Source organism: Octopus sinensis, linkage group LG6 (assembly GCF_006345805.1).
Source record: "Octopus sinensis linkage group LG6, ASM634580v1, whole genome shotgun sequence".
Taxonomy (NCBI): Eukaryota; Metazoa; Mollusca; class Cephalopoda; order Octopoda; family Octopodidae; genus Octopus; species Octopus sinensis.
The window spans coordinates 8,132,792-8,252,791 of record NC_043002.1 but is presented as its reverse complement, the minus strand read 5'-3'; the positions used below and the strand labels follow the sequence as shown (position 1 = coordinate 8,252,791).

The 120,000-nt window shown below is 40.3% G+C and overlaps 3 protein-coding genes and 1 non-coding gene across 4 annotated transcripts in view; 3 read left to right on the top strand and 1 right to left on the bottom strand.

The window, feature by feature from the left end:
• Window positions 1-37,553, top strand: part of LOC115213428 — a 38,732-nt gene extending 1,179 nt beyond the window's left edge. Inside the window, exon 2 of the mRNA XM_029782401.2 lies at window positions 35,098-37,553. Within this exon, the coding sequence (XP_029638261.1) occupies window positions 35,098-36,959 (1,862 nt within the window). The 3' untranslated portion in view covers window positions 36,960-37,553. The remainder of the gene's footprint in view (window positions 1-35,097) is intronic.
• Window positions 37,554-47,422: 9,869 nt separating this feature from the next.
• LOC115213044 (proteasome assembly chaperone 2) lies at window positions 47,423-60,242 on the bottom strand. The gene is made up of 7 exons (XM_029781948.2): window positions 60,086-60,242; window positions 58,384-58,555; window positions 56,624-56,682; window positions 55,051-55,169; window positions 53,692-53,895; window positions 50,841-50,964; window positions 47,423-47,575 (listed from the first exon to the last, which is right to left on the bottom strand). The coding sequence occupies exons 1-7, from the start codon at window positions 60,164-60,166 to the stop codon at window positions 47,480-47,482; spliced, it is 855 nt and encodes a 284-aa protein (XP_029637808.1). The 5' UTR covers window positions 60,167-60,242; the 3' UTR covers window positions 47,423-47,479.
• A 12,179-nt stretch (window positions 60,243-72,421) lies between these two features.
• Window positions 72,422-101,111, top strand: LOC115213415 (diphosphomevalonate decarboxylase). The gene is made up of 11 exons (XM_029782378.2): window positions 72,422-72,669; window positions 79,267-79,337; window positions 82,356-82,423; window positions 86,638-86,684; window positions 87,734-87,883; window positions 88,695-88,749; window positions 90,164-90,479; window positions 92,568-92,690; window positions 93,469-93,630; window positions 97,614-97,679; window positions 99,968-101,111. The coding sequence occupies exons 1-11, from the start codon at window positions 72,612-72,614 to the stop codon at window positions 100,046-100,048; spliced, it is 1,197 nt and encodes a 398-aa protein (XP_029638238.1). The 5' UTR covers window positions 72,422-72,611; the 3' UTR covers window positions 100,049-101,111.
• A 1,656-nt stretch (window positions 101,112-102,767) lies between these two features.
• LOC115213591 lies at window positions 102,768-102,871 on the top strand. Its single transcript, XR_003881839.1, has one exon. It is a non-coding gene; the product is annotated as a U6 spliceosomal RNA (small nuclear RNA).
• Window positions 102,872-120,000: the final 17,129 nt, after the last annotated feature.

Below are 120,000 nucleotides of genomic sequence, written 5' to 3'. Positions count from 1 at the left end.
ATGTCCATAGTCTTCTGCAAATATATATACTCGCAAACACCTATCTTATCAATCAATCAGTCTAGCTCTGTGTGTGTGTGTGTTTGTGTTCCTGTGTTTAATACAAAGGATGCTGTAAAACATTTTTTTAGAAATTTCCATTGTTTACATTTTGCCCCTCCGTACCCTTTTATTTTCTCATAAGGTGTGTGTCTTCGAAAGCTAGCCATTCCAAAATCCCCTTGTTGCTTTAGAGACACAATAACACAGAAAGGGATGAAATAAGATTGTGCGATGTTCATGCCTTTCTTGTGTTGTGGTGGCAGTTGAAAAACGATACAACCGCTAATTAGCTTCCCCGGTTATATTTTTATAATTACTATCTATTAATCGTATGTGTAAGCTTATTAGCATACCTCGTCCCCTAATCATCCTTAACCATAAATTTGAATTAAAACGAATTAGTGTGTTTTATAATTATCATTTTGTATTTTCGCGACTGTTTTATCATTTAATTAAAATATTTTTTTCTTTAATTCGTTATTTATTGAACAAATTTGTTCCTGTTTATCAATTCCAAATACACATCTCACTACTATTTCGTTTGTTGTGGTTTTTTAAGACAGTGAAGATCGGTAGTAGATCCTACTACTGTCACTATGTAGCTATCAACAGGATCTAAGACTAAAATAATTCAGCGGGTTTGTGTGTGTTGTGTTATCTCTTCATTGGCACGCACTTGTGTGTGTTTATTTTTATATGGATGTTTGATTGTGTATAAATGTGTCTATGTGTATAGCTATCTATGTGCTAGTTTAATCCAGATCACCCTTGATCGGTCATAAGACGTCCTAATCGTGAACGCACGGATTAAACTATCTGAGTCCCTTTTAAAACTCCCCCTGGTGTTTGAAAAATACTGGCATGTGCGTGTTTTATATGGATGTGGGTATATATATATACATCAGTGTTTCTTGACCTTTTCTCTGCATTTCCCTCTCTTTGCTAGCACATCAAACTGCTTTCTCCACTACATATGACAGTTTTGTACACAAAACATATTACATAGCATTAACAGCCGTATATTAAACATTAGCATCTTTTAAATCACTGTCAAGGAAAATGTAGTAGAACTTGTGAATAATGATAAAGAATTTTTCGACATAAAAACAGTTTCGCCACTGGGTTCCCTAAATTCTTCACTCTACCGGTATCCTGATATTAAACCCGGTTAAGAATCAGTGATCTAGATGTATGCGTAGATATATAAATGTAATCGTTAGCATTACACAATACGTGTGTATGTAGATAAATACTCAGACACATACATACACACGTTTCGTGTAACCCTATATCAGCTCTTGAGCAGAACTGCGATCAATAGGTATTCTGTTTATATCTCGCCTTTTCAGACTCTGTGTGTGTGTGTGTGTGTGTGTGTGTGTAAAGAGGTTGGTGTGATTTGAAAGAAGTTTGCTGCTGTTTCCAAGTGGAACGAACATATAGGGGGCTCCATCATTAGCTTGTGGGTCGTCTTTTTATGTTAATGCCATCCCTGATGAAGCAGATCTATGATCAAAGATCCCATCGTAACCATCTCACTTTTTTGTCCCAGACAGAGAATATCTAGAACTACATTATGCAATGTAGCTGGTTTTTAATTTTTTAATTTTGATTTTTTTTTCTAAGACTATTGGAGTGGGAGGAAGATTTTTTGTCTGCTGTTTTTAACAGACCGAACAAAGAAAGTACTGGGTCGAATCATATTCCTATAATCTGTCCAAGATGTGAATGGAATAACGAAAGAGGGCCGCGTCTAAGATCCCATTGTCCTCTCTGTGTGCCTTTCTACTTACACACGTATTATGTATATGCTAACAATTACTTTTAAACTTATATTATATTCGTCACTGTTGCTTAGCCTCTAGATTGGACCTGTACGGGCCGACCTATGATCAACTCAGCTTTTTTTTTTTTTTTTCGTGTTTTTCTCTACTAAATTATCCGAAGTGTCCTTTAACTTTCAAGACGGTAGGGTTTGGTTTGACAGAAAGGTGGGTGGTTTTACTGGGAAGTTGAGCGATCATTTACGTAAATGCTCTCTCGTAACATTCGCTTCTGGCGAGAACAGAATAACAAAAGAAGCAAAATTATATACAAATACAGAATGCACTCGCATGAAGGGAAGAAAATGTTTCTTCCAAACGCCTATAATGTAACATAACATAGAATTATGTATTTTAGTCCTCTTAATCATCTGTATCATTTAATTCCTTTTACACGATCAGCGTCAATACATCCTGCGTACTACAACGTGGTTCCGTTTTGGGGGTTGGTTTGCAAGATTCTTTATATGAGTTCGTGTGTTGAAGCATATTTTGTTTTGTCTGGGGAGAGTCATTTTCTTTTCGTGCCTTATAATATAACACATTCACCGGTAAAATTTCTACTTTTTTCTTATTTTTATTTTCCTAAAATTTTCGTTGAAAATGTTGCAAGACGAAACGAAAATTTTAGGAAAATAAAAATAGAAATAAGAAAAAAGCGGAAATTTTACCGGTGAGTGTGTTAAATAATAAGGCACAAAAAGAAAATACAACGTGGTTGTTGAACCTAAAATAAATAGTAGCTGAAATCCCTGCCTGTATTTTTTTGGGTTTTTTTTAAGGGACACATTATTAACCCCTTCCCACTGTCAGCTGACTCGAAGACAATACTCAACTATATCAGCTGATCCCTGAAGATGTAACAACGCGAGATTTGAATAGGGAGCAGAAGGGGCACACAAGTGACTAACATATCCTTTTCTACTTTATGCACAAAACCCGGAATTTTGGGGGAGGGGGCCAGTCGATTAGATCGACCCTAGTACTTAATTTATCGACCCAGAAAGGATGAAAGGTAAAGTTGACATCGGCGGAATTTGAACTCAGAACATAAAGACAGACGAAAGGCCTATTTCTTTACTACCCATAAGGGGCTAAACACAGAGGGGACAAACAAGGACAGATAAACGGATTAAGTCGATTACATCGACCCCAGTGCGTAACTGGTACTTATTTAATTGACCCCGAAAGGATGAAAGGCAAAGTCAACCTCGGCGAAATTTGAACTTGGAACGTAAAGACAGACGAAATACCTATTTCTTTATTGCCCACAAGGGGCTAAACACAGAGGGGACAAACAAGGACAGACAAACGGATTAAGTCGATTATATCGACCCCAGTGCATAACAGGCACTTATTTAATCGATCCCGAAAGGATGAAAGGCAAAGTCGACCTCGGCGGAATTTGAACTCAGAACGTAGCGGCAGACGAAATACCGCTAAGCATTTTGCCCGGCGTGCTAACGATTCTGCCAGCGGCATCCCAGTATAAAAATGGAATTATAATTTGGAAGACAGAGAATCCATATCAAACAGACCTATGATCAAAGGCATCTCAACTGTGACCCTCCTGTTTTTAAGAAGTATCTACAACTATATTATGCTTAGGGTGTGATTTCAGAGAGATTTGGCTACTATTCTTAGCAGGGCGATCAATTGAAGGGAAGCTCTGAAAAGCACATGATATAGTCTGATCCTGGATATACTCTGTATGAAAAACATAAGCAAAGTAAACAAAAGACTTGTTTGTCATGGCTTGAGTAATCTTAGTCAGAGTTGTCCTGGGCTAAACAACAATTACACCTAGTCTGACTAACTGACTTACGCCTAGTCTCATTCTCTGTACATACACCGATTGCTAGGCAGATGGGTGCTTATTCTTTGAAAAGTAACCAATCAGCCTAGAAAGATATATAAGTAATTATATCTTTCTGTGTACAACGAAAATAGTATCACGCCCTTTCGACTTGCCTCATAGGTTTCTGAAATGTGCAAAATTATAACGAAATTTTGCAAAGATATATTTTCACGTTCGTCTTACCATAAAAAAAAAAACTGATAGTGTAGTTTAAATTCAATCTATCTGGGGTGGGGAGGGTGGTCATGACTCGAGCACTTTTAATTTAGGGCAACAAGAATTTTAAGGAAAAGAAGATATGTGGGTCTTGTGTACTTGAAAAAAAAAAATCGTTTTCAAATAAAACATTTTACTTTACCCTATATACAATTGATTTAAAATTTTGCTTCCCAGCTATATAGTTCCAGGTTCAGTCCCACTGCGTGCTACCTTTTGCAAGTGTCTTCTTTTATAACCTTGGGCCGACCAAAGCCTTGTGAGTGGATTTGGTAGACGGAAACTGAAAGAAACTTGTATATCTATATATTCATGTATGTGTGTTTTTTGTGTCTGTTTATGTCCCTGTTACTTAGTGGTTCGACAAAAGAGACTGATAGAATAAGTACTGGGCTGGGAATAAGTACTTGGTTTCTTCATCTAAAACCCTTTAAGGTGGTGCTCCAGCATGGCTGCAGTCAAATTACTGAAACAAGTAAAAGAATCTATCTATGTATATATCTAATAAGGGTGGCTTGTTAACAATTTTTCAGCCGAAGGGCAAAAATATATAAGTCACTAAAGAGACTGAATGCACTATTAGGTACCAGTATTGCTAGAAATAAGAGTCAAAACAACTCATAGCCACAATAACGCACATTATTTACTGACAAAGGAGGCAAACTCCCTAAGTACTGGCGCAGATGTGGCTGTGTGGTAAGAAGTGTGCCTCCTAACTGCATGGTTCTGGGTTCACTCCTACTGGGGTTGATTAGTTCAACTAAAATCCCTCAAGATGGTACCCCAGCATGGCCTCAGTCTAATGGCTGAAACAAGTAAAAGTTATAGCTATGTGGTAGGAAACTTGCTTCCCAACCACATGGTTCCGGGTTCAGTCCCATTGCATGTAATCTTGGGCAAGTGTATTCTGCTATAGCCTTGCGCTAACCAAAGTTTGTGTGTGTTTGTCCCCCACCACTGCTTAACAACCAGGGTGGGCATGTTTATATCCCCATAACTTACTGGTTCAGCAAAGTGGACCAATTGAATAAGTACCAGTCCCATCCAAGTGTGATGGATATCCGTATGTGGCCGATGCCAGCGCTGCCTTGACTGGCTTCCGTGTTGGTGACATGTAAAAACCATCAACCGATCATGGCTGTAGCCAGCCTCCCCTGGCACATAAAAAGCACCATCCGTACATGGTCGATGCCAGCACCACCTTGACTGGCTTTCGTGCTGGTGGCACATAAAAAGCACCAACTGATCATGGCCGTTGCCAGCCTCCCCTGGCCCCTGTGCTGGTGGCACGTAAAAAGCACCCACTACACTCATGGAGTGGTTGGCATTAGGAAGGGCATCCAGCTGTAGAAACACTGCCAGATGAGACTGGAGCCTGGTGCAGCCTCCTGGCTTCCCAGACCTTGGTCGAACCATCCAACCCATGCTAGCACGGAAAACGGACGTTAAACGATGATGATCATCATCATTTTTGTGGCTTATTGACATCATGTACATGAACTGAGCTAGAGATGAACTGAATCGCCAGTCTGTGACAAAGCATGGAAAGCAGGTGTTTGATGATGGTGTAAGAACCCACAATGAATCATATGTAAGATTGTTTTTTTTTTTAAATCATTTCCATATAGACAGATAAATGATCATACACATACATCTCTTTACTCTTCAACAACTGAAACTATGGAACAAAATCTACGACATAATCAAATATTTTGTCTCCCTGGTCCTCACAAGTTGAAACCACTGAGCTATGGATTACTGTTTATGAAGACCTGTTGGGGTAAGTGAAATCAAATCAAATCAAAATCAAAATCACATTCGATAACTGGCATCCGTACTAGCGGGGTGCAAAGAGCACCATATGAGCGTGATCGTTGACAGAGCAGCTAACCGGCTTCCATGCCAGTGGCACATAAAATCCACCATTCAAGTGTGATCATTACCAGCGTTGCCTTACTAGCACTTGTGCCTGTGCTAGTAGGGTGCCAAGAGCACCATCCGAGCATGATCGTTGCCAGAGCAGCCAACTGGCTTACGTGCCAGTGGCACATAAAAGGGCACCATTCGAGCGTGATCGTTACCAACGTCGCCTTACTGGCACGTGTGCTGGTGGCATGTGTAAAAATATTCGAGCGAGGTCGTTGCCAGTACCGTCTGACTGGCCCCTGTGTCGGTGGCACGTAAAAGCACCCACTACACTCTCGGAGTGGTTGGCATTAGGAAGGGCATCCAGCTGTAGAAACTCTGCCAAATCAAGATTGGAGCCTGGTGCAGCCGTCTGGTTCGCCAGCCCTCAGTCAAACCGTCCAGCCCATGCTAGCATGGAAAGCGGACGTTAGACGATGATGATGATGATAGAAGTAAGCAGAATGTCACTGTTAATTCAAATAGTGTCAATGTGAAGATACATGGAGATAAACATTCACACACACACACATATTTACACACATATGATGAGCTTTTGTACAGTTTCTATCTTCTGAATTTCATTCGTAAAGAATCAGTCAGCCTCTGAGGTAGTTGTGGGAGCCTAGGTGTTATGTGGGTTCTAACCTGAAACCACGTAGTTAAGTGAAGTGAATTTCATGACCATATAGCAAAGTTATGAGGTTATACATACATACATACGTATACACGCAGGCATACACACACATATACAAGGGGACGCTAAAAAGTTCCTGGCTTTGGGTAAAAGAAAATACAGGAGGATCAATTAATTGTGATCTTTATTCAATATGTTCCCCTCTCAGATTCACACACTTATTGCAGTGGTCCTTAAGTTTTTTTTAACCTATAAAAGAACTCAGGAGGTTAGGCCTCCAACCTGGCTTTTTGCAGTTCTATTAAAGCCAGGAACTTTTCAGCACCCCCTTGTGTGTGTGTGTTTGTTTTCCACCTGCCTTCGTCTTTTGTCTATTTTCATAAAGCTTCCCGTTATATATATATATATATATATATATATATATCATCATCATCATCATCGTTTAACATGGGTTGGACAGTTCGACTGGGGTCTGGGAAGCCAGGAGGCTGCACCAAGCCCAGTCTGATCTGGCAGTGTTTCTAAAGCTGGATGCCCTTCCTAATGCCAACCACTCCGTGAGTGTAGTGGGTGCTTTTTACGTGCCACTGGTACAGGTGCCAGGGGAGGCTGGCAGAGGCCACTATCGGTTGGTGCTTTTTGCGTGCCACCAGCACATGTATCACAGCTACAATTTCTATTTGATATTTATTTTGATGTTGATGTACTTGACTCAATAGGTCTCCTCAAGCACAGCAGGTCATGTGCCACCGGCACAGAAGCCAGTCAAGGCGGCGCTGGCATCGGCCACGTCCGGATGGTGCTTTTTACGTGCCGCCGGCACGGGTATTGTAACTACAATTTCTATTTGATATTTATTTTGATGTTGATGTACTTGACTCAATAGGTCTCCTCAAGCACAGCAGGTCATGTGCCACCGGCACAGAAGCCAGTCAAGGCGGCGCTGGCATCGGCCACGTCCGGATGGTGCTTTTTACGTGCCGCCGGCACGGGTATTGTAACTACAATTTCCATTTGATATTTATTTTGATGTTGATGTACTTGACTCAATAGGTCTCCTCAAGCACAGCAGGTCACCCTACGATCCAAGGTAAGCACAGCAAGTCGTTCTGCAATCCAAGGTGTGTATATATATGTATACACACCCCCACGCATACATAAACACACTCACACATGTGCATGTGTGACTATACACTCACATGAAATATAATGGCTCTTAGTGACACTTAAAAAGCCAAAATATTTTTGATTTCATGACAATTTTATACAAGGTCTGATCAATAAGTATCCGGACTGTTGCTATAGTAACAAAGCCAAAGCACACAGATTAAAGCCGCTAGGCACAGATTAACCTTGAACACTGCTGTGCATATGCACTAAGTTTTAACTTTCTAGCTCACTTCTGCTGTTTACAGTAGTGTTTGAAAGGAAGGTGTGTAGTGTGTCTTTTCAGACTATATGGCTCAGAAACCTGGACGTTATCAAAGAAGCTTGAGAGGCGGTTGGATGGAACTTACACTCGTCTCCTTATGAGAGCTCAAAATCTCTCATGGAAGCGTCATCCAACCAAAGCACAAATATATGGGAAATTACCATCTGTATCATCTCTTGTGAAAGGTAGAAAAGTCCAGTTTGCTGGACATTGTTGTAGAGCTGAAAATGAGGTAATTTCTACTCTTCTCCTCTGGAAGCTATCTGCTCGCGACACCAGACGGCGCACACTCTCCTACCCTGATGTAATCTCCAGGGATACAGGCATCCAACAAAAGGACCTCCGTAATGCAATGATGGACCATGATGTCTGGTGTAACATAGTAAATTCTATTGTCTCGACCACGGTCGAATGATGATGATGATGTGTAGTGTGATCGTTGCATTGACTATGACAGAGAAAGTTGTCATGGCGATACCTGCTCAGAGGTCTACGCAATGTTGCAGAAGGTGTATGAGTCAAACGCAAGTGTATGAGTGATTCAGGTATTTTCAAGATGGTCGAAAATTGTCGATATTGACGAATGTTCTGGGAGACCCACAACTTAGAGAAACATCACAGATATGAATGTAGCTGTGAGGGAAAATTGTTGAATCACCCTCCGTGAGTTATCAGAGGATGTGCAGATTAGTTACGGTTCAATTCAGTGAATCACTGAAGATTTGGGTATGAAACATTTGTCTGCCAAGTTTGTGCCAAAACTGCTTTCAGCCGAACAAAAAGACACTTGAGTTTCAGTTGTACAAGATCTTCTGGATTGTATTCAGGACAATCATCATCATCGTTTAACATCTGCTTTCCATGCTAGCATGGGTTGGACGATTTGACTGGTCTGGGAAGCCAGGAGGCTGCACCAGGCTCCAGTCTGACCTGGCAGTGTTTCTACAGCTGGATGCCCTTCCTAATGCCAACCACTCCATGAGTCTAGTGAGTGCTTTTAATGTGTCACTGGCACAGGTGCCAGGGGAGGCTGGCAACGGCCACGATCAGTTGGTGGCTGTTGATAACTTTTTTAAAACTTTGCATAGGCATCTGAGCAGGTATCTCCAAAAGATTCTCTTCTCGACTTTCTGTCATGGTCAATGCAACAATCACGCACTACACACCTTCCTTCCAAGCACTGCTGTAAACAGCAGAAGTGAGTCAGAACATTAAAACTTAGTGTGCATGCACATCAGAGTTCAAGGTGAATCTGTGTCAAGTGGCTTCACTCTGCATGCTTTAGCTTCGTTACTATAGCAACAGTCCAGATGCTTATTGATCAGACCACATATTTTATGGATTATGGAGCTAAACTCATAGTATTTCCCAAACTTCTAGGAATAGCTGTAGAAACTTTGTACAATATAATTTTATGAATCTCTAAGAATACAGGGTTGTCATGTGTGTGGTGCTGTATCTCCATTAGTGCGGGTACATTGCCTCTGGAGGGACAACATGCAGACAGGCCCATCCAGTGAAGTGTGCTCAGCAAGCGCTGCTGCGTAGAAGCAGAAAGAGAGAATGAATCTGTTTCTGTTTTGCCCTTATATACAGTTTGCCAACGTGAGTCTTGTTGTAATCTCGCACATGGCAAATGGATGCAGGTGAGGTCTTGCTCCAGTCTCGGTAATGGCGATGGCTGCCACGAGATCTCATCCAATATGGCGCTGACTGCTTCTGCTGCTACAAGCCTTTCCTTTATTCACTCCTTTTACGATTGTAAATATAACCTGAAACCAATTTACAACTAAATTGATTCCTTAACAAGTACCACTACAAATTATACCCTAAAGACACAAAGTACAAGTCTTGATTCAAACGTTAGTTACATTTCAAAATAATTAAGAGATCATCATTGTTGACCTAGAGTTCAAGTTCACTGGATTGGTTGATCTGTTGGAGCATTGAGCAAAATGCCTTACTATATTTCTTCCAATTCTTTACAGCGAATGTCAACCGGTGTCAGTCAGTCACCGGCTGACACTCGCTGACGATATATCAAAGAGGCCAGGGAACAGAAGAAAGAAGACATGCACCCAACACCAGAGCTGAAGACACCTCCGAAAGAGGGGGCCCCGCCACATCAAAACAGTTGAGGAGTAGGGGCCGAAACCGGACGTGGTTCCTCCTGATGATGTCTTGAGCTAACTGGATCCTATAAAGGAGCTGTTGTGGTAGCAGACCATGAAGCACGGTTGTAATTTCATTCAGAGTTCAATTCTGGGTTAACTTTTGTATATATGTGTGTGTGTTACTTGATAGTTACATAGTGAATTGGATTCAAACTAGGTACCTTTATTATAACAGTTTCTTATTTATAGACATTCCTTTAGTATGTGTATATTCAGGAATAAGACACTTGCTGACAATCTATTATCAAGCTAACCAAAATATAGTGTCCATCATCATCATCATTATTTAACGTCCGCTTTCCATACTAGCATGGACTGGATGGTTTGACTGAGGACTGGCAAGCCAGGAGGCTGCACCAGGCTCCAGTCTGATTTGGCAGAGTTTCTGCAGCTGGATGCCCTTCCTAACGCCAACCACTCCGTGAGTGTAGTGGGTGCTTTTTACATGCCACCTGCACAGGTGCCAGGCAAGGCTGGCAATGGCCATGATCAGTTGGTGCTTTTTACGTGCCATCGGCACGGAAGCCAGTTGAGGCGGTGCTGGCATTGGCCACATTTGGATGGTGCTTTTTACGTACCACTAGCACAGGAATCACAACTGCAATTTCCATTGATTTTTGATGTTGATGTACTTGACTCAATAGGTCTCCTCGAGCACAGGGTCGAAACGGGGTTTCTTTACTTGCCACCTGCACAGGAGTCAGTCCAGCGGCACTGGCAACTGCCGGGGTCTTGTGAAATGATAAAATAAAATAAAACAGATTGATTCAAACTTTGACCTTTGCAACTGAAAATGCTCTTGTGGGCCTAATTTTGACTCAGTACATAAGGATATAAGTTTATATATTTACTTATAAAAGATGTGCACGGCCACCCTTGGATGGTTTTGAATTACCATAGAAAGTGAAAGCCCTCTAACTGAAAAATTGTGGATTTGTATAAAGGACACGCACACACATACACACACACACATTTTGCCGTTTATATATCTAGAGATGATTTACTCTGAAAATGATCTCTTGTAATATTTTTTGTTCATTACACCTAACTCTGGCTTTGTAGTGTTAATCAATCTTTGTTGGGTTAATCAATCAGCTCTTAGGGTTACTCTCAAAGTTTACTCTATGGTCCTTAAGCATTATAAAAGAAGGGCTAGGACGCTAAGCATTCTGCCGTCACCTGTTTGCAGTTTTTTTTCTGCTGACTCTTTGGTTTCTAGATTAATGGGTCTATATGTTTCATTAATGGTTTATTGATATATGTGGGTGTGTATATGTATATGCATACATGTATATATAATTCTGTGTATATGTATGCATCTGCATGGCCACATGCAAAATGAATATTTACATACACATTCATTGTTTTTAAAAACATTAAAAGTATTACTTTAAAACATTACAATGCAAATTCATGATTAAAGTTATTAGAGTGACTTCACTCGCATGAAATTTAAGACATTTATAATATTATCATGAGAACCAGAAATGAAATTAAAAACGCGAGCAGAAATGGCTGATTTTGTATGCGTTATTCACAAAGTTTTTAAACAAAATAACATAATGATAACTGTTTTCTTTAAACTTTTATTTTATATTTCAAAAAAATATTTGAACACTCATCATCACATCGTTTAATGTCCACTTTCCATGCTAGCATGGGTTGGACGATTTTGACTGAGGGCTGGCGAACCAGATGGCTGCACCAGGCTCCAATCTTGATGTGGCAGAGTTTCTACAGCCCTTCCTAATGCCAACCACTCTGAGAGTGTAGTGAGTGCTTTTTACGTGCCACTGGCATGGGAGCCAGTCAGGCGGCACTAGCAACGACCTCGCTTGAATCGTTTTACACATGCCACCAGCACAGGTGCCAGTAACGATCACACTCAAATGGTGCTCTTTTACGTGCCACCGGCACGGAAACCAGTTGGCTGCTCTGCCAACGATCACGCTCAGATGGTGCTTTTGGCACACTACTAGCATGGGCACAAGTGCCAGTAAGGCGATGCTGGTAACGATCATACTTGAATGAACAGTGAACATTAAAAAAAAAAAAGCAGGCTTGGTTTAACAGCTGATGAATGGAAATGAACAACTGGAAGTTGGAGTCTTTCAGTTATAATAATATTAAAGAATACTCTACAACTGTATTGAGTCCTGTAATTTATTACTTCTGGAGAATCAACAGAGATTTATATATAAATGTATGTGTGTGTGTTTAAGTGAGCTAGTTCGTATTTCCCTTTATCTTCATGTATATTGTGCTGTGTTCATGTAAACTGTACCACCACACAAACATGTCCAGGCTTCTTGACATGCCTTGATATATTGCATAATCTTTGTAAACAAACGGCTCATACAAACAGTGTTACTTGGTTCCCGTTCTCTGCATAACATTGACTGGGGAGATTATTACTTGAAAACAGGTGTGGGGTTCTGTGTCAGGAAGGGCTTCCAGTTATAGAAAACTGTGCCCCATCATACTCTTATCTGACCCATGTGATCTTAGAAAATTATATGTGAAATGATGATGATGCTATAATAATCATAATAATAATAAAAATAATAATGAAATTATTGTATACGGTGCTCAGGTGCACCACAACTTGTCAAAAGTGCGTATAAAGTATATGCAGTAATGTACAAATGTCTGGAAAGCGAACAGTGTATGAGTCAAATACATGCTTGCGTGTGTATGGAGGGGAGAAAATCAGGTGTAGTGTTGGCGAATCTCAGGAAGCATGGAAGTTTTGAAGGATGCAGTGCTCCGACAACTAACAACTGATGCCGGCAGTTTGTTCCATGCTTCAGCAACTCTTAGCGTGAAAAAATGTTTCCGAAAGTCATGGGAGCTGTGCTGTTTTCTGACTTTGTAAACATGTCCACGGGTGTTAGACAGGTGGAGTTTAAAAAGCTGCTCAGAGTTATTGTTTGTAAGATGATTAATAATTTTATGGGTGTCTGCCAAGTCAGCTGCCAGACGTTGGAGTTTCAATGCTATATTTAGTATACCGTAAATCCTCGAGTATAGTCCGCCCTTGAGTAAAATATGCAGGGGAATTTTAGCGGGCTGTACTTCTGAAAAGCCTAAACCTTTATGCACCCCTTCTCTAACTTGTTTTTTTCCCCTTAATTTGTTTTTTTAATTTTTACAAACATTCATCATCATCATCATCGTTTAATGTCCGCTTTCCATGCTAGCATGGGTTGGACGGTTTGACTGGGGTCTGGGAAGCCAGGAGGCTGCACCAGGCTCCAGTCAGATCTGGCAGTGTTTCTACAGCTGGATGCCCTTCCTAACGCCAACCACTCCATGAGTGTAGTGGTTGCTTTTTACGTGCCATCGGCACAGGTGCCAGGGGAACATAATATAATTGCAGTTCTTATTGCTATAAACAAAATGTTTTAGAGGATTCAGTATGGTTCCCTTTCAGTGTTTTATTGATGAAGTTTGTACATGGGCAACTGACATTCTAGAAGTAGCAGCCTTTCTTTACAGAGCTTGAAAATGCTTCGGCCTTCAACAACTACAAACTTTCTATAAAACTCAGGTGAGATACTCAGAATGTAGTTCTATCCCCACACCTGGGAAAGTGCTGCTGCTACATAGATAGAGTCATCCTAGATCTCATTCAGAGAAAAGCCACTCAACTGATTTTTTGTTTGTTTATTCCTTCTCGAGCCATGCCTGGCTCATAAGGGCCGCTTTCCCAGTTTCCTTGGCGTATAGGTTCCCCACTTGGACGGGACGCCAGTCCATCGCAGGTGAGCTGCAAGATGCAGGAGGAAAGAGTGAGAGAAAGTCGTGGCGAAAGAGTCAGCAGAAGTTCGCCATTACCTTCTGCTGGAGCCGCGTGGAGATTAGGTGTTTCGCTCATAAACACACACATCGCCCGATCTGAGATTTGAACCCACTATCCTTTGACTGCGAATCCACTGCTCTAACCACTAGGCCATGTGCCTCCACACTCAACTGATTAGCAGGAAGCCACTCACTAGCATACTTCATAAAAGCATGTCCAACCATCATCATCATCATCATCGTTTAGCGTCTGCTTTCCATGCTAGCATGGGTTGGACGGTTCAACTGGGGTCTGGGAAGCCAGAAGGCTGCACCAGGCTCCAGTCTGATTTGGCAATGTTTCTACGGCTGGATGCCCTTCCTAACGCCAACCACTCCGAGAGTGTAGTGGGTGCTTTTTACGTGCCACCGGCACAGGTGCCAGACGAGGCTGGCAAACGGCCAAGATTGGATGGTGCTTTTTACGTGCCACCGGCACGGAGGCCAGGTGAGGCTGGCAACAGCCACGATCAGATGGTGCTTTTTACGTGCTACCGGCACGGAGGTCAGTCAGGGCGGTGCTGGCAACGATCACGTTCGGAGGGTTCTCTTACGTGCCACCGGCACTAGTATCACAACTACCATTTCCATTGATGTTGATCAATTTTGATTTTGATTCTCACTTGCCTCAACAGGTCTTCACAAGTAGAGTTTTGTGTCCCAAGAAGGAAAGGTATGCATAAGTGGACTGGCTACATCCCAGGTAGAGGCCATGGGTTATGGTCTCACTTGTCCTGCCGGGTCTTCTCACGCACAGCATACTTCCAAAGATCTTGGTCTCTAGTCAACATAGGAGAAATATTTTGCTTCTAAACAAGTTGGAGTGAGCAACTGGAAGAATTTCTGGCCATAAAAATCTTGACCAATGACCTCATGGTTGAAAACAAATTACAATATTTTTTTATTTTATTTTAGTGAATCTCACTTCGTACATAACTGATACTTAATATACAGATCTTGGATGGATTAACAATTAAAGCCTTGGCTGACATAAGAAGTATAATCTGATGAAATCGTTCTTAAGTATCCCATACAGAACTTGTATTTTAATCAAATTATTCTCGTTAATTATCATATTTAGAATAATGTGCTTTTTAGTAGTGCTAAGTTAATTGCCCAACTTTTCTTGGGATTTTAAGTTCTAGCTGTTAATCTGGCAAGATTAATTAAGAATGTTTCTATAACACTTTATCTGTTGTTGATTTTTATTGAAATTGATACAGTTAATTATTACTTTGTAGATCTGATTAAAATATTTTCCAGCTTATTATATTTGCTTCTCGGACGGTTATTGTTAATACTTCATCAGTTTGTTACGAAACAACATATCTAAACTGTGTGGGATTTGGATGTCTGTGTAGTGGCTATGTCGTTTATACAATACTTTACACCTGCACTAACGAGCTGAATAGTATTACTTCTATCTTAGTTCACTTCATTTATCCGCCTCTCCAACTCACTCTCATAGAACCCTGTATCCAGTGCTTTGCCCAGACCTTTATTTCCACTTAATGCTCATGCTGTTGTTGTTGTTGTTGGTCAGCTGCATATCAGCTCTCATTGAGCAGGCCTACTATTAGAATTATTCCAGCCTTGGCCATCATGTTTTTTGTATAAGAACTAAAAATAATATTAATGAAATTATTGTATACAGTGCTCAGGTGCACCACAACTTGTCAAAAAGTGCATATAAAGCATATGCAGTAATGTACAAATGCCTGGGAAGTGAACAGTGTATGAGTCAGATACATGCCTGTGTGTGTATGGAGGGGAGAAAATCAGGTGTAATGTTGGCGAATCTCAGGAAGTTTTGAAGGATGCAGTGCTCCGACAACTAACAACTGATGCCGGCAGTTTGTTCCATGCTTCAGCAACTCTTAGCCTGAAAAAATGTTTCCGAAAGTCATGGAAGGAGCTGTGCTGTTTTCTGACTTTGTAAACATGTCCACGGGTGTTAGACAGGTGGAGTTTGAAAAGGTGCTCAGAGTTATTGTTGGCAAGATGGTTAATAATTTTATGGGTGTCTGCCAAGTCAGCTGCCAGACGTCTGAGTTTCAATGTGTCCATGCCCAGGGAAGTAAGGCGTTCAGAATATGGCAAATGCGTGATGGAGGGTATTCTCTTGGTTGCATGTCGCTGAACGGCTTCCAGATGATTAATATGTGTGTGAGCATGCACAAGTACACACATACACACATATGCATTGGTAACCACATGGTCCAGTAATGGCAGGTGTATGATTCGAGGGAAATTTTACTCTTATTCCCAGCTTGTCAAGTGATTATATAGAGGTCTCCTTGTTACTTCATGTTTTCTTTACAGACAGAAGACAGCCTGCAGCAATTAACGGCACTGGCCCTTAATTTAGGAAGACCAGCAATGTTCCACCTCTTCTTTTTCCACTCCTCTCCCTCTATCTTTTTTCCGACTATCCTTCCTTTCCCTCTTCCTCATCCATGGACTTAAATGTAAATTTGATACACACAGATTTTATAAGTTAGCTCTCTTTTTACTCTTTTACTTGTTTCAGTCATTTGACTGTGGCCATGCTGGAGCACCGCCTTTAGTTGAGCAAATCGACACCGGGACTTATTCTTTGTAAGCTTAGTACTTATTCTATTGGTCTCTTTTGCCGAACCGCGAAGTTACGGGGACGTAAACACACCACCATCGGATGTCAAGAGATGTTGAGGGGACAAACACAGACACACAAATATATACACACACATACACATATATATACATATACATATATACAATGGGCTTCTTTCAGTTTCCGGCTACCAAATCCACTCACAAGGCTTTGGTCGGCCTGAGGCTATAGTATAAAACACTTGCTCAAGGTGCTACGCAGTGGGACTGAACCTGGAACCATGTGGTTCGTAAGCAAGCTACTTACCACACAGCCACTCTTTGTTCCTCTTACTTCTGCAGCAACTCCTTTGTGAAGCCCAACATTCTCAGATCTTACTATTTCATTTTTCTTCCATCAACTCACAACATTGCATCATTTATTCAACATTTCCCTCTGTGTGTGTCTGTGCGTGATTCAAACAGATGCAAAGAGAGTTTGCATCAGCATGACGTGTATTATTATAGTATTTGGTAGAATCTACTTTCTGACCCTACAATTGCTCCTGTCTTTCCAGGCCCACACAACCAGGCACTTTTAAACGTACTAACCAGTGATGTAACACCTGCCCCTATATTAACAACACTACAACCATCAATGGGCCTTAGTCATAATATCAAATTACTCAGAACTTCTATCACACATTGTCCAATTATATCATGGCATTTGCAAACTTTGCAGCCCCCTTTCTGTTGGAGTGACAGACCAACACCTTGCCAATTACATTCAAAGCATCCTACTATATATGCCAGGAAGGCGTCGAGCTGGCAGAAACATTAGCACGCTGGGTGAAATGCGTAGCCATATTTCGTCTGTCGTTACGTTCCGAGTTCAAATTCCTCCAAGGTCGATTTTGCCTTTCATCCTTTCGGGGTCGATAAATTAAGTACCAGTTATGCACTGGGGTTGATGTAATCGACTTAATCCATTTGTCTGTCCTTGTTTGTCCCCTCTGTGTTTAGCCCCTTGTGGGTAGTAAAGAAATATATATATGCCAGGCCAACCTGCCATCGCCCACTTCAATACTAGAGGCCATTCTATCGCTCACTTTTTAGTGGGTGGCATCACTGCACCTCATGGATTCACATTTTCAAGGAACCAAAGAAACACTATTTCATATTCCAACTTGGCACCCGGTTTAAATGAACATTTTACCTCCACTTTCTTTTAGTTCATTAAACTCATTCTTATTCTCCAATTCCCCTCTCGCCTCATCTTTTCCCTTCACCTAACTCTGAATTTCCCTAGCTTCTCATCCTCATTCTATTTTCTTGTCTTCTACTTCTCCCACTCTGTTTTCCTCTGTCTTACCACATCCTGTTCATGTGTGAAGCTCCTGTGGTCTTGTATCAGTTGCAGCCAATTTTTAAACTTAGATGTAAAACTCTGCTGTCTCTCGTTAAATTCTGTCCTCTCAACTTTTCCCTGATGAAGGACTCTGCCTGAAACTTTGGATATTCCATTCTGCATGGTGAGTTCGCTGTACTAACCAGTGATGTAACACCTGCCTCTATATTATGAGTCCATCAGGAAGGATTGAAATCATTTTTGTCCATTTTAACATTTGCACCTATGTTTTATTACCATACATCCTCGTACACACCCAATATATATATATAGGGTGCCAAGAGCACCATCTGAGTGTGATCGTTGCCAGAGCAGCCAGCTGGCTTCCGTGCCGGTGGTACATAAAAGGGCACCATTCGAGCGTGATCATTACCAATGTCGCCTTACTGGCACCTGTGCTGGTGGCATGTGTAAAAAGATTTGAGCGAGGTTGTTGCCAGTACTGCCTGACTGGCCCCCATGCTGGTGGCACATAAAAAGTACCCACTACACTCTCGAGGTGGTTGGCGTTAGGAAGGGCATCCAGCTGTAGAAACTCTGCCAAATCAAGATTTAAGCCTGGTGCAGCCATCTGTTCACCAGCCCTCAGTCTAAATCGTCCAACCCATGCTAGCATGGAAAGCGGACGTTAAACAATGATGATGATGATATATATATATATGCTGGATCCTTGATAAAATCTTTATAAGATTTTATCTTCGAATATATGTATATATATATACATACATACAACAAGAAATAATATTTGTCTTTTATTATCGAAACAAAAGGGTTTATAGGATTGCAAAAAAAAGTGCTCAAATATAAATGAGACGAAGATACGTCTAAGTTTAGTGATGCCAACATTTTGCTCCCACCTGGTGTATCGAACTCCAGTAATGAGAGATGTGAATATGGGAAACCTGACAAGTACTGTTAGTAGTAGAAATTAATGTTAGGGATGGCCCTGGGAAATCATGTAATTGTAGAAACCCTGGATTATGTCCCCTTGTTGTTGATATTTGGTGGTGTATGAGGATGGCTTCAGAGATTCTAAGGTTGCCCTTGTTTCGCTGTGTTGCCCTGATGTGCACTGTGAATTCTAGGTCTGGCATTTCCATAGTTGTTTCTTCATGGAAGTGTCTGCTTGCATCATCATTGTTTAACATTCGTTTTACATACTGGCATGGGTTGAACGATTCGACTGGGGTCTGGGAAGCCAGGAGGCTGCACCAGGCCCCAATCTGATCTGGCAGTGATTCTACAGCTGGATTCCCTTCCCAACGCCAACCACTCCGAGAGTTTAGTGGGTGCTTTTTACGTGTCACTGGCACAGAGGCCAGAGGAACTGGCATCGGCCAAGATCGGTTGGTGCTTTTTACATGCCACTACCACGGAAGCCAATCAAAGCGGCACTGGCATTGGCTACGTTTCAATAGTGCTTTTTATGTACTACCGGCACGGGGGTTGCAGTTTTCTTGTTGTGCTTCCTATGTAGGATGCGCCATATTTGCTACAGCATAGGTCCTCTGGCACAATTCAGGGTCATTGATGGGGCAGTTCGATAATGTGTACTCCTCAGAGTAGTGAGAGGTGTTGTTCTTGGACAGAGCTTTTCTCAGGGAAGGGCCGGTGTGCTCTAGCTGTATGTCGAGTCCTTCCCTTCGGACTGTGTGCTGCATTGCTGCAGTAGTTCTGTTGTCAAAATGTTTAGCAAGCACGTGCCGGACTTGGGAGTACGATGGTTCTTCCAGGGTTTATTGACCCTGATGTTCTTTAGGCACCGTTGTTTGGCCAAAGATGGTGTGTAGCCATTCAAGTTAGGTCTCTGAGGAACTGTTTGGTGTTGACTGCTTTGTTGGTCACTTCACTGCGATTGTTGTTTATACGTGCAATCTCTTTTCTCATGTATGCGGCTTTGGTTCTAGTGGGTAAGGGTGATTGGTAGGGGACGAAAAGTTTTCTGATGGCGGCTTTACCGCAGAAGTTGGTAAATATGGAGCCTTCCTCTGTGATCCTGAGTTGAAAGTCGAGTAGAGAGAGGGTTCTGGATTCATCTGGATGTTCAGTCTTGAATTGGATGTTTAAGTCGATGTTATTGAAGGTCTGGTGTATGTTAATGACCTCATCCCTGGAGGACGTGATGATAAGGATGTCATCAACGTACCTGGAGAAGAAGATGCACGAGCGGCAGGTGTTGAGTGCTGTGTGTTCTAGCTTATCCATGTACATGATGGCCAGCAGGCCTGAAAGGCTGGATCCCATAGTTAGGCTGGAAGTCTGTAAATCACACCGTTATATTGGAAATAGGTGTTACTAACTCTAATGGTATGTCTGAGGTTGTAAGGCTGAAGATCTGGAGGTTGATGGATGGAGAGGTGGGAGAAGATGAAGGGGAAGATGGGTGGGAGAAGGTTGCACTATACTCTCGGAGTGGTTGGCGTTAGGAAGGGCATCCAGCTGTAGAAACACTGCCAAATCAAGATTGGAGCCTGGTGCGGCCGTCTGGTTCGCCAGTCCTCAGTCAAAATCGTCAAACCCATGCTAGCATGGAAAGCAGACGTTAAACGATGATGATGATGATGAACTGAAACTGCTCCTCACACAAATATTGTGGCTATTAGGGTTTACACTCCCATTCACCCTGAAAGTCTAAACATTACAAAGATTTATTTGGGTTCTAAGCTGTAGTATTATGCTTGAAGAATTCTGGCAATGAAATCAATTCTAGTACTTGACCAGATCTTTATTTTACCAACCTTGAAAACTTAAAAGGTAGGTTTACCTTATCAAGAGTTGAACTCTGAACATAAATGGGCAGAATAAAACTGTGCAAGATATTTTGTTCAAAGTTCTTGTGAGACTAGCAATGTATGACCTATATTATTGCTTATTAAATTGTTCTATTATGTTATCAGTGAGATGAGCTGGGCTGTTGCCAGTTGAATCGTATATGAACTATTATTTACACCTGAGAAACAGTCTGATCTATATTTACATTGTGTTAGATTTAAATAATTCCTAAATTAAATATCTTTCTGTGCAACATGCTGTATTGTTACTTTGGCTAATTACATTTTGACTAGTTAAGTGCATGCTAACATACTTAATAATGAATCCAGAATTTAAATTAATAAATATTGAATAAGGGTATGAGTGTCAATGAAGAGTAAGCCCAATCGCTGACAAATACAGTGATAATTCTAGTCATACTTTGGTGTAATTAAACCTTTTCAATGATTCCTTAGGCCCTCAATTCCTCATGAGGCCGTGAGAGCTCTGGCATAACATATGGCATGTTGTAGACATTTTTAACCTATTTCTTTATTACCCACAAGGGGCTAAACACAGAGCGGACAAACAAGGACAGACACACAGATTAAGTCGATTACATCAACCCCAGTTCGTAACTGGTACTTAATTTATCGACCCCGAAAGGGTGAAAGGCAAAGTCGACCTTGGTGGAATTTGAACTCAGAACGTAACGGCAGACGAAATACGGCTATGCATTTCGCCCGGCGAGCTAACATTTCTGCCAGCTCACCGCCTTTCTTTAACCTGGTAGATTCCATCCCACTTCAAGTCTGACCATAGCCAATTTCTTTGAGAGTAAAAAAAGGTAACGAGAAGAATCAACCCCAGCACTGGATTGGTAATTTATTTTCCAACCTTGACAAGATGAAAAGCAACATTGACCTCAGCAGGATTTGAACTTTGTAGTGCAAACAAATATTGCCAGGTATGCTATCTGAGGTTCTAACAACTCTGCTATGTCATAAAAAAGCCTAGACGACTGAGAAATGTAAAGATTTTCACTGAATAAGCACTGACTCGCATATTTAAAGTGGTCTAATTGCACTGAAACGCATCCAGAGTTGTAACCCGACTTGCCAAAATCAAACTTAGCTATCGCTGCAAGCCTCCATTCTATTTTTCTAAATCATCATCATCATCGCTTACTATAGCCTGAGGCTATAGTAGAAGAGACTTGCCCAAGGTTCCACACAGTGGGACTGAACCCGGAACCATGTGGTTGGTAAGCAAGCTACTTACCACACAGGACCTATCAATTCATTTCAGCAAACACATTAGTTAAATTTATATATATATATATGTATATATATATATATGTATATATATATATATATTATATATATATATATAATATATATATATATATGTATGTGTGTATGTATAGAAACACTTCCTTTGAAATATCATTACTCATTCTTGTTATTACTCTTGTGCATATTACTTGTTACTGATCACCCCTTTTTAGTCCCTTCAGTTCTCTACATCCCTCCACCCCAAGCTACATTGTCAGTCTGCCATACCTTGTCTTTAACACCTCTCCTATCTGCTATCATTCTGAACACCTCATCATCATCATCATCATCGTTTAACGTCTGCTTTCCATGCTAGCATGGGTTGGACGATTTTGACTGAGGGCTGGCAAACCAGATGGCTGCACCAGGCTCCAATCTTGATCTGGCAGAGTTTCTACAGCTGGATGCCCTTCCTAATGCCAACCACTCCAAGAGTGTAGTGGGTGCTTTTTACGTGCCACCGGCACGGGGGCCAGTCAGGAGGTACTGGCAACGACCTCGCTCGAATCTTTTTACACATGCCACTGGCACAGGTGCCAGTAAGGCGACATTGGTAACAATCACGCTTGAATGGTGCCCTTTTATGTGCCACCGGCATGGAAACCAGTTGGCTGCTCTGGCAATGATCACGCTCGGATGGTGCTCTTGGCATCCTATTAGCACGGGCACAAGTGCCAGTAAGGCGAAATTCCAGAGTTGCTTCTTGATTAGAATTCTTTTCTTCACTACTTAAAAAGTTCTTTGCTTACTACATTAAATATGCAGTTAGGATCAACTTAACTGTTTGTTTTTCATGCAGAAAGCATTCCTTGCATTAAGTTGTCTTACTTTCCTCTTTCCTACTCGGTCTTTAAAATTATATTTCCAATTGCTTGGCATGGCCAAGTCATTTGTTGAACATTTGGCAAGGACGCAGTTTAAGAATTAAACAATTGAAATGAAATCCTTGTGAAATGAAATCCTTAAGTGTTTTTCTAAGAATAAGATCAGAACTCCAAATAGAAATTGGACTAAACTAACATTACACTAAGCTATATTTGTTGTTTTCTGTGTACAAGGCGGCGAGCTGGCAGAAACTTTAGCACACCAGGCGAAATGCGTAGCTGTATTTCGTCTGCCATTATGTTCTGGGTTCGAATTCTGCCAAGGTCGACTTTGCCTTTCATCCTTTCGGGGTCAATTAAATAAGTACCAGTTATGCATTGGGGTTGATGTAATTGACTTAATCCGTTTGTCTGTCCTTGTTTGTCCCCTCTGTGTTTGGCCCCTTGTGGGTAGTAAAGAAATATATTTTTGTTGTTTTCTGTGTAACCCCTGAACAATCTATCAGTGTTCCAGCTTTGGTCATTCTGTCATTTTTTTTATAGAGATTAATTTGATCTAATTGTGTATCTATCTTTTATTGGTATCATCCAAGTGCTTGAGGCCATGCTGGCCCACCACCTTTCAGCGTGTTTGGGTCTCCTTTCTATAACGTCTTTTCTGTAAGATTACAATCACATAACAATTTATAGCAAGATAATTATTATAGTCCTTCGCCTAATTCACCTTTTATACAGCTTAACGACAAAACACAAATCGTGACTCAAATGTGGAAGTAAGATTCATATAGCGTAATGTTTATACGATACAAACGTTCCTTAGCCAGCTGTTCTGTGTGTTTTAAAAAATTTTTTTTTTAGATCGTGGTAAGTTTAGATCCAACTAACACAGGATCTAAAGCGTTTCAATAATGACTATCATATTATTTGTATATACTTCAATCTATGTTCCTACCATCAAAACAGTAATGTATAAACAAGAGTTATTGGAGGGAACTGCTCTTTTTTGTGCCTCCTCTTGCAATGTGGTTTCATCTGGAATTTCAGAGGGAAATTTGTCGAGATACTTTTTGAAGTCTCCTTGTAAATCTCTGAGGTTGTTTAGCAAGATGTTAAACAGTTATGGTATCATCAAATAGTTATATATCTATTTCTTTACTACCCACAAGGGGCTAAACACAGAGGGGACAAACAAGGACAGATAAACGGATTAAGTCGATTACATCAACCCCAGTGCGTAACTGGTACTTAATTTATCGACCCCGAAAGGATGAAAGGCGAAGTCGACCTCAGCACAATTTGAACTCAGAATGTAACGGCAGATGAAATACCTATTTCTTTACTACCCATAAGGGGCTAAACACAGAAGGGACAAACAAGGACAGACATAGGTATTAAGTCGATTACATTGACCCCAGTGCGTAACTGGTACTTAATTTATCGACCCTGAAAGGATGAAAGGCAAAGTCGACCTTGGCGGAATTTGAACTCAGAACGTAACGACAGACGAAATACGGTTACACATTTCGCTCGGTGTTCTAACGTTTCTTCCAGCTTGTCACCTTAGTTATATATCGTCAACATCATTATAATTAAGGCTATGTTCTCTCCAGTCAGATTGCATACAGTATAAAGATATTCTCAAGTAGTATAGGTTAGATAATTAGTGGTTAAAACACTGGTGTACTTTGACTATAGGTTGGTATAGCAGCATGTACTATGTTTGTAGCTCAGATTATGTCTGACACAAAGATAGAACGATCAAAGCAGGACCATCTTTAATTATAGAGTACGATTATATACATAGTAATAAAACACCACATGTCAAACTCACGATACAATGGTTATCAGGTCATCGTACCCTCGTTGGAAGTTTTAATCTCTGGGTTTTTATAAATGCAAAACTAGACATTTTCTACATAATCGCAACACGAAGTTAATATTTGTTGTCATTATTTTTTTTTTTAATTGGTCCTACCTGCTTCAACTCATTAAGCAGTTGTGTGGATCTTTTCATATTTTGAAGTAATGAGAATCTTTCTTTGGCTCCTTTATTGGTTTAGGACTGAATACTGGTTTTGTGTTGGAAGAGTTTAAATGGAGAAGAGAAAGAAAATAAACCCACAGGTTGTGTTTTAAACCTGTTTCACCACATCGTCTTCTTTCTTCAGCCTAATTAGCTGACTACATATATATTCCCATATCTTTTCGTTAATGTATATATCTCTCTATCTATCTATCTATCTATCTATCTATATATATATATTATATATATATATATATATATTGTATATATATATATATCATCATCATCATCATTTAGCGTCCGCTTTCCATGCTAGCATGGGTTGGACATATATATATATATATATATATATGTATATGTATAAAATATATATATATATATATGTATATATATATATATATGTATATATATATATATATATATATATAAATATATGTGTTTAGCCCCTTGTGGGTAGTAAAGAAATATATATATATAAATATACACACATATATATTCCCTTGTCATTTCTTTAATATATATATATACACACATATATACATACATGCATACGTAAAACCTTGTATAGATATGTATGTGTGTGTGTGTGTGAGTATGTACACACACACATACTATTATTGGAAGTTGGTAAACAGTCTCTGTGCTGTGTGGTATATTTCCCTTTAATGCAGAGCTGCTGCTGCTGTCCTGGCCTGTTTCAGACTGCATTTTATACTATCTTTAGACACGATGCTGTTGAAAGAAGGAAAACAAAATTATATTAGTTCTTCTCTTTCTGCTGACTCATATACACACAGACATATGTATGTATGTATGTATGTATATATATGCATGTGTATATGTATATATATGTATATATATGTGTTTGTGTGTATATATGTATATGTGTATATATATATATGTATATGTGTGTATATATATATATGTATATGTGTAATATATATATATGTGTATATATATATGTATATATGTGTATATATATATGTATATATGCGTATATATATATATGTATATATGCGTATATATATATATGTATATATGCGTATATATATATATATGTATATATGTGCATGTATATATATATGTATATATGTGCATATATATATATATGTATATATGTGTGTATATATATATATATATGTGTGTATATATATTATATATATATATATAACATGTCATTGATTCTGTTATTATCATTTTTTAAATAGTTACATTGGATAATAATAAAATTAATGACACATTCATAAAATTAATATATATATATATAATATATATATATATATATTATATATATATATATATATCTATATCATCATCATCATTTAACGTCCGCTTTCCATGCTAGCATGGGTTGGGCGATTTGACTGAGGTCTGGCGAACCAGACTCCAATCTGATCTGGCAGAGTTTCTACAGCTGGATGCCCTTCCTAACACCAACCACTCCAAGAGTGTTGTGGGTGCTTTTACGTGCCACCGGCACGAGGGCCAATTTGGTGGTACTGGCAACGGCCACGACCAAATGGTGCTTGTTATGTGCCACCTGCACAGGAGCCAGTCCAGCGGCACTGGTGACGACCTCGCTTGAATGTTTCACGTGCCACCAGCACAAGTGCTAGTAAGGCGATGTGGTAATGATCACGCTCGAATGGTGTGTTTAACATGCCATCAGCTCCAAGGCCAGCTTGTTGTTAAGGCAACAATCTCACTTGTAAGGTACTCTAAGCACTCCACTAGCAACGGATGCCAGTCACCGAGTTTGATTTCGATTTCACTTGCCTCAACTGGTCTTCACAAGCAGAGTTTAGTGTCCAGTGAAGAAAAGGCACGCATAAGTGGACTAGTTACACCCCTAGCATAGGCCACAAGGTTATGGTCACACTTGCGCTTGCCGAGTCTTCTGCAGCACAGCTTATTTCCAGAGGTCCCGGTCACTAGTCATTGCCTCGGCGAGGCCCAATGTTTGAAGGTCATGCTTCACTACCTCATCCCAGGTCTTCCTGGGTCTACCTCTTCCACAGGTTCCCTCAACTGCTAGGGTCTGGTACTTTTTCACACAACTATCTTCATCCATTCTCGCCACATGACCATACCAGCGCAATCGTCTCTCTTGCACACCACAACTGATGCTTCTTAGGTCCAACTTTTCTCTCAAGGTACTTACACTCTGTCGAGTATGAATACTGACATTACACATCCATCGGAGCATACTGGCTTCATTCCTTGCGAGCTTACGCATGTCCTCAGCAGTCATGGCCCATGTTTGACTGCCATGTAGCATGGCTGTTCATACACATGCGTCGTACAGTCTACCTTTTACTCTGAGCGAGAGGCCCTTTGTCACCAGCAGAGGTAAGAGCTCTCTGAACTTTGCCCAGGCTATTCTTATTCTAGCAGCTACACTTTCAGCACACCCCTCCCTGCTACTGTCTTGGTCACCTAGGTAACAGAAGCTATCAACTACTTCTAGTTTTTCTCCCTGGAATGTGGCGGAAGTTGTTCTCTGCACATTTTCAGTGTTTATTGTTCCTGAGCATCTGCCACATACGAAAACTATCCTCCCAGTTAGCCTTCCTTTGATATTGCTGCACCTCTTATGTGTCCATAGCTTACACTGAGTACATCTTATAGAGTTTCTACCTAAGCCTTTTCTACAGATGGAGCAGGGCCATCTACTTGAAGGGATTTGTGGTTTGCCTGCTTTCCTACTTATTAGGACTTTGGTTTTAGCTAGGTTGACTCAAGGCCCTTCAATTCTAATCCTTGTTTCCACACTTAAAACTTCTGCTCCTGTATATATATATATATATATATATATTATATATATATATATATACATATGGAGGTGCAATGGCCCAGTGGTTAGGGCAGCAGACTCGCAGTTGTAGGATCGCGGTTTCATTTCCCAGACCAGGCATTGTGAGTGTTTATTGAAGCTCCATGAGGCTCCGGCAGGGGGTGGTGGTGATCCCTGCTGTACTCTTTCACCACAACTTTCTCTCACTCTTTCTTCTGCTGGCCTGCTCGCTTAGCCAGCGAGGTGGTGTCATTTGAAGGCTAAAGCAATGCGAAGCGCATTGTGACCAGCGATGTGTAGCAACATCTGATAGCCTGGTTGGAAAAGAAGATATATATATACACACACACAATAATAGAGAAAGTGGCAGAGCATTGTTTGGTCTAGCATTACTAGCGTGGCATCTTGGGCAAGTGTCTTCTGCTATAGCCTCGGGCCAACCAAAGCCTTGTGAGTGGATTTGGTAGACGGAAACTGAAAGAAGCCCGTCGTATATATGAATGTATATATATATATGTGTGTGTGTGTATGTTTGTGTGTCTGTGTTTGTCCCCCTAGCATTGCTTGACAACCGATGCTGGTGTGTTTACGTCCCCGTCACTTAGCGGTTTGGCAAAAAGAGACCGATAGAATAAGTACTGGGCTTACAAAGAATAAGTCCCGGGGTCGAGTTGCTCGACTAAAGGCGGTGCTCCAGCATGGCCGCAGTCAAATGACTGAAACAAGTAAAAGAGTAAAAGAGTATAATATAAATCCTATGCCTGATGACAGGGTATTATCAGGGTATAATATATTTTTATATTAATAACCAGAAAACAAATCAACAATATGGTCTGATGGCTCTATTGTAAGAGTAACATTAGATTTCTGCAGTCAGACAAGTTTGTTGCCAGGTTAGCAGTATCCCTTATATACATATATATATATTTATGTTTGCGTGTGTGTGTAGCTGTCATCTTCCCTGAAGATCTGGTGTTGTTGCTGCTGAGTCTATTTCTGTATGCGTTACTGCTTAACTACGTTTAATTATCTCAGATTATTGCCAGTAGAAATAATCATCCGATGTTAAAGGGTACCGGATACCAACCACCTTACGAAAAACAAAAAAAAAAGGCAACAAAGTTTGTGGATCTAATTAGTCAGTTGACATTACAGGTAATTTTTATTTGTTTGTGTGTGTGTGTGTACAAACATTGAGTCTTTATCTGGTTTACACGAAAGAGAATATGATTTTAGGATGGTGTTAGTAATGTAAGTAACTCTCTTGAACATCATTGATTTGTCAAGGTTGTTATTGTTTAACCCTTTCGTTACCAACCCAGCTGAAACCATTTCTGGCTCTGTAGTACAAATATCTTGTTTTCATAAGTTCTGAATTATAGAGTACAATTATATACATAGTAATAAAACCTTAGTCACAATTTATGTTCCTAACACTAACTGAATGATAACTAAGTTAGTTTACTAAATTCTTTGTTATATTTAAAATTAATTGAAAGAAACACAGGGCATCTCAAAATAAATACAGTAACGAAAGGGTTAACCCCCAAGTCAATCTTGATCAAATAAGTTCATGATCTCTGGTTTTGACTGCCTTTTTCTTTTCTGGTATAGAAAACCCAGGACATCTTATCCATCAAGTCTTTCAAAGACGATAGATTATGATTTGTTAGAGATTTGACTGCTATTTGTAGTAGATTGAGCAACCATAATGAGTCTCCTTTGCTGGCTTGATTAGTCCAGGTATTTAACGGTGGTTGAACATGCTTTTAGAGTTTTGTTGTTGTTTCTCTATTTTATTAAACAATTTGTAAACAATTGCATTATGAGTTACTGGTTTCTAACGAGTCAATTTCCTCTTCACCACAAGAGTGATAAAGAACTTCATTTTTTAAGTGCAGTAGTCTTTCTAATTTAATTAATTTATTTATTTGCTTTTGCAGCGTGGAAGGTGTTTATAAGCCATTTAAGAAACACACAAAAGCCGTTAGATTCACTTCAACCTTTAAATTTAATTTGTCAAAATATTTTTGTCGCTTTGAGACTGCAACCTGTTCACTGACAAAACTTTGTGCTGCAGAAGAACAGGTCGCAGTCCCAAAGCGACGAAAATATTTTGACAAATTAAATTTAAATGTTGAAGTGAATCTAACATTTTTTGTGTGTTTCTTAAATGGCTTATAAACACTTTCCATGCTGCAATTGCTTTCGTTCCAGCACACGATTTATTTGCTTTTGTTTTCTTTTTAATGTTTATTTTCTGTGCCAAATTTAATCGTTGAAGGAAATGCATACAAATCATGGTCATCATTTTAACATCCATTTTTCCATGCTTGCATGAGTTAGACAGAATTTATTGAAACAGATTTTCTATGGCCAACTCTCACCTGTTTCCAAAGTAATATTTGCCAAACATATTTTCACAGAATATTGAAAATAGACACGGCAGTGGGACTCCTTTACATCAGTTATGTGATGTCAAAACAAGGACACAAATATAAACATACTCATTCACATGTATACATTCACATACACAAACATGCATACTCTCACGCATGCATGCACACTCACCCACTCACTTGCGCACACACACACGGCAGGCTTTTACGAAATCCACACAAAAAGTTCTACTTAGCTTGGAGCTATAGTCAGAGACAATATTCCAGATGCCATGTAGTCCAGGGTGGACGAGAGTCTTGTGAACGGATTTGATGGATGGAAACTAAAAAATCTTATGTATAGGCGTAGGAGTGGCTGTGTGGTAAGTAGCTTGCTTACCAACCACATGGTTCCGGGTTCATTCTCACTGCATGGCACCTTGGGAAAGTGTCTTCTACTATAGCCTCGGGCCGACCAAAGCCTTGTGAGTGGATTTGGTAGATGGAAACTGAAAGAAGCCCGTCATATATATGTGTGTGTGTGTATGTTTGTGTGTCTGTGTTTGTCCCCCCAACATCGCTTGACAACTGATGCTGGTGTGTTTACGTCCTCGTAACTTAGCAGTTCGGCAAAATAGACCGATAGAATAAGTACTAGGCTTACAAAGAATAAATCCTGGGGTCGATTTGCTCGACTAAAGGCAGTGCTCCAGCATGGCCACAATCAGATGACTGAAAAAGAGTAAAAGAGAGTATATATATATATATATATATATATATATACAGTATGTTTGTGTCTCCTTGTTTTAACACTGCACACTAATTGTAAACAAATGCCATCATCCATGAAAACAAGTTTAACCATTGTATTGTTTGTATTAGAGGACTAAGGAAGAAAATATCACCTTGCTTGCATACAGCTAAGGTATTCTCTTTTACTTGTTTCAGTCATTTTGACTGCGGCCATGCTGGGGCCCCACCTTTTAATCGAGCAAATCGACCCCGAGACTTATTCTTTGTAAGCCCAGTACTTATTCTATCGGTCTCTTTTGCCAAACCGCTAAGTGACGGGGACGTATACACATCAGCATCGGTTGTCAAGCAATGCTAGGGGGACAAACACATACATACATATATATATAGTGGCGATTATTTACTTTATATTAAAATTTTTTAGTGGCGATTTATTTACTTTATATTAAAATTTTTTATATATATATATACATATATACAACAGGCTTCTTTCAGTTTCTGTCTACCAAATCCACTCACAAGGCTTTGGTTGGCCCGGGGCTATAGCAGAAGACACTTGCCCAAGATGCCACGCAGTGGGACTGAACCCGGAATCATGTGGTTGGTTAGCAAGCTACTTACCACACAGCCACTCCTCTACGTATATATATATTTCATTCATTGTTCAACCGTGGTTGAGACAGTGGAATTTACTATGTTATGCCAGACTTCACGGTCCATCATAGCATTACGGAGGTCCTGTTGTTGGATGCCTGTATCCCTGGAGACTACATCAGGATAGGAGAGTGTGTGCCCTCTGGTATCGTGAGCAGATGGCTTCCAGAGGAGAAGAGTAGAAATTACCTCGTTTTCAGCTCTACAACATTGTCCAGCAAACTGGACTCTTCTACCTTTCACAAGAGATGATACAGGTGGTAGTTTCCCATATATTTGTACTTTAATTGAATTATGCTTCCACGAGATATTTTGAGCTCTCATAAGGAGGCGAGTGCAAAAATATATATATACACATACAGAAGTTGGACAAAATAATGGAAACACCTCAAAATTTCAAACAAATTCATTTTAATATGAAGTAGGACCATTTTTGGACAGTAATTCAGCTTGAATTCTATGAGGTATGGATTTGTATAAAGTTTGAATTTTTGTCCTTCCTTCAGCTAAAACAGTCTCAAGTTCTTGTAGTGATGATGGTGAAGGATATCAAATCCTTACTTGCTCTTCTAAAATGCACCATAAATGTTCGATAATATTGAGATCTGGGGACTGTGGTGGCCAGATAAGATGTTCAACTTCACTAGAATGTTCCTTGTGCTATTCAGTAATAACTTTAGCTATGTGAATTGGTGCATTATCATCCTGAAAGATTGCATTTCCCTCCGGAAACAGTTCTGATCAGATAAAATGCTTAAATAGTCTTGACTATTAATTCTGCCATTAAGGGAAAGCATTGGGCTAGCAGATTTCCAAGATTTATCTCCCCAGATCATCACAAATCCTCTTCCTTGTTTAACAGTTGGAAGAAGGCAGTCTGGGTCAAATGCTTCTTTTGGCTGTCTCCACACGTATACTCGGCCGGTGGTTGCAAATAAGGTAAAAGATGACTCGTCTGAGAAAATAACATTCTTCCACTGCCCTAGGGACCAATTCTGTAGGTTTTTATTCCACTCTCAAAGCTTTGCAATGTTTGTTTTTGAAATTAGTGCTTTTCTGATTGCAGCCCTCCTGTGATTCCAGCTTTGTGCAGTTCCTAACGAACAGTTTTTGTGGAAACAGGGTTAAGCTCTGCAGTAATTTTGGGAGCTGTACTTTTGTGATCCTTTATAACAATTCACATAAGAGTCTGATGGTCCCTATCTGAAAGTTTTGGTTGTCTTCTGGAATTTTGTTTCAACGAGGAGGTTTTTCCCTCTTTTTCAAATGCTGTCATTACTTTTGAGACTGTACTTCTTGATACACCAAACATTTCGGCTGTTTTCGTTTTGCCAGCACCTGCCATACAAGCACCAACAATTTGACCTCTTTGAAAGTCCAATAGATCTGTCATTTTAATGAATTTTAATTACCTTTTCCTGATGATATCTGAAAAGGAACAGCAATTTTAGCAAAACATATTAAGCAACACTAATAATAAATAAAAAAACAAAAATAAATAAGCTTTTGATGGTTTTATAGATATTTCAAAATTATGATGCTGTGATGCTAGGTGTTTCCGTTATTTTGTCCAACCCCTGTATATATAGATAGATAGACAAATAGATATGTATTATATATATATATATATATAATATATATATATATAGGCGCATGTGTTGCTGTGTGGTAAGAAGCTTGCTTCTCAACCACATGGTTCTAGGTTCTGTCTTACTGCATGGCACCTTGGGCATGTGTCTTCTATAACCTCAGGCCGACCAGTCTCATGAGTGGATTTGGTAGATGGAAACTGAAAGAAGCCCATTGTGTATATATATGTGTGTGTGTGTATATGTATGTGTGTGTATATGTGTGCGTGTATATATGTGTGTGTGTGTATATATATATATTTAGATGTGTATTTGTATATATATTTCTGTGTGTATGTTTGTCCTCCCCACCACCATTGCTTGACAACTGATGGTAGTGTATTTATGTCCCCATAACTTAGTGGTTTGACAAAAGGGACCATTAGAGTAAGTACTAGGCTTATAAAGAATAAGTCCTGGGGTCGACATCTTTGACTAAAACCCATTAAGATGGTGCTCCAGCATGGCCGCAGTCAAACGACTGAAATGTGTAAAAGAAGAAAATAAAATAAAGCGGTGGCATGTCATCGTTGAGGGAAGAGGCCTAAATGAAAACTAAGACGTCAAGAGGTAGAGATCAAAGGTCGAAGATGCAAAGAGCGACTTGCTCTTCTTTGTCCCCTGCCAACACTTCCCTGCAATAAATGTCACTTCTATGCCACACTTGGCCTGAACAGTCACCTCAGGTAATGGTACCATTTGCACGCATCAAGATGAAGAGGCTCATGCACTTGCCGTAGATGTAATACTCAGACACAAGTTAATGCTGCCAACGTGTGTGTATGTGCATCGTCATCATCGTTTAACGTCTGCTTTCCATGCTCCAGATCTGGCAGTGTTTCTACAGCTGGATGCCCTTCCTAACGCCAACCACTCCGTGAGTGTAGTGGGTGCTTTTTATGTGCCAGGGGAGGCTGGCAACGGCCACGATCGGTTGGTGCTTTTTATGTGCCACTGGCACGGAAGCCAGTCATGGTGGCGCTGGCATCAACCACATATGGATGGTGCTTTTTATGTGCCACCGGCAGAGGTGCCAGGGGAGGCTGGTAACGGCCACGATCGGTTGGTGCTTTTTATGTGCCACTGGCACGGAAGCCAGTCAAGGCTGCGCTGGCAAATATATATATAGATTCACATGAATATGGTACTTAAGTTAAAGGCACCAGAATTTTATATGGTATTATCCATATAAATCAAATGGGGTGATTATAATCAAAATAAGCAACAATGATATCCAAGGTAGAGTAGTACAATTGTTTCATGCTACTTCATTTTATTAAACACTGTAAGTATTACATAAGACTTAAAATGTAGAGCACTCTCCAGCCACATATAGAATTTGTATAAAAATTAAATTGACAAAGGAAATTCAGTGAAAAGAAATCTACCCATGAGGAAGGATCATATACTACCATGTTTCTGCTGATGAAATTCACCTCTCTGTCTATATACCTACCTTCTTTGTAATGTTGGCAAATGGAATTAAGTAGAAAAATGAACATTGTCAATTTAATTTTTAAAAAATTCCATATGTGGCTGATGAGTGCTCTAAATTTTAAAACTGATGTAATACTTACATTGTTTAATTAAATGAAGTAGCATGAAACAATTGTACTACTCTACCTTTGGATATCCTTGTTGCTTATTTTGATTATATATATATAATCAAAATAAGCAACAAAAATATTTTCGGTAATTTGGTACGATCGTTTCACGAAGATATTCTTGTTGCTTATTTTGATTATAATCACCTCATGGACTTATATGGATAACACCATACAAAATTCTGGTGTATCTGACTTAAGTAACATATTCATTTGAATCTAAATTTTACTGAACATATAATATATATATATATATGTGTGTGTGTGTGTGTGTAATGTGTGCGTGTGCCTGGGCCTAGTATATTTTTTTTAAGTCTTCTTTGTTAAATGTCAAGAATCCCAGAAATGATTAATACATTTTATGTTGGACTAATTTTAGGTTGACTTCTAATAATCCTTATCTAAAGTAAAGGGCACTCTATTAATTTATTTCTTTTGTGTTTTTCAGAATGGGGTCGTGCTTTTCCACAGAACCATCACTTGATAAATTTACTTTCACTTACAAAAGCAACTGAAGGCTGTATCTTTTGTGAGTCTTGTCTGAAGCAGAAAAGACGACGACTGGCCAATTTCTGGTGTAAGCCGTGTTGTGAAGGGCTGTGTTCAAACTGTTCCAACAAGCATGCCTCAAAGAAAGATCCTGTGTCTATGGAACATCAAGTTTTAACCTTGAGTTCTGCACTTTCTCAAATTCCTTCTGGACCAAGTTGTCCTCTCCATAGTTCCAAAGAAATGGAACTCTTTTGTACCAAGTGTGAGCAAATGATATGCTGCTTATGCTTTTTCGATATGCACCGTAAATGCGACAGCTATGTTCATTCCTTACTAACCGTCTATCCAGACAAACGAGGGGCTGCAGAAACAAGCCGTTTGAACCTTGCTGCTAAAAAGAAACAAGCTGAAGAATTAGTGAAAGAAGTTCTAAAAGAGAAAGAGAAAGTAACTGTTAGCATGCAGGAAATAAAAAGAGAGATTTGCAACATTCGTCTGAAGATTGAGAAAGTTCTAAAAGAGAAGGAAAATGAGATCTTTTATGATCTTGTTCAGTTGCATGATGATCAGCAGAATTACTTGGATGGTCTCCTTGGTCAAGCACGTGATATGGTTGATTCAGTTTCTCGACATCTTTCCACGCTTGACTGTGCCTTGGAGTCATCGTGTTCTCAATTCATGAACATTTACCAGAACATGAGTCCTGATTATGCGCTTCAACTTCCACAACCAAAACGGTTACACCACAGCCTCAGATTTTCTCCAAACCAGAAATACTTTAACCTGTTTCGAGAGTTTGAAATACACAAGTTTGGAGAAGTCTCTTTAACATATGAAAACAAGTTGGAAAGTGCTACCGATTATACAAACGTTTCTCCCAATATTTTCCTTGAGGCAGATGGTGTAGAAAGCAGTTATGAAGTTATACAACAAATTAAAGACAATCATACAAAAAGATCTGAACATTTAGAAAATTTTCTTAGACCACTTGAACCTGTTAAACTGAATCAATTTCCAGCAACTCTAGCAGATGAAACTGATTATAGATGCTTTGGACAAATAGTCAGTCTGCCAAATGGTCGGCTAATAGTCACAGACAGTGTAAATCATACAATAAAGCAGTTTAATCGAGAAGGCCATCTTGTTGGCTGTTTAAAAACTGTAGGTCAACCGTTTGGAATTTGTGTTTGGTCCAACAGTGAAGTGGCTATTACTTTTCCATACTCATCTGAAATCCGCCTTGTTCAACATGTCAACATGGTACTTCCATGGTCTTGGCGTCCCTTAAAGACAGTCTATAAGTACCGAGGGGTGGCAGCCACTAAGGACAAGAGACTTGTATGCAGTTCATTGGATTCTCTTTCAGCAGACATTCTCACCGTTCATTCCGATCATACTGATGTCGTACAACATATTGAAATGGCTTTTCTTTATCCTGAAGTAATTTCATCTGTTGGATGTCTAACCATTACTACGGAAGACGATATTTTAATTGTCGATCAAGATAGCAATTGTTTGGTGTGTATAGATTTAAAAGGAAGGTTAAAGTTTGTTTTCCGTGGCAGCAGCAGCCATTGTAATATCTGTATGTGTGGTGTTTTTGGTATTTCAGCTAACAATAAGTACATATATTTGGCAGACACTTGGAAATCCAGAGTAATTCGGCTCTTCAAAGATGGCCAGTTTGATAAAGTGCTTCTCAGTGTCCAGAAGTTTATTTTACGCCCCCAATCAGTAGACGTGACTTCAGATGGGAAACTCTTGGTACTTGAACGCAGCCCCATGTTCTTCGTTCACATATTTGATTCTGTGTTATAAGAGAGAGCAAACTTAGTGATAAGTGTTTTTTGTATATATTAACTGTTATGGAACTGAGAATTTTGTTGAAGTCTTTTTTTTTTTCTAATATGATGAATTTTAGAATTTTAGTTCCAATGTTTATTTTAAGTGAATACCAATATCTTGGAATATTTTGCCAAATAATATAGAGAAAATATATTATAATGCAAAAGTACTTCCAAATACTGACAGAAAACATTTTTTTTTAGACATTTTCATCTTTGTGTATATGTGTGTGTGTGAGTGTGTGAACATGTCTATATATAAACAAATTCAATCTCATCTTCAAAATATGCACATAGTTTTGCAAACTATGACACTTGGTCACAAAACAAATTGTTCAAAATGTTGTTTTGCCCAAAATAAAGTGGATGAGATAAGGAAGATGAGGTTAAGATTGAAAATTTGTTGTCACCACGACCACCTCGTCTACTACTATTACTACTAATAATAAATTCATCAAAAAAAATTTAGACGTTTAGTTTCAGATATGTTCTCATCCTCAGTTCGATAAAACACAAAACACCCACCAGCAATTTACAGTACCAACTGCTGTAACAAAATCTGCTAAAAAACAAAAAAATCCTAAAATAAAACACCTCTGTGATATATCAGTACTACCCAGGATGGTTTCTCAGTTGTAAAATTTGCAAAATATAAATTATTTTCTGCTAATGAAACCTATTTACAAACGAAAATGTTATGTGATATAATTCAAATGCAGCTGTTATTTCTTGTGGCCAGCCTGGAATACTGACCAGTCCAGGAAAAAGCTTGGACATTTCTTCCAACTTTTTAATCCTGCTTACTAGATCTTAAAGTCAATATTATTATTATTATTATTTTATTTCTATTTAAAGGAAAAAAACAAACAAATATATTAACAATCCCATTAGAATCAAAGAGTTGAATGCTAATCTAATATTCATTCCATTTTTTTTTTTCCTACTTAAGAGTTCAAAGAAATAGTTACTAATTCTTGGTTTACTTTAAAAAAGTCTTCATCTGTTAAATACAACAGGCAATATCTGGAAAGTGAAAATGCAGGACTATTGACTATATATATATATATATATATATATATATATACACAATTGCAGCATGGAAGGTGTTTATAAGTCATTTAAGAAACACACAAAACCGTTAGATTTCACTTCAACATTTAAATTTAATTTGTCAAAATATTTTCGTCGCTTTGAGACTGCGACCTGTTCACTGACAAAACTTTGTAACAGGTCGCAGTCTCAAAGCGACAAAAATATTTTGACAAATTAAATTTAAATGTTGAAGTGAATCTAACGCTTTTTGTGTGTTTCTTAAATGGTTTATAAACACCTTCCACGCTGCAATTGTTTTTGCACACAATCTCAGATCAAGTCACTCACTATGCAAGTACATCTCCGTAATATATATATATATATATATATATATATATATATATATATATATATATATACATACATACATACATATATTTGGTTAGAAGTGTTGTGTCCATGCATGAGACACACAGCTCTGCTGGTCTTGTAGCAGGTACCAATACTCCTCCACTGTTGCTAGCTGTGAAGAGGATTGCTCCCAAAATATGCATATATTTTATTCACACCTGCAAATACCAATGATTGCATGATAATAAAACACTATTCATTGCATTCACAACAGATGGAATTCCCATATTTTTTCCTTTTCTTTCTTTCTTCCTCTTGAATAAGCTTTAAACAAGATGTTTATCAACACCTCTTATTCTTTACACAGTTAAGGACTGGACAAAAACAAAAGTCTGTGTGCAGTTGTTTTCTATCTATATGATGCTTTCTTGCCATAAACATTTCTATCTATATAGGACACGGATTACAACACTCTTAAAACTAATACTTCCAGATCAGACAAATAATTCCAATTCACTATCGCCAAAGCAAGAATGGCAGCAAGTTGGCAGAAATACTCAAGGCATCAGATTAAAATACCTACCAGTTTTCAGTCTTGTCACCTTTGGTTGTCATCCATTTGGTTGATCTATTAGACTTTGCTCCTTTACTGGGAAAAATTATCCTGTGCCTAGACAAAAAGCAATTAGTGCACTTACATCATCATCGTTTAACGTCCACTTTCCATGCTAGCATGGGTTGGACGATTTTGACTGAGGGCTGGCGAACCAGATGGCTGCACCAGGCTCCAATCTTGATTTGGCAGAGTTTCTACAGCTGGATGCCCTTCTTAATGCCAACCACTCCGTGAGTGTAGTGGGTACTTTTACATGCCACCGGCGGTACTGGCAAAGACCTCGCTCGAATCTTTTTACACATGCCACCAGCTCAGGTGCCAGTAAAGTGATGTTGATAACGATCACGCTCGAATGGTGCCCTTTTACGTGCCACTGTAAAATATGCATAGTATCTATACATTCTGAAGTTTTGTGTGTGTGTATGAATGGGGAAGGAGTCTTATGTCTGCAAGAAAAGCCTCATCCTTTTGGAACTAGGTTAATTTATTGTGGGGACTGTATATAATTATGAGACACACTTTACAAAAAGAGTATAAAAAGCAATTCTTCGAAATGAAATGGCTGTGAGATGAAATAAACCATAAATGGAATGCAAAAGAAAATAAAAAAAATAAACAAAAAACTATACTTCTCAAAGAAAGCAGTGTATTACCATAAGGCTAGGGGCTTTTACAATTATATGATCTTAACAATATTAAGGAGATATGGTAAGTTTTGGAGAGATATTTAAAAATTTATTTTAATAGAAGACGTTGCTCATAATTGTATTATTATATGCTGGATTTTTGAGACATTGTTCATTCTCAAATAGGAATGATCATTTCTAACTTGGTATCGAAAAATTTTTTTTTTGTTTGTAATGAATATACCACATCTTCCAAGACTTGTGTAGCTTGAACAGAAAGAAGGCAATAAGTAAGGCAAGTATTCAAAACACAGCAACAATTCTAATTTGCCAGAAACAAAACTCCATCATGTCCTCATCAGCATATAGACCTCACTCGTCTTAAATCAAGAGGTAGAGGTAACATAATAGGGTTTCAAATGGGATTACCACCTTCTAACAGGTGTTGAAATAAATCTGGTTTTTCATAAGCTTTTTTTTAATTTTTAATTTTAGCTGAAGAGATAATGAATTAACTTTCCCGTTAGCTAATTGTAACTGTTATTATATTTCTTTGTTTTTCTTTGTTAGTGAATGACTGAGCCAATAACTGAAAGACTCCCTTGAAAAAGTAACAGGGTGGCAAAATGGTAGAGTTCCAAATTGTAATTAAATGTTAAAAATATATATCATGCCTCAGTGTGATAAATTATCTATTGTTTGACTCTCCTAAAAATCAGAAGAGTTCCTGAATAGGTAATCAGATGTTTGGAGGTTGAAAGTTTATATATATATATATATACATAAAAGTTCAGCAAAATTTAGATTCAGATGAATATGGTACTTAAGTCGAAGGCACCAGAATTTTGTATGGTATTATCCATATAAATCAAATAGGGTGGTTATAATCAAAATAAGCAACAAAGAAATGTGCATTGTCCGTTTGACTGGAAAATCCTATAAGTTGCTGAAGATTGCTCCACATTTTAAAACTGATGTAATACTTACAGTGTTTAATAAAATGAAGTAGCATGAAACAATTATACCACTCTACCTTGGATATACTTGTTGCTTATTTTGGATATATATATATAGTGTGTGTAACTTCAGTCAGTGTCCATGAAACTTTCAGTCAGGGCCTCTCAGAGAGAGATGAAGAAAAGTAATTATCTTCCTCAGACTAGAGACCTGGTCTGAATGCTTGCAATAGAGTGAACTCCTCTATAAATACCCAATGGATGGTATTAGACCAGATGACACGTAGAGTATACTATCAAACAAAGTGGAGCAAGTGAAATAACTGCAATTGGAATCGGATCTGAATTGCAGACTCCATTCAGTGGGATCATACCACCTGATATCATGATATTTAGTGTGTCAGCCTTTACAGTATTATTTAAATTCATGTTTACATTCTGAGTTCAAATTCTACTCTGTATGTATTCCTGCCTGTCAAAGTGGCAAAGAACAGACACTAGGCTACAGTCCTCCCCTACAAGTTTGAGGCCTTGTGTCAATGTATGAAATCTTTGTAGTCTGTGGTTGTTGACAGCTATTTTTCCTTTTGTTTATTTTTAAAAGGACGTTTAGCATGAGATTAGTCACAAAGATTTGACTGCTGAATACCTGTTAATAATAATGATTACATTATTTGAATAATTGATATTAAGGTTGCTGGTGTTGTGGGAATGGTGTTATGTTCAACAAAGAATGCCAATGGGTTTGCCTTGCTTGTATTTTCAAAACAGCTGTTGCTGTTCTTGTCTTCTCTTTGATGGTATTACTGTGGTACAAAAACTCTTCACTTTACCTTAAACAGCAATTCTTATGGGAATACTATTTTAATTGTCATGGTTCTATAAAATTAGATATTGCTAAGACCATATAGAAAGGTCCATGTTATAGTCAGATATATTACTTTATTTGACTATACAGTTCGTTAGATCTTTTAATGTACAAGAAGAAACAAAGTCACTGCAATATATTCTAGAGGAAACAGTTTCAAATGCTTTTGCATAATAAAATTATTTTAAACTTGAAATACTCTTTTTATTTCGACACTATTTTTGTTTTGTTTATATCATCATCATCATCATCATCGTCGTTTAACGTCCGTTCTCCATGCTAGCATGGGTTGGACGGTTCGACCGGGGTTCTGGGCAGCCAGAAGGCTGCACCAGGCTCCAGTCTAATTTGGCAATGTTTCTACAGCTGGATGCCCTTCCTAACGCCAACCACTCCGTGAGTGTAGTGGGTGCTTTTTACGTGCCACCTGCACAGGTGCCAGGCGGGGCTGGCAACGGCCACGGTCAGATTGGTGTATTTTATGTGCCACCGGCACGGAAGCCAGTCGAGGCGGTGCTGGCATCGGCCACGAGTTGGATAGTGCTTTTTACGTACCACCAGACCAGGGATCCTGGCTGGTTCAATTCGATTTCGATTTCGCTTGCCCCAACATGTCTTCACAAGCAAAGGAGGTTGGCATGGGTGCCTGTCGTACGGTCGCATTGGAGTATTTTATGTGCCACGGCCACGAGTCGGATAGTGCTTTTTACGTACCACCAGGCATGGGATCCTGGCTGGTTCAATTCGGTTTCGATTTCGATTTCGCTTGCCCCAACATGTCTTCGCAAGCATGGGGGGTTGGCATGGGTGTCTGTCGTCGGATGAGGTTCTATATCGACTTCGCTTGCTTCAGCCGGTCTTTGTGTCCAAGGGAGGAAAGGCATTCATAAGTGGGCTGGGCTCACTTGTCCTGCCTGGTCTTCTCACGTACAGAATATTTCCAAAGGTCTCGGTCTCTGGTCATTTCCTCAGTGAGGCCTAGAGTTCGAAGGTCGTGCTTCACCACCTCGTCCCAGGTTTTCCTGGGTCTACCTCTCCCACGGGTTCCCTCAACTGCTAGGGATTGGCACTTTCTCACACACCTATCTTCATCCATTCTCGCCACATGACCATACCAGCGCAATCGTCTCTCTTGCACACCACAACTGATGCTACTTAGGTACAACATTTCTCTCAAGGTGCTAACGCTCTGTCGAGTATGTACACTGACATTACACATCCATCGGAGCATACTGGCTTCATTCCTCACGAGCTTACGCATGTCCTCAGCAGTCACGGCCCATGTTTCGCTGCCATGTAGCATGGCTGTTCATACACACGCATCATACAGTCTGCCTTTTACTCTGAGCGAGAGGCCTTTAGTCACCAGCAGAGGTAAGAGCTCCCTAAACTTTGCCCAGGCTATTCTTATTCTAGCAGTTACACTTTCAGCGCACCCACCCCCACTACTGACTTGGTCACCTAGATAACGGAAGCTATCAACTACTTCTAGTTTTTCCCCCTGGAAAGTGACGGAAGTTGTTTTCTGCAGATTTTCGGAGGTTAATGCTCCCGAGCATCTGCCACATACAAAAACTATCTTCCCAGTTAGCCTACCTTTGACATTGCTGCACCTCTTATGTGTCCATAGCTTACACTGGGTACATCTTATAGAGTTTCTACCTACACCTTTTCTACAGATCGAGCAGGGCCATCTTCCTGAAGATATTTGTGGATTGTCTACCTTTCTACTTATTAGTACTTTGGTTTTAGCTAGGTTGACTCTAAGGCCCCTTGATTCTAAACCCTCCTTCCACACCTGGAACTTCTCCTCCAGTTCTGATAGTGACTCAGCAATAAGAGCAAGGTCGTCAGCGTAGAGGAGCTCCCAGGGACAGCCTGTCTTGAATTCCTCCGTAATTGCCTGGAGTACTATGATAAATAGGAGGGGGCTGAGTACTGAACCCTGGTGGACCCCAACCTCTACTTTGAATTCTTCTGTGTACATGTTGCCAACCCTAACCTTACTTACGGCATCTCTGTACATGGCTTGCACAGTCCTCACCAGCCATTCATCTATCCCTAGTTTCCTCATTGACCACCAGATAAGGGATCGGGGGACCCTATCAAAAGCTTTCTCCATGTCAACGAAAGCCAGGTACAGGGGCTTATCTTTGGCTAGGTATTTCTCCTGCAGCTGCCTTACCAGGAATATAGCATCAGTGGTACTTTTCCCTGGCACGAACCCAAACTGCATCTCATCTAAACTAACTCTCTCTCTAATTAGTTGGGCTATGACCCTCTCCGTAACCTTCATTACTTGATCCAACAGCTTGATACCTCTGTAATTATTTGTATCTAGGGCATCACCTTTACCTTTGTAGCAGTTGACTAGTATGCTGCTGCACCAGTCATTGGGTATGACTCCTTCGTGTATCACCTGGTTGACTATACGGGTGACTAGGTTATAGCCGACACTGCCAGATATTTTGAGCATCTCTGCAGTAATTCCTGATGGGCCTGGCGCTTTCCCTGCCTTCATGCTTCTAATTGCCTTAGCTACCACGGAACTATCAACTTGGATAGCTGGTCCCTCTGTAGGGTCAACATTCGGCAGACTCTCTTTATCCCATTCATTTTCCTCATTCAGTAACCTTTCATAGTGGCGTCTCCAAGCTTCTCTCTTTGCATCCTCATTTAGCGCAAGTGAACCATCCTCCATGCGAACACATTTCTCTCCTACCACATCACGATTCTCTCTCACACACTGTCTTGCAACACGAAATACCTCAAGTCTTTCATCCTCACGGCGCAGGACATTGGCAAATTTTCTCTTATCTGCTTCCCCTCTGGCTAGATAGACCTGTCTCCTAGCTTCCCTTCTGGCAGTCTGATACCCTTCCCTGCTACCACCGTTCTTCCAGGCCTTCCAAGCCTGTTTCTTTTGTCTAATAGCCCTGTCAACAATATTGTTCCACCACCACGTTATTTTGGGTCTTAAGGGGACTTTGCACCAGCCACAGATCTGGTCAGCGGCTTTCAGCAGGTTGTCCCTCAGAAACGTCCAGTTGTCTTCTACCCCATGTGTAGCTATACCCCCTTCCACTTCGTCAAAGGCTTCAAGTAACATATCTCTAAATCTCTGTCCATTCGCAGGGGCTTTAAGCTTCCATTTAATTTTTCTTTGCATCTTGTACTTTTTTGTTTTCCATTCCCTATGCAGTGTGCTGGATAAAATGTGCTTGAACAGGTTTTGGGTTACAGAAAAGATGGCGAGCTGGCAGAAATGTTAGCACGCCGGGCGAAATGCATAGCTGTATTTCATCTGCCGTTACGTTCTGAGTTCAAATTCCACCGAGGTCGACTTTACCTTTCATCCTTTCGGGGTTGATATAATCAAATTAATCCATTTGTCTGTCCTTGTTTGTCCTCTCTGTGTTTAGCCCCTTGTGGGTAGTAAAGAAATAGGTATTTTGTCTGCCGTTACGTTCTGAGTTCAAATTTCGCCGAGGTCGACTTTGCCTTCCATCCTTTCAGGGTCGATAAATTAAGTACCAGTTACGCACTGGAGTCGATATAATTGACTTAATCTGTTTGTCTGTCTTTGTTTGTCCCCTTGTGAGTAGTAAAGAAATGGGTTTTATGTTTCAGAAGTATTTCGTTACTCAAAATTTTGCCATAACATGGAAATTTGTACTGTGAAACTTATTTCCATTGACTCTCATGAGACAAGGATGTCCTGGAGAAAATACTGTTTACCATTTATGGAATTCATCATTACAGCAAGATTGTTTTTGTAATGTAGTAGATTTGCTGCCATGTTCTGAGTTCAAATCTGGCTAAAATTGACTTTGGCTTTTAGTTCTCTTTGAAATCAGTTAAATACCTGATCTATTCTTGAGTTGATCTAATCACTGTTTTATAGTGATTCCATTTACCTAATGTATATAGGTGCTAGGCATAGCTATAATTGCCCCTGTAGGTACAGAGCTTAGAAATGTATGGGATGCACTTAGATTAGATATTCTAGATGCAGACATGGCTGTTGGTTAAAAACTTCACTTCTTAATCATGTGGCTTCAGGTTCAATTCCACTGGTTAGCATCTTGAGTGTCTTCTGCTAGAACCTCAGGCTGCCCAATCCCTTGTGAACATCATCATCATCATCGTTTAACGTCTGCTTTCCATGCTAGCATGGGTTGGACGGTTTGACCGGGGTCTGGGAAGCCAGAAGGCTGCACCAGGCTCCAGTCTGATCTGGCAGTGTTTCTACAGCTGGATGCCCTTCCTAACGCCAACCACTCCGTGAGTGTAGTGGGTGCTTTTTACGTTCCACCTGCACAGATGCCAGGCGAGGCTGGCAAGAGCCACAATCGGTTGGTGCTTTTTACGTGTCATCAGCACGGAGGCGCTGGCAACGGCCACGTTCGGATGGTTCTTTTACGTGCCACTGGCACAGGTATCACAACTACAAATATGATTAATGTTTGTAACAGGTTGAGCAAAGTGGTGGCATTGTTGACGACCTTGAATAGAAACGGTAAAGATTGGCAACAAGAAGAGCATCATTCTATAAAATCCTCCTTCAATAGAAATAAACTTCACAGTACAAATTTCCATATGGCAAGATTTTGAGTAATGAAATGCTTCTGTAATATAAAAACATGTTCAAGCATATTTCACCCAGCACCCTATTCTTCCTGCCATTGCATAACCCTGTGCTGGCATCGGAAAATGGATATTAAGCAAATGAACAAAGTTTACCGGATGTGTACTTCAAATTGGCACCTCTGTTTAAACAAAGTAAAATGCTATTTTGAAATAATGTAAGCTAATGTTGCTTTCCTTTCAGAATGTGGAGAGTAGTAAAGCTAATTTTCTTATAGGCACTGATGATTTTGTTGGAAAAGTGTCTATGGTTTTCTATATAATATTGCTTTTTATCAGAAAAAATATGTATCTGTAGTTACCAACATAAAACTGTCTCTGAGTCTCTTCTATCCTTTTTCTTTTCTTTCACCTTCTTATCCTGGCACTCTCTCTCCTCTTCATTCCTAGTCATGCTGCCTTGGACCATCAGAGTCATCATCACTAGTGTTAGTTCAACAATAAGATACACCCCATACAATCTGTAAAGTAGCTGATATATGAAAGATTAAAGACAACAGATTAAAGAGGGTTCTTTAGTCTTGCCTGAGACAAGAAAACCTCTCAAGTACTATTTACACAGTAAAATACACCCACTGCATTATGTAAAGTAGTTGTCATTAAGAACAGCATCCAACCATAGAAAGTATACTCAAAATGGAACGAATTAGTGAGATACTAGTTCCCAACACATGTAGAAGAGCAGTAACTGCAAGAGAAAAAAGTAACTTAGATTGTGACAATTCATTTGACCGATGCCAGCATTACAAAATACATAAATTGATAATGTACAGAATGGTGTTAAAAAAAAAAATCTCAAAGAACAACGTTTGTCATCTACTCTTTTACTTGTTTCAGTCATTTGACTGCGGCCATGCTGGAGCACCGCCTTTAGTCGAGCAAATCGACCCCGGGACTTATTCTTTGTAAGCCCAGTACTTATTCTATCGGTCTCTTTTGTCGAACCGCTAAGTGACGGGGACGTAAACACACCAGCATCGGTTGTCAAGCAATGCTAGGGGGACAAACACAGCAGACACACAAACACACACATACATATATACGACAGGCTTCTTTCAGTTTCCGTCTGCCAAATCCACTCACAAGGCATTGGTCGGCCCGGGGCTATAGCAGAAGACACTTGCCCAAGATGCCACGCAGTGGGACTGAACGCGGGACCATGTGGTTGGTTAGCAAGCTACTTACCACACAGCCATTCCTGGTCAATATTCTTTTGTTTTCTAACAACATAACTTCTTAAAAAACGAAGAAAAATTAATAATTTTTATTTTACTGCTTTTTATAAGTTTGGAGAAATTATTGGATGAAAATGTTTATATGATGAATAGAATGAAATTAATGTAGAATGGTGACAAAAAGATAATTTATTTAAGTCTTTCAAGCAAAAAATATTTCAGGTCAATGGAACAGAGTTTGGTCAAATGTATTTCCAAATGTGAGTCTCCATGATGGGGGAATTTTCCAGATATCTGAAGGCATCAGTAAGTTTGGAGACTGAAATGAGAAAATTAAAAACAATCAGGCTTTGAAATTGGTTGACTGCTATTTAACTGCTTAAAAGTGTACATCAAAGATCAATATAATAAAATGAAAACACATCATCATCATCATCGTTTAACGTCTGTTTTCCGCGCTAGCACGGGTTGGACAGTTCGACCGGGGTCTCGGAAGTCAGGGGCTGCACCAGGCTCCAGTCTGATCTGGCAGAGTTTCTACAGCTGGATGCCCTTCCTAACGCCAACCACTCCGCGAGTGTAGTGGGTGCTTTTTACGTGCCACCTGCACAGGTGCCAGGGGGGTCCGGCATTGGCCACGATCAGTTGGAGCTTTTAACGTGCCACCGGCACGGAAGCCAGCCTAGGCGGCGCTGGCAACGGCCATGTTTGGATGGTGCTTTTTAAGTGCCACCGGCACAGAAGCCAGTCGGGGCGGCGCTGGCATTGGCCTCAGCGCTATAACTCTTTGCCATATAAAGTGACAAAAGAGTGAAATTTTTAACATTTGTGCTGACTCTACATTCTATAAAGAATTTGTAGAGAGAACTTGAAACTCTGTAAAGTGGTTTGGATGATTCAACAGAGATCAGTGAGTCCAAGGACTGCATCAGGCTCCATTGTCTGCTCTGGCATGGTTTCTACAACTGGATGCCAACCATTTCACAGAGTATACTGGGTACTTTTTCCATGGTACTGGTACTAATGAGGTCACCCAGTAACTTTCAAGAAAAGCCCCCCATTTGAATAGGGGTGTAGTACTGAGAATGGTAGTGTCATGTCTGGTAATGAGAGGGTGATAGAAGGACAGGAACAGGTGTCTCGCAGTTAGAAAAAGAGAGACAACGATAGTGATAAGGTGTTGGGGCATACCATCAAGTTACACACACACACATATAACAGGTTTTGCACAGTTTCTGTCTACCAACTTCACTCCAAACGTAATGCTGTGCAAATATGCAATAAAAATGACAAAACACCAAAGGTACTGCACAGTGGAACTGAACCTGAAACCACATGGTTGTAAAGTGGTCTTCTTAACCACACGGCTATACCTGTGCCTGTATGTGGATTGATGAACAGACAGATGGACAATATAGATATAAATGACATCAAAATCAATGGAAACTGCAGTTGTGATCCCTGAGCTGGTGGCACGTAAAAAGCGCTATCTGAATCGTGGCCGATGCCAGTGCTGCCTCGACTGGCTTCCGTGCCGGTGGCACGTAAAATGCACCAATCTGATCGTGGCCGTTGCCGGCCTCCCCTGGCACCTGTGCAGGTGGCACGTAAAAAGCACCCACTACACTCACGGAGTGGTTGGCGTTAGGAAGGGCATCCAGCTGTAGAAACACTGCCAGATCAGACTAGAGCCTGGTGCAGCCTTCTGGCTTCCCAGATCCCCGGTCGAACCGTCCAACCCATGCAAGCATGGAGAACGGACGTTAAATGATGATGATATATATATATGACTTGCTTATTTCCTACCTCAGACAGGCCTTACCACCAACCACTGCTTCTGTGTGAGCAATGTCAGAGCTGAGGCTTACAATGCTCCTGTTCGCAGTGAACTCCGTGAGTACAATCATCTCGCAGCTGGATCTCTATGCACGTGCACACATACACAGCTTTCATCATCACCACTATTTTGTGTTTGGCTTTCTGTTGTAATGCTTTCAATCTCTCAAACTTGTATGCATGCATATATATGCGGTGTGCAAGAGCAACGCTTGTGATGTACTGCATGTACTGCAGATGGATGAAGAGAGATGTGTGAAGAAGTGCCGCTCCCAAACAGTTGAAGGAATCAGGGGGAGAGGTAGACCCAGGAAGACATGGGATGAGGTAGTCAAGCATGACCTCAGAGCGTTGGGCCTCACTGAGGCAATGGCGAAGGACCGAGATCTCTAGAGATGTGCTGTGACTACAAAGACCCGGGATGCTTCTGGCACCAGTTCCGCATAGCCCCTGCCCATTCAAAGTACCTTGGATCTCGGAACATCTCGCTGTGCTTGAGGAGACCTGTTGAGTCAAGTGCATGTACATGAACATTGAAACAAATATCAATGGAAATAGTAGTTGTGATACCTGTGCCGGTGGCACATAAAAAGCACCATCCGAACGTGGCCGATGCCAGCGCTGCCTTGGCTGGCTTCCGTGCCAGTGGCACATTAAAAGCACCAACCGATTGTAGCCGAAGCCAGACTCCCCTGGCACCTGTGCAGGTGGCACGTAAAAAGCACCCACTACACTCGCGGAGTGGTTGGCGTTAGGAACGGCATCCAGCTGTAGAAACACTGCCAGATCAGACTGGAGCCTGGTGCAGCCCTGGCTTCCCAGATCCCGGTCGAACCATCCAACCCGTGCTAGCGCGGAAAACGGACGTTAAACGATGATGATGATGATGATGATATATATAATACAAATAAAAAAATGGAGAAACAAATTCACTTTGTTCATCAACTTACGTATATTATAATGTTGGATAATTTATTCATTTTACAAATGAGAACATCAAAAGCATTTATATAATATTTTTGTATGCTTTTGATGTTCTTATTTGTAAAATGAATAAATAATCCAACATTATAATATCCGTAAGTTGATGAACAAATCAAATATGTTTCTCTATTTTCTTATTTGTATTATAAATTTACTGTAAAAATATTTCTTTACCTTCACCCGTTTAATACAATAAATGAATTAATTGCATTGCAATTAAAAACATTTATGTATCAAGAATTTGGGTACTTTACCAACAGTATATTGGATAAATGATATCCCATAGTGGGTTACACCCATAACCCCTATCTTACTTTGTACTATATATATATATATATATTTATATATATATATGATATGTATAAAGGCAGTGAGAAATTACCAGTAAATCAATGTTTTGTGGTATTTATTCTACCATCAAAAATGTAGTGAACCAGTGATTGGAAATTGTAAGAAGCCAATAATCAACAACGCTACTGTTCACAAATGCATGTTATATCAAGTAAAATACAAAATATATATATACCACTGTTGAGCCCCTCGTAAGCAGACCTACAGTCAAAGGCATTCTAGCTATAACCGTCCTTTCTTTTTTTTTTTTCTTTTTTGTATACCTAGAATTATATTATCCAATATGCCTTTCCTTTTTATTTAAGAGAATAGAAAATAATTTCAGAAAGATTTGGCTGCTATTTCTAGCAAGTCAAGCAAGCATGTAGAGGTTCACTTAATGTCTCCATACATGATTATACGTATGTACTTACCATTGGCATTGGTACTAAATTCATCCACTGATTGAGAATTGTTGCTAGGTACTTAGCATGCCAGGCATTATCCCCTTCAGCACAGAACAACAGCAGGACACTAACAGGAATCTCGGCATCACAGCTTCAATACACAAAAGAAAAAAACAATTATTATTATTATTATTTAGTTGACTTATTTTTATTGCATGCTCTCACTGCATTGCACACTCAGTACACCTTGGATACATGTGGTTTTTATTTTGGTTTTGTTGTTTCGGTTGCATTGAAAGTACTCTTGTGTGATATCATCATCATCGTTTAACGTCCGTTTTCCATGCTAGCATGGGTTGGACAGTTCGACCGGGGATCTGGGAAGCCAGGAGGCTGCACCAGGCTCCAATCTTGATCTGGCAGTGTTTCTACAGCTGGATGCCCTTCCTAACGCTAACCACTCCGTGAGTGTAGTGGGTACTTTTTACGTGACAGGGGAGGCTGGCAACAGCCACGATCGGTTAGTGCTTTTATGTGCCACTGGCATGGAAGCCAGTCAAGGCGGCGCTGGCATCGACCCCGTACGGATGGTGCTTTTTACATGCCACCAGCATAGGTGTCAGAGGAGGCTGGCAACGGCCACAATCGGTTGGTATATGTAGTATCTAAGTTGTGCAAGTTGTGAATATTTGTCAGTACTGGGGTTATGCTATGTATTTGTCTGCATGTCATTCTGGTTTCTCTTTTATCATTTCCAAGGCACCGATTATTAATGGAAATTGTTTCTTGTGTGCAACCTCCACATTTTAATATCCCTTATATTTGAATAATTTCTTTTCTTTTGAGAACTTGAGTGTCAGCTGTTGTTAGGGATGCAGCAATTAAGAAGAGGCATCATCATTGTCATCCTCCTCATCATCCACAGTTGGTGGAATGGAAAAATCATTAACCCTTTCGTTACTGTATTTATTTTGAGATGCTCCGCGTTTCTTTCAATTATTTTAAATATAACAAAGAATTTAGTAAAATAACTCAGTTATCATTAACCTAGTGTTAGGAACATAAATTGTGACTAAGGTTTGGTGGAAGATTTTAACTCAAAACTTATGAAAACAAGACATTTCTACTAATGAGCCAGAGCCGGTTTCAGCCGGGTTGGTAACGAAAGGGTTAAAGCATGATTTGTGGAATATTTTGCTTAGTTATTAGTTTGGCAAAAGGGACCGACAGACTAAGTAGACTTAAAAAATACTATGGTCGATTTGTTTAGAAAACAGATTCCATCACATATCAGGGAGAAAAACTAGAAGTAGTTGATAGCTTCCGCTACCTAGGTGACCAAGTCTGTAGTGGGGATGGATGCTCTGAGAACAGAGTGGTTGGCGTTAGGAAGGGCATCCAGCTGTAGAAACACTGCCAAATCAGACTAGAGCCTGGTGCAGCCTCCATGGCTTACAAGACTCCGGTTGAACCGTCCAACCCATGCTAGCATGGAAAACGGATGTTAAACAATGATGATTATTTACAGGAAAAAACTGATAGGTTTTGAGCAACTATGTAATGCAAACAGGTCTTAACATCAGTACCTCAGAAACATGTGCATAAACTCCAAGAACTGCACCTATCATTGCCAACAACAAGCTACTGGACTATGTAGATGACTTTACTTATACAAGAAGCTTTATTAGCCAAATCAATGGGGCAAAATAGACTGTCAAGCAAGATTTACCAAAGCTCGTGACCTTTCACAAGACTTCAGTCAATCTGAAAATCTAGGCAATACAATCACTCAGTTTACATCACTGGAAAGTACTACTGATGTTATCTTAAAATAAAATAAAGAGTCTCTTGCTCAACTGATAAATCATTGAGGGAGCCTGTACGCTGTCATCTGATCTGCCAGATGCAGCAATCAAATTTCCTTCAAATCACGCCCGCATCTCAAAAGGAGGCAGGGTTGGCTGATGTTTAACCTGCTAGAAATAGCAACTAATCTCCCTTATCTCATATCCTACTGTCTTGAATGTTGTGAAAAGGAGGGACAATCATTACTTTACCTCAGACATGCAATGGGGAAAGTAATCTTAGACATGCAATGCCTGAGACAAGGCTGGGATGATCATGTCTGCGATGAGTTTGAGCATAGATTTGCTCGGTCAGTCAAGGGTTAAGCAACAACAAACTGATACTTAAGTGATGGACTGTACATTCAAGTGGTGCTTATTGAAAGCTAGGTGGACTGGGCCACTTGAGTTCAATATATTTGTTATGGGGCACAACAACTCACACAGGTTTCTAATTTTAAGGATTTTAAGGATTATTCAAGGATTATTCAAGACAGATAATCATAAATCGCCACCTTGGCTGGCTTCCGTGTCGGCAGCACGTAAAAAGCACCAACCGATTGTGGCTGTTGCCAGCCTACCCTGGCACCTGTGCCGGTGGTACCTAAAAAGCACAATCTGTACATGGTCGATGCCAGTGCCACCTTGACTGGCTTCCATGCCGGTGGCACATAAAAAGCACCAACTGATCATGGCCGTTGCCAGCCTCCCCTGACACCTGTGCCAGTGGCACATAAAAAGCATCATCCGTATGTGGCCGATCCCAGCGCTGCCTTGACTGGCTTCCATGCCGGTGGCACGTAAAAAGCACCCAATACACTCATGGAGTGGTTGGCGTTAGGAAGGGCATCCAGCTGTAGAAACACTGCCAGATCAGACTGGAGCCTGGTGCAGCCTCCATGGCTTACCAGACCCTGGCCGAACCGTCCAACCCATGCTAGCATGGAGAACGGACGTTAAACGATGATGATGATGATACAATTTCCACACAGGCAAAATTAGTTTTAGAAGCTATTGTAAAAAAATATACTTACCAATCAGTAAAAAGGGTTTTAGCAATTCCTCCCCCAGGAATATAGAGAGATACCATATTCTGGTCCCTGTTGGATTCACTTTCGATAGCAGAAGGTGCTGGGAAACAAGGCCTTTTCTCTAATGGTTTCCACTTTAGCTTGTTCTGTAGAAAGTCTCCAACCGTTGATTCTTGACCAGGCGACAAGAGAAACCGAAATTGTGAACTGAAAGAGAAAGTAAAAGTAAAATATATATATGTGTGTGTGTGTGTGTACCCCTACTTTTCTCCTCCCTGATCTACCTGCATTTCCTTCACCTTTCCCAAATTGATATTCATCACTAACAACATCCACCACCCCTGTTTTCCGTTCACTGCATCGCCTGATATCCCTAAAGTCCACACTGCAAAGTGGTTGGCATTCGGAAGAAAGGATACATTAAGTAATTATTGGAATGGTTATGGCTGAATACTTTTGACTATAAGTCAGCTCAACCTGAATTACTCTAGTCCCCAAAGTCCATCCCCTCCTCACCGTGGCGGGGACGCTGGCAACGAGTAGTGTCAGAGCTATGCCATCGGGAACTTGGTTCCTGGTAGGGCCACCCAAAGTGGATTGGTCTGACACCGAGTGGTATTAGGGCCACAACCTCGGAGTGTCTGTTTCGGCAACCGGTGGCTCCTCGGTCGTTCTGCCCCTGCGTCTGTGGACAATCTGCAGCAAACAGGATGTCTCTACATGCAGGATTGTTGGGGACCGCTTTGTCAAAACCACATATTCCCACGAAACTTCTTCCATGAAGTCTCAATGGCAAATACAATGCCTCGAGGGTGGTGGAAGAAGCCGACTCAACCTGCCCAGGGTGAATGTCGCCACAAGTAAGTAGACTTACTCTAGGGCTAAATAGCAATAACAAACCCTATTCAAATGTGATGCTTATTTATTCAAACTGTTTTGAATTAATCATGGATTATCTCAGGTCTTTGAGATTAATATAATGTGATTGTTAATTTTCAGATTGGCAGTGTAGGGTAGTTGTGAGTGGCTTGATCTGGCTGGTTTCAACATGAAAGGTGAATGCAAAAGAATATTTTGGTCAGTTTAAATGCTAAAGGGTTAACCCTTTCATTACCAACCTGGCTAAAACCGGCTCTGGCTCTTTAGTACAAATGTCTTGTTTTCATAAGTTTTGAATTAAAATCTTCCACCAAACCTTAGTCACAATTTATGTTCCTAACACTAGCTTAATGATAACTAAGTTAGTTTACAAAATTCTTTGTTATATTTAAAGGAATTGAAACAATCACAGAGCATCTCAACAGAAATACAGTAATGAAAGGGTTGATGCCATAACAGAGAAACGACAAGTGTGTTACTTACCCATGAAGTTGAACATCAAGACGTTCATGTGCTGAACTACTTGTTAAAATGATAACTTGGCCAAACATTTGCTCTTTAATCCATTGAACTAAGCGTTTACGGTATCCCGATTGCTTGCCCTTGTTACAAAGAATAAAAGAAAACCAATTTACTTGATATCAACCAAATATATTGTAAAAGTAGTAAAGATGTAAGTAAATCACAAAAGTTTAGCAAAAACTGTTTCAATAAAATACTATTCTAGAAGTCCAGTCTGTCTACCACCAGACAAGGCTATTTATTCAAACAAGCCACACCTGGTCTTGATGGCATGCTGACTGTAGTAAACCCTCAGAGAATTACACAAAACATCATTTCTTTCATAGTTTCATAATGTTACATCAATGTATCTAACGCCATTCGTACAATGAATGATATAGAATAGGAAATAAAGAGAAATTAATTTTGAAAATTTGGCAATCATCATCATCATCGTCATCTAACATCCATTGTACCTGCTGGCATGGGTTGGACGGTTTAACTGGGCTGGCATGCTGTGCCAGGAACCAGTCTGATTTGGCACGGTTCCCTACAGCTGGATACCCTTCCTAATGCCAACCACTCCAAGAGTGTAATGGGTGCTTTTACATGCCACTGGCACGGGTGCCATTTGCGTGACACTGGTACCTGCCACAACTGCAATTTTGCTTGGCTTGCTGGGTCTTCTTCTCAAGCAGGTCATAATGCTAAAGGTCTTGTTCATTGACTCCGTGAAGCCCAACACTTTAAAGGAACTCAGGCACCTCACCTCTGTGAGGTCCAACACTCGAAAGAAACCCAGCCACTTTGCTCCCATGAGGCCCAGGAGCTCAGCCACTTTGCTCCATGCAGCCCAAGAGTTCAGCCACTTTGCTTCCGTGAGGCCCAGGAGCTCAGCCACTCTGCTCCATGCAGCCCAAGAGTTCAGCCACTTTGCTTCCGTGAGGCCCAGGAGCTCAGCCACTCTGCTCCATGCAGCCCAAGAGTTCAGCCACTTTGCTTCCGTGAGGCCCAGGAGCTCAGCCACTCTGCTCCATGCAGCCAAGAGTTCAGCCACTTTGCTTCCATGAGGCCCAGGAGCTCAGCCACTCTGCTCCATGCAGCCCAAGAGTTCAGCCACTTTGCTTCCGTGAGGCCCAGGAGCTCAGCCACTTTGCTCCATGCAGCCCAAGAGTTCAGCCACTTTGCTTCCATGAGGCTCAAGAGCTCAGCCACTCTGCTCCATGCAGCCCAAGAGTTCAGCCACTTTGCTTCCATGTGGCCCAGGAGCTCAGCCACTTTGCCTCCATGGGGCTCAATGCTCAATATAATAAAATAATTTTAGGTGATGAGCTGGTAGAACTGTCAGCACACCAGGCAAAATGCTTAACAGCATTTCATCTGTCTTTACATTTTGAGTTCAAATTCTGCCATGGTCGACTTAGCCTTTCATCCTTTCAAGATTGATAAAATAAATACCAGTTGAAGACCAGGGTCGATGTAGTTGACTGACCTGCTCCCCTGAAATTATTGGCCTTGTACCAGAATTTAAAACCAATATAATGAAATGACTTACTTTGGCAAATGGTGCTCGTTGAAGTAAAACTACAAGTTTCTTTTCCTCACATTCATACACTGAAAAAAGAAAGAAAACAAGAATCTGAATAAAGAAAAATCCCTGATTCATTGTCATGCTTCATTTACTTTGACCCTTTTTGTTTTTACTACTACTACAATAGGTTCCACGTCCCCAAAGTCCATCCCCTCTTCACCATGGTGGGGACGCTGGCAACGGGTAGTGTCAGAGCTATGCCATCGGGAACTTCGGTTCCTGGTAGGGCCATCCAAGGCGGATTGGTCTGACACCGAGTGGTTAAACCTGGTGAAAATCCTTGGAATGTCTGCTTCGGCAACTGGTGGCTCCTCAGTCGTTCTGTCCTTGCGTCTGCGAACAATCTGCGGCAAACAGGATGTCTCTACATGCGGGATTGTTGGGGACCACTTGTGAAATCCACATATTCCCACGAAACTTCTTCCAAGGTGGAAGAAGCCGACTCAACCTGCCCAGGGTGAATGTTGCCACAAGTACAAGTAAGTACAGTAGGTTCCCTTCTTCTGTAACTCTGCCACAACCAGATTTTCTGACTTATTGCAATCCAAACCGTATGCATTTCTTACTGAAAGAACTTACTACAACAGACTCGTTGATAACAGACATAAAGGCCATAAGGATAGCAAGGTGTACATGAGCTGATGCTTAGCTTTAGTTCTGTGCTGTTAAATGATAGATAAATGTTTATTATAGTTGAGAGGATTGCAATCTATTGCAAATAACTCTCCCAGTTAGGTGAATGCAGGATTGAGTTTTCAGCTCAAATACATGTGAAACTCCTACAACAAATTTGAACTCAAGGGCCAGCATATTGAAAGTGCAATATCTTATCCACTTCTAAAACAGATCATCATCATCATTGTTTAACGTCTGCTTTTCATGCTAGCATGGGTTGGACGATTTTGACTGAGGGCTGGCAAACCAGATGGCTGCACCAGGCTCCAATCTTGATTTGGCAGAATTTCTACAGCTGGATGCCCTTCCTAACGCCAACCACTCCAAGAGTGTAGTGGGTCCTTTTTAAGTGCCACCAGCACAGATATAAATTTTTCCAAAAGATAACCTTTTAAGATCACTAAGAGCTTTTCAGGTCCCTCCGAAAAGCTCTATCTACGATGATTTCATCTCAATCAAAGGAGAGGGGCTTTCTCCGTCCGGGTTGTGAATCCGTGGAATAAGCTGCCAGACGAGATAGTGAAGATGCCGACGACCGCTTGGTTCAAAGTCTCTCTTGACCAGAAATGGCCTGAACTCTTTGTATGACCACCGTCCCTGTCCCCCTACATGGCCTTGCTTTTGCTTTTTGAGCAATAAAAATTGAATTGAATTGAAGATCTGATCTACCATCTTTGCATTCCTTGAACTACCATTGCGCCATACATTTTTACATCTTATACTGAACTATTGAATGATTGCTAGAAAATTCTTATTTAAAATATGCTAAAACAAGATCCCAGTTGTACAAGCCCACTACCCACCAGTGACTGCAACACTTGGAGTTAAGCACAAAATGTCTACACCACTACCAATTATATTTTATACATAAAGATCAATGCCATTCACTGGATAACAATAATAGTTTCCTTTCCTGAAAAATAGGGTTTTTAAAACATTTTTGAAGAGCAAAGGGAGAGAGTCGACTCAGTGGCACTGGTACATTATCAAACAGGGAGGACTTAAGAAACAAATATGATTCCAACAAGATATGAGAATGAAAACATTACCTTCACAGCCTGTCATTAATGAACAGGAAGAACTGTTAACTGCAGAGTAAGGATGGTTACCGACTACGGGTAAAAGGCTTTCATCATAAATATATCCAACTTTAGTCATTTCTAAAGTTGAAACAACTAAGTCTGTTGTTAGCTGACCAACATTACCCACTGATACTGCAGCCTGAAATAACCAAAAAAATTACCAAAATTTAGCTTGGTTTACAACATTTAATTACTGGTACTCCCCTGCTTATGAACAAGATAGGATCCTAGAATTTTTAAGTCCAAATATTCATAAGTTCAATGTTACTTTTGTTTCAACTGAAATACTACATGTAATTATGTTAAAAAAAAAAATTTGTGACAATATATTTGATCAGGTTTAAACAGTATTTTAATTTATAAATAGCAATAATAAACATGCCGGTGGCACATAAAAGAACCATCCGAACGTGGCCATTGCCAGCGTCACCTCGACCGGCCTCCTTGCCAGTGGCACATAAAAAGCACCAACCGATCGTGGATGTTGCCAGCCTCGCCTGGCACCTGTGCTGGTGGCACGTAAAAAGCACCCACTACACTCACGGAGTGGTTGGCGTTAGGAAGGGCATCCAGCTGTAGAAACTCTGCCAGATCAGACTGGACCTTGTGCAGCCTCCTGGCTTCCCAGACCCCAGTCGAACCGTCCAACCCATGCTATCATGGAAAACGGACATTAAACGATGATGATGAATATAAGAAGAATCATAATAAATAATACTTTTTAAAAAAATATTTCTGTCACTGTATTGCCTGTTGCTTGTAGAGATATACAATTTAGATGAGGAATCTTTCAAAACCAATTGTACTTGATGTGCAGGTATAATTATCACAGAAAGACTGCATGTTGAATCAATGTCACACAAGCTATGTAGGGTGACTGCTATTATACCCAAAGTGCGCCATCCGAGCGTGATCGTTGCCAGAGCGGCTATCTGGCCTCCGTGCAGGTGGCACGTAAAAGACACCATCCGAGCGGGATCGTTACCAGCATCGCCTACAGGCACCTGTGCCGGTGGCGTGTGTAAAAGATTCGAACGAGGTCGTTGCCAGTGCCGCCCGACTGGCACGTAAAAGCACCCACTATGAATAGAAATTGAAATTAAAACAAAACATCACAACCTTTCTTTGTTTTAGCTATTTTCAAGAGTATGGAACAAAGATACCGTAATGACAACTTTACATTATCAAGTGAGGCTTCAGTGAAAATTTGATTTAAAATTCGAGAAAATAATTGTATTTCGTTTTTGTATTTGGTTTGCAAAATTCTTTACTTGAATTCGTGTGTTGAAGCATATTTCATTGTGTCAGGGGAGGGTCATTCTCTTAAATAAATGAGTGGAAATCGGATCGGTGTGTGTGTTATATTAACAGGGCTAAAAAGAGAATGACTCTTCCCAGACACAATAAAACATAATTTTAATAAATTAGAAACGGGAGAAAGAAATATCATCATTAACACTATTTTTGCAACATTCATATACTGATTTTTCTGTATGATCTCCGTAAGAAATTGATTCCGGTGCTGGGAAAGAGAAAATGGTAAAGACGCAAAGTGAAAAGAAATATTAGTTTGTAATTAAGACACTAAACAAAGTTGCTGGAATACTACGGGACGAGTATTCTTAATTGTAAACTTAATTATCCCGTATTATCTGTTGTTATAACTCACCACAATAAGGGAATAGCCGGACCAGTCTTTCGATTTCTGTTTTTCTTCTGATAAAGAAGCTTCAGCTGGGAAGTAAAACATTGCGACACATTGGCAGAATGACCGAGCAAACTACAGAGCAACAAGGAAGCGGCTCAGCTGGTTATTATTGTGGTTGAGGAGCTTGAGACGAACGACTTTTTATTTTAATTCAGTTGAAGCACCTGCTAAACTAATTGATTAATTATAAAATAGGTATTTGAAATTACACAAAATAAATATCGTTATTTCTATTAACTAAAAAAAAAATGAGGTACTACTAGCGAACAGTGGTCCCGGTGCGCGCACTCACGTATCCGTGCTAGCTAGTCGTGACTAGTCGATCCTACAACGACTACCTAGCAAAGTAAATAAAACACAAAATAAATAAATAATTTTTATTAAACAAAGAATATAACACACAAAAACACAAAGTAAAGGATTTTTGTTAAACAAAATAAATAACACACAACACAAAGGATCGACTAGTCATGACTAGCTGGTGCGCGTGCGAACGCCGGGACCACTGTTCGTTAGTAGTACCTTTGTTTGGTCTTTTCATTAATGTTTACTATTGTTTTTCCGGTAACGCATGCGCAACCACCTCCTCCACGCTTGCTCCTACCCGGACGGAAGTCTCCATAACCGGAGAAACAGTTTGTGCGCAGGCGCGAAAGCCCTCATGTGTTTTGTTTTCCATTTCTATTTAGTAAATATTGTTTGTTCTTGGATTCGTGTCTACAGCTTCTTTTGCTATTTGTGTGTGATATGTGTCATCCAAAAATTTCCATTGCCTTTTTTTCTTATCATTAAAAGTGTGTGTTTCTTCTTGCTTATTTAATCTTCTACTATAATAATACTATTTGAGTTTTTCTGTCACAACATATTAATGACAAAAGAAGGTATGGAGAAAAAAATGTGGTGATTAAAAAAGTAAGCAACCAAAAAGTGAACAACTGTCAGAATTCCTCCGTATAAATTCGTGTAAATACGAAACGAATGAATTATCTGACGTTCCAAATTCTTTTCTATTCTAGGCACAAGGTTCGAAATTTTGGGGGAGGGGGCAAGTTGATTCGATCGACTCCAGTACTCAGGGATCTTTTCGCTTTGACTGGCAGATTTTTAAAGTTTAAAAGTGTTTAGTTACAAAGAAATTATTTTAAAAATCTGCCGGCCAAAGCGAAAAGATCCGTCAGTTGGCGGTGGACAGCATCTGAGAGCAGATGTGTTAGACGGTTACGGCAGTAGGACAGTTGTGAGTGGGATACAGGAATGACGTGTTGGAATAAACAGTTAAATTAGCATTTGTGACAGGATTTCCTGACCATGTGTCTGTCGAACTGCAAAAACTGCCGATTATTCACTCTATGGCGATGGGAGAGATAATACCTTGGGGCCAGAGTCATTGTCTCGTGTTGCAGGACGACACGTTTAGCAGTGACTGTAACAAAAGAAGGGATCAAACAAAAAACGGGGGGGGGGCGAACAAGGAACGTGTGTGACCCTTCAAAGGGCAGTGTTTTCGGTGTCAGGGTTTGCACATGGTTAGAGACTGCAAAGAACCAGGCCTGGAGTAATTTGCTATCGATGTAGATAGACAGCAGGCCACAGCATCAGTGAATGCGTTCAGACAAACGGTCTAAGGGAGACTACTCCGCTAGTAGTCCCGCCAAGAGAATGGAGGCATGGATACAGTGATTGCCAGTAATATGTTTCTTTATTAGCCATACAGACGGGACAGATTACAAAGTTCTTTGGGGAGAGAAAAAAAAAGGGTGGGGGTAGGTTTTCGATCAAAAAGGGAAAGAAGAAAAAAAAGGGGAAAAAAACGATCAATAGGGATCGTGTATCACAGTGTCATGATGTACGGAGTAAAGGGGAAAGCAAGTAAGGTTTATCCGTGGGAAGAAAAGCCTACGGAAAAGACCACGGTAACCTCGGTCAATAATGTTACATGTTACCACATTTGTTTGCAAGTAGGTAACCCTCTGTTTTAAATGTTTCCAGGTTCATAGGATTATGCTCAAGGTGGCTTCGTCATTCATACGTGCCATCCTTGCTACATTCACCCATCTTTTTTGAAACATTCGCAAGACAAGACTTGCCTCTCTACTCTCTCTTTCCTTTTCAAGTGATACTTGAAGAAGTTGATGAGAGATTTACCAGAGAGGAAAGTGTTTGTCTCCAATCCTTTCAGACGCGTCCACCAGATACATTCTTTCGCCATAGCCACAAGAATGATGAAACTCTATTGTGATAGATAGAAACTCCAAGCAATGTAAAATATGGCCCAGACCGTGATTACCAGCATGAATGTCAAACTTAAAAAAGTATTTCGCTTTGGTATTTGGTTTGCAAGATTCTTTATATGAGTTCGTATGTTGAAGCATATTCTGTTGTGTCTGAGGAAAGTCATTTTCTTTTTGTGCTTTATAATTCAACACACTCACCGGTAAAATTTCCACTTTTTACTAGTTGACCATTTAATGGTTTAAGTAAATTTATACAGAAAAAGTAAGCGTTATACCGTTCAGCATAAATAAAAGTCAACTTCATTATATTTTTTCTGTAAAAACCTATTCTGACATTAAATGACTCAAATTTTTGTACGAATGTTTACATTTGTGTCATTTTTCTACAAAAAATATTTCTAAATAGTTCTGGAAACAATCTACTCATGTAATTTACGCACCCACGAAAGTTTATTTTTGGGATCTTTTCGGTTTGAACGGCAGTTTTTTTCTAGCGGTGTCATATGAAATTGTCACCCATAATTATGACCCCAGTATCGATCTATTGCATTTCAATCTCTTTTAGGGTTAGGGTTAGTTAGGGGGAAGGGTATCTTTTTTTCTTCACAAATGTAAATAAACCCAATATGTTTCTTAAACGAGGGACATTTTCATACGGCAGAGAATGTTTTCACCTCAATAGACGTCAGTGATTGGTTGAAATTGCAGAAATTGAAGAAAAAAACAAATATCTTACAAACTATAGAATTTTCTCAATAAAGTCAAGAGAAAAAGATGTTTTATAAACACATTCTACCAGTATACGAAGTTTAAAAGTGTTTAGTTACGTGGAAATTATTTTTAAAAATTGCCCGTCAAACCGAAACGATCCAGCATGGATCATTTGTGAGAGGATTTCCTGACCATGTGTCTGTCGAACTGCAAAAACTGCCGATTATTCACTCTATGGCGATGGGAGAGGTAATACCTATTTCTTTATTACCCACAAGGGGCTAAACTCAGAGGGGACAGACATAGGTATTAAGTCGATTACATCGACCTCAGTGCGTAACTGGTACTTAATTTATCGACCCCGAAAGGATGAAAGGCATAGTCGACCTCGGCGGAGTTTGAACTCACAACGTAATGCAGACGAAATACCGCTAAGCATTTCGCCCGGTGTGCTAACGTTTCTGCCAGCTCGCCTTGGGAGAGGTAATACCTTGGGCCAGGGTCCTTGTCTCGTGTTGCAGGACGACACCTTTAGCAGTGACTGCAATAACGAGAAGGGATCAAACAAAAAACGGTGGAGAGGGGGGTAGAACAAGGAACGTGTGTGACCCTTCAAAGGGCAGTGTTTTCGGTGTCAGGGTTTGCACATAGTTCTTAAAAAGACTCCGCCGGTTACGACGACGAGGGTCCCAGCTGATACGATCAACGGAACAGCTTGCTCGTGAAATTAACGTGCAAATGGCTGAGCATTCCACAGACACGTGTACCCTTAACGTAGTTCTCGGGGATAATCAGCGTGACACAGAGAGTGACAAGGCTGACCCTTTGAAATACAAGTACAACTTATTTTTGCCAGCTGAGTGGACTGGAGCAACGTGAAATAAAGTGTCTTGCTCAAGGACACAACGCGTCGCCGGGAATCGAACTCACAACCTTACGATCATGAGCCGAATGCCCTAACCACTAAGCCACGCGCCCTCACTGCACATAGTTAGGGAATGCAAAGAACCCATGCCTGGAGTAATTTGCTATCGATGCAAACAAACAGGCCTCATCACTAGTGAATGCGTTCAGGGAAACGGTCTAAGGGAGACTACTCCGCTAGTAGTCCCGCCAAGAGAATAGAGGCATGGATACAGTGATTGCCAGTAATAGATGTCATGGTGAACGGAAAGGTGTCACGATCCTTCGTGGACCCCGGCTGCTCAACAACCCTAATGACTCTGGAGTTGGTGGAAGGATGGAGTGGAGTGAGTGGTGTAAAGGCTGTTGACGGTACGGAAGTTGAATGCAGAGGATGGAGATGGTGGAACGAGATTGCCGTTACACGCGATCGTGATCGACTGTGGTGTGGTGGACGGAGTCGATGTGGTGATGGGGATTGTCCGTTTGGGGGAGGTGTCACACAGTCAATGAAGCCGGTGTAACGTTCGGTGATGTGGGGGTGTGAGTCTGCGACAGGAAAGTGGTGACAGCTGACACCATTACAGACAAAGATTTTCGGGCTGTGTTTGGCGGCCGGCAGTGGACAGTGGAATGGTGCTGGGATCTTTTCGGTTTGAACGGCAGTTTTTTCTTGCGGTGTCATATGAAATTGTCACCCATAATTATGACCCTAGTATCGATCTATTGCATTTCAATCTGTTTTAGGGTTAGGGTTAGGAGTGGGGGGAAGAGTATCTTTTTTTTCTTCACAAATGTAAATAAACCCAATCTGTTTCTTAAACGAGGGACATTTTCATACGGCAGAGAATGTTTTCACCTCAATAGACGTCATTGATTGGTTGAAATTGAAGAAAATATCTTACAAACTATAGAATTTTCTCAATAAAGCCAAGAGAAAAAGATGTTTTATAAACACATTCTGCCAGTATACGAAGTTTAAAAGTGTTTAGTTACGTGGAAATTATTTTAAAAAACTGTCGGTCAAAGCGAAAAGATCTGAGAGCTGAGCGACCACGTATTGTACCAAACAGGCGGTGAAGCCACGAACATTTGCAGCAAAACCTTGAGAGAGTGGAAGCAGATGACAGGGTCCTCCACAATCGTTGATATGAACTTGGCATACCTGCAGCTGCATGTGGCTGAGAGACTAGAAATATCAGCCAGTAAGGTATTGGGTTGGCAACTAAGTTCCCGCTGTTTTTTAAAATTTTGGAATCTATATTTTTCGAGAATTCTATTTTGAATCATTTTGGAATCTATTTTTTTTTTCTAGTTATTTTTAGTTAATTTTTGTCTATCTTCAAATCGTTAAAATGGAATGCGAAGTTAAGAAAAACAAGCATTTTCGACACCTCCTTCTTTTTGCTTTTAATCAAGGTTCTAAGGCCGCAAAAGCTGCTCGCCACATTTGTGCTGTGAATGGAGAGAGTGCCATAGCTGAAAGAACCACTCGTGATTGGTATGCAAAGTTCAAAAATGGAAATTTTGAACTCAAAGATACACCTCGTTCTGGCCATCCAGTTGAGTTCGATGAAGAGTGATTAAACCAACTTTTGCACGAAAATTCTCGTCAAACGACAAGGAAACTGGCAGAGAAAATGGAATGCTCTCACACTGCTATAGAGAAGCATCTTCACTCGATGGGAAAGGTTGAGAAGTATGGAGCATGAGTTCAAAATTCAACGAGCCACGATCTCCACTGGTTTGCTTGCTTGTCACTCATGGACACAATCAACGATTTCTTTACCGAATCGTTACTGGCGACGAAAAATGGTGCCTGTACATCAATATGAAGCAGCGTAAGGAATGGCTTAGCTCCGGTAAACAAGCGACACCGTACGTGAAACAAGATCTTCATCTGCGTAAAACAATGTTGTGCATATGGTGGGACTGGGAAGGGATTATCCATTACGAATTGCTTGAACGGAGCCAAACGGTCAACGCGGAACTCTATGTTCAACAGATGGAATGACTCAATACGGCTATTCAAGAGAATATATGTACATGCGTTTTGTGTGTGTTGGTACAGAGTATGCATTCGTGTGTGTGTGTGTGTATATATGTGGGTACGGTTCATGTAGTTCTGTAGTTTCCAGAAAATCAGGTACAGTTGATCATGTATGGAAAAATGGAGCCCACCTCCCCCTGTGGGATGAAGTTAAAATAATAGACAGAGAACACCACTGAAAAATACGAAAACTAAAAGAAGCAGCAGATATGATAGGACACAACAACCTCCTGAGAAGACAGAGTGCAGATATGAGTAGCATATGGGAACTGGTATTAAGGAAGGATAGAAAAATATTTGATTTGAAAGCCCTAAAATTTACTTGATAATTGCCCATGGTGTAGTGGTTAAGAGCACGGGCTACTAACCCCAAGATTCCAAGTTCGATTCCAGGCAGTGACCTGAATAATATTAATAACATCGAAAAATACCTTCGGAATGAGAACCGAAGTTCGAAAATTTCCCAATACATCTGATGAAGGTTGGAGGGTATATCGGCCGAAACGCGTTAACAACAAACAAGATGAGGACAAATATCTGTCAAATGTAAATAATATATTTTTCATATAAAATTAGTGTACATTTAAGCACAAAAGAGGGGACCCTAAACAGGACACTTTACATGCTAGAAGGAACAGTCAAAATCCAAACCATGGTTTGAGGGGATTGAAAAATAAAAACATTTACCATATTTGTTACCAGACCTAGGTTTCAAACTTTAATTAACAAATAAAATAATTTGCTAGGTGTGGTTTGAATTTTGAGTGTTCTTTCTGGTGTGTAAGGTGTCCTGTTTAGGGTCGCCTCCTTTGTGTTTAAATGTACAGTATAAGAATAGGCTGGGCAAAGTTCAGGGAGCTCCTACCTCTGCTGGTGACAAAGGGCCTCTCACTCAGAGTAAAAGGTAGACAGTATGATGCATGTGTACGAACATAACCATTAAGAAGGGCATCCAGCTGTAGAAACTCTGCCAGATCAGATTGGAGCCGGTGCAGCCATCTGGCTCACCAGTCCTCAGTCAAACCGTCAAACCCATACCAGCATGGAAAACGGATGTTAAACAATGATGATGATGATGATGATATATGTTAGGGTTATATATATATATATATATTTATATTTATTTATATATATATATATTTATATTTATATATATTTGTATTTATATATATTTATCATCATCATCATCATCATCGTTTAACATCCGTTTTCCATGCTAGCATGGGTTGGATGGTTCGACTGGGGATCTGGCAAGCCAGAAGGCTGCACCAGGCTCCGGTCTGATCTGGCAAAGTTTCTACAGCTGGATGCCCTTCCTAACGCCAACCACTCCGAGAGTGTAGTAGGTGCTTTTTACGCGCCACCTGCACTGGTGCCAGGCGAGGCTGGCATCGGCCACGAGGGTTATATATATATATATATTTATATTTATATTTTTTTCGACTTCTGGTACTTGACTGAAGAAAGAAAGCCAAGAATGACCCGTCTCTTTTTGCCTGTCCTTCTAATTGTTGTTTCTCTTGTCCGCCTTTACCACAGAAACACAAGTACCCATGGACTGGAGGTAATGATCTCAACTATCTCCTGCTGTCACCAACACGTCTTCTCTTCCTTCTCTCCAACACTGAGCACCTTGGGAACAAAAAGTACGAATAATCATAAATAATCCTATATACATTTTCCCACACTATGCTTATCATCTTTATAGACACACAACAGTCTTTCATCCAGAAAATTATGAAATTCCTCAATCAGTTCTGATGTTCCAACATCGTTCCCCCTCTCACACCTCTTGTTGTCTCTCACCTCCTCTTTACTGTCCTTGAATCTCTGGTGCCAGCAAGAACCAGATGCTTGTCTCAAAGAAGATAATCTATAAGTAATCTGGAGTATTTCATAAGTTTCTGTAGAGTTTTTGCTCAGTTTAATCCAAAACTTATTTGCATAACGAGCTTCTAAATTACCTTCATGTCCTGATTGTTTTCAGCAAACTAGTCAGGTGTGATAAGCAGTGTTTAGAAGGGTATCTTCAAAGTGCTCTTTCAGCCATATCCTTCAATCAAGAATTAAAAAAGCTGGCAGGCCAGCTTATTACATGTAGAGTAATGATATACTAAAATTACAATAATCTAGGACATTTAACTCTCCTAGAAACAGTCTCAAAACTTCTGGAATGTACCTCATAGGTAAGATGACTAAACAGTTAGAGTATTTTGGTATAAAAATTTTCCCTTCCATCTTCTCAGTATCAGTAACATAATGAAGCATACCTATTTCTTTACTACCCACAAGGGGCTAAACATAGAGGGGACAAACAAGGACAGACATAGGTATTAAGTCGATTACATTGACCACAGTGCGTAACTGGTACTTATTTAATCGACCCCGAAAGGATGAAAGGCTAAGTCGACCTCGGTGGAATTTGAACTCAGAACGCAGCGGCAGACGAAATACCTATTTCTTTACTACCCACAAGGGGCTAAACACAGAGAGGACAAACAGGGACAGACAAATGGATTAAGTCGATTATATCGACCCCAGTGCGTAACTGGTACTTATTTAATCGACCCCGAAAGGATGAAAGGCAAAGTCGTCCTCGGTGAAATTTGAACTCAGAACATAGCGGCAGACGAAATACTGCTAAGCATTTCGCCTGACATGCTAATGATTCTGCCAGCTCGCCGCCTTATGATACAATGAAGCATACCATTCTCCATCTGCCACAATATTAGTCCTCGTATGTACCTGGTCAAAAGAAACCATTTTTCTTTCAAACCCATTTGAATTCAAACAATTGTAAATTATTGTATGAGGAAAGATGTTACACACCATTGAACATTTGGATGAAATACTTCAATAGAGTAATTCTACATTGGAGAAATGAAGCCAAGTAATAGATATATGTGGCATCTCTGACTAACAGGAGGTCTGGCATTTGCAGTTCATGTTATTATCTCTACAGATATACATTATTAGTATTGGCACAGTGGAAATAATGAGGTTGAAATTAACCCTTTCGTTACCAACCCGGCCAAAACTGGCTCTGGCTCTGTAGGCTCTGTAGTATAAATGTCTTGTTTTCATAAGTTTTGCATCAAAATATACCACCAAACTTTAGTCGCAATTTATATTCCTAACACTAGCTTAATGATAACGAAGTTATTTTTACTAAATTCTTTGTTATATTTTAAATAATTGAAAGAAACACAGAGCATCTCAAAATAAATACTATAACGAAAGGGTTTAAATACACAGGGAAATAGTATGGTGTCCCACCTGGCTTCATTGATGTTGCTTTCTACAGTCATCAAGGAATGGTGAAGCTACTCTTGCAGTCCAACATGGAGGAGTACAAGGTTAGAAAAGGAAGGCATTTGTGTACGTTGAGAATTCCAGAGATAAAGTAGTGAGATCAATAGAACCTAACCAGAGAACCGGCCGACAATGGAAGGTTCTAGAGGCAGAAGGTGTAGCAAAGAAGAACTGCATGTTTGAGGAAAGAACAGGACATGCACAGTCTTAATAGGTAAAACATAAGCTCAGTGGAAGGGTGGCGGAGAAAGACAAAAGGGAAATTAAAGAGGGACATAGTAAGGATGTTTTCGGTTTGAACGACAGTTTTTAACATAATTTCTAGGTAACTAAAAAATTTTAAACTTCAAATACTGGTAGAATGTGTTTATAAAACATCTTTTTCTCTTGGCTTTATTGAGAAAATTCTATAGTTTGTAAGATATTTGTTGCTTTTTTTCTTCAATTTCTGCAATTTCAACCAATCAATGACATATATTGAGGTAAAAAAACATTCACTGCCGTATGAAAAATGTCCCTTGTTTAAGAAACAGATTGGGTTTATTTACATTTGTGAAGAAAAAAAGACACCCTTCCTCCCACCCCTAACCCTAAAACAGATTGAAATGCAATAGATCGATACTAGGGTCATAATTATGGGTGACAATTTCATATGACGCCGCTCAAACCGAAAAGATCCCATAGTAATTCAGAAAGGAAGAATGCATAATTACGGCGATGTACTTGCATAGCGAGTGACTTGATCTGAGATCGTGTGCTGGAACGAAAACAATTGCAGTGTGGAAGGGGTTTATAAGCCATTTAAGAAACACACAAAAACCGTTAGATTCACTTTAACATTTAAATTTAATTTGTCAAAATATTTTCGTCGCTTTGAGACCGCGACCTGTTCACTGACAAAACTTCGTGCCGCATAAGTAATTCAGAAAGGGAGAATGCCTAAAGAATGCAGAAGACAATCCTGGGATCTTTTCGGTTTGAACGGCAGTTTTTTCTAGTGGTGTCATATGAAATTGTCACCCATAATTATGACCCTAGTATCAATCTATTGCATTTCAATCTGTTTTAGGGTTAGGGTTAGGGGTGGGGGAAGGGTATCTTTTTTTCTTCACAAATGTAAATAAACCCAATCTGTTTCTTAAACGAGTGACATATTCATACGGCACAGAATGTTTTTTTTACCTCAATAGACGTCAGTGATTGGTTGAAATTGCAGAAAAAAAAAATCTTACAAACTATAGAATTTTCTCAATAAAGCCAAGAGAAAAAGATGTTTTATAAACACATTCTACCAGTATACGAAGTTTAAAATTTTTTAGTTACCTAGAAATTACGTTAAAAACTGCCGTTCAAACCAAAAAGATCCCAATCCTGGGACAATGGATAATATGGGAGAATGCACTCCAAAGAAGCATCAAATGGAACAGCATGTGGCATATGCTCCTCTTGGAGTCAGTTTCAAATACACACCTGGTGAGATTGAGGGAGATTAGTCAATGCTACATGCTCACTCTGTCAAGGCAAACAAACAGTGGAACATGGTGATTTAAAGCATGAAATAAAGTGAGAGAACATCTAAGTTTAACAAAAGGATAAGGATATTGATCTGAATGGGCCATTTTCCTTTACTGCCATCAAAGAACCTTTTGGCAAAATATAAATAACATAACTTCAGTTGAACAGTTTCTTTTAGCATTAATATTTTCCTGTCGCCTTACTGGCACTTGTGCTTGTGCTAGTAGGGTGCCAAGAGCACCATCCGAGCGTGATCGTTGCCAGAGCAGCCAACTGGCTTCCGTGCCAGTGGCACGTAAAAGGGCACCATTCGAGCGTGATCATTACCAACGTCGCCTTACTGGCACCTGTGCTGGTGGCATGTGTAAAAAAAAAAAAAAAAAGGATACGAGCGAGGTCATTGCCAATATCGCCTGACTGGCCATCGTGCTGGTGGCACGTAAAAAGCACCCACTACACTCTCGGAGTGGTTGGCATTAGGAAGGGCATCCAGCTGTAGAAACTCTGCCAAATCAAGATTGGAACCTGGTGCAGCCATCTGGTTTGCCAGCCCTCAGTCAAAATCGTCCAACTCATGCTAGCATGGAAAGTGGACGTTAAACGATGATGATGATGATGACTTATATTAGGAATTTGATGAAGAGAAGAAAGGTGGGAAAAACAAAATAAAGATGACAAATACTAAACAATTATATTTATGGTTGTTCTTAAGCCGTAGGAAAGCCTTTAATTATTCCATCATTTTGTTTATTTCCGTACATTGTGCATCTAGGTTTATATTATCCACATTCTTCCCTTTCCAGAGGTAGCAGAGTGGAATTTGGGGAGATTTGACTGCTATTACTCGCTGTCCAAGTGACCACGCAGAGGCTTCTAATTAGTTATAATAATTTCCACGTAACTAAACACTTTTAAACTTCATATACTGGTAGAATGTGTCAAATAAAACATCTTTTTCTCATGGCTTTATTGAGAAAATTCTATGGTTTGTAAGATATTTGTTGTTTTTTTTTTCTTCAATTTCTGCAATTTCAACCAATCAGTGACGTCTATTGAGGTGAAAACATTCTGTGCCGTATGAATATGTTCCTCGTTTAAGAAACAGATTGGGTTTATTTACATTTCTGAAAAAAAAAAAAAAAGATACCCTTCCCCCCACCTCTAACCCTAAAACAGATTGAAATGCAATAGATCGATACTAGGATCATAATTATGGGTGACAATTTCATGACACCGCTAGAAAAAAACTGCCGTTCAAACCGAAAAGATCCGGGACTACTCCAGCTTTTATTCAGAGACAGCAGATTTAGACGACATTGTTTAATGTATCTCATTCGAATGAGATTCATCTGCTTTTCTAACCGTTTGAATGTTTCACATTCAGTTTTTCTTTGTGGAGTAATGTGGCGGCACGTGGTGAATACAACAGTCTGAATCTGGAAAAAAAAAATGTATGAAATTGGAAAGCCGCTCGTGGTGAATATCACAAGAGAGATAAAGAGAAAGGCAGAGGGAGAGAGAGAGAGAGAGGAGTGTAATAGAAAGAACGAATAAAGAAAAAGAGAAAGGCAGAGGGAGTGAGAGAGAGAGAGCGGAGTGCAATAGAAAGACAGACAGAGTAGAGAGCGCGCACGTGTGTGTAATTATTCATTGATTGCGTTTTATTTGTGGATTTCTTATCGAAGAAACCGGTTCCAGAGGAAATCGGGGACCGTCTGTGAGAGTCTGCGTTTGTCTAGGACACCATCAGGAATCGCTGAAGATGAAGATGCAGATGGTGACATGTGTTGCACCGGTTAATATTGCTGTCATCAAATACTGTAAGAAATACCATTCGCCTTTTTTTCTTTTTTCTTTACCCCCTTTTATACCCTGACCCCGCGGCTCGCACTTTTTATAATTATTTTGTAAAGTAGACTAACTTGACTCAATGAAGAAACTATGACACATTTGGGTACTACTTGACAATAGTGGTCCCGGTGCGCGCACTCGCGTAAGCTAGTCGTGACTAGTCGATCCTTTGTGTTTTTGTTTAACAAAAATTATTTACTTTGTGTAAAAATTTTATTTTATTTTGTACTTTATTTACTTTGCTAACTAGTAAGGATCGACTAGTCACGACCTAGCTAGCGCGGATGCGCGAGTGCGCGCACCGGGATCGCTGTTCTCAAGTAGTACCCACATTTGCTCGACCCATCTTTTTTGCCTTCTTTTTCCCTCTTTTTCTTTATTTATTATTATAAGAGTGCAATATTGGATAAGGTAGTCCGGAGTAAACTGAAATTTTAGAAAGTGGGACGGTCTCAGGACGCTGAAAAAGGGGGTAAATGAAGCCGTCTCCTCATCCGATTTCTTTACTACCCACAAGGGGCTAAACACAGAAGGGACAGACATACATATTAAGTCGATTATATCGATCCCAGTGCGTAACTGGTACTTAATTTATCGACCCCGAAAGGATGAAAGGCGAAGTCGACCTCGGCGGAATTTGAACTCAGAACGCAAAGACAGACGAAATACCCATTTCTTTACTACCCACAAGGGGCTAAACACAGAAGGGACAGACATACATATTAAGTCGATTACATCGATCCCAGTGCGTAACTGGTACTTAATTTATTGACGACCCCGAAAGGATGAAAGACAAAGTCGACCTCGGTGGAATTTGAACTCAGAACGTAAAGACAGACGAAATACAGCTAAGTATTTCGTCCGGCGTGCTATCGATTCTGCCATCTCCTCATCCTGACACCTTATATATACCAATACCGAAGGATTGCCTAACGGCTGTCATCATAGATCTGTTTGATCGGGGGCTGCTGACCTGGGACATAAACAACGATTAGAATAAATGTTATTATTGTAACCGTTGTACAATATGTAGAATACGTGTGGAAGATCTCGAGGTCCTCCGATTGAGAGAGGGCCCTGTACCAAAACACTTTATGTATTTACGTCTTGTCATACTAACATCACTTCATGGATGGTCTCTTCAAATTCCATTTTATTTCGAGACTTGTTTCCGTTCCATGAATGCCCAAGGTGTCTGTTTACAGTGAAGGGACTTGTTATGAACGAACCCATGGCAGAAGACATTCTATGAGCATCTCTTATCAAGATGTTATCCAAGACTTTCTTTTGTAATGTACCCTCCTCCTTTTTTTAGGGTACCCCTAGCGAACAGTGGTCCCGGTGCGCGCACTCGCCTACTCGCGCATCCGCGCCAGCTAGTCATGACTAGTCGATCCTTACTTTGTGTTTTTGTGTGTTACTCTTTTTGGTACTTGTTTCAGTCATTTGACTGCGGCCATGCTGGAGCATCGCCTTTAGTCGAGTAAATCGACCCCGGGACTTATTCTTTGTAAGCCCAGTACTTATTCTATCGGTCTCCTTTTGCCGAACCGCTAAGTGACGGGATTTACTTTGTTTAAAAAATTATTTACTTTGTGTAAAAAAAATTTATTTATTTTGTGTTTTATTTACTTTGCTAGGTAGTCGTTGTAGGATCGACTACTTACGACTGGCTAGCGCGGATGCGTCACTATGCGAGTGCGCGCACCGGGACCACTGTTCGCTAGTAGTACCCTTTTTTAAAAAAAGGTGGTGTGATTTGTGGGGGAGATTCGGATGCTGCTTCCAGCTGTTCGAACGACCAAATAATAGGATGTTGAGATTAGCTTCTTCTTCCTTTGGCTTCTGCCAAATAAACTCGCGCGCGCGCATTTTCCACAGCCATTTTGGTCTGTATACATAACAATACACCATCACTCTTACATCCAAATTCTCTTTATTTTCCTTGTCTGTCGCAAATTATTCCTTTGCCCTTACGCTAATTGGAAAACATGTTTTAATTAGAAATAGTTCAGAGAAAGGAAAAAAAATCAAAATAAGTCGTGTATCTCCGTGTTCTGATAGATGAGTGACGATTCCGGGATATGGCCCTTCATTAATCATATTGCTTTAGTCCTGCAGAAAATCTCCGTAATTTGGAAGTTTATTAGATTTTCTTTGGGGTGTACTTCCCCAAATTTACCCTCAATATACCCACTTACACAGTGTATGTGTTTGAAATGGTGAAGAAGTGGTTTGGTTTTTCTTTCGGTACCGTTACTCGGTATCTTCGGCAAGTCTCTTCCTTCTAGTGTCGTGTCAGTTCATTTCTTCTGGGTGAAAGGGGAACAGAAACTGAATAGAAAAAAGTCCGTCCTATCGACTGTATATGTATGTAATTTAAAGGGGGCAGCTTTGTCGTGCTGATTCTGCCCGAGTTTGTTAAAATTACAAGTGTCTGTGCAATCAAGTAGGCAATCAAATTGATCGAACAATCGGAATAATCATTTACTTTTCTTTTTAGATATTATCGTCGTTAAATATCCGGTACTACTAGCGAACAGTGATCCCGGTGCGCGCACTCGCGTAGTCGTGTATCCGCGCTAGCTAGTCGTGACTAGTCGATCCTACGACTACCTAGCAAAGTAAATAAAACTCAAAATAAATGATTTTTTTTACACAAAGTAAATAACACACAAAAACACAAAGTAAGGATCGACTAGTCATGACTAGCTGGCGCGAGTACGCGCACCGGGACCACTGTTCTCAAGTAGTACCAAATATTCTCATCTCTCCTTTCCAGGAACTCTGTATATTTTGAATTAATCGATCTTGATCTACCTCTTCCTATTTTATTGAAAATTTCTATAATTCTTTTAATGCTAATTACGGAAATTTCAATCATTTGATAGAGAAATTATTAATTAAGAATAATTTTGGTTTTTGAAATGAGCACGAAAAATTACATCTATGTAGAAGTTTGGTGGAGGTAAAGAATAAGCACAACACCCGTTTCCAAGGCAGCCTCACTACAGCTGATGCCATGAAAAATGCACCCAGTACTCTCTGATGTGGTTGGCATTAGGAAGGGCATTGAGGTATAGAACTTTGGAAAAAGATGTAGCCCTCTGACATATTGGATGCTGTTAAAATGCCCAGCCCATGCCAGCATGGAATCATCATCATTTAATGTCCGCTTTCCATACTAGCATGGGTTGGACGATTTGACTGAGGTCTGGCGAACCAGACTCCAATCTGATCTGGCAGAGTTTCTACAGTTGGATGCCCTTCCTAACACTAACCACTCCGAGAGTGTAGTGGGTGCTTTTACGCACCACCGGCACGAGGGTCAGTTCGGTGGTACTGGCAACCGCCATGCCCAAATGGTGCTTTTTATGTGCCACCTGCACAGGAGCCAGTCCAGCGGCACTGGTGACGACCTCACTTGAATGTTTCACATGCCACCAGCACAAGTGCTAGTAAGGCGACGCGGTAACGATCATGCTCGAATGGTGCGTTTAACGTGCCATCGGCATGAAGGCCAGCGTGTTGCTCTGGCAATGATCTCACTTGTATGGTACTCTTAGTGCTCCAATAGCAACGGATGCCAGTCACCGAGTTTGATTTTGACTTCGATTTCACTTGCCTCAACTGGTCTTCGCAAGCACATGGGTGGAAGACAGCACTTCAGGAACTTCATATTGCCAGACATCTTGGTCCATTGTCATTTCCTCTGTGAGGCCCAACATCCTGAGATCGGTCCTTACCACTCCATCCCATATCTTCTTGGGTTTCCTTCTTCCGCGGGTACCATCCACTTTCAGTGATCGGCACTTCTTTATGCAGCTGTCTTCATTCATACGCATCAAATGTCCAAACTAACATAGTCTTCTCTCTTGTATGCTGCATTTGATTCCTCTTATGCCCAGCTTTTCTCAATACATTTGCACTGATAATACAGTCCTATATTTAAGAGATGAAGAATTATGTACAAGTTGTAGGTAGAAACTCCATAAGGTGCGCCTGGTGCAAGCTATGGACACATAAGAAGTGCAGCAATATCAGAGGAAGGTTAACAGAGAAAGTAGTCTTTGGCAGGGCAGATATATAGGTACAATAAACACTAGAAATTCAGTTCTACATTCAAGAGTAAAAAGCACCATCCGAATGTGGCCGATGCCAGCGCCGCCTCGACTGGCTTCTGTGCCAGTGGCACATAAAAAGTACCGACCGATCGTGGCCGCTGCCAGCCTCCCCTGGCACCTATGCCAGTGGCATGTAAAAAGCACCCACTACACTCACGGAGTGGTTGGCATTAGGAAGGGCATCAAGCTGTAGAAACACTGCCAGATCAGACTGGGCCTGGTGCAGCCTCCTGGCTTCCCAGACCCCTGTCGAACCATCCAACCCGTGCTAGCATGGAAAATCGATTTTAATCTATGATGATGATGATAAATAATAGAAAGAATAAACCAAGGAATATTATCTGGTATGATGCACCATTGACATACACAATAGCTTCTAGTATTCCTCAAAAATTCTTTGCTGCACTAGATAAGTATTTCCCACTTTCAAATACATAAATTTAATTTCCACAGTATAAAATTTTTGTATTCAACTACCTGGAATTTGGCTGAGAATTTAGCAGCACAATAAATGGAGCATTAGGGAACATTTAAAGGGGCAGCCCTCTGACATATTGGATGCTGCTAAAATGTCCAGCTCATGCCAGCATGAAATCATCATCATCATCATCATCATTTAACATCCGCTTTCCATGCTAGCATGGGTTGGACGATTTGACTGAGGTCTGGCGAACCAGACCCCAATCTGATCTGGCAAAATTTCTACAGCTGGATGCCCTTCCTAACGCCAACCAGTATGAGAGTGTAGTGGGTGCTTTTACGTGCCACCGGCACGAGGGCCAGTTTGGTGGTACTGGCAACTGACACAACCCCAAATGGTGCTTTTTATGTGCCACCTGCACAGGAGCCAGTCCAGCAGCACTGGCGACGACCTCGCTCAAATGTTTCACGTGCCACCTTATATATATAAATAAATATATATATGCCAGCTCTGTCTGGCACCTGTGCGGGTAGCACGTAAAAAGCACCCACTACACTCACGGAGTGGTTGGCGTTAGGAAGAGCATCCAGCCGTAGAAACACTGCCAGATCTGACTGGGCCTGATGAAGCCTTCTGGCTTCAGAGACCCCAGTTGAACCGTCCAACCCATGCTAGCATGGAAAACGGACGTTAAACGCTGATGATGATGATGATATCGAATCAAAATCAAATTCAATGACGCCAGCTTGCCACCTTATGCAACTTACCTTTGCTGTTGGCTTGCCCATGATCCAACTTCTCAGCTCAAAATCTGTAAACAAGAATAGAATCAATAGTATGAATTGTGAAAGTAACTCTAATGAAAATTTTCCTGAACTAAATTTCTGAGTGCCTTATTGATATTTGCCCGGATTTTTTACTCTCTTTAGTGCTTTTTGTAGGGGTTTGCATGAGTGCTTTTTACTTTGGTCGGCATGTGTACATGTATCTCTCTCTCTATGTATAAAATTATAATTAAGGCTATCTAAGAGATACCACTATGCTAGAGATAGCAGTCAAAACCTTATTCTAAAACCACTTGATGTATTCATATAGCACCAGAGGAATAGACAAATAAACTAGCAAAATTAATTATTGGATTATAATAATAATTAATACCTATAAGGTTTTTATTCCCATGCTGGCCACTTGATATGATTGGTATTTTAAACAATGATCTTATCCTTATATATATAAATATATATCAAATCAAAATCAAATTCGATGATGCCAGCTTGCCACTTTATGAAACCTACCTTTGCTGTTGGCTTGCCCGTGATCCAACTTCTTCAAGTCTTTCATAGATTCTGCAAATGCATGGAAACTACATACACTTTGTAAAGTGGTTGGCATTAGGAAAGGCATCCAGCTGTAGAAACCAAGCTAGAATAGACTATGGATGCTGGTGTGGCACTTAGCTTGCCAGTTCCTGTCAAACCATCCAACCCATGACAGTATGGAAAATGGTTGTTTAAATGATGATGATGTGTATGTACATACACACATCATCATCATCATTGTTTAATGTCTGTTTTCCGTGCTAGCATAGGTTGGACGGTTCAACCGGGGTCTGGGAAGCCAGGAGGCTGCACCAGGCTCCAGTCTGATCTGGCAGTGTTTCTACAGCTGGATGCCCTTCCTAATGCCAACCACTCCGTGAGTGTAGTGGGTGCTTTTTACATGCTACCGGCACAGGTACCAGGGGGGGCTGGCTGTAGCCATGATCAGTTGGTGCTTTTTACGTGCCACCGGCACAGAAGCCAGTCAAGGCGGCGCTGGTATCGACCACGTTCGGATGGTGCTCTTTATGTGCCACCGGTACAGGTATCACAACTACAATTTCCATTTGATTTATATATTTGTATTTTGTATGTATGGCTTTAACCTGCTTAATATTCAGTTTGCCATATCAATTAACTTGCTTCTGTTTGTATTTTTATGCATAACACTTAATAAAAATATTAATTTCATTTCATTTTCAGGGGGTAAACGTGATGAAAACCTTATTCTTCCTCTGAATTCCTCGATAAGCATAACACTCAGTCCTACTCAGGTAAGGTTCCTTTTTATACCATCATAGATTCTTTGAGAATCTTGGCACAAAATGTAATATTTAAAATTTCATGACTTAATCTCTTCTTTGAGGTTTTTGTGTTTTGTGCAACACTTTGTATTGTCTGTTAGTCTATACAAGTTGTGTGTGTGTGGTTAGTTTTGTCCCATATTCCACCTCACTATAGAGAATAAGCTGTTTTAGGAGTGGGTCAGTTTGCTATCATGCTTTATAAGAGCTGGGCTTTATACTACTACTACTACTACAAGACTCCAGGTGGGATGGATGTAGAACAAATGGTTATCTCATCAGAGTAACAAAGGTAACCAAGATGTGATTAAAGAAATTTGTTATATTTAAGAGGAGCATGTGACTAAGACAGCTGGGTTAAGAAACCAATGCTTATGGTAGCCAGGTAAAAAAAAAACTATTGTGGAGCATGTTCTAAATGGAAACAGTAAGACAGCTGAAAGGATAACTCAGAAGCATAAACAAAGGGACATTTAAAACCAAACCTGTTTTATGATGCTAATGACTTAAAAGTGCAGGTTGATTTGAAGAAAGTGTTTATATTCCCAAACTGTATTGCAATAAAGAAGCAATGCACTTGCTTTGGCAAAATAAATTATGCTTGTTGAATTGGTTGACAGTACCCAGAATAAGTCCATGCAGTATGAAGGACATAAAGAACTGTGTGATGCAAAAGGGATGGCAGTCCACAGTGATTCCAGTAGAGACAGGATGTCATGGGTTTATAGTTGGACTGACTGCGTCTTACCTGGCTGACATTGGACTTAGGATGGACAGCGAAGCAGGAATTCAACAATAAAATGCCCCACAATGGTTATGCCGGTTGCGTGTGAGAGAAAGACCAAAGCTGACAGCAAAGGACACACCCCCAAATAAACAATGGCTTTTAATTTAGGCACAAGGCCAGGAGTTATTATAAGGAGACGACTTTATTCGATTGATTCCAGAATGAGCTTGATAGTTTGGACAGTGTTAGAATGAGCTGGACATTATTTTATCCAATTTTCAAACATTTCTGTCAGTTTGTTGATTTGAGTCTTCAATAAATCATCATCATCATCATCGTTTAACGTCCGCTTTCCATGCTAGCATGGGTTGGACGATTTTGACTGAGGGCTGGCGAACCAGATGGCTGCACCAGGCTCCAGTCTTGATCTGGCAGAGTTCCTACAGCTGGATGCCCTTCCTAACACAAACCACTCCGAGAGTGTAGTGGGTGCTTTTTACGTCCCACCGACACGGGGGCCAGTGAGGTGGTACTGGCAACGACCTCGCTCGAATCCTTTTACACTTGCCACCAAAGCAAAATAGTTGATGTACAGTTGGGGTGGTCACTACCACTTTCTGTCTATTATGGTGGCTGCATGAATGACCAAAGGTTAAAAAAAAGGTGTGTTTTACTCTGGCCAAAAGGACACAGACATTCTCTGGCACCATCATTGCTGTTTGGCACCTCTGGGAAGAATGATACTGTTGGAAGGCACTGAAATTGTAATCAACGGTTAATAGCAGTTTTGTTGAGTATTCCACAGTGCAAGTTAAATGTTTAAAAAAATATTATTGTTATGCTATGTTGAGATTTGAAACCTTGATTTCTGATGTAGAAAATTTTATGACAGGGAAGATAACTCTTGCTTGAAATAATGTGGTCCTATGACACATGCCCAGAAGGATCAATGCTACATGGTCGTGAAAGATAGACAGTGAATGTCGATGTTTCTTGCTTGATTGGGGATTAAGATGTTGCAATACTAATACATGTCAAAAGCTAAGTGCAAGTAAGATGACAAAGCAATTGGGGTATAAGTTAAATGTGAGGTATGCTATGTTGCTATGTGGAAAAGAGATACTCTTTTCTCTTTTACTTGTTTCAGTCATTTGACTGTGGCCATGCTGGAGCACCGCCTTTATTCGAGCAAATCGATCCCAGGACTTATTCTTTGTAAGCCTAGTACTTATTCTATTGGTCTCTATTGCCAAACCGCTAAGTTACAGAGACGTAAGCACCCCAGCATCGGTTGTCAAGCGATGTTGGGAGGAAAAACACAGGCACACATACACACACACACATATATATATATACACATATATACGCCGAGCTTCTTTGAGTTTCCGTCTACCAAATCCACTCACAAGGCTTTGGTCGGCTTGATGCTATAGTAGAAGACACTTGCCCAAGGTGCCACGCAGTGGGACTGAACCCGGAACCATGTGGTTGGTAAGCAAGCTACTTACCACACAGCCACTCCTCTTACAAAAGTCACTTTTTTATCCTGTATTAACTCATGTTATTCTCTTTGGATGCTGGTGGTTATATTTGAGCATTGACCAATGTGTGCAAATGAGAAAAATACTGGTATAGACAAGTAATTTGAATAGATGATGTTTTGCGAATATTTGTTGTAAATTAATGATAGAAGGTCTCTACTGGTGAGATAAACCAAGTTTAGGTATTTGTTGGGGGAATGCTGAGAGCATTAGGTTACTCATAGGAATAAAATGCAAGATGATGTACTTAAGACCCCAAACTATGTCTGACTGGAAAAACACCCCTCAAAACATGTATTCAACCCTAACCTGCCCAAGATTGCTTTGGTTCTGTGATATAAACTATCCCAGAGCAGCCAACTGGCTTCCGTGCCAGTGGCACGCAAAAGGGCACCATTCGAGTGTGATTGTTACTAACGTCGCCTTACTGGCACCTGTGCTGGTGGCATGTGTAAAAGGATTCGAGTGAGGTCATTGCCAGTGCCACCTGACTGGCCCCGTGCTGGTGGCTCGTAAAAGCACCCACTACACTCATGGAGTGGTTGGCATTAGGAAGGGCATCCAACTGTAGAAACTCTGCCAAATCAAGATTGGAGCCTGGTGCAGCCATCTGGTTCGCCAGCTCTCATTCAAAATCGTCCAACCCATGCTAGCATGGATATTTTTTCTTTGATGTAACAAACAAATAAATAATCCAAATTTATTTATTTTTCTGCACAGCTTCGAGCAAAAACAACCGTTGCATTGAGTAAGGATTTTGAGAAGACTAGAATATGGCTTAATGCAGTGTAAGTATTGATGGATTTATCAATTAAATTTCCAAACATTTCTTCATATTTATATCAGTATTAATATTTCCCATTAATGTTTGTTACAGTGTGATGGTTTTACAATAGTTAAATTGGTTAACTTGGTGACTGGCATCCGGCGCTAAGAGTACCATACGAGTGAGATCGTTGCCAGAGCAACAAGCTGGCCTTCGTGCCTATGGCACGTTAAGCACACCATTCGAGCGTGATCATTACCACATCGCCTTACTAGCACTTGTGCTGGTGGCACGTGAAACATTCGAGTGAGGTCATTGCCAGTGCCGCTGGACTGGCTCCTGTGCAGGTGGTACATAAAAAGCACCATTTGGGCGTGGCCGTTGCCAGTAGTACCAAACTGGCCCTCATGCCGGTGGCACATAAAAGCACCCACTACACCCTCGGAGTGGTTGGCGTTAGGAAGGGCATCCAGCTGTAGAAACTCTGCCAGATCAGATTGGAGTCTGGTTCGCCAGACCTCAGTCAAATCGTCCAACCCATGCTAGCATGGAAAGCGGACGTTAAATGATGATGATGATGAAATGGCTACAATGTTAAACTATTGATTTGAATGACATTTCTAGACACAGCATACAGTTTCTTGTTCTACTGCTATTAGAAATATTTGTAATTATTTGGAGTATTATGTTCAATTTAAAACCATCATCATCAACATCATTGTCTAACACCCATTTTCCATGCTGGCATGGGTTGGACGGTTTGACAGAAGTTGGCCGTGAAATTTTTTTCCCACGAGAGTTCTAGATCCTAGTAATGAACTCATTTGCATACAGCCAATCAGAGCAGAGCCACCTTTATCCTTTCTAGTCAGCACTGTGCATTCCTTACTCTTTCCTTCTCTTCTGATGGACAGCAACCTTTTTATCACTATTGAAAAAAAAACTTTGCTATGACTACAAGTACTACTGTCTCTAACTACCTGTGAGTTTATCAATAAATATATGTAAATAATATTTCTTCCTTCTTGGTGTTGATTCTTCGATATTCCCTGGTTACTCTGACGTTGGCACAATAATAGACTTGCCCAAACTGAATTGCTGGAGTTATTTCATTTTTTCCAGAAAAATATTTTAAAAATGTTATAGAGGCTTAAAGTTCGATTGTTTTCACCCAGTCAAGAAGCAGGATTTGGAAGTTGTCATTTTGTGCATGACAAAATGGCATATGTTGTCAATATTTGTAAACAACGTGTTATGTTTCTGGTAATTTTCTTTAATGTAAATAAATCTTATTTAGCTGTTATTTTTAACATGAAAGTTTTTTAGGTAATTTTCTTTCATGTAAATAAATCATCATCATCATCGTTTAACGTCCGCTTTCCATGCTAGCATGGGTTGGACGAATAACAGGGCTGGCGAACCAGATGGCTGCACCAGGCTTCAATCTTGATCTGGCAGAGTTTCTACAGCTGGATGCCCTTCCTAATGCCAACCACTCCGAGAGTGTAGTGGGTGCTTTTACATGCCGCCGGCACGAGGCCAGACAGGTGGCACTGGCAATGACCTCGCTCGAATCTTTTACACATGCCACCGGCACAGGTGCCATTAAGGCGATGCTGGTAATGATCCCGCTCAAATGTTGTCTTTTACGTGCCACCGGCAAGGAAGCCAGATAGCCGCTCTGGCAATGACACGTTCGGATGGTGCTCTTAATATCCTACTAGCACAGGGCTCAAGTGCCAGTAAGGAATTTAAAAGGAAGGTAACGGTTGAGCATATTGTCCCCACTTCTTGACTTTAATCATCTTTTGAAGGATAAAAGGCAAAGTTTAACCATACTGGTATTTAAACCTAGAATGTAATAGGATATATCTAAATGTTATTGGGCATTTTATCTGTTGCTCTATTAATTCTGACAACCTACCTTCTTTAATTTATCTTCTAACATACCGACTTCTAATACTTCTCTATTAAGTGTTTGATATGTTACTTTACGTAGGCGTTTTGCTTTTTATTTTCTGCCTGACACATAAATTGCTTTCATTGCTTCAGTTCATCTTATTGAAATATAGCAGCCATCATTATTTTTGTGGTTGACTGGTTTTGTTTTAAGAACTGCATTCAGGTATAAAATTCATTCCAAATATTTATGCAAATGTCTGGGTTTTCAGACCCATTAACTGTGCTATAACATCAGACTCTCCCTAAATAATCTTTCCTATGGAGAGATGTAAAACCTTTTTCGATTGATTGAGGTGTGTTATCTTTAGTTTCATTGTTTCAAAATCAGAACATCTTTTGTGGTACTTGAGATTTTGTTTTAGTCCTACCTTTTGAATTAATAGTACTTTTATTATTTAGTGTGAGAAAGATAGGGCAGTAGTTCATACCTGTTGCAAGTCCTGTTTACATTGGGAGGATTGAGGTATTTGATGTTCAATGTCTCAAAGAAATTGAGTTCAGTTTAACAACACCAACAAGCTTTTTGGTGACTTTCATCATCATCATCATCATCGTTTAACGTCCGCTTTCCATGCTAGCATGGGTTGGACGGTTCGACCGGGGATCTGGGAAGCCAGAAGGCTGCACCAGGCTCCGGTCTTATCTGGCAATGTTTCTACAGCTGGATGCCCTTCCTAATGCCAACCACTCCGTGAGTGTAGTGGGTGCATTTCACGTGCCACCTGCATGGAAGCCAGTCGAGGCGGCACTGGCTTCGGCCACGATTTGGATGGTGCTTTTTACGTGCCACCGACACAGAAGCCAGTCGAGGCGGCGCTGGCATCGGCCTTTAGTGGAGTTAATTCTGTTGCAATCATCTGAGCTGGGTCTCTGGTCTGAGGTTAACTTTATTTCTCCCACCATTCTTGAAGACCTTAAAAAAGATTATGGGTGCTGTCTTTCCTCTTCTAAGCCATTAAAAATGATGGTTTTCCTGAGGGGTACAGCTTTGAGGAGTAGGGTACGGATGGTATGCAGAAGAGAATTCAGTGCAAGAGGTTTGGACAGGACCCTTAGTTTCCCAGGCATTAAGCAAATTGTAAAGTAAGTTTCCCAAAGGAGATTTAGCTGTCACCCCTATAAGGGAATGGAACATTCCTCAATTATTCAGTGTTGCCACTACTTTCACTAAAGAACTATTATTCTCAACTGTTAGTACAAAAGTTAAGAAGTCTTTTACATTGGAAGGCCACAGTGAAGTTAACTACTATTTGACAAAGCAACATTGCAAAGAATTTTTTATACTACTAAACCAATTACTTTATCGAAAATAATTCATAAAAGCTCTAATAATGTAAGAAATGAAAAAAAATGTTGGAGTCTCAGAAGAAGCATCCTCTCTGCCACTTTAAAAAAGCAGACTGGTTTGGTCATGTGATGTGTATGAATGAGGACAGCATCATCATTTAACGTCCGCTTTCCATGCTAGCATGGGTTGGACGAATGACTGAGGGCTGGCGAACCAGATGGCTGCATCAGGCTTCACTCTTGATCTGGCAGAGTTTCTACAGCTGGATGCCCTTCCTGATGCCAACCACTCCGAGAGTGTAGTGGGTGCTTTTACGTGCCACTGGCATGGGGCCAGTCAGGTGGTACTGGCAACGACCTTGCTCGAATCTTTTACACATGCCACCTGCACAGGTGCCAGTAAGGTGATGCTGGTAATGATCACGCTCGAATGGTGTCTTTTATGTGCCGCCAGCACGGAGGCCAGATAGCCGCTCTGGCAATGATCACGCTCAGATGGTGCTCTTAGCACCCTACTAGCACGGGGCTCGAGTGCCAGTAAGGCGACGCTGGTAACGATCACGCTTGAATGGTGCCTTTTAAGTACCACTGGCACAGAAGCCGGTTAGCAGCTCTGTCAATGATCACACTCGTATGGTACCCTTTGTACCCCGCTAGCACGGACACAAGTCATCAAATTTGATTAAAATCTTTAAGTTTCAAGATAATCCATGATTAATACAAAAGGATGTGAATAAATAAGCATTGCATTTGACAATAATCTAAATGCTAAAGAGTTGTTTTTACCAAATTTGGAGGCTCTGTCAAGGGTGCTGACCTCCCACCTTTGGCCAGTAAATAAGGCAAAAAACAAACAACAATGACAACCATTGTAAGATCTGAACTTAAGACCATGTGGTCACTAATCCAGCCCCTTAGCCCTATAGCCACTTTGCTCTTCATTCATTGTTATTTTAACACATGCTCCATTTGCTTCTATCTCCACAGAGAACAAAACCCTGATAATCCTCGATTACAGAATATCATCCGTAAAAGTAAGTTGTTTTATAATTTCTGCAGTAGAAGATAAATTTATTACATTTTTGTGTTGGTTTTACCTGATTCTTGATGTGAAATCCTGTGTTGAAACAGATATTTTTCCGCTTTGGGCGTATCATACCATTCTTAAAAAAAAACATGCATTGGTAATTAATTAGTTAATTAACTATAATGAAGTGCTTGTATTTGTAGAATGGTTGATGGTTAACAAGTTTGTTTCCAAACTACATGGTTTTGAGTTCAGTCCTATAGTGTGGCACCTTGGGCAAGTGTCTTCTGCTATAGCTCCAAGCCAATCAAAATCTATGTATGTATATATATATATATATATATATATGTATGTATATTTATATAAATGTATATATATATATGTAATATATATATATATGTATATATGTATGTATATTCTGAATATGTCACTTTATAAACAACCTAATATTTCCTTTCTCTCTTATGGAATTGACAAAATCAGGGCTTGGCAGTGTACTGCTGTTTATGGAATCAACTGAAGTCCTTCGAGGTGGTTCCACAGCATAGTCATAGTCCAATGAGTGAAACCAGTAAAAGAATGTGTGTTTATATATTATGTGTGTATGACTATGCATATCAGGCATGTGCTGCCTAGGTAGGCAGTGCCTACCTCGAATAAAATAGATCGATAGCAACATTTTCCTCTCATGGCAAAATATGCACCTAATTCAATAAAATTATGAAGGTTACTCTGATTGCTATGCTTAAAATGCAAAATGTTTTATTTTTTGTAGATTAGGTAGGCATAATTCGCCCCTGCTTTTCAATCTCAATATTTAAGCTACGCATAATACTGCTGTAGTACACATGCTGCATACAGTCCTACAACACTGTTTTCTCTACGTGCTATAAAGGCAGGAATAGATCTGCCTTCAACTCAGTCACGCGTCTGTGTTTTGCTTATTTTTTGTATGTTTTACTACATAAAGGTCGCCAACTGCCTACTCTGAGTAATTACTGACAGCACTTGCCTGATGTATACATATTACATGTGATTTATTTATTTTTTTTCCAGTTAAGCATCGAGCGTTTCGGTGTAATGGCGAGAAAAATGGCCAAGCTAACAAAGAGGACATGTTAAACTGGCATCTTCATATTTGCTCCGAGAACAACTTCCCTGTTTCTGCCGGTTTAGCGTCATCTGCTGCAGGATATTCTTGCTTAGGTAAGATCATCTCCATTTTAAAAATCCTTTTGTGACCACATTTCTAATAATATACACAGCCTGTGCGTTGAGTTTCAATTTATTTTGAAAAGATTCAAGAATTTGAAGATATTTAGTAATGCAGGTAACTTTGTCGTAAAATTTCTGTGTGAAATGTCTCTTAATGGAAAGTTTTTATGATGGAACATTTTAATTTAAATATTTTAATTCAAATCAAAATCAAATTCGATGACTGGCGTCCATGCTTGCAGGGTGCAAAGAGCACCATACGAGTGTGATCATTGACAGAGTGGCTACCCGGCTTCTGTGCCAGTGGCACTTAAAAGGCACCATTCGAGCGTGATCATTATCAGCGTCGCATTACTGGCACTCGAGCCCCGTGCTAGTAGGGTTTTAAGAGCACCATCTGAGCGTGATTGTTGCCAGAGCGGCTATCTGGCCTCTGTGCCGGTGGCATGTAAGAGGCACCATTCGAGCATGATCGTTACCAACGTCGCCTTACTGGCACTTGTGCCAGTGGTATGTGAAAAAGATTTGAGCGAGGTTGTTGTCAGTACCCCCTGATTGGCCCTGTGCTGGTGGCACGTAAAAAGCACCCACTACACTCTCAGAGTGGTTGGTGTTAGGAAGGGCATCCAGCTGTAGAAACTCTGCCAGATCAAGATTGAAGCCTGGTGCAGCCATCTGGTTCGCCAGCCCTCAGTCAAAATCGTTCAACCCATGCTAGCATGGAAAGCAGACGTTAAACGGTGATGATGATTTTTTTTGTCTCTGAACAAACCTAACCTATTAAACTGTTTTTACCTTTTAGTTGCTGCAATGGCTAACCTGTTTGAAGTAGAAGGTGATCTCTCTGGCATTGCCAGGTAAGACTTTGGAATGCTTAACCTTTTTGTGACTACATTTGTATTGAAATACTCTGCTTATGTGTTTCAATTAGTTTTGAAAGTGATAAAAAATTATTCACATGAAACTCTAAGGAAACCAAACTGTAGTATTAATAGTAGTTAGTGGAGAGAGAGAGAGAGAGAGAGAGAGAGAGAGAGATGCTGTGAGGTGGAAATGAGGTGTTGATAGATTTTACAGTCGGCAGGATAAGCCAAGTACCAAAGCACCTGTTCCAATAATATGCAAATTTCTAAATTTTAAAATATCACTCCATCTCAATTTACATGAACCAAATATACAGGTATATTATTCAGGTGACTTGCTTTATTTATACATTTACTATTTTAGTTTTATTAGTTACACATTCTGGGTGGGGCTGTCAGATTAAACCACTACAAGTACCAGCTTCTGCCACATTTCTAGGACTGCATTTTCTGTTTTTTAAAATTTGGGTTACTTGCTACTTCAATATTAAATTTTTTTGTAAGTAAAAGTCCTATTGAATATCATATTAAATTATTATCAACTAGCAGTATAACCCGGCCTTGCCTGGGATTAAGTTACGATTATTAAGCTAATCAAGTTCTTTATTTCAAACGAAACTAAGTAATATCGACTCTCAACAAAACACTTTTTTACTTGGCGTAAAGTAAAAGCAAAACTCTTTCGCACCCAAAGTAATATATGTGTGAGAGAGAGAGGGGAGAGAAAGACGAACGATTAAAATAAATAAATGATTTAAATTAAATATATTGTAATTGTTGTGTGAGAAAGTATATATACTATGATTATAAAATATAGTGTCTTTCAAAAACATCCTGAATTTGAACACTATATCTCGTGTTTAAGAAAAAACAAAACATTTTACATTTTATTTTTTATGAATGTCACAACTTACTCTCTCTTTCTCCCTCTCTCACTTTGTCTTTCCTGTGAAACTCTCTGTCTCCTTCTTCCACTTTACTTCATCTTTTTTTTTTGTTAGACACCGTCAAAAAGCTATGGCTGATATTTTTTATGGTTAAAAGCTATGACTGAAAATAGAGTTTTACCACTATCCGTGGGTGTCTTGGGAAAAAAAAAATAAGTTGACAAAACCCAGATAAGGTGTTGACGAATGTCCTAAAATTTGAGCGACATGCGTGGTAATTTGTGGATGTGCATAAATTTGCAATCACGTACATACACACACACACACACACATGCGCGCACGCACACACACATGCCTTTTATAGATATGATATGATGTAAAAGTGCACTGCTTTTGTCCTTTTCCAGTGCTCTCTCATAAATACTACTACTACTACTACTACTACTACTACTACTTATCTGTTATTTCTCTTTGTAAGCTGTGGATGTTTCATCATTAAACCTATTGTTTTTCTTCTCCAGGTTAGGCTCAGGAAGTGCCTGCCGGAGTATGTACGGTGGCTTTGTGGAATGGGATTTAGGGCATTGCAGCGATGGATCAGACTCACTGGCCAGACAGATTGCTCCCTGTGACCACTGGCCAGAATTAAGGGCATTACTGTTGGTCGTCAGTGAACAACCGAAAACCGTTAGCAGCACACTTGGTATGCAAAACAGTGTAAACACCAGTGAATTACTACGCTCTCGGGTGGAGTGCATCGTACCTCGTAGACTAGCAGAACTGCGGGCATCCATTGCAGAGAAAGATTTTGAGAAGTTTGCTCAGATTTGCATGAAGGTAAATTTCAATGCTTCTTTTTGCTGTCACATGAAATTGTATAAAATGTTTGTTATTGAGAGTGTAATAAATAGAATATTCCTTGTAATAAGTACCACCCTTATTGCAGTAATATGTAATTCAGGCCATAGCCTAAAGAAAACAGAACACCAAACGCACGCTGTGGATAAGACTGGCTTAAAAAAAGACATTTATTGTTGCAAAACAATTTAGAGCAGGTTTTCATCATCATCATCGTTTAAAGTCCGCTTTCCATGCTAGCATGGGTTGGACGATTTTGACTGTGGGCTGGCGAACCAGATGGCTGCACCAGGCTCCAGTCTTGATCTGGCAGAGTTTCTACAGCTGGATGCCCTTCCTAACGCCAACCATTCTGAGAGTGTAGTGGGTGCTTTTTACGTGCCACCGGCACGGGGCCAGTCAGGCGGTACTGGCAACGACTTCGTTCGAATCTTTTTACACATGTCACCGGCACAGGTGCCAGTAAGGCAACGTTGGTAACGATCACGCTTGAATGGTGCCCTTTTATGTGCCACTGGAATGGAAGCCAGTTGGCTGCTCTGGCAACGATTACGCTCAGAAAAGAACCAGTCAGAACTAACCATCATACACGCACACATGTGATAGACTGAACGACACATAACACGTAGTTGTAAGTTCAAGTTGTAACACCTTGATATGTAACTATATACAAACTGTCTGATTCTGCCATCCATTCAAAGGTACCAGCCATTTAATGGGTTTTACAGTCCATTTAATGGTTTCTCTCTGCCCAGTTCCACTAACAAGGTATGGGTTGAACCAAGGCTATAAAAAATGGCATTTAGCCAATATGCCGTTTTCATCTTTTGACTGGAATTCTTGCAGTTTATCATCCTTACTTTTTCTTCCTGGTATAATGTATCCAGCTCCCCTGGCACCTGTGCTGGTAGCACGTAAAAAGCACCATCTGTATATGGTCGATGCCAGTGCCGCCTTGACTGGTTTCCATGCTGGTGGCACGTAAAAAGCACCAACCGTTCGTGGCCGTTGCCAGCCTACCCTGGCACCTGTGCCAGTGGCATGTAAAAAGCACCATCTGTACGTGGCTGATGCCAGCGTTGCCTTGACTGGCTTCCATGCCGGTAGCATGTAAAAAGCACCAACCGATCGTGGCTGTTGCCAGCCGGTGGCACGTAAAAAGCACCCACTACACTCACGGAGTGGTTGGCATTAGGAAGGGCATCCAGCTGTAGAAACACTGCCAGATCAGACTGGAGCCTGGTGCAGCCTCCTGGCTTCCCAGACTCCGGTCAAACCGTCCAACCTATGCTAGCATGGAAAATGGACGTTAAACGATGATGATGATGATGTCTATTCATCAATTTTTGACAGTGAAATTAGATGGAATGTAGTTTTGAATGATTCATTCCTTCTACTGTATTACCACCAAATAATTTATGTTTCGCAGAAAAGCTTTCAGTTCAATTGTTAATTATTTCAGTATGGTCTCTAATTCTCTTAAGGAACCAAGTACCAGTCAAGTATCAGGGTTGATATAATCGACAATTCCCTTCTTTCAAACTTGAAGCCTTGTGTCTATTTAAAAAATTATTCATCATCATCATCATCGTTTAACGTCCGTTCTCCATACTGGCATGGGTTGGACGGTCCGACCGGGGATCTGGGAAGCCAGAAGGCTGCACCAGGCTCCAGTCTGATTTGGCAGTGTTTCTACAGCTGGATGCCCTTCCTAACGCCAACCACTCCATGAGTGTAGTGGGTGCTTTTTACGTGCCACCTGCACAGGTGCCAGGCAAGGCAGGCAACAGTCACGATCGGTTGGTGCTTTTTACGTGCCACCGGCACGGAAGCCAGTCAAGACGGCACTAGAGACTCATTATCATAATTAACAGCTGGTGCTAGACTTGATTTGGATGATGATGATGATACTCCTGAAAGAAAATTTGTTTTGTATAAATTTAAGAAAAAGAAAAAAGTAAAAACCCACCATCATCGTTATTACTTTTGTTTTTATTGCTGTTGTTTTAATTAAAAACTTTTGTTTAGTAATCTTTCTTCTTTGTTTTATTTTTTTGTTTTTCCCAGGAAAGCAACCAGTTTCATGCGATATGTTTAGATACCTACCCACCTATTGGCTATTTAACAGAAGTTTCGGACCAAATTATAGCACTTGTGCATCGTTTCAACAAGCTTTGTGAACGTTTGAAGGTAAGAAAGGAAAAAAACATTAACTCTCTCTCTCTCTCTCTGTATGTATATACATAAGTACAAACAAGCATACATACATACATGCATGTATGCATGCACACACACACACACACGTTCTTTCATTCATCATTTAACCTCTACTCTCAGTAAAAAATAGGTCATTAAAACAATTTGTTGGGACTGATGAAGAAATAAGGATTTAAGGAAAACCTTGGACGAAGTGGTGAAGCACGCCCTTCGAACTTTAAGTTAAAATAATAAATAGAGAACACCACTGGAAAATATGAAAACTAAAAGAAGCAGCACATATGTTAGGACACAACAACCTCCTAAGCAGACCGAGTGCAGATATGAGCAGCGTATGGGAGCCGGTATTAAGGAAGGATAGGAAACTATTAGATTTATAAGCCCTAAAATTCACTCCATAATTGCTCATGGGCTTACTTAACCCCAAGATTCTGAGTTCGATTCCAGGCACAAAGGCGAAACATGCCACCCCTTCAAAATAAGTGATCATGTATGGAAAAATGGAGACCACCTTCCCCTGTGGGATTAAGTTAAACCTAGCCCAAATACTTCCAACAGTATGGATCCCACTGAAGGTACCCAAAACTAGGTGGGAACACACAAAAGTGGCAGCTGATTAAGCTAGACAGCCATATAACCTTTCTGTAAATAGACACGCACTCTCTCTCTCTTTCTCTCTCTCTATCTCTCTCTCTCTCTCTCTCTCTGATGTAGTAGTTGTTGTTAATAGTGTTATCTCATTTCGTTTTAGGTTGCCTACACATTCGATGCTGGACCAAATGCTTGTCTTTTCCTGATGGAAGAAGATGTTCCCCGATTTCTTTCTCTGATTCGACACTTTTTCCGTCCAGTGAACAACGGCCCTGAGAATTTCATTCACGGGTTACCTGTTGATGTTCCAAGAGTTACAACAGTATGTGTTTGTGTGTATATATATATATATATATACACTTATTTATGATTTAGTGTGTTTTGTGTATGTGTGTATATATATATTTGTGTTCCCTTGTTCCGACTTCCTTTGATGATTGTAAAATGAACATCACCATCATAAAAGCATTGTTTGCTTCGGTTTCCTGTGAAAAATATGTCTAGCCAATGAGAAATATGTGTGACAGGAACGTCATCTGACCAGAGAAAGTTTGCCTAAAACGCCATCTAATCTCGGGAAAAAAAGAAACAGTAAAAGTTATCTCCCTTACCTGTATTATCTCCCTTTCTTCATTGATACACAAAGCATCCAAACGTTCTGTTCCCAAGTCTTACATGAACATTAATGTCCTTTTTAATCAGTATTTTTTTTTATTAGTGTATCTCGTAGTTCATTATTTGATCCATGTCTGTCCTAATAGGGATCTTTTCAGTTTGAACAGCAGTTTTTAAAATAATTTCCACGTAACTAAACACTTTTAAACTTCGTATACTGGTAGAATGTGTTTATAAAACATCTTTTTTCTCTTGGCTTTATTGAGAAAATTCTATAGTTTGTAAGATATTTGTTGTTTTTTTTCCTTCAATTTCTGCAACTTCAACCAATCAATGACGTCTATTGAGGTAAAAAAACATTCTGTGCCGTATGATAATGTCCCTCATTTAAGAAACAGATTGGGTTTATTTACATTTGTGAAGAAAAAAGATACCCTTCCCCCTACCCCTAACCCTAACTCTAACCTTAAACCTAAAACAGATTGAAATATAATAGATCGATACTAGGGTCATAATTATGGGTGACAATTTCAAACTGAAAAGATCCCCTAACAGAACAGACCTATGATCAACAATCTAATTTCTTGTCTATCTACGAGTAAATTGTCCTGTTTTTATTTCCTTAAGACAGCATATCATCATCATCATCATCGTTTAACGTCCGCTTTCCATGCTGGCATGGGTTGGACGGTTCAACTGGGGTCTGGGAAGCCAGAAGGCTGCATCAGGCCCAGTCTGATCTGACAGTGTTTCTACGGCTGGATGCCCTTCCTAATGCCAACCACTCCGTGAGTGTAGTGGGTGCTTTTTACGTGCCACCTGCACAGGTGCCAGACAGAGCTGCCAAACGGCCACGGACAGATGGTGCTTTTTACGTGCCACCGGCATGAGGCCAGTTGGGGCGGCGCTGGCAACGGCCACGAACGGATGGTGCTTTTTACGTGCCACTAGCACGAGGCTAGTCTGGGCGGTGCTGGCAATGGCCACGAACGGATGGTGCTTTTTATGTGCCACGTTATACATATATATAAATTGTATATTTGAATTATCTTTTCCAATAAGCATGCGGTTATTATTTACTCGTTTATTCTATAACTATTTGGTCAGGAATGCCAATGTCTTTCGACACATTCTGTATCTTTATTACCCACAAGGGGCTAAACATAGAGGGGACAAACAAGGACATACAAACGGATTAAGTCAATTATATTGACCCCAGTGCATAACTGGTACTTATTTAATCGACCCCAAAAGGATGAAAGGCAAAGTCGACCTCGGTGGAATTTGAACTCAGAACGTAACGACAGATGAAATACTGCTAAGCATTTCGCCCGGCATGCTAATGTTTCTGCCAGCTCGCCGCCAACTCGACACTGGACTTGATAGTGAATCAGATGTCATTATCTATTCTCAAGAGAGCCCTCTATGAACAAAGCTATTAAGTACATGTCCATCCCAAGTCACCATCAACTGGGGTCAACCGTTTATTTGCATCTGTATGGAGGCTTGGATTTACAACAGCTCATGCTTGGAAGACTCTCTTTGTTATGCTGCTGCTGTTTGTTTGTTGAGCGAAGCGGTCTTCGTCCCATTAGTGGGAGAAGTCCAAAACGTGGTCCTTTGCTATTCGTAAGACCCGCAGAAGAGAAAGCAGGTCAACACCCGACACCGAGAGCATCGACGGATGGATGAATGCGCATCCAGGCTCAGCGGTTGCGTAGGAAGTCGGGGACAAGAAACAGGAAGAAAGAGTGAGAGAAAGTTGGAGCGAAAGAGTACAACAGGGGTCGCCACCATCCCCTGCCGGAGCCTCGTGGAGCTTTAGGTGTTTTCGCTCAATAAACACAAACAACACCCTGGCTAGGAATCGAAACCGCGATCCTCCGACCGCTTGTCCGCTGCCCTAACCACTGGGCCATTGCGCCTCCACTGCTGCTGCTGTCCAAGGGAAGGCATGAGTGGTGTGGAAGGTGTTGCTGTTAAAATGGAAAGGGCTGGTTTGCAGGATTACTAGAGTGCAGAGAGTTGGAACAAATAACATCAGGCATTCTGCCCAATGTTTAACAACTCTACCCTTATATATATATATATATGTGTGTGTGTGAGAGAGAGTACTTTTCTGTTATGTCCTTCTAAAGACTGTAAAGTCTGTCTAAATGCACAGCATAGCTGTGTAGTTAAGATTTCTGCTTTACAACTCATAATCCACCACATAATTTCTTGTGCTGTAACCTCAGCTTGTTCAGTATCGCTTGATTGAAACTCTGTAGACGAAAACTATGTGGAGTCTTATTGAAATGACATTTTCTTGAGGGGAAGATTTAAACCAGTGCTTCATTGAACACCATCACATGGTCATCCGGTGCTTTTGATATTGGCTCTCATGCGATGGTGAATTTGCTGAGCGATCAGAGCATAGGATCTGTTCTGGTTGTCTTTTCTTTCTGTTCAAATCCTGCCATTGTTAGCTTTGCCTTTTGTATTTTGTGAGTCGGGGGAAAAAAGGAAAAAAAAAAAATTCCGTCGTGGGAGGTAACTCGTGTAAGCAGATTCATCTGAGTTGTCTCCTTTGCTCTTTTTTTTATGTTTATATGGATCTTTTCTTTTTGAACGGCAGTTTTTTACTAGCGGTTTCTGAAATTGTCACCCATAATTATGACCCTAGAATCGATCTATTGCATTTCAATCTGTTTTAGGGTTAGGGGTGGGGGAAGGGTATCTTTTTTTCTTCAGAAATGTAAATAAACCCCATCTGTTTCTTGAACAAGGGACATATTCATACGGCACAGAATGTTTTCACCTCAATAGACGTCATTGATTGGTTGAAATTGCTGAAATTGAAGAAAAAAAAAACAACAAATAGCTTACAAACTACAGAATTTTCTCAATAAAGCCAAGAAAAAAAAAAAAAATAAACACATTCTACCAGTATACGAAGTTTAACATTTTTTAGTTACCTAGAAATTATGCCGTTCAAACCGAAAAAATCCGTTTATCTTTGTGAAATGATTTCAAATTATTTCTTTAGAGAATATGCTTGCTACTTCTAATTCATTTCTAGCTGATATTATTATTATTATTATTATTATTGTTATTATTAAGGCGAAGATTTGGCTGAATTTTTACCACATTGGGCAAAATTCTTGGCAGTATCAGTTGAGCCCTGGGGTCAATGTGATCGACTTACCCCCCACCCCCTGAAATTGCTTGCCTTGCATGAAAATTTAAAACCATTATTCATCATCATCATCATCGTTTAACGTCTGCTTTCCATGCTAGCATGGGTTGGACGGTTTGACTGAGGGCTGGCGAACCAGATGGCTGCACCAGGCTCCAATCTTGATTTGGCAGAGTTTCTACAGCTGGATGCCCTTCCTAACGCCAACCACTCCGAGAGTGTAGTGGGTGCGTTTACATGCCACCGGCACGGGGGCCAGTCAGGCGGTACTGGCAACAACCTCGCTCGAATCTTTTTACATGTGCCAGTAAAGCGGTGCTGGTAACGATCCCACTCAAATGGTGCCCTTTTATGTGCCACCGGCACGGAAGCCAGTTAGCCGCTCTGTCAATGGTCACGCTTGTATGGTGCTCGTGCCCGTCATCGAATTTCACTTTGATTTTGATTTTAATTTCACTTGCCTTATTATTATGTATATATTATTATTATGTATATCTTTTTTCCTCTTTTAGGAAGACGTATTGAACATTTCCATAGGAGTGATGCCGGATTCGATCCATTATGTCATTTATACAAGTGTAAGTTATTTTCTTTTATTCTGCTCTTAGAACATCACAGTTGATAGTTGAATTCTTTAACCCTTTCGATACCAACCCAGCTGAAACCGCCTCTGGCTCTGTAGTACAAAGGTCTTGTTTTCAGAAATTTTGAATTAAAATCTTTCATCAAACCTTAGTCACAATTTATGTTCCTAACACTAACTTAATGATAACCAAGTTGTTTTTCTAAATTCTTTGTTATATTTAAAATTAATGGAAAGAAACAGAGAGCATCTCAAAATAAATACGGTAATGAAAGGGTTAAAGATTTATCAGTGTGAAACTAATGTATATATGCTAGTTTAGCACTTTGCAAGCATATTTTTGGCATTGACCCAATTATATATTTTTTCTCAATATATTCGAGTCCAGACCTGTATTTTGCTGATGTACTCCACCACCCTGAACTTAATGAAATAAAAATTTTGGAAAAAAAATTAGTTCATAAAAGAAAAATACATAATTTTGAAAATAGTGAATAGCATCTCTATTTAAAATTCTATTTTTATGGTATTTTATTTCACAAAAATTCAGAATTTCTTTCAAAGAGACACTGTACTAGTTGACTCAATGTTTGCTTTTTAATGCATTCGATATATTTAGAAGAAATGAGTATGTAGCAGAGAAAAAATATTAGTCACATAAATATTTCTACAGTTATAAGAAACCATCAGGTGTAGGAGTGGCTGTGTGGTAAGTAGCTTGCTTACCAACCACATGGTTCTGGGTTCAGTCCCAAGTCCCACTGCGTGGCACCTTGGGCAAGTGTCTTCTACTATAGCCTCGGGCCAACCAAAGCCTTGTGAGTGGATTTGGTAGACGGAAACTGAAAGAAGCCTGTCGTATATATGTATATATACACCAGGCTCTAGTCTAATCTGGCATTGTTTCTACAGCTGGATGCCCTTCCTAACACCAACCACTCCGTGAGTGTAGTGGGTGTTTTTTACGTGCCACCGGCACAGGTGCCAAGGGAGGCTGGAAACGGCCATGATCAGTTGGTGGTTTTTACGTGCCACCGACACAGAAATAAAGCAATAGATGAAGTCAGTGCATCTCTGTGGCATCGTGGATTGGCTGGTGGACTCCGGATTACAAGTATATATGTTTGGTGTCCTTAGGTAAAGTGCTTAATTTCATGTCCCCAGTTCACCCAGCTGAAATTGTGTATTATTAAGTAGTTCATCATTGAGTATTGGCCTAAAGTTATGCGCTATCTAAGGAGTCAACAAACCCTTCTTAGCAACAAAGCACTCTTTAACCCTTTAGTGTTCGCATTATTCTGCCAAAGTTAATCCTTTTTCATCCACATTGTTTTGAACTAATCCTGCATTATCTTGTAGTGATGAAATTTTGATGAGGTAGCTGTTAATTTTTAAAACGATATTGTAGGGTTTGTGTGAGAGACCAGATCTGGCCAGTTTGAACATAAAAGAGGCAGAATACTTTTGGCCGTATATGGCCGGTTTAAATGCTAAAGGGTTAAATGAACTTCAGATCAGATCGGCACAGTATATTGTACAATCATGCTTTACAGCAGTTGCTCCTTCTGATGGATCCTATGTGCAGCTAGGTGGACTGGGCTGTTTCAGCCAGTGTTTGATAACTGGAAATAATCTGTTTAACCCTTTAGCATTCAGATTATTCTGTCAAATATTATATTTATTCATCCATATTGTTTTAAGCTAATCATGCATTATTTCGTAGCTTTAAGATTTCGATGATGTTATCACCTGTTTTTAGAATGACATTATAGGTTGGTTTTAAAAGAAAACAGGTAGATTATTTGGGCCGGATATGGCCAGTTTAAACACTAAAGGGTTAATCTTTTGGCTAGTGGACGAGTACTCCACTGGTTTCATAAGAAGGGGCATGGCTGTGTGGTTAGGGAACTTGCTTCCCAACTACATGGTTTGGGGTTCAGTCCCACTGCGTGGCACTTTGGGTAGGTGTCTTCCGCTATAGCCCCGAGTCGACCGAAGCTTTGTGATTGAATTTGGTAGGTGGAAGTTACTGCCGTGTGTGTATGTGTGCGTGTAGCTGCTCAGTGCCTCTCCGAAAGAGAGAGAGAGGGGAAAGAATGAATTTACAAAATTCTTTAGCACACTCTTTGTTTCTGTGCCTCTTCCTTCTTTCTATACTGCTCTCTCTCTCTCTCTCTCTCTCTCTCTCACATGCACAAATACACTTTCTCTCACAGTATATAAAATGTTGGGTCTATTATAACACTATCCTTACTATAACAATATATTCTTGTTTCCTTGTAGGTTGGAGTTGGCCCTCATAAACTGGAAGGGAGTGAACACTGCTTGCTAAATGACAAAGGTTACCCCAAACGATGTCGATGAATGATTCAAGTGGTTATTATGTACAGCTGCCAACATTGCAAGTCATTTATTTCAACAAAAGATGCATTTAATTATGACATATTATTTCTCTTTTCAATTGTAAGAGAATGGAATAAATATAATATTTCCGGCTCGGTAATCTCCTCAGACTTTGTGTTAAACTCTCTTTCTCTCTCAATCACTTTCTTGACTTTTTTTTTTTCTTGTTCCAGTCTTTTCTTCTCGGCAGACTCTGCACTCAAAGAAAGAGAGAGAAAAAAGAAAGTGCGTTTATTTTGTACACAAGTAAAAAAAAAAAAGAATTAAAGTGGAGATAACATCCCAATCAAAAGAAAAAAATGCGAAACAATTTAGGAGTGCTACTCTTTCGAAGTTTTGCACTTTCCCTGCTGAAACCTTGAACATTCTTTGTTGAAACAATGGACTTTCCCCGTTGAAACAATAGACTTTCCCTGTTGAGACAATGGACTTTCCCTGTTGAGACAATGGACTTTCCTTGTTGAGACAATGGACTTTTCCTGTTGAGACAATGAACTTTCCCTGTTGAAACAATGGACTTTCCCTGTTGAGATAATGGACTTTCCTTGTTGAGACAATGGACTTTCCCTGTTGAGACAATGGACTTTCCTTGTTGAGACAATGGACTTTCCCTGTTGAGACAATGAACTTTCCCTGTTGAGACAATGGACTTTCCCTGTTGAGACAATGGACTTTCCTTGTTGAGACAATGGACTTTCCCTGTTGAAACATTATTGAACTTCCCCTGTTGAAACAATGGACTTTCTTTGTTAAAACTTTGGACATCTTTGGAAGTATACCATCTCAAATTTCCTTCAGATTGAAATTATTATTATTATTATTATTATTATTAAGAAATTTCAAGGCTTCTTGTATTTATTAGATTTTTATTTTGGTGTTTTAATCTTCATTTTCAACGAACTTTTTTCTTTTTAATATTGTTTTTACATTATAATCGGGTTTTAGAGGAAGGAAAATGCTGTCACGATATTGAAATGTCTAACAACAAAGGTGATAAATTTGTATTAAAATGTTATATACATAACTTGATAAAGTAAGGGCTACTATTCATCAATAAATTGTGAATATGTATTGTTATGGTACAACAATCGTGGATGGTAATTTTGATTCAAGATGGTTTATAATCTTTCTGAAAATATTTTTTTTTAATTCAAAATAATTGAAATTTTAATTTCAGTGATAAAAAAATTTCACTCTTTATTATTAAATTTTATTATGATATTAGTTTTCCAATTTTGTATTTGAAAAGCATTCATTTTATTTTGTGTCTCGACACTTTTAAAATTTTGACTTGATTTTTGCCTCACTTCAAAATTTTCATAACTTGGAAGTGATATTCCCAGCTCAGTTAAACCACTGGAAGGATTAAACCTATTTCATAGTTTTCCTGTAGATTATTTCAGCATGGTGTGTGTGTGTGTGTGTATACTCGTTTCAGTCATTTGACTGAAGCCATGCTGGAGCACTGCCTTTAGTCGAAAAAAATCAACCACAGGACTTATTCTTTGTAAGCCTAGTACTTATTCTATTGGTTGCTTTTGCTGAACCACTAAGTTATGGGGGTTTAAACTTACCAACATTGGTGTCAAGCGATGGTCGGGGGACAAACACAGACACATAAGTACATACCTATATGTATGTATGTATGTATGTATGTATGTATGTATGTATGTATGTATGCATGCATGCATGCATGCATGCATGCATGTATGTATGGCTGCTATTTCCAGCGTGGCGGTATCTCTTAGATACCCAAAATTATAATTTTAATAATAATTATTACCTTTGAAGGTTTTTATTCCCATGCTGGCCACTTGATAAGATCGATATTTAAGTTAACGATCTCATCCTTATTTATATAAATTTTAAATTTATTTCGTCATTGTATTTACTGCGGTGATGTTTTAACCACATCGCACAAGGAATTACAAGGTGGGCAATTTAAACTGGTTGTGTTGCATACGTGCATATATATGTATGTATACGTTCATATATGTAAGTATTCGTATGTTATATATATATATATATGTATGTATTTATGTTACTTTCTGCGTGTATTCCACTGAAGAGGCAAAGCATTTCTTATGCGGAGTCAGAAATCTGGGATCTGGAATTATCCAGTAATTTGTTGCTAGTTTATTTTGTCTTTTTGTCTTCTCTCCTAGTGCTGTATGAATATTTAATGTGGTTTTAGAGTCAGGTTTTGGCTGCTATATCCAGCGTGGCGGTATCTCTTAGGCACCCTAAATTATAATTTTAATAGTAATTATTACCTTTGAAGGTTTTTATTCCCATGCTGGCCACTTGATGAGATTGATATTTAAATTAACGATTTTATCCTTATTTATATAAATATATCATCATCATCATCATCATCATCATCGTTTAACGTGCACTTTCCATGCTAGCATGGGTTGGACGGTTTGACTGTGGGCTGGCAAACCAGATGGCTGCACCAGGCTCCAGTCTGATCTGGCAGTGTTTCTACAGCTGGATGCCCTTCCTAACGCCAACCACTCCATGAGTGTAGTGGGTGCTTTTTACGTGCCACCGGCACAGGTACCACGTATGTATATATTCAGTCTCCATCTACCAAATCCACTCACAAGGCTCTGGTTGACCCTAAGCTATAGTAGAAGACACCTGCCCAAGGTGCCACGCAGTGGGACTGAAACCGGAACTATGTGGTTGGGAGGCACACTAAAACTGAAGCAATACAGAAAAGATTAGCATGGCCCTTGTGCAAGGATGACATGCACATTCCATGAAGTGTTTCATATTTCTGCTGGTGGTGCTCCAACATGGCCACAGCCTTGGGGCTGAAACATCTAAAAGAATAGAAGAATAAGGAGAGAGAGAGAGAGAGAATTAAAAATTCATTAGAATGTAAGCGTGTCAACAAGTAGGACACCAGCGCTGGCTGGGTATCACAACATTGAGTTCACAGAAGGTAAAACAACCATTAAGTGTCATTTGTTGGTAGTATATTGCAGGTATGTGTGTGTATATGTATCTATGTGTGTTTCTGTTTGGCAGTCATCATCATCATCGTCGTTTAACGTCTGCTTTCCATGCTAGCATGGGTTGGACGAATGACTGAGGTCTGGCGAACCAGACTCCAGTCTGATCTGGCAGAGTTTCTACAGCTGGATGCCCTTCCTAATGCCAACCACTCCGAGAGTGTAGTGGGTGTTTTTTATGTGCCAACGACATGGGGCCAGTCAGGCGGTACTGGCAACGACCTTGCTCGAATCTTTTACACATGCCACCCGCACAGGTACCAGTAAGGCGATGCTGGTAACGATCACGCTCGAATGGTGTCTTTTACGTGCCACCGGGACGGAAGCCAGATAGCTGTTCTGGCAATGATCACGCTTGGATGGTGCTCTTAATACCCTACTTCCACGGGGCTTGAGTGCCAGTAATGCGGCGCTGGTAACGATCACGCTCGAATGGTGCCTTTTAAGTGCCACTGGCACGGAAGTCTGTTAGCTGCTCTGTCAATGATCACACTCGTATGGTGCTCTCTGCACCCCGCTAGCATGGATGCCAGTTATCGAACTTGATTTTAATTTTGATTTCACTTGCCTCAACAGGTCTTCGCAAGCAGAGTTTTAGTGTCCAAACAAGGAAAAGGTATGCATAAGTGGGCTGGTAACGCCCCTGGCATAGGCCACGAGATTATGGTCTCATTTGGCTTGCCGTGTGTGTGTGATGCTAAATCCAACAAAAACTACATCCGACCCAGGGTTGGTTTCAGGTTTAGCATACATTTTAAAAAGAACAACGCAACAAGTGGGGTTTAAAATCTACCACAGCTGTAGTAAATGTGAAAGTAAATTAAATTATGAATTGTGGAAGGAGCCATCCCATATCCAGTTGCAAATTCAGCATATGAACAAAATACACCGTGTATATGTGATAGTGGATACATTACTAGAACTGCTTTTAAAATGTAATTTACTTTCATGTGTGCTGCTCTGTGAGACGATGAACTAAGATTGCAAACAGCTTGAACAAACATCTCGAAAGTGAAAGTGAAAGTCCCGCTTGAAAACGACACTGATGGAGATCGAGATACATCTGCAACAATCCCATGAAAAAGAAGTCTGGGTTATAAAAATGATTAAGTCAAACTCTAAAGTTTTCTTTACCTCAGTGCGCTACAAGATAGGACCAACAACTCACAGGTGCTGACGGGAGGGTGCTGAAAAGTTCCTGCTCTATGAATTATATGCAAATAGTTTTCACTCTGTTGTATTTCGGAATGGTCATTTTGCCAGTTTAGCCAATAAAAATACACACACTATATATTTGGTGTTAACTTGCTTCAGGGTTATTTATTTTTTACATTAATCTTAATCTTAGTTCGGCCAGAAAGCAAAAGACCACTGATGCGGTCACAGGAGTGTGACGAAAGAACTCTGGCCGAAATAAGATTAAGATTAATGTAAAAAAATAAATAAAGCTGAAGCAAATTAACACCAAATATATAGTGCGTGTGTTTTTATTGGCTAAACTGGCAAAATGACCATTCTTAAATACAACAATATCTGTTTCAACATACGATTTCAAATAAAAAATCTTGCAAAACAAATATATAAACGTAACAAAGTTTTCACTCTATTTGCATATAATTCATAGCCCTGTTGAGGGTGTGTAATATCTCCAGGATTCTGTATCCTCAGAGATTTTTGTGTCGTCTGCCTAGTTTTAACGGTGTACTGTAAAGTCTCCCTTGGCTTTACTACAGAATCTTGCTTACCATTATATATGTTGTGTGTTCACTTGTGGAAATAATACAAGAAACGAACTTCAAAAACAACAGCGAGACTATTCCTCTGTTAAATAGTACAAAGAAAACATCACAAATTCTGGTGGCTGTATAGTTCATCCATTATTTGGATAATTCAGCCAGGTCCGTTGTTGGTTACATGTGCTGAGCAGCCAGATCGTTGCCAGAGCAGCCATCTGGCTTCCGTGCCAGTGGCACGTAAAAGGGCACCATTCGAGCGTGATCGTTACTAGCATCGCCCTACTGGCACCTGTGCTGGTGGCTTATGTAAAAGGATTCGAGCGAGGTCGTTGCCAGTACCGCCTGACTGGCCCCCACGTAAAAAGCACCCACTACACTCTCGGAGTTTTTGGCGTTAGGAAGGGTATCCAGCTGTAGAAACTCTGCCAGATCAAGACTGAAGCCTGGTGCAGCCATCTGGTTCGCTATCCCTCAGTCAAAATCATCCAACCCATGCTAGCATGAAAAGCGGACGTTAAACGATGATGATGATGATGATGATGAATAACGGCAGGAAAATAAAATGACTCGCCTTCATGAAAATCGCTCACTCCTCTGCTCATAGATGATTTGTTACCCCTATTTCTAGAAGGAGGGTCGGCTCCAATGCGCATTCAGATTAGTTGTTTGAAAATGTATTCTGTGCAACGTGACTGGATCTTTGCAATACTCGATACGCGCAATATTCAACCAATCAAAGCACAGGACTCGATAGGTAAGACGACCAGTCGTTACTGAGCAGCTGAGGGCATGTCTGAGAGGGCCACTGGGGAACAGTACTCATTATTTGTGTTTCCTTAGAGATGGCTCCATTGACTATCAGTGCCTGATTTCTATCTTTTAAAAACTTGTCCAGCCAGTCTCCAAGTTTCCCGACTATGCCAAGATCTCGCAGCTTGTGACATATAACGCCAGGGTCGACTTTATCAAAGGCTTTTGCAAAGTCGTGATATATGTACGTATTAAGGCGGCGAGCTGGCAGAATCGTTAGCACGCCGGGCGAAATGCGTAGCCGTATTTCGTCTGTCGTTACGTTCTGAGTTCAAATTCTGCCGAGGCCGACTTTGCCTTTCATCTTTTCGGGGTCGATAAATAAAGTACCACTTTCGCCATGGGGGGGCGATGTAATCGACTTAATCCCTTTGTTCGTCCCCTCTATGTTTAGCCCCTTGTGGGCAATAAAGAAATATATATGAATGGGTGCTGAAAAGTTCTTGGCATTAAGTAAAAGAAAATACAGGAGCATCAGTTAATTATGAATTTATTGAGCCCATTCCCCTCTCAGATTAGCACACCTGTTGCAGGTGTCCTTTAATTTTTCCAACCCCTGTAAAAAGAACTTGGAAGGTTGGTCCTCCAACCAGGCCCTCTGTAGTGACCACTTCTGAATTGGAGTGAAATTTTGTTCCCTTGAGATGTTTCTTCAGTGGTGGAAAGAGGTGATAGTCGGAGGGGGCCAAATCGGGAGAGTTAGGTGGGTGGGTGGTCTACCACTTCGAAGCCAAAGTCATGTATTTTTTGTAGAGATTCATGTGTTGTGTATACTGGTGTATCGTCCTGCGAAAACAGGACATCACGGCTCAGCTTTTCACGGCGTTTCTACTTCAAAGCTTCACGCAGTTCGTCCAACAGAGACATACATACTGTGTTGATGGAGCGACCTTTTGGCAAGTATTTCCTGAGGAGATTCTGTCTTGCCCCAGAACACTGTAGCCTGTATCTTTCCAGCTGACTTCTGGGTCCGAAACTTCTTGGGATGCAGTGAACCACTGTGGCATTTATTTCAATTGAATTTAAACTTAATTGTAATTCGAATTTGATTGTAGCCATGAAACGTACGTAGTGTTTTTACATATATTATATATTTATCATTCATTTTATACTTTTTGAGATCTAGTTATAACTTATATATTTAAAAAAAATTATATATATATTGGTTATTTACGTATTGGTTTATCACTATTTGAGTTGCAAAATAGTGGATTTATCTCTAATTTCATATATATATATATATTATATATATATATATATATATATATGAAATTAGAGATAATCCATATATATATATATATATATATATATATAATATATATATATATATATATATAATATATATATATATAATATATATATATATATATATATATATATATAATATATATATATATATATATATAAAATTAGAGATAAATCCATATATATATATAAAATTAGAGATAAATCCATATATATATATATATAAAGATAGATAAGACCGGTCTATGGGATTACCCTGAGTTTCACGCCCATATAGCGCTTAGCTTTACAGTGTATCGTCAGACCCCAAAAATCTGTTGGCACATGGCCTCTGTACTGCTTTCTCGTATACGAGCAAAGCCATTAATAGAAAGAATCATTGAAATGAATCCTTGATGATGCAATATGAAGCCCTTTCAAGACTCTTGACTCCGGCCAAAGATGCGCACACTTCATTGCATGATGCACGGTTGTGCCAACCGGCAGAGGGAACAGGTGACCCTTCAATTCTCTCGACATGCCTCTTGAATTCTCTAACTGAAAGGCACACTCTTCAACAGGTTGCAAGTGTTCTGTTGTGAACAACAGCAGCATCACAATCCACAACGGATTGATTCCCGTGATTTCTCTGATGGCTGACCAGGCCTGCATTTCCTCCCACAAATCACACACATAAAAAGCAACACGCCCTCATTTTCCACAGGTTCATTCTTTCTAAGCCTTCTCTTGATCCTCTCGTGTTTCATTCTCTCTCCCTCAAACCTCGGACAACCACCGTGCACTCTTCTCCTCCATCCATTTCGGTCCCGCGCTTCCGTCTCCTAATCAACATCCGAAACTCCCGTCCGCGCCAGAGCAACTCCGAGACAATTCTTGAACCTCACCTCGGGCCCATGTGCTGGTTTCTTACCATCCTCCAGCTCACCATACAAAAGTTGCCCAGGAAGTCGTCCATCACTCACTCCCAGCAGATGTCCACCTCACCTCAAACCACTCGCAGAATCATCGATTCTACACTCCCACTATCACCTCTCTCAAGCACCTTCACTTCACCGATCGCCATTTTCCAATCCATCCCAAGGATGTTAATATTGACGACATCACTCCAAATACCCCAAATACCAACGACAAACAACTCATGCCTCACCCCCATACAATAACGATGGCAGAACACATGTGTCATAAACCTTAACTTTAATTTGGAAAGATATACTAAAAATAAAAAATTACATATGCATATATAGGTACAGGACGTCACCAACAGTAAACAACATGAAATACAAAAACAAATGAGTTCAATACGCAAGCAAAGAGAGAAACAAATGGAAAACAGGACAAGTAACATAAAGAATGACCTTTCATCAGTTGTCGGCTGCCTATCTACTCCTCATTTCGAGCATGTGAACGGCAATAAGAGTTTTCGAAGACAGTTGCTCTCATCAGTATCCAAAATAAAATTTGGGATTTATAGAGGGTCAAAATTGGGAACAAAAGCAGGACGGTGGAGACATACAAGGAAACCGAACGAAAACAAACATGGTGGGTCGTTAGACCAGAATGAGGGTAAAATAGCGAACGCTGGAGAAATATTTTCCTTGAAAAGAGAAAAGATAGAAGTCCAGTCCTTAGGACAGTCCCGAAGGAAAAGAAAGATGGACGATGGTCATGTGTGAGCAACGAGAGAGAGAGAGAAAGAGAAAGTGGGGAGAGAGACTGATAGAAAACGGTGAAGAGAGAAAAAGATGGGGGAGAAAACAGTATAGAGTAGAGTCGCGAATGCGTGGCGTTCAATCAAATAATAAAATAAATTATATATATATGCGTAAATATCGAAAAATGAAAATGATTACTCAACACCGCATTGGTAGATTAATTTCCTTATTTGTGAATTAAGGCCACCTTTGGTTTCATGTTAAGAACAGTAGGAAAGTATCCTAGTGTCTTAACAAGTTTTCTAGCCGATCACATGAAGGAAGGTGTTCGCCTCCATTTTGGAAAACGCAGCTTCATTTAGTTCACGGGGGTTCTCGCAAATTCACGTGAATAAAACAGTGACTTAATGAATCAAGGGATTTGTCTTTTGGACAAAATGCTGTGTGGTCAATTTGTTTGCATTGTTTTGTTTTTGTTCTGGGCATGGTGTTCTTATACTTGTGTGCTGAGGTAGTTTGTCATTGGGGCATATTTCTCTGTGTGTGGAATTTGTGTGCTATGTGTGTTCATCTTTAGGAAAGAGGCTATCCTGGTAGGGTTACCGTCGCAGATAGTGGCTCTTCTTTGACGAGCATCTTATCGATAAAACAGAAAATGTTCTGAGGAGATTGAAATGGAAAGTTTGTTTTTTTCGATAAAGGTACGTGAAGCCTTCATGCAGAGGATAATTAACGGTTTCAGATCTTATAAAAACCCACCACACGTTAAAAACCTAGAAAAATTTGAAGACGATCTTATGGAGTTAGTTAGAAATGTAAAATTCAACTAAAAATCCAACAAGTTCCAACATACATTACAGACATACATCGAACCTTTAAAAACGTCAACGAACATGTTTATTAAAGCGGGTAAAGCCCAAAAATATTTATGAAGTAAACAACCAAACGCACAACAAATTACTAACCAACAACATAACTAAAATATATAAGAAAATGAACCCTACCATTTATAATCCAATTAATGTAGAAACCGAAAATTTAGCCACAAAGTTTAAAATAGAAGACAAAGTAGAAAAGCTTATCCCATGAAATCCTTTTAGAATTCTGGAGGACCATAAAAATAACTTCACGCAAAATCCCACAAAAAACGAAATCGGAATTATTAGTAAATCCATATTAGATAACATTATACGACATATCGGAGCACACTCAAATCTTACCCAATGAATATGCAGCAGTGCAACTATTAAATGGTTTAAGAAGATAAAAAAATAATCCCAAATGTAAATTTATACAATTCGATATCGTAGAGTTCTACCATCGATCTCCAGAAGCTTGCTTCAGAAGGCACTCGCTTGAATTTTGTAAAACATATAACAAATATAGATATAGGCGCAGGAGTGGCTGTGTGGTAAGTAGCTTGCTAACCAACCACATGGTTCCGGGTTCAGTCCCACTGCGTGGCATCTTGGGCAAGTGTCTTTTGCTATAGCCCCGGGCCGACCAATGCCTTGTGAGTGGATTTGGTAGACGGAAACTGAAAGAAGCCTGTCGTATATATGTGTATATATATATATATATATGCGTTTGTGTCTGTGTTTGTCCCCTAGCATTGCTTGACAACCGATGCTGGTGTGTTTCGTCCCCGTCACTTAGCGGTTCGGCAAAAGAGACCGATAGAATAAGTACTGGGCTTACAAAGAATAAGTCCCGGGGTCGATTTGCTCGACTAAAGGCGGTGCTCCAGCATGGCCGCAGTCAAATGACTGAAACAAGTAAAAGAGTAAAAGAGAATAACAAATGCAGATATCGATATAATGATGAATGCAAGGAATTCATCACTCTTTCATGATAATTCCTATTGGGTTAAAAAGAATGGAGACGAGTTATTTGACGTGGCAATGCGCAGCTATGACGGTGCAGAGAAAGCTGATCTTTGTAGGCCTTTATACCCTAGATATCCTTAAAAAAGAAATAAAAGAAGCTAACATAGGTTTATATAGGGATGATGGACCGGAAGTAGTATACAATAAAAACGGACATGATATGAATAGAATAAGGAAAAAATTATGCAAAATATTTAGCCAATTAGGTCTAAGAACCACAATTAGTACAGACCTTAAAGAAGTCAATTTCCTAGACATTAACATGCATCTTAACACAGAAAAATTCAAATCCTACTACAAACCAAATCTAGGAAGCCAAGTACATAAGCATAGGTTCCAACCATCCACCAGCAGTAATTAAAGCCAAACAACATTAGCAGGCGCATCTCCAATTCATCCACCGACAAAGACGCTTTTGAAAAATCCGCCCCATATTATAATGCTGCATTAGAAAGGTTCAACTTCAAGAATAGCACATACTACATTGGACCAAATATAAATTGGCCATAAAGACGCAGACAGAGGAAAATCGTATGATTCACTTTATAGCACGAATGTAGCTACTAACATAGCTAGGAAATTCTTAAAGACAACCACTTTCCACATTCACACAAATACCACAAGATCTTCAGCAGAAATACTGTTAAAGCTAGCTATAGTTTCCTCCCCAATATGAGGTCAATAATACTCATCACAATAAGTATAGACACGCCAGAAACACCCCAGAAAGACAATGCAGCTGTAGATCCCCAAACCGCTGTCCTCTAAACAACAACTGTCTCGAGAAAGAACTCGTATACAAGGCTAAGATCACGAACCCCAACAGAATAGCAAAGGCGTATATCGGAATGACGGGCAACTCGTTCAAGGAAAGGTATACACAACATCTGGCGTCATTCAGAGACAAAAATATAAAAAAGACATGTAACACCCCTGTCAAATATGATATGGACGTTGAAAGAAGGCGAAATAAGCACCCTCGCCTCAGATAGAATGGAAAATTATTGCTAAAGCCAAAAAATACAGAGGACGGGGTATCAAATGTCAACTCTGTATTACTGAAAAATTAAGCATTATACAACCAACAGATAGCATCCTAAAATTAGGAATGAAACTTTCTTTCCTTGCAAACACAAACAATATTTTACACTCAGATATTTCAAAGAGTCACTATCTGCGACGGTAACCTAAACGAGAACACATATAGCATACAAACTCCACACATATATACTCCAATGACGAACAACCTATAAGAACACCATGCCCAGAACAAAAACAAAATAATGCAAACAAATTGACTACACAATTTGTTCAAAGGGTAAATCCAAGGGAGATGCCACTCTAGAGTAATGTCCCTTGATTCATTGATTCATTGTTTTGCTCACATAAATTCGTGAGAAACCCGTGAACTAAACGAGACTGTGTGTTCCAAAATGGAGGTGAACACTTCTCTCCATGTGATCGGCTTGAAAATGTGTTAAGACACTAGGATATTTTTCTATTGTTCTTAACATGAAACCAATTGCAGCCTTAATTCACACATGCACATTGATAGATAGATATGTGTGCGTGCGTGTGTGTGTGTCACCTAGTCTGTAAAGTCTGGCCACAAATGTATGTCTTGCGCAGGCTTGAATTTTAAATCTTGTGTTACTCTCTAAACATGTATTAAATTATGTACCGGTCATGTATTGTGTTTAATTGAGGGGTCCTCCGTCAATTTCAACGATGAACGTTCAACAGTTCGATAATCTGAACTATTTACTCGCTAAAATAACTCTGAGCATTCCCCTGACACTTGTACTCCCAACGAAATCCTTAGCAACCCATAGCCTAGTGTTACAAACTTAATCGATGTGACAAGCTACAGTACAGTTTTTATCTGCTTAGTTTTACTCACAAGGCTTGGGTAGCATATGATGCCGCGCTCTAGGATCGAACCTTAACTACTCGAAAATGCCTTTTAGAAATAGCATTTGAGTAGGATATGTCCTGATTAGCGCAGCTGAAGGATCTTTTCGGTTTGAACGGCAGTAGTTTCTAGCGGTGTCATATAAAATTGTCACCCATAATTATGACCCTAGTATCGGTCTATTGCATTTCAATCTGTTTTAGGGTTAGGGTTAGGGGTGGGGGAAGGGTATCTTTTTTCCTTCAGAAATGTAAATAAACCCAATCTGTTTCTTAAACGAGGGACATATTCATACGGCACAGAATGTTTTTTTTTACCTCAATAGACGTCAGTGATTGGTTGAAATTGCAGAAATTGAAGAAAAAAACAAATATCTTACAAACTATAGAATTTTCTCAATAAAGCCAAGAGAAAAAGATGTTTTATAAACACATTCTACCAGTATACAAAGTTTAAAAATTTTTAGTTACCTAGAAATTATGTTAAAAACTGCCGTTCAAACCGAAAAGATCCGAGCTGAATCTACAGTCTTGTTGTACGGTGTGTGCTTTTTATATATTTATGCCTGTCGTTTAGCTCTAGCTGAGCCCCTGATGGAGCAGACCTGAGATCAAGATATTTCCAGCTGTGACCATCTCATCTTTTCTTTCAGTTATTATAATATATCTAGGACCGCATTATTCGACCTGTCTTTCTTTTTTTTAAGTCGGTAGGGTGTGGTTTGGCTGCTATGTCTTTCAAGGTCGAGCGATCACGATAACGGCTCGTGATGATGTATGTGTGAGTGTACGCATGTATGTTTTTGTAATTTATTGTACAAGGTCGTTGTTATTTTATCAATGGTGTGCATGGCTAATATTTTACTTCCACCTTCGAACCCCTCCTTCAAATTATGCCGCTACACTTTGGTAATCTGAGTCACTCTGAAGCCAACTGAAAAGACGTCATATTTGCATGAAATTTATCAATCTTTGTGTTTTGTTTTTAACGCATTTCTTCTCTCTGTCTCTCCAAATTCCAACCGTTAACAGAAAATTGTTTTAGAGCAATTTGTTATTTACAGCTTCATGGTTTGCTCTTTGTAGCAAGACATATCATTGAGGCAAAAAATTTGTCTTGCAAGAGGTAAAGTTTGGATCACAACTCTAATATATCAACTACGTAGTCATCATACTGACAAATCTTGTGGATCAAAATATTTCTGGCCAATTTCTTCTTTAAAAACAAAATGTTATTATGTATCGAATATTTTTGTGAAAATTCATCCGCGATACGTTGGTTCCAATCCAGACAAATATTTCATAAATTATTGACGCGTTTGCAGTGTTTCTTTCTGATGTTACGAGAATAAAACAATACATTTAAACCGGCACTGCGTGTGTAAATTAATTAAAATTAATTACATGAATTGATCGTCATTCGGAAAACCAGAACATAAAACGGCTCAAACTCTGAGTTTCATTAAGCGTGGACACGTTTGTAATACATTTGAATCACCGGTTTGAATAAATGACTGATCGCTGATCCAAGCGTGATTCAAACGTGTTGACGCTTGATGGAACTCAGAGTTTCAATTATCTTTGGCTCCGGCCGATCAAATTACACATACACACACACACACACACACACACACGCGCACACACACACACACACACACACACGCACACACACGCACACATACGCACACACAAAAACACGCACACACACACACACTCACACACACGCACACGCACACACACTCACACGCGCACGCACATACACACACACTCACACTCACACACACATACACACACACACATGCACACACACATACACACACTCACACACACATGCACACACACACACACACAGACACAGACACAGACACACATACAGACACAGACACAGACAGACACACACACATACACACACACAGACACACACACACACACACACACACACTAGCAGAACGTTTCTGATACAGCTGTGGCAAATTCCTAAACGATTGGTGTTAAAATTCGGTTCATACCATTACAAATTTTAGATTATGCCAACAATGTCAATTCCATTTACAATAGTACCATTTATGCTCAAGAAAATGTAGCAGAAGCCAGTATTCCTAAGGGAAAAGGGGAAAAACATATACGTGTTTCATACGATTGTTGTTCCTTTCTACTTTATAATTAAGAAGGTAAATTATAGGAGTGGCTGTGTGGTAAGTAGCTTGCTAACCAACCACATGGTTCCGGGTTCAGTCCCACTGCATGGCATCTTGGGCAAGTGTCTTCTGCTATAGCCCCGGGCCGACCAATGCCTTGTGAGTGGATTTGGTAGACGGAAACTGAAAGAAGCCTGTCGTATATATGTGTATATATATATATATATATATATATATATATATATATATATATATATATATATATATATATTATATATATATATATATGTGTGTGTGTGTGTGTGTGTGTGTTTGTGTGTCTGTGTTTGTCCCCCTAGCATTGCTTGACAACCGATGCTGGTGTGTTTACGTCCCCGTCACGTAGCGGTTCGGCAAAAGAGACCGATAGAATAAGTACTGGGCTTACAAAGAATAAGTCCCGGGATCGATGTGCTCGACTAAAGGCGGTGCTCCAGCATGGCCGCAGTCAAATGACTGAAACTAGTAAAAGAGTAAAAGAGAGTAAAGAGTATGAATAGAGAATAACTGGAAGAAGAACGATGGAGCTAAAAGAAGTAAATTCCTCAAAGCGAAAGCAACGAAAAAGCGAAACAACGAGATTGACGAAAACTATAAAGAACTAGAATTCAGGATACAGAAAAAAAAAAGAAAATAAATATAACCCCAAATGCTTCAGATCATGCACACACACACACACACACGCACACACACATGCACCCACACACATACATTGTGCATAAATGCTACACACACACACACACCACACATATATATGCACACATGCACACACGCATACGTGCGCGATTACAGACACACACACATGCACACACATACACACACATACATTGTGCATAAATGCTACACACACACACACACACATATATATGCACACATGCACACACGCATACGTGCGCGATTACAGACACACACACATGCACACACATACATGCACACACACACATGTACACACACACATGCACACACACACATGCACACACACATGCATTGTGCATAAATGCTACACACACACACATATATATGCACACATGCACACACACACATACATTGTGCATAAATGCTACACACACACACACACATATATATGCACACATGCACACACGCATGCCTGCGCACATACATAGTACGAGCCACCATTACAAAGAATTTATGTCCTTGACAAAAATGGGGGAAAAAACAAGTCCAAGTCGATCCGAACGGACTTAGAACTTAGAATATAAGAAGGCTATAAATACAAGAACACCAAGACAACTTAGTTTGTGCTTTGTGGTCTCCTACCATATCAACAGGAGCATCAGGAGCAAAATATTTACTTAAATTGTTGTTGGTTTAGTCACAGGCGCAGGAGTGGCTGTGTGCTAAGTAGCTTGCTAACCAGCCACATGGTTCCGGGTTCAGTCCCACTGCGTGGCATCTTGGGCAAGTGTCTTCTGCTATAGCCCCGGGCCGACCAATGCCTTGTGAGTGGATTCGGTAGACGGAAAGTGAAAGAAGCCTGTCGTATATATGTATATATGTATATGTGTATGTGTGTGTGTGTTTGCTTGTGTGTGTGTGTTTGTCCCCCTAGCATTGCTTGACAACCGATGCTGGTGTGTTTACGTCCCCGTCACTTAGCGGTTCGGCAAAAAGATACTGATAGAATAAGAACTGGGCTTACAAAAAGAATAAGTCCCGGGGTCGAGTTGCTCGACTAAAGGTGGTGCTCCAGCATGGCCGCAGTCAAATGACTGAAACAAGTAAAAGAGTAAAAGAAGGAAATAGACGAACGAATAGACGAATAACCAAGCGCAATTATAGGCGCACCTGGGATAAGATTATGTTATTCAGTGTCCTTTTTTCAAGGCGGTACAGCAGGATTTGAGGTAGATTTAGCCGCTATTAAAAGCAGGAAAAAATTATGTAGAAACACGAAGGTTGTCTCGTGAAGAAAAGAAAGATTAAATATATTTTTTGGGCGTGTAAGACACATTCTCGCATAAGTATATATTTCTTTACTACCCACAAGGGGCTAACATAGAGGGGAAAAACAAGGACAGACAAACGGATTAAGTCGATTACATCGATCCCAGTGCGAAACTGGTACTTTATTTATCGACCCCGAAAGGATGAAAGGCAAAGTCGACCTCGGCAGAATTTGAACTCAGAACGTAACGGCAGACGAGATATACGGCTTAGTTAAAAAAAATTAACTAAATAATCTGTACGTCAAAGTCGACCTCGGCGGAATTTGAACTCAAAACGTAAAGACATACGAAATACCTATTTCTTTACTACCCACAAGGGGCTAAACGTAGAAGGTACAAACAGGACAGACAAACGGATTAAGTAGATTACATCGACCCCAGTGCGAAACTGGTACTTTATTTATCGACCCCGACAGGATGAAAGGCAAAGTCGACCTCGGCGGAATTTGAACTCAGAACGTAACGGCAGACGAGATATACGGCTTAAGCATTTTGCCCGGCGTGCTAGCGTTTCTGCCAGCTCGCATATGTATACTTAATGGGAAAGAGCAAATTTGGCACGCTTTATTAAATGCTTATTGAAAGACATTTCAAAGTGGTTTATTGGGGGAAATGTATGGTCCTGTGCATGTAAATACTTTATCATGATAGTTTACTAGATTAAAGTTATTGAGCATAAGCTACGTCATCAGGACACACAGCTTTGCAACATCCTCCGAGCTGCAGCCAGGAAAACAGCCACTTATGTGTTTATTGCAGGCGATTTCAATCATCCTGAGATCGATTGGGAAACCTTCCGTTGGCCACAGAGTGCAAACGATTTTGTTGAGCTTGTGCTGGACTCAAACTGGTCACAAGTAGTCACCTCTCCAACAAGAGGCGACAACACCTTGGACCTGCTCTTCACCACAACTCCTGAAGCGGTTATCAATTGCACTACGGAGGAACCTCTAGGTGACTCTGATCATGCTATGATCATCGCCAATCTGGCTCTTGCGGGCAACAAACACCTGAACCATCTCCAATCTGCTTCCTTCGATTGGAAGAGAGCAGATTGGAACCTGTACCACACTGAACTACAGCACCCAAACTGGCGTGAATTCTACAACTCTGGAGATGTGAATACTATACTCCAGAGTATCCTGGACTCAATATGGGCAGCATGTGCAGCATCAGTGCCACGTAAACAAAAAAAGAAGAACCGCCCCAAAAGGGCAATTTGGGAAACTTCAGCGGTCCGACTGCCAGGAAGGAACGTCGGACTGCTGAACAGGAATACAAGTTGCATAAATCAGACACCAACAGGAAGAAGCGGAATAAATCCTCCAACCATCTCAAGCAAGTGACAAAAAATGCAGTGCTTGAATTTTAACAGTGCATAGCAGCCAATCCTGACAGCAAGGTTTTCTGGAAATATGTGCATTCAAAGCAGAGACCTCACTCTCCAGTGGGCCCTCTTCGCAACCCTCACACGAACCAGATCACTGACGACCCCAAGGAATGCGCAGAACTCATTGCCGAGTGCTATGCAAACATATTCACTGTCGAAAGTCAAAATGTACCATCTTCACCATCACTAACAGCAAACTCCATAACAACTATGGAATTTACACCTGCAATGCTGCGACGTCACCTTCAAAATAAGCGCAACTATGCCTCCCCTGGTCTCGATGGAGTTACATACCTGCTTCTCAAACGTGGCAGGCACTTCCTTTTACACCAGCTTTCTATTTTCTTCCAGTACTGTCTCAACAATGGTGCTACTCCGGAGCAGTGGAAAACTGCCAGTGTCATTCCTCTGTTCAAAAAGGGTGACCGCACATCACCTGTCAACTATCGCCCAGTCAGTCTCACTAGCTGTATTGCAAAACTGATGGAATCGTGTGTCAGAGAAACTCTCTGGAACTTCTGGAGCTCTCACAGTCTCATCCGACCCTCACAATATGGATTTGTCCCTAACTCCAGCTGCAGTGACCAGCTTGTCGAGTTCCTTGAGGACATTACTTAGATCACTGACAGTGGCTCATGGGTGGATGTTGTCTACCTTCACTTTGCTAAGGCTTTCAACTCTGTGCCACACAAAAAGCTTATGGTGAAACTCTCTGCAATGGGTGTGGGGGATGACCTTTTTAACTGGTTGAAATCCTTCATCCTCAGCCGAAAGGAGGTAGTCACAGTTCTAGGACAGCACTCTACACCATATGAGATGTCATCGGGTGTACCACAGGGATCTGTCCTTGGTCCCCTCCTGTTTGTGGCATACATTAATGACATAGATGCCAATTTAAAGAATGCCACAGTATTGAAATATGCAGACGACATCAAGCTGTACCTTGAAATCAGAGGACTGATCCTGATGTCTACAACTCTTTCCTGCAATCAGACCTAGACACAATGCAGCAATGGATCACAGACTGGCAACTGAAACTGGCTGTGGACAAGTGTACCACCATGCATTTTGGGAGAAAAAACCCTGCGTCCACATACTCCCTCCACAACACTGATATCAAGAAATCCTCTTGCGAGCGTGACCTAGGCATCACTGTCAGCAGTGATTTGCGTTGGACAAAGCATATCTCTAAAATTGTCAAGAAGGCCGAGGGTGTCTTGGCATCACTCAGCAAGACTTTTGTTAGCCGCTCTCCAGCCATCTATTAAAAACTGTATACAGCTATGGTACGACCACACTTGGAATTCGCATCATCAGTTTGGAATCCCTATCTTGCTCAGAACATTGACCTCCTGGAATCTGTCCAGAGACGTGCAACCAAACGCATACCCTCCATCAGACACCTACCATATTCTGAGCGCCTTGTTTCCCTGGGCATGGATTCACTGAAGCTCCGGCGTCTGGCGACGGACTTGGTAAACACCCACAAGGTTATCAACCACCTCACCAACAACAACATTGAACACCTTTTTGATCTCCATGTGTCTAACACACGTGGACATGCCTACAAAGTCAGAAAACAGCACAGCTCCCATGACTTTCGGAAACATTTTTTCACGCTCAGGGTTGCTGAAGCGTGGAATAAACTGCCTGCATCAGTTGTTGACTGCCATGACACTGCATCCTTTAAGGCCCTCATGCTTCCCGAAATCCGTCGAAACTACACCTGATTATATATACACTTTAGATGAGTTGTAGTGCACCTGAGCACTGTACACAATTATTATTATTATTATTATTAGTCATAAAAGTTCCGTATTTCAACTTTTATCTTCTTTCAGATCACTTGTATAGTTAAGGCGGCGAGCTGGCAGAATCGTTAGCACGCCGGGCGAAATGCGTAGCCGTATTTCGTCTGCTGTTACGTTCCGAGTTCAAATTCCGCGAGGTCGACTTTGCCGTTCATCCTTTCGGGGTCGATAAATAAAGTACCAGTTTCGCACTGGGGTCGATGTAATCGACTTAATCCGTTTGTCTGTCCTTGTTTGTCCCCTCTGTGTTTAGCCCCTTGTGGGTAGTAAAGAAATAGGTATTTCTTTTGTCTTTACGTTCTGAGTTC

Coding starts and splice junctions, on each gene's coding strand:
- LOC115213044 (XM_029781948.2), bottom strand. CDS start 60,166: ATGTTTTACTTCCCAGCTGAAGCTTCTTTATCAGAAGAAAAACAGAAA. Junction 55,170..56,623: donor AACGAGCACCATTTGCCAAA/GTAAGTCATTTC, acceptor CTTTGTAACAAG/GGCAAGCAATCGGGATACCG. Junction 50,965..53,691: donor AAAACCCTTTTTACTGATTG/GTAAGTATATTT, acceptor TGTGTATTGAAG/CTGTGATGCCGAGATTCCTG.
- LOC115213415 (XM_029782378.2), top strand. CDS start 72,612: ATGAAGATGCAGATGGTGACATGTGTTGCACCGGTTAATATTGCTGTC. Junction 86,685..87,733: donor ACAGAATATCATCCGTAAAA/GTAAGTTGTTTT, acceptor TTTTTTTTCCAG/TTAAGCATCGAGCGTTTCGG. Junction 88,750..90,163: donor GATCTCTCTGGCATTGCCAG/GTAAGACTTTGG, acceptor TTTCTTCTCCAG/GTTAGGCTCAGGAAGTGCCT.